The 144,179-nt window shown below is 36.8% G+C and overlaps 5 protein-coding genes, 1 long non-coding RNA gene and 1 pseudogene across 12 annotated transcripts in view; 2 read left to right on the forward strand and 5 right to left on the reverse strand.

The window, feature by feature from the left end:
* Positions 1-19,669: 19,669 nt before the first annotated feature.
* LOC127788176 (uncharacterized) lies at positions 19,670-20,554 on the reverse strand. Its single transcript, XM_052316290.1, has one exon. The coding sequence runs from the start codon at positions 20,552-20,554 to the stop codon at positions 19,670-19,672; it is 885 nt and encodes a 294-aa protein (XP_052172250.1).
* Positions 20,555-30,784: 10,230 nt separating this feature from the next.
* On the forward strand, positions 30,785-32,884 carry LOC127788177 (serine/threonine-protein kinase AtPK2/AtPK19-like; annotated as a pseudogene).
* A 406-nt stretch (positions 32,885-33,290) lies between these two features.
* LOC127787944 (mannan endo-1,4-beta-mannosidase 6) lies at positions 33,291-36,848 on the reverse strand. 2 transcript variants are annotated; one of them, XM_052316030.1, is made up of 6 exons: positions 36,556-36,848; positions 35,516-35,795; positions 34,761-34,955; positions 34,480-34,602; positions 34,094-34,305; positions 33,291-33,833 (listed from the first exon to the last, which is right to left on the reverse strand). In XM_052316030.1, the coding sequence occupies exons 2-6, from the start codon at positions 35,753-35,755 to the stop codon at positions 33,401-33,403; spliced, it is 1,203 nt and encodes a 400-aa protein (XP_052171990.1). In that variant the 5' UTR covers positions 35,756-35,795; positions 36,556-36,848; the 3' UTR covers positions 33,291-33,400. The 2 variants fall into 2 exon arrangements, with proteins under 2 accessions (XP_052171990.1, XP_052171989.1); XM_052316029.1 differs by having other exon boundaries at positions 35,874-36,848.
* LOC127787945 (uncharacterized) lies at positions 36,509-47,342 on the forward strand. The gene is made up of 3 exons (XR_008020285.1): positions 36,509-36,659; positions 45,011-45,161; positions 46,591-47,342. It is a non-coding gene; the product is annotated as an uncharacterized LOC127787945 (long non-coding RNA).
* Positions 47,343-49,026: 1,684 nt separating this feature from the next.
* Positions 49,027-79,887, reverse strand: LOC127789138 (eukaryotic translation initiation factor 2 subunit beta-like). 5 transcript variants are annotated; one of them, XM_052317934.1, is made up of 10 exons: positions 79,720-79,887; positions 79,509-79,567; positions 77,735-77,843; positions 76,488-76,543; positions 76,357-76,411; positions 76,032-76,114; positions 71,725-71,870; positions 69,415-69,557; positions 55,029-55,114; positions 49,027-49,346 (listed from the first exon to the last, which is right to left on the reverse strand). In XM_052317934.1, the coding sequence occupies exons 2-10, from the start codon at positions 79,551-79,553 to the stop codon at positions 49,269-49,271; spliced, it is 801 nt and encodes a 266-aa protein (XP_052173894.1). In that variant the 5' UTR covers positions 79,554-79,567; positions 79,720-79,887; the 3' UTR covers positions 49,027-49,268. The 5 variants fall into 5 exon arrangements, with proteins under 5 accessions (XP_052173894.1, XP_052173893.1, XP_052173898.1 ...); XM_052317933.1 differs by having other exon boundaries at positions 76,032-76,129; XM_052317938.1 differs by lacking the exon at positions 76,488-76,543 and having other exon boundaries at positions 77,799-77,843.
* Positions 79,888-94,719: 14,832 nt separating this feature from the next.
* LOC127789119 (thioredoxin H-type) lies at positions 94,720-118,672 on the reverse strand. 2 transcript variants are annotated; one of them, XM_052317907.1, is made up of 5 exons: positions 118,580-118,672; positions 117,990-118,053; positions 103,925-104,047; positions 95,672-95,794; positions 94,720-95,150 (listed from the first exon to the last, which is right to left on the reverse strand). In XM_052317907.1, exons 2-5 carry the CDS (start codon positions 118,008-118,010, stop codon positions 94,998-95,000), a joined length of 420 nt encoding a protein of 139 aa, XP_052173867.1. In that variant the 5' UTR covers positions 118,011-118,053; positions 118,580-118,672; the 3' UTR covers positions 94,720-94,997. The 2 variants fall into 2 exon arrangements, with proteins under 2 accessions (XP_052173867.1, XP_052173866.1); XM_052317906.1 differs by having other exon boundaries at positions 118,489-118,666.
* Positions 118,673-123,573: 4,901 nt separating this feature from the next.
* Positions 123,574-144,179, reverse strand: part of LOC127788912 (ubiquitin-conjugating enzyme E2 28-like) — a 24,155-nt gene continuing 3,549 nt past the window's right edge. Inside the window, exons 2-4 of the mRNA XM_052317593.1 lie at positions 136,403-136,530; positions 128,466-128,570; positions 123,574-123,717 (exon numbers count right to left, since the gene is read on the reverse strand). Of these exons, the coding sequence (XP_052173553.1) occupies positions 123,574-123,717; positions 128,466-128,570; positions 136,403-136,530 (377 nt within the window). The remainder of the gene's footprint in view (positions 123,718-128,465; positions 128,571-136,402; positions 136,531-144,179) is intronic.

Here is a 144,179-nt window from a genome sequence, read left to right on the forward strand (position 1 = left end):
CACATGAGTAGTGGGAGAGACTTATAGATCTCACTCCCAAAGAAATAAGGTATGTAACCTTTTAGAAATAATGCCTAATAGTAAAGAATGGGGATATTTTTTTTTGTGGCATAAAAGATATATTAGGTTATGCAAATCCAAACCTAATCAAGAAAATTTTGATCTAGTTGCCAGGCTTCCAAAAATGAAAATCAGTGAAGAAATTTCTATGATGCTTGCTATTAAAGTAAGCAAAGTAGAGCTTAAATCTATGAGCGAAATATCAATTAGTAAGCATTTACAGCTTTTACACTTAGATCTATTTGAATCCACACAAACTAGAAGTTTGGGTGGAAAACATTATATGTTGTAGTAGAAAATTTCTCTAGGATTACTTGGTTGTGCTTTTATTTTCAAATGATAAAAAATTTCAAATCTTTAGAAAGAAAGCTAAGAGAATTAAATGATAAAATTGTCTCTCTAAGATGAGGATGATTTAGGTATGCTTCCAAAAAATTATAAACTTGTGCAAGATCATTCAATAGATCAAATAATTGGAGAACCAAGTAAAGGTGTAAGGACTATATGTTTTACAATGTGGCCTTCATATCTAATGATTCAGCCAACTTGCATGGATTAAACCTTAGAAAATGAATTTTGAATCAATGTTGTGCAAGAAAAATTAAGATTAGAAATTAGTTATAAAACAAAAAGATTTTTCTATATTTGGAACACAATGAATTTTCAAAAATAGATTAGAAGGGAATTAGGGATAATAAATCCCTTTGGGTAGTATAGAATATTGAAGTGGAAAAATTACTTGTGCAAATTTCATTTCTATTTATAATAATAATAATAATTAAATTTAAAAAACACAAAAAAAATCAAAACCCATCTATTCTCTCTCTCACTCTCTGACTCCGAAACCCATCTCCCTCTCTCGTTTCCCTCGCCACCTCTTCGTCGTCCCCTTGTTTTCCGCCCTCTCAGCTAGTAGCCGTCGTTGTAGCCATCAGATCCACACCATCCAACGACTACTTTCCAGGTTTGCGCTGATAGCCACCCAAGTTCGCGCTCGACGCCGCCTCTCCTTCGTCCACCGCCTCTCATTTGAAACCATCTCCATAGTCACAACTTTCAGATCTGTACCATCCGCCGCTTCTTCATCATCGCAGCCTTCAGATCTCCCGCTCTGTCGTCGTGGCCTTCAGATCTCCCTCTCTATCGTCACGACCTTCAGATTGTGGCCTTTGTTTCCGTCGCCAAGATCCGTGGTCATCACCGCTACTCGATCCGCCAAGCTTCAGTGAGTCTCTCATTCAAACCCTCTTTGTAGTTCTCTAATATTTCCCTCATTCGCTGTTGTCTCTCCGTTGTGCAGCCGATCAGATCCACGATGCCGATCGGATCCACGTGTCCTGAGTCTCCCTTATTCAACTTCACGGTGAGCTTTTTTTCATTTGCATTTTTTTTTCATTTTTTTCCTATCTTTGTGATTGTTCTTGTTAAGGTTTCATAGTTATTCATTGTTCCAGCCAGATCTATCCAGATCAAGCCTCCAAGTTTGTCTGTTTGTCCGATCTGATCTACCCAGATCCAGCTAGATCTACCACTATCTATCGAATTCCAACATCCAGGCAGATCTATACAGATCTACTTAGTCTAAAAAAAAAAAAAAATCATGTTAGGACCCAGTTCTTCATGCGGTGCCTGCAAAGTCTTGAGAAGAAGATGTACCCAATCATACGTCTTTGCCCATTTCTTCTGCCATGAAAAAGGACCTACTAATTTTGTACCTATCCATAAGGTTTTTGGTGCCAATAATGCCTCAAAGCTCTTGGCCCAACTTCCGGTTAGTGACCATTATGAGGCTGTCGCTATACTCTTATATGAAGCTCAAGCTAGGCTTCAAGATCTTATTTATGGCTGTGTATCCTATATTTTTGCCCTCCAACAGCAGGTCATCGATCTTCAATTTCATCTACCTTTATTAAAGCAATTGCTATTTGTAAACTCTTATGCAAACCCTCTCAATGTTCAAAATTGGTTTTACACAGAAACCAATTCAAAGCCATATTATGACAATTGATCTTTTCTTGTGGATGGTCCAAACCCTATTTGAAATTTTGAAAACTTAGTCATTCAAGAAGAAAATGTGTCGTTTCCTTATTTCCAAGAGGCTAGTTCGCAACCTTACCCAATCAAAACTAACAGCAACCAGTGGCCTTCACAGATGATATCAATGGACTTGGATCCGTCGTGTTCGACAACCATCATCAGCACTGAGCATCAGCGAAATCCAAAGCTATCAACATGGATGGCTTAGATTACTGCTTTGTAGATTCTGTAATGCTACTGTACCCATTGACTATTCTATGATTGCTTTCTTTGTAGATTTATTCTATGTTGTGTAATCTTAGATTTATGACTGGAATGGTTAGCGTAAAATTCCATAATGGATATGTTGTACTGTTTTTAATACTTAACGTTGCATCTATATTGTCAGTACTTTCGGTTTATCATCCATCATATTATTTATGTAGATTATGCTTGATAAATTTCTCTCATGGACTGTATTGTTTAAATCTTTATTTTCTTTGTTAACAATGTCTTTTTAATTATGACAAAAAAGGAGAGATGAATAAGATGTTATGAGATGCAAGATTGTTTGTATGAGAGTGTGAATTGTATATTATTTTTGTATGAGGGAGAAAAATGTATTATGATATTTTTTCATGTATGTGAGGAAATAGTATATCTGATAGATAGGACATCAGATTTGGCAATCAGGTCTGGTCTTTAAAACTCTTAAAAAAAAATTTATCTATTAAGCTATATTCAAAACATTTTTATGCTATTAGTATTTTTGAAAGGGGAGCTTATAGTATAAAATTAAGGGGGAGTTCAAAAATATTTTATCACATTAATCACCTCATAAATCATGTTTTTTTTATCATCATAAAAAAAAGGGGAGAATGTTGAACCAAATTGCTCATATTAATTAAGTTTTGATGATTAACAAAAATATTTTCTCTTACTCATGCAAAAAGTAAATTTATTTTGAATTAAAAGAGAATTATTTTTAGACATATTTTCTTATTTTAATCATTTATGTCTCAAAAGCTTATATTTGAATTTTCAAATTTTGAATTAAAGGAGAATTATTTTTAGACATGTTTTCTTTTACTCATACAAAAAGTAAATTTATTTTGAATTAAAAGAGATTACTTTTAGATATGTTTTCTTATTTTAATCATTCATGTCTCAAAAGGTTATATTTGAATTTTCAAATCTTGTTTTCTCATTCAAAAAGTAAATTTATTTTGAATTAAAGGTGGGACCTGTTTTCTTATTGTTTGAAAAAGCCTAAACATTTTTTGAATTTTGAACTTCATGTTAAACCTTTCTTTAGTAGCTAAAATACTTATAAATACCCCTCAAACTCATTTTTTGAGTATCTAAGTACTTACATTGCATATCCAAAGCACCCAAAAACTCTCAAATGCTCTCAAGCAAAACATCTAAGCAATCCAAGACTCTCAAAACATTATTGCACATCCACCGAAAAGCCACAAGGCAAGAGAAGAAAAGTTCTTCAAGTCTTCTATGACAAATATGAACTTCTCCATTTGAGGTTATAAATTTATTTATTTATTTAAATATTATTTTCTTGTATAATTTGTTCTTAATTACTTATTTATGTCCAAGTGTGGACAAATTTTTTGTAAGTATTTAAATTATTATTGAGGAATGTATAGGTTTCCTACATCCGTTAAAATGTAGGTGAATCTAGTTTTTAAGGTAAGGTGGGGAGAAAACATTAGTGTAGTGGTTGCCTAAAATCCATTGTAATCTAAGTGTGTGGTGTATATCTAGTTTTCAAGGTGAGCTAGTAAGGAAATCTTGGTGATTTTGATTTAGTGGAACTCCAAGGGTGGTTAGATCTTAGGAGAATAGATTAGGTGTGTGTAGAAACACCGAACCACTATAAATTGTGTTGTACTTCATATTATTTATCTTTCTTATATCTTGTGGCTTACATTTATTATTAATCTCAAATATAATTTATTATATTTATCAAATATATATTTTCAATAAAATCATTAATCAATAATATTTATTAAAATTGAGAAAAAATTTAATCACTCAATTCACCCCCTCTTGAGTGGTCATACCCTAAGGAACCAACAGTGAAGAAGAAGATGAACAACAAATATGTGAGAAAAGAAAATGCCTCATTGTGAGAAAAGAAAATGGGTGAGGCTTTTATACAAGGGGTATATAAGTAATTTATACTTATCTATAAAATATCAGATAAATTTATTTGGGGAGCAGATAAATTTATCTATAAAAAGTTAGATAAAAAGTCACGTAAGGATTTTTTCAGGGATTATTAAATAAGTTTAACAAATACGTTAGAAAAGATAAAATTTTAAATATTTCCCATAGATTTTAGTTTTTTCATCTCATATCTTGATTAACAAACACTACCTTGAAAATTTAGATTTCTAAATCTACATTTTATACATTTTAAAGGGTGAAGTTCTAAATTATCCACTAAATTTCGATTTAAGAGCTAAATTGGTTACTAAACTTTAAAATGGGTCAAATAAGCTTATTACCTAAAAAAGTAATCGAAAAGGGGATAAATTAGATTTTAAGAAAATTTAAGTATTTTTGTGCCAAACTTTTGATTAAGCGAGGCTGATTTAGAGTGGCTTTGTTGATAGATATACATCGATAAGTATGAACCCAATCAAAGATATACACACAAATATTATAGAAGTCTAATTTTAAAAGCCTACACCCTCTCTCTTCAAGTTAAAGGTTAAATGTTTCAATATTAAACAATAACAACCCTAGCTTTTGGTCAAGAAGTAGAATCTCGATACAGTTTCAAACTTTTGTTTAGGAGCTAGAACCATAATATGGTTCTCTAATAATAAGTCAAATCTTTCACAAACAATGTGAGATCTTCTTATAAACAAGTGAATCAAATACAACAATAATAAATGACTTATAATTCTTTAAAAATCAAATATAAAGGCTCGAACAATAATAACACAACTCAAAATGAATGTTTGAACACCTTCCTCTTTGAATGCCCAAATTTGAGAGTTGATAAGTGAGTGAATATTTGTTATGTTTAACCTATTTTGAGCCTTAACAGTTACTAACCATTGGAGACTTTGAGAGCTTGAGAAATTTCAAAGTTGAAATCTACTAATATCTTTGTTTGTTGTTGTGTTTTAAGACCCTATACTTATCCTATATATATTCTTCTCTATAAAACTAACTGTTACAAAGAAGGGCTATAGTATTTTTGAAATTCAAAAAATCTTTAGTCTTTTCTAGATTACAACCTAATTCATTCCAGCATCTGTCGGTATCTTTGATTACAAAAATATCATAAATATATTTTGTACAAGAAAAAATATATGGATCAGAATGATTTTTTGAGACAAATCAGATAAAGTTGAGAAAAGTTATAAGGAGACAACTTGAGATCATAATTAAACATAAACTTTTGTGAGAAAAAGTTCATAAGAGTGTGATGTGCCTAAAATGCAATGGCAAATGCACTAGTCGATCAAGTAATAAAGTGAATGAGTAAAGTATCGTTCCCACGGAGACTACTGAAACAAATACCGAAATGGAGCAATCCTATTCTTTATCTAGAAAAATCAAATTAGAGATAATATCAACAAACTACAAAATAAAGTAAGAAGAATACAACGTATCAAAAATAACAAAATAAAGAGAAATTGAACAGGTTAAAACATAGAGATAAGATAGCTAAGGTATTCGATTCACCTACGAGAATATTGTAATCCTTACCAAATAAGTTAATTAGATGGATTTTACTTACATGTGACAACGAAATTTCATAACTTATTTATTATCCTTTGGTCCGGGTATAATAAAACTATCGCTAATCACTAATTCTACACTTGGTCCATGTAAAATTAATTAATTAACAAGGCATTAAGTTTTGTGAAATTCACCAACTCAAATCACTAATTCAAGCAAATTCAAGTTATCGCAAAGATGGATATTCATACTTGGTCTGTTTTAATATCCAATCTAAGTTATGTGATATACAAAGCTTAATATAGAATTACTTAGTCTGTATCATTTATGTTCATAAAATCATTTAACAGGCGATCGGGCTATCAAAACAATAATAGCCATATCACATAATCACATGAAATAAACATCAATCAAATTAACCGACAATAATATCAATCACAACATTGTCTCGTGGTTATCTTATTACCTTAGCTAACAAGAAATTTAGCCAATCATGATAATAGAAATTATCATAATTAAATTCTAGAAAAATATAATTAAAACTAAGAATTAATTCAAGAATAAAAGAATTAACAATTAAAAAAATTAATTCAAAATTAAAATTCAAGATTTAGTGATTTAATGATTTTCATGATGGCTGATTTGCTTTTTCGTGCGCCACCTCCCAGATAGCTTAAATCCCTGCGTGCGTCGCTCCTTCAATTCCTCCAATTGCTTTGTCGCTGCTACCCCAATGCGCCACAAGCCTCTGTTGTATTTAATTTCCTTCGTCCGTGCATCGCCCAGGTCTCTGCTCTACCAAAACCAAATCAAAATCTCCATTATGTATTATAATATATATATACATAGACTCCAAGTCTCCACGCACAAGCACAGAGCCCTAATCCATATCTCAATTTCAATTTATATTATTATTGTTGATACACGGTTACAACAATAAATTTGTAAAAGGAAAAATTGTCGATGGATGACCCACGTGTGGCTGATCCAAGAGATGGATGACTCTCGTATGGTGTAGCTGAGCGATAGATAGCTCACTCGAGGGATGGATGACTCCTTCGGGCCATGGGTGACGTGTGGATTGTCCAAACGATGAGTAATTATCGGGAGAGATGGGTGAGTCTCCCAAGATGGAGTGACAGCGATGGATGAGTCTCCTGGGGGGTCACAACAGTGATGGATGAGTCTCTCGGGGGTCACGGCAGCGATGGGTGAGTCCCTTGTCTAGGTTGAGAGCGATGGATGAGTCTCTCGGGGGTCACGGCAGCGATTGGAGAGTCCCTTGGCTAGGTTGAGAGCGATGGATGACCTGCTAGAAAGAAAATCGATTAGGGGCGCGGGTGAAAATCCTCGCGTGGACCCTTCGATACTTAAGTTAGTCCATCGTAGAAGTGAAATGCTTGAAGACAAAAAGTAAGTATGAGAGTGAGAGGTTGCCTCCCGAATGAGAGAAAAATACCCCTTATTTATAGCGATGGGAGTGGCATCCATGTGTCGAGTGGCCCACTTTTCTTAGCGGATATCTCGGAGATGATTTTGACTGAGTCTTACAAGGTTATCAGCGCGAGGGTGCATGGATGCAGGCATGCGAATGCTCGCAAAAAGGGGCGCGCATTAGGCACCCTTGAGGGACCTCTCTCGGGGGTGTGCAATACCCTCGAGAGAGGTTTCTCAGGGGTGGAGCCCCCCCCCCCCCCACGCTACTGCGTGGTAGCAGGAGGGGGGAAGAGGCCATGTCTGGCCGCTTCATGCGGCCTGGGCCCCTCTCCACGTTGCTGCATGGCAACAAGAGGGGGGGAAGCGGCCACAGTGTGCCACTTCCATGCAGTTACAGTGTGGCCGCTTCATGCGGCCTAGGGGGTCCCCCTCCTGGCTGCTTCAAGCAGCCAGGCTTCCCATGTGCTAGCCTGCCACGTGCAGCTCTTGGGGCTGCCACGTGACATTTATTTATTTATTTATTTTGATAATTCTTGAAGGCATAACAATTGCTCCCTACTCTTTCTGTCGAGTCTCCCGGGAGGAAGAGTATTTTGCCTGCAACACTGCCATATTTTTAAGAGATTATTTTTCCTCCTTTATTTTGTAGCAATATCTTCCTCCACGTCTTTTGTAGCTATCTTTGGTATTTTCATATTTCAACTCCTCATAAGCGCGATGGCTTCAAGTAGATGTGGCAAAGTCTTCGAATGATGTGCTGAAGCTCCTGCCCTTGAAGTTGTGGTCCATGCATTCAGTTCTTCATTTTCTAGGAGTATAAATACGATTTCTTCATACGCTCCCAGCTCTCGAGGTGACGGGGGCTCAGAAAGAACTCCAAATCAAGTTAAGAGTAACCATATCATTACTGGCTCGTATATGTATCTACATGTTGCCGAGAGATGAATTGGTGTATTGGGGAATTTTCTTCGAATCCAAAGGTGTTCGTGATGATTGTCACTCTATTTTCTAGTTTTTCGGATTACTTGCAAAATGATGAATATGACATCTCTTTTTGTAGGGCAACAGTTATTGTCCCATTCGGACGCCAGGCGAAGCAGTGTAAGTCATTTGCGGGGCCGTTGAAATTATGCTCCCTCGATGTATCGCAGGATAACAGTTTCATGTCTTCTCGTTATTAGGCTACTTGTGAGGCAATGGGATGTTCTTGCCTCCTCATCACTAGGTTGTGAGCAGGGTAATGAGCCTTTTTGTTACAATGGTGCGACTCTCTAGCTTCAGGTGTACATGCTCGCTAGTATTCTGAGCGTAGTGTCTAAGTTTGCAATATTTTATTTTTACAGTTCGACATGATGCTTACGTCCGCAATTAAATAGCATAAGTATTTTATTTTTGCAGTTCGACATAATGCCTACATCCGCAATTAGAAAGAATATACATCATTTATTTTTGCGGTTCGGTGTAGCGCCTACGTCCACAATTAGTTTTGGTATTTTCTTGTTGCCGGGGTATGAGCAGGGCAACAGACTTGTTGTTTTCACCTTGTGGTTGGATTGTTAGCGAGACAACAGGTCTTTCTGTGTTTACCTCGTTGTCGGGCTAGTAGTAAGGTAATGGGCCTTAGGTTACCAGGCGAAGCGGTGTAGGTTGCTCACGGGTCAACAAATATTATGGCTCATTTCTATCGGACTTTTTGCAGGACAGTAATTTTATTTTCACCCCATTGTCAGGCCATGTGCGAGACAATGTCTTATTTTCCCCCTATTGTCGAACTACGCGCGGGACAATGGGCTTGTTATCTCCCTCGTTGCCGAGCAATAAGCAGGGCAACGGACTTTTAGCTTTCACTTCGTTACCGGGCTATGCGCGGGGCAATGAATTTTTGGTTTTCACCTCCTTGCCGGGCTGTGAGTAGGGCAACGGGTTTTTAGTTTTCTCCCCGTTGCTGGGCTATGAGCAGGGCAATGGGCTTTTAGTTTTCTCCTCATTGTCGGGCTATGCGCAGGATAATGAACCTTTAACTTTCACCTCGTTGCCGAGCTATGAGCGATAACGTCTTATTTTTCCCCTATTGTCGAACTACGTGTGGGATAATGGGCTTGTTATCTCCCTTGTTGCCGAGCTATAAGCAGGGCAACAGGCTTTTAACTTTCTCCCAATTCCTAGGCCATGCGCGAGGCAACGGGTCTTCGTTTGAAAAGGATCCTTGATGGAATCTGGTGGTTAATAGTGGATGCCATAATGATAATTTATTCGCAGAAGTGAGTACAAACATTTTGATGTGGTTCAGCCAAATGTGCCTACATCCATAATACCATTTTAGACTCACATTATTATGATTCAAATAAAAGGAATAATACAACTTAATCTTGCATAGTATGCTTGGCAATCGATAAAGTCTCTTCACTCTGTTTCCCTTTTGTTGATGCAACATAGCACATGCGGGCCTTCTGTTGATCCCCTCAGACTTGTCCCACTCATTGGGGTGTAGGAAATTTCATCAACAGATAGTAGGAAGAGACTACGGCTCTTATGTCGTTGAGCAAGGGACGACCAAAAATTAGATTATATGAAGTTGATGAGGCTTTAACCACCATAAAGCAGGCCTGGCATGTTGTTTTCTGAGGATCACAGCTCAACGTGACTGGCAACTGAATTGAACCAGCCACCGAGACAGGCTCCCCGGTGAAACTATATAAAGGGGAAGAGATATTCTTCAATTGATCTTGTGAAATGTGCATTTGCTCGAAGCAATTCCAATAAATGAGGTTAACTGAGCTACCTACCACTGTCTACCAAAATTCTCTCAATTGGGTACTTTGCAATGACAGCTGAGATTACCATCGGGTTATCATGTGGAATGATTATATCTCTTCTGTCGACAGGTGTGAACATAATGGGCTCTTCATTTTCTCTAACCTCCATTATTGAATTGACTTGATAAGCCAAACGGGCATAGGCTTTTCGAGAAGATGAGCTATCACCAGCCAAGGTTTTGCCGCCCGAAATGACATGTATAACCTGATGTGTTGGTTTATTATCTAGAGGGAGATTTTGTCTGTAGTCGATTCCTCTCTCTTGCTGTCTTGGATTATGTATTTCCTGCGTTTCAGGCCTCTCTTCCCTTCTTTGTGGCTCCTTGTTGTTTTCCTCTTCTTCTCGTACATATCTTTGTAAGTGCCCTTCCCGGACAAGCATCTCAATTTGATTTTTCAACTCCCTACATTAATCAATGGAATGACCACGAGTCCTATGGTATCGATAGTACTCATCCTGATTCTTTCCTATAGGTCGATCCACCTTTTTTGGAAGTCTGATTAGGCTTGATCCTTCTATGGCTGCCAATTTGATAGATCAAGGTTGGGTGAGTCGGGTATAGTGATTGAATTGGGGCCTGACATCATCTAGTCTTCGGGTCCTCTCTTGTCGCCGATTAAGGTCTTCTTCAATATCTCGTTCATTTCTTTTTCGCTCCCTGTCTTCATCCATTGCCACAATGCTCATTACTTCTGTATGGTGTATATATTTATTGGCCTTGACAAACAAATCTGTCAAGGATTTTGGCGGGTCTAGAGATAGGGATTCTTAGAAGGAAGTCAGTCACACCCCTTGGAACATGGCAGACACTGCCATCTCAATTGGTAGGTTGTGAATTTCAAGCGTAGCGTTCCGAAATCTATCCACATAATGGCATAGGGTCTCTTTGCTCCCCTGTCGAATGCTAAGGAGGTATGTCGCATTTTTCTTCCTCTGGCTATTAATAATGAATGCTTTGACAAATTCTGTCTTTAGCTGCCCAAACGAGGAAATGGATGCTTCAAGTAAACCATTAAACCAAGCCCGAGCATGCTCAACTAGGGTTAACGGGAAGGCTCTACACATTATCTCATCGTCCCATCCATGGAGTATCATCAAAGACTCGTAGTTCTGTATGTGATCGTAAGGATCATCCTTGCCAGAGTAAGGAGTTATTTAGGGCATCTTAAACTTCCTTAGCAAGGGATTTTCCATTACTTCGGCCACAAATGGCAACCTCTCTCGTGATTGCTCTTCTGAAACTGGTAATAATTTATTTTGCTGCAACACTTGCTCAATCATTTTCTTCATGTCAGCTGTTTCCCAAGCACTAAATGTCGTAGGGTTGTCATTAAGCTCATCATTCTACTTGGTTACGAGTTTAGAGGAATTTCGACCTCCTTCCACGGGAGTGCTAGCCACCGTTTCAGAATATCTTCCCTTTTAAGGGCTTCGTCTTTCTGTCTTTCGACGATTAATTCCTCCTTGATTTCCTCGATGGGGAGAAGTTTGGCTATGAGCCCTTCTTAAGGGAGATATTGGTTGATTGTTTCAAGAAGGGATAGGTCGAGCATGAGTTTCAGGGGTCGTTTCCCGATAAGAGTCGTTCCCTGGTACCTCCTAATGAGCCTTATGGGATGGAGTTGTTTTAGGAATAAACTTTCTCAATGTGGCTGGGATTGACCCGTGAGGAACTAAGCTTTGCAAAATTCTAGCCATTTCGCGAAGAGTTTGCACCTCTTTGGCATGTTATTGTCATAAGGCCTCATACTCAGCCCAAGGAACTACCGATGGGATAGGTATACCTGAGTAGGGTCCTGAAAGGGTATGTGTGGTGGTAAGGGGTGGCACTTGAAGTTGAACCCCCAATGGATGAGGAGGCCTTGGAAGGGGTGGCTGCTGATGAGTGAGGGATGGGTGACCCTCACAATGGGACTGATGGATGAGGGGTGGCTAGCCCCCATGGATGAGGGGTAGTTGATCTTCATGAATAGATTGACGTTGTTCTTCCACCCGAGATAGGGTATCTTGTTGAGGTGATTGTGCACCACGAGAGAGAGTCTGTCGACCGCTTCGAGTTTGTGCCATGGTGAATGAAGGTTTCTTGGCCTTTTGTTCAAGTTTCCCACAGACGGTGCCAATTGTTGTTTTACACGGTTACAACAATAAATTTGTAAAAGGGAAAACTGTCAATGAATGACCCACATGTGGCTGATCCAAGCGATGAATGACTCTCGTGTGGTGTAGCTGAGCGATGGATGGCTCACTCGGGGGATGAATGACTCATTCGGGCCATAAGTGACGTGTGGATTGTCCAAACGATGAGTAATTATCAGGAGAGATGGGTGAGTCTCCCAAGGTGGAGTGACAGCGATGGATGAGTCTCTTGGGGGGTCACAACAGTGATGGATGAGTCTCTCGGGGGTCACAGCAGCGATGGGTGAGTCCCTTGGCTAGGTTGAGAGTGATGGATGAGTCTCTCGGGGGTCACGGCAGTGATGGGTGAGTCCCTTGGCTAGGTTGAAAGCGATGGATGACCTGCTGGAAAGAAAATCAGTTAGGGGCGCAGGTGAGAATTCTCACGTGGACCCTCCGATGCTTAAGTTAGTCCATCGTAGAAGTGAAATGCTTGAAGACAAAAAGTAAGTATGAGAGTGAGAGGTTGCCTCCCAAATGAGAGAAAAATACCCCCTATTTATAGCGATGGGAGTGGCATCCATGTGTCGAGTAGCCCACTTTTCTTGGCGGATATCTCGGAGACGATTTTGACTGAGTCTTGCGAGGTTATCGGCGCGAAGGTGCATGGATGCAGGCACGCGAACGCGCACAAAAAGGGGCGTGCATTAGGCACCCCTGAAGGACCTCCCTCGGGGGTGTGCAATACCCTCGAGAGAGGTCTCTCGGGGGTGGAGGCGCCCCCCCAGGCTGCTACATGGCAACAGGGGGGGGGAAGCGACCATGTTTGGCCGCTTCATGCGGCCTGGTCCCCCCTCCACGCTGCTGCGTGGCAGCAAGAGGGGGGGAAGCAGCCGCAGTATGGCCGCTTCCATGGAGTTACAGTGTGGCCGCTTCATGCGGCTTAGGGGGCCCCCCTCCTGGCTGCTTCAAATAGTCAGGCTTCCCATGTGCTAGCCTGCCACGTGGCAGTTCTTGGGGCTGCCACGTGACATTTATTTATTTATTTTTTTTGATAATTCTTGAAGGTATAACAATTATAATATTATAATTTAAAATGCACTCACTTACTCCACATTCACTTGACTTTATATAATCTTTATATATATAAAAGTAGGGTAGTCTGAAAACAAAATTCTCCCAAAACTTATATTATTAATTTCCATTTAGTACTTATTGCATTAATAATTTATATTAATAATTTAAATTTTCTAATTGTTTTGAAATAATAAATACTAATTACTGTAAAATTAATAATAAATTTTAAATACATGAGTTTTTCAATACATTATTATATGAATATTAAATATTTAATTAATCCGTCAATCAATCAAAAATAAATACTACTTATGAGGAATATGAATACATACTTAAAGTATTAATTAAGTCACATAAAATTATCTATTAAATAAAATTTTATCTTTATATATATAAAAGTAAGATAGCCCGAAAAAAGAAATTCCCCCCAAAACCTATATTAATAATTTGCATTTAGTATTTATTGTATTAATAATTAAAAATTTTTAATTGCTTTAAAATAATAAGTACTAATTACTGTAAAATTAATAATAGATTTTATATACGTGAATTTTTCAATGTTAATATGGATTTTTCAATACATTATTATGTGAATATTAAATATTTAATTAATCTGTATATCAATCAAAAATAAATACTATTTATGAGGAATATGAATAGACACTTAAAATATTAATTAAGTCACATAAAATTATCCATTAAATAAAATCTTATCTTTATACCATATAATAATATATAATATCTTTATATATATAAAAGTAGAATAGTTTGGCAAAGAGCTTTTTCCCCAAAATTTGCATTAATTACTAAAAATATTAATTACTATAAAATTAATAATGAATTTTTCAATACACGAGTTTTTCAATGCTAATTATGGATTTTTTAATGCATTATTTTGTGTATATTAAATATTTAGTTAATATACACATAATAAAGTAAGATAGTCCGCAAAAGAAATTTTTCTTCCAAAACCTGCATTAATAATAATTAAATTATCTTTAATATAATAATAATAATATTATTATTATTATTATTATAAAAGTAGGATAGTCTGTAAAAAAAAAATTTCCCGAAACTTGCATTACTTATAATTAAATTATTATTACTAAAAGTAGTAGTAATTAATAATTATTATAAAATTAATAATAAAATTATAATAAAATTTTCAATGCTAGTCATGGGTTTTTCAATGTATTATTATGTGTATATTAAATATTTAGTTATTAAATAATTTGTTGTTGACACAATTAAATAAATGAATATACATATGTATGTAAATAATTTTTAATTTGCAAGAATGGATACATACTAAGAAATTACACAAGATGTAGCTAGAAGATCACTTTTATATTGATTTTTCATAATCTTTTAGGCTTACTTGCTGAAAAATTATTAAAAATCATTTATAATGTGTATATTATTTATCTATCGATTTAAATATTTAGTTGGTTAACTTCTAAGCATAGATTTTTCAATGCAGTATTATGTGTATATAAATATTTAGTTATTAAGTAGTTTGCCAAGCATTTTTTTCTTTTAGTAGTCTGCCAAAGTATTTTTTACCTCTAAAACTTACATTAAATTAAAGATAATAATAATTAATAATTAAAGTAAAAAATTAAGCATAGGTTTCCAATACTATTTATAATATTTATTTATAACTTAATTTTGAACTCACTTAATCTTCTCATCAATTAATTAAAAATATTTATAATATTATTTTTGATTAATTCCTCAATTAATCCTTCAATCAATCAAAAGTAAATATTATTTTTGAAGAATATGAATAGACAACTTAAACTATTAATTAAGTTATATAAAATTATTCATTTCTATAAAATAAAAATAATTTGCATTTAGTACTTATTATTCCAAAGTTATTGGAGACTTCCTATAAAATATTTTGGAATTTTTCACTATCATTTAAATAAATATTATTAATAAAAAATTTAAATAGACAATTTAAATTATTAATTATGCCATGTATAGATATATAATTTCTCAATGAATTGAAAATAAATATTTTTTTATAAATATCATTAATAAAAAATATTTATAATATTATTTTTGAATAATTCCTCAATTATTAAAAAATAAATATTAATGTATATGTTTTTCAATGTTAATTAAGATTTAACATATCACGTTTGCAAGACTATGGAAGAAAATTAATACATAATGAAAGAAAAATAAGTCAAAATTCATATTTTTAAACTTTTGTTATCATTGCAAAAATTAAATTTCAAGATTAGAAATTAAAAATTTTGAGTAAATTTTTAATTAAGATTGAAAAATCCATACTTTCTCACATTTAGGAATTTTAATTTATATTTATATTTATAAATAAATATATAATATAATAAATAATTTTACTTTAATAATTAATCAATCACTACCTTTAATTTAATGCAAAAGTAATGCATGGATTTTTCAATACTAATTAAGATTTAAGATATTATATTTTCAAGAATAATATATGATTTTTTTAATATTAATTAAAATTTAATTTTTAAATTTATTATGATTACACCTCCCGTCCGTGCAACGCACGGGTGAACACTAGTATATATATATATATATATAAATAGTATAATATATAATATATCATATATATAAATAATATAATATATAATATAAAATATAATATTTAATAAACTCTTAATTATATTAACTTTAATTATATTATAATACTAATTTATACTATTAATATTAAAATTAACTTTATAATAATCTTTTAATTTTAATTTTAATTTTTTATTTTTTATTTTTTAACCCATACACTAAGTAATATTCCAGTAAAATAATAAGAAATACTAAAAATTAAATATATATAAAAAGAACTCAAAATATTAAATAATTCTAGATAAAACACATATAAAATACTAAAAATACTATTTAATTATGATCAATAAATGTGTAAATAAATTCTCGAGTGAGTGACAAAAAGATCAATAAAATCAACAAAATAAGCAAAGAAGGGCACATCTGAAGTCAAATTATCTTTTCTCTTCAAAAGTGATTTTACTTTTTGTATGAGATTTTGAAATAAGAAAGATAAACTTATTAAATTATGATTTTAAAGGAGAAGATGAGAATAATATCTATCTAATTTTATTTTTGAACATGTAATAAAAAATTTAAAAAACTAAGTCTACTGAAGTTCTCATTTGAGTCGACTTAAGTTGTCCAGAGATTTCTTACACAACTTCAGATGAAACTCAACCAACTTAGGATCAGATGCCAAGATTCTAGTTAACTTCAATCGACTTAAAGTTAAGTCGACTGATCTTATGTAATATCAGATATCGACTTTGATGATGGTTTTTGGGACCGACCACCACGTGCCACCTCTGCGACTGGACCTCGGGAATGGAACCTCGGACTTGGGGATGTCGGACCTCGGGTGTAGAACCTGCAAGACAATGGAGGGCCGGGGCTAGGATCCCCCGGGGTGGACTCTGACGCTCAAATCAGTAGAGTAAATGCAAGTAGAAGTAAATGAGAAAGCTGTAGAGCTTGGGTATACCTGGCGAGAGTCCTTGTCTTTTATAGGCAAACCCGTTTTGGGGTATCCGAGATGAGCGGGCACAACTCCCGAGGGTCCCGGTCAAGTTGGAACGGGTCTTGCGGTTCGGCCTGGATTTCTCGGGCTCCGCTCTGGAGTGTTGACTGGCCACATGTCAGTCTCTTAGGTGATCCACGTGGCAGGTGAGACTATAGCGCGTAGGGGTATTCTAGTAATTTCAGTTGGTGCCACATCACTTGCCCCGCACTCCTTGAGTCGAGCTAAAAATCATGCTGGGTTGAGGAGTAGGTCACTTGACTGTTGATTTTTCCCAAGACGCGCAAGAGTGTTTTTAAACTTGAGATTAGTGCTTAAAAACCTCATTTACTACCTTGAAATTATAGGGGGTCCTTGGTTGGAGGGAAAAATTCTTTGGAGGGAAACATTGTCCTTTTAAAATTTTTTTTCCCGAGTCCCCTCTATATAAGCCCTGAGGCCCCACCCCACAATTATTATTTCAAGACAAGCATTCAACTTCTTGAGGTTAGTCTTTCCCATCCTCATTTGCTTTTATTTTTCCTTACTTGTTATTTGTTTATTTTTTTTGCATTATGCTCCCTCTTTGTTTTTATTTATTTATTTATTTATTTAAAAATTAAACTTTCCCTCGGCCAGGCGCCTCTGCCTGGCCGAGGTCGACTTGGCCAGGCCACCTCGGCCATGGCCGAGCTCTGGCTCGGCCATGCTCGGCCTCGCCAGATCTCGGCGAGGCCGAGCTCCTCAGCCACGGCCGAGCGCTTGGCTCGGCCTGGCCGAGGTCGGCCATGGCCGACCCCCCCTCCAGCTTCTTCTTTCTGTATTTTTTTTTATATTAATATCTAATTTCTATACATATATAATATATATATATAGATATAGGGGCGTCCTTGGGTCGGCCATGGCTGACCCTTGAGACTTTTGCCTCTTTTTTCTTTTTATTATTTATTATTATTATTTTATTATTATATATATATTTTTTAATTATCCCCTTGGGTTAGCCATGGCCGACCCTTGGGCTTTTCCTTTGTTGAAGATAACAAAATAATCTTTAAAACAAGGTTCAACTTGACTAACCCGTTTCCTTAGCTCTTCTTTTTCGCAGGCGTGACTCGAGATTTCCCAAGCTAAACCGCGCCTATTGAGCTTCTTTTAGCTTGTGCTCGGTCGTGGTTTTCCTTCCCTGACCTTCTACATTTCTTTAATTCGAGAATGGTCCAGGGCTCTTGATCCTTGGATTGTCGCCACTCCCACGCGAAGGAGGGTGTTGAGTTTCTTCTGGCCACTAGTCCACCTTCGTCTTGGGGATAGCCTAGGGCTCTTGACCCTTGGATTGTCGCCACTTTCTCGCGGAGGAGGGTGTTGAGTTTCTTCCGGCCATTAGTCCACCTTCGTCTTGGGGACAGCCTAGGGCTCTTGACCCTTGAATATTAGCCATTCCCTCACGGAGGAGGGTGTTAGGCTAGAATTTTTCCTTGGCCCTTAGTCCACCTTTGGGGACGGCCTAGGGCTCGTGACCCTTGGATTTTAGCCACTCCCTCACGGAGGAGGGTGTTAGGCTAGAGTTCTTCTGTGGCCATTAGTCCACATTTGGGAACGGCCTAGGGCTCGTGACCCTTGGATTTTAGCCACTCCCTCACGGAGGAGAGTGTTAGGCTAGAGTTCTTCCGTGGCCATTAGTCCACCTTTGGGGACGGTCTAGGGCTCGTGACCCTTGGATTTTAGCCATTCCCTCACGGAGGAGGGTGTTAGGCTAGAGTTCTTCCGTGGCCATTAGTCCACCTTTGGGGACGGCTTAGGACTCGTGACCCTTGGATTTTAGCCACTCCCTCACGGATGAGGGTGTTAGGCTAGAGTTCTTCCGTGGCCATTAGTCCACCTTTGGGGACGGCCTAGGGCTCGTGACCCTTGGATTTTAGCCACTCCCTCATGGAGGAGGGTGTTAGGCTAGAGTTCTTCCTTGGCCATTAGTCCACCTTTGGGGACGGCCTAGGGCTCGTGACCCTTGGATTTTAGCCACTCCCTCACGGAGGAGGGTGTTAGGCTAGAGTACTTCCGTGGCCATTAGTCCACCTTTGGGGACGGCCTAGGGCTCGTGACCCTTGGATTTTAGCCATTGCCTCACAGAGGAAGGTGTTAGGCTAGAGTTCTTCCGTGGCCATTAGTCCACCTTTGGGGACGGCCTAGGGCTCGTGACCCTTGGATTTTAGCCACTCCCTCACGGATGAGGGTGTTAGGCTAGAGTTCTTCCGTTGCCATTAGTCCACCTTTGAGGACGGCCTAGGGCTCGTGACCCTTGGATTTTAGCTACTCCCTCATGGAGGAGGGTGTTAGGCTAGAGTTCTTCCGTGACCATTAGTCCACCTTTGGGGACGGCCTAGGGCTCGTGACCCTTGGATTTTAGCCACTCCCTCATGGAGGAGGGTGTTAGGCTAGAGTTCTTCCGTGGCCATTAGTCCACCTTTGGGGACAGCCTAGGGCTCGTAACCCTTGGATTTTTCTTTGGCGAAGTGTTGGCCTTTGTGAGATTGCTGTTAGATGGAGAGAATCTGAAGTCTTGCCATTAGTTGTAAAAAAGAGTACAAAGAGGTTCGAGGAATTCCCTTCCTCATTGAAAAAACTTCCTTAAATTTTGGACATTCCAGGTATGCTTTAAGGACTTGCCTTCCATGTCTTCTAGTCGATATGCCTCTCGGACTTAAGGATTCTACCACCCGGTACGATCCATCCCAATTCGGAGTTAGTTTATTCGCGTCTCGAGGATGACTCACGTCGAACCGTCACAATATAAGATCTCAAGACATGAAACTCCTAGCGTGGACTCATCGGTTATAGTACCTAGCAATGCTCTGATTACACGCAGCTTTCCGAATTTGCAACAGGTTCCGGAGCTCATCCATCCCCAGCAGGCTGTTTTCCTTCTCTCCAGGACGGTGTCCAACTTCGCTCTCGGAAGCGATCCCGTGTAGGAGACCTTCTCCTATTATCCGACTTGGACTCAACTCTACCCGAACTCACGCCTTCTTGGCCAACGAAATCTTGGAGGTAACCCCGGTTGATAAGCTCTTGAATCTCTTCTTTTAACTGGATGCAGTCCTCTGTAACATGACCATGGTCGCGGTGGAATCGGCAATACTTCCTTTTGCTTCGAGTGTTGGGTGGAGACCTCAGCGGTGGAGGACGCCGCAAATAATCCTTATCCTTCAATGCCAGTAGAATCTCGGCTCGACTGGCGTTGAGAGAAGTATAACTCATCGGGCTTTCACGTGCACCCCCGAAACCCGGGCGATCTGGAGCTCGGGAGAGGCGATAGTCCGTCTTCTGCTCCACCACTGGCTTTTTCTTCTCCTTTTCTCTTTCCTTCCTTTCAGGTTGTTCCGCCCGCTTCACCTTCATCACCTCTTCAGCATTAATGTACTTATTAGCCCGGGCCAAGGCCTCTGTGAAAGTACGATGTGGAGTCTTGGCCAAGGACTGAGCAAATGGCCCAGCTCTCAAGCCATTCTGAAGAGCCACCATTGCGATCCGCTGGTCGAACTCATCGATACTCAATGCCTCCTCGTTGAACCTCGCCACGAAATCCCTTAGGGATTCACCCTGGTTTTGCTTGATGCTTACCAGAGCCATGGAAGACTTTCGGTGGCGCTTCAAAGGAGCGTAGTGGGCTAAGAAACGGGTCTTCAGCTCTTCCCAGCGGTTGATGGAAGGATGGGGAAGACAGGAGTACCAGGTCCGGGCATGTCCTCCCAAAGTAGCCGAAAATGCCCGGCACCACATCGCGTCCTACCTCGATTGCACCAACATGTGAGAGGAGAAAAGCTCGACGTGATCATAGGGATCTGTGCTTCCGTCATAGAGCTTGACGGAGGGGATACGAAACCTTTCCGGTTGAACCTCCGCCATGATGCCCTTACTCAAGGGTTGGTTAGAGCCGAGGTGGAGCGACTCTTCCTTTACCTTCTTGAGTTCTCGGACTTGCTTCTCTAGGAAACACAATCGCCTCTCCTGCGAAATCCCTCTTTCTCGCGAGGGGGCAGAAGTGGATCCTGCCGCCTTAGAGGAGTGGATTTCCTGGCCCATCTAGTGAGATTGACGAGGCTCCCGAGCAGGAAGAGGTGACTGATGCTCCGCCCGCTGAGAGGGCACATGCGAACGATGCTGTTCAGTCTGGTGTAGATAACCAGTCAACAACTCAGTTAGCTGTTGGACCTGGTTTTCCAACCTGGTAAGTCGGTCCTCAGGCATTGGATTGGCTGGAGGTGGTGGATTCTCCCCTTGCTGCGGGGCTTCTAGATTGGCTCTGACCTGGCTACGAGTCACGTCTCTTCGGGGAGCCATGTAGTTAGTTATGACAAGGAGCGAAAGTCGTTTGACACTCATGCAAAGACTGAGGTCCGAGGTGAGGAGTTGAAGTCCGAAGCGCGAGGTAGGGAATGAAGAGGCTAGCGAGTTTGGACGTCGGCCCCACGGTGGGCGCCAAATGATGATGGTTTTTGGGACCGACCACCACGTGCCACCTCTGCGACTGAACCTCGGGAATGGAACCTCGGACTTGGGGATGTCGGACCTCGGGTGTAGAACCTGCAAGACAATGGAGGGCCGGGGCTAGGATCCCCCGGGGTGGACTCCGACGCTCAAATCAGTAGAGTAAATGCAAGTAGAAGTAAATGAGAGAGTTGTAGAGCTTGGGTATACCTGGTGAGAGTCCTTGTCTTTTATAGGCAAACCCGTTTTGGGGTATCCGAGATGAGCGGCACAACTCCCGAGGGTCCCGGTCAAGTTGGAACGGGTCTTGCGGTTCGGCCCGGATTTCTTGGGCTCCGCTCTGGAGTGTTGACTGGCCACGTGTCGGTCTCTCAGGTGATCCACGTGGCAGGTGAGACTATTAGCGCGTAGGGGTATTCTAGTAATTTTAGTTGGTTCCACATCAGACTTACTATTTTACTTCAGTCGACTTAAGCTTAAGTATCAGTCGACTAAGTTACTTAGTCATGATTTTCATTTCTTCTTTCCATTAAGCTAATTAATTTTTTTTTAATTTTTTTTTATCTTAATAAAATAATTTTTATTATCATTAAAATCATATTTTCCTACCCTTAGCTTAATATTTTTAAATTGAAAATAACAAAATATGAATATTACAAAAGGGAAGCCGAATGAGCCTCGTAGTTGACCAATTCCATTCCAACAGTGTTAAACTTTCCTAACCCAAAAGTCGTGTCAAGGGAAAGGAGAGAAGAAATACAGAGAGCATGACGAGGAAGAAGCAATGAAATAGAGGCTAATTTTATTTCAATTGATGACTAATTTTATTATCGTTATGACTTAGAACTCACATAATGATTAAACTACAACATACATGGCCAATATGATCATGAATATATAACATATATATGATAAATTTTTATATATCTCAAAATGTCTTCTATTTATTATTTGATTTATTAGTTTATTGGTTGAATTTATAATCTTTAAATCACAATGAAATAAAAACAATTTTTAAAACTACAGTAAAACTCATCTTGTGGAAAAACAAAAATAAAACTACAGCCATGGCATCCTTTAAAGATGAGCAAATATTTGATGATTCTTTTTTATTTTGGGTTGTACATATATAACATGAACAAGTACTCTAACACTAATAATAAGCTTATCCAAAAAATTCACATATGGAATATTGAGTGGTCCAACCCAAAATTGCCTTTGGCAGGGCATAATTGTATTTTCTGTTTTTTGTTTTAATTGGAAGGCATATTCTAATGAGTCGCGTTATTCATACAGAAAGGGTTCACAAAACCCCTTTACAGACGCGATAAATCGCGATATATTGCGAGATTTTAACATAAAAAAATCACAATATATCGCGATTTTTGTTCACCCCCTTCTCTCTCTCTCCTTGTCCGCCTTGCCCTCGCCTGCAACCTCGTCGCCGTCTCACCTCCTGTCGTAGCTACAACCTCACCACGTCCCGCCTCCTCTCACTGCCTCGCCTCCTCGTCGCCTCATCTTTGCGCCTTGCCGCCTTGTCTCCTCACCGCTACAACCTCCAGCAATCGGTGACCACCCAAACCAACCGAGGTGTAGCAGGCGGCGACAATCGGCAAACAACGAGGGCGATGGCGATGGCGAGGCGCAGAGAGAGACAGAGGCGAAGTGAGAGAGAGAGAGAATGTGTTAGATTGAACAAATCAAGAGTAATTTGTTCATTTCATAATCACGTAGAGCTATCTATCTGTACACCCTACAAATAGCTTTATCCTATTCTAATTTCGTGTAACCCATCATCAGCCACTACGATATGGCCACGTGTTGGCGAAACCAAACCGTTGTGGACTAATGCTACACGAATCGAGAGTTAGACAACCTGGTGGACAACTCTCTGGTAAAATTACAATTTTATCCTTACTTTTCCTCCCCAAATTTGCTACTTTACTTCCTCTTCTTCTTCCTCATACTCTCATACTCTTCTCTCTCTCCCCCCCAATCTCTCTCTCTCTCTCTCTCTCTCTCTCTCTCTCTCTCTCTTTTTTTCTCCACCATTGTTCGCTGTCGTGGTTGTTCACACCGCCGCAGCCGCTTTCGCCGTGTTTTGCCATAGACGCAGCCGCCTCCGCTGCTATTCGCCTCGAACGCAGCCTTAGTCACCGCCAATCGGCATTAAAGATTCTGGTCGCCGTTCAAAGATTAGTAAAAAAGATAGCAAAAACCATCCCTTCACTAAACTCTAGAAGATCTTGCAGAAACTGTACTTCCTTTACGGGTTATACTTTTGTGAAATACATGTGGGTTTGCTTGCTCTCATGAAAAGAGTTGGAGCAACCAATAAGAAGAATCTGCACGGATTTGGCATTTCAAAATAATCAAAAGGTTACTGGTTTTTATCACCCTCATGGAACATAGATGAATACAGGAAAAGCCCCCTTTTTTCTGATCTTTTTCATCTTAGAAAATGGCTGAAACAGAGATGGAGAGCAAGATGCATATGTTCTGTTCATGTCATAAATATATATACATACATATAAATATATACTTAAATATATATTATAGGCACGCTAAGTTCAGATATGTAGAACAAAAGGGCCCAAACTTGGGAGATAAGGCATTGCTACAGTGTCGGGGGAACAAATCAGGTGTCCCATTATTGTTGTTAACACAGAAAGGGAGTTATTTCATGGTTCAACCCCACCAAAAAGCATAACCAAAGGGACCGAAGAAGTAGAAAACTCAAGAAAATTTCATCTTCCATTGATTTGGATGGGGATTTATATACAAGTTACAGTGTGGTCAATCAAACTTGAAATAGACTCTTCTCTCAACCGCTGATCAGAAAATCTTTCATCCATTCGGTCCTGAACTGCTTTGACAGTGGCAACTCTGGCTGCAGTGGCAGCTCTGTTTGAAGCCACGATGGCGACTGTGGCTGCGGCGGTGACTACAATGGCGGTGAGAACAACCACGGAGGTGAACAATGGTGGAGAGAGAGAGTGTGTGTGTGTGTATGAGGAAGAAGAAGAAGAAGAAGTAGAGTAGCAAATTTGGGGGGAAAAAGTAAGGACAAAATTGTAATTTTACCAGAGAGTTGTCCACCAGGTTGTAGCATTTTCCTTGTAGCATTTTCCACCAGGACAAAATTGTAATTCTAACTCTCGGTTCGTGTAGCATTTTCCTTGCGTATATATGCATGCAGCGACACGACGCCTCGTTCTCTACTTCTCGCTTTGCCTTTCTTCCTCTGCAGCATATTTTCCCGGTAAGCAAACAACAAAACAGGAGAACTTTCAATAAATTTGATGCCCAGATGTTATTCAGGATCAAACTAAATACTACGAAGTGTTGTTTCTCTCTCTCTCTCTCTATGCCCAATGTTGTTCAGGATCAAACTGAATACAAAGTGTTGTTTCTATCTCTCCCTCTCCCTCTCTCTCTCTCTCTCTCTCTCGCTTTGCATTGTTTGGACCGCTTTGATGTTTTTGTTGGAAGTTTTGTGCTGTTTTTTCATTGAAGAAGAAGGCGACAGAGAGATAAAGAGAAGGATACAAAAATTCCATTACTTCAAAAACTTATATATTTGATACAAAAGTATGGGTCAATACCAAATCTCCATAATTTAAGGAGAGTTGGTACCTTGTCTAAAGCTGAAATTAAGCTCTACCACAATTCATTCAAACTTCAAGTACATTCATTAATTACATTACAAAAGATTCAAAAAAGCAACATGATTGGCACATAGCTTTGTATCACACAGGAACCTTCATCACTCCTCCTTGATGCAAGAGCTATGCACAACACCAAGCTTGTCTCTAAGTTCTTCGAATCTATTCTTCTGCAGCCCTTTAGTAAAAATATCAGCAACTTGCTCTTCTGCTGAACAATGTAATAGCACAACTTCACCTTCCTTTTCTGCTTCTCTAATAGCATGATATTTGATTTTAATGTGTTTAGTTTTTCCATGAAAAACTGGATTTTTAACCATTGCAACAGCAGACTTGTTATCACACAAAATCTTTGTAGCAGCTTCTTGCTTAAACTTCAGTTCATTAATAACTTTTCTCAGCCATAAGGCTTGATTAACAGCAGCAGATGCAGCCATATATTCTGCCTCTGCAGTTGATTGAGCAACAGAGCCTTGTTTTCTTGAACTCCAACATATAACACCTGATCCAAGAGTAAAGCAATAGCCTGAGGTGCTTTTTGAATCTTCAAGTGATCCAGCCCAATCACTATCAGTGAATCCTAGCAAGTTCAGAGCTGAACTCCTCCTAAACATCACACCATATGAAATTGTCCCCTGAATATACCTCAGGACCCTTTTGGCTGCTGTGAAATGATTTTCAGTTGGCATGTGCATATATCTTGATAGAATGCTGGTTGCATACATTATGTCTGGCCTTGTGATTGATAAATACAACAAAGAACCAACCAAACTCCTAAAGATTGAAGGATCAACAGAAGCTGACCCATCATCAACTTGTAATTTCAATCCTTGAACTACTGGAGTACTAACAGCTTTGCAACTAGTTAGAGAGAATTTCTTCAGCAAATCTATTGCATATTTCTTTTGAGAAATGAAAATGCCTGTTGAAACCTGAGACACTTCCATTCCCAAAAAATAACACATCTCCCCCAAATCATTCATCTCAAACATGCCCTCCATTTGTTTCCTAAATTCTTTCACAGAATTTGAATTACTTCTGATAACAAGAATATCATCAACATAGATTGAAACAATTAGAATTTCAGCAACCAATTCCTTCACATACAATGTTGCTTCATTGATGCTTCTTTCAAATCCCAAGTCAAGCAAATAACCATCAATTTTTGCATACCAGGCTCTAGGAGCCTGTTTTAAGCCATATAATGCCTTTTTCAACAAATAAACTTTATCAGCAGCACTTTCAATAGCAAAACCATCAGGCTGCTCAATATAAATTTTCTCCTCAAGAATACCATTGAGGAATGCAGATTTAACATCAAGTTGATAAACTTTCCAGCCTCTGTGAGCAGCAATAGAAAGCAACAATCTAATTGTATCAAATCTAGCTACAGGAGCAAAGGTTTCAGTGAAGTCAATACCTTGCTGCTGAGAGTAGCCTTTCACTACCAATCTTGCCTTGTATTTTTTGATTGAGCCATCAGGATTCATCTTAACTCTGAATACCCACTTTGTACCAATTACTTGTTGATCTTCTGGTCTGTCAACAAGTAACCATGTGTCATTCTTGACTATCATGTTAAATTCTTCCTCCATGGCTACTTTCCATTTTGGACACTGCAAAGCTTGATCAACTGTGACAGGTTCCAATACAGCAACATTGCATCTGTTGTAGATATCTTGTAGAGGTCTCATACCTCTCACAGCATAATTTTCATTATCAGAGTCCTCCTCAAAGGTTTCACCATGAGTCTCTGATGCATTTTCACCATTAGTGTTTTGGTTTGAAGACTCTCCAATCATTTTCTCCCAATTCCATGCATCTTTTTCATTAAACTTCACACTCCTGCTCACATAAACCTTCTCAGTTTTAGGATTTAAAATTCTGTATCCTTTTGAAGTAGTACTATAACCAACAAATATACCAGCATTAGCTCTTTGATCCAATTTGTCTCTTTTTGCCTCTGGTACATAGGTATAACAGATGCTGCCAAAGATTTTTAGATGTCTTACTGATGGTTTAACACCTGTCCAGACTTCATAAGGTGTTTTACCATTAACAGCTTTAGTTGAAAGTCTATTCTGCAAATACACAGCTGTATTAACTGCTTCAGCCCACAACTTCTTTGGCAATCCTTTTTCAAACAGCAAGCACCTTGCCATGTTCATGACTGATCTATTTTTTCTTTCACTTACACCATTTTGCTGAGGTGTATAAGCGACTGTGAGTTGATGATGAATGCCTACCTTTTGAAGGAATGACTGGAATTGAGAAGAAATATATTCTGCCCCATTATCGGATCTTAAAGTTTTGATCATTTGCCCACTTTGATTTTCTGCCGCAGCCTTGAATTTATGAAACATCGAAAATACTTCGGATTTGTTTTTGAGAAAATAGACCCAGCAATACCTTGAAAAATCATCAATAAACAAGAGAAAATATTTGCTGCCATTGTAAGAAGGTATACTCATGGGTCCACATATATCTGTATGAACCAGCTGGAGCTTCTCAGTTGCTCTCCAAGCTTGGTTTAGAGGAAATGGAGTTTTACTCAACTTACCAAGTTGACAAGTACCACAAACATCAGAAATTACAGTCACAACAGGCAAATCATTCACCATTTTCTCCTTTTCAAGCAACTTCAAGGCATCATAATTTATGTGCCCCAGCCTCTTGTGCCACAGACAAGAGTCTGATTCAATACTAACTAAAGCTTTAACTTCATCATTTTTCCAGTCAATATTAAAGCTCCTATTGTACATTCTGATTGTCAGAAGCTTTGTACCAGAAGGATCTATAATTTCACAGAACTTGTTCTTGAATTCAAGTGAATAATTCTTGTCTAACAGTTGACCAACACTTAGTAAGTTATGTTGAATTTCAGGCACAAACAACACATCAGAGATAAGCTTTGTACCTGATGAAGTTTGCACAGACACAACACCTTTGCCTTTGACATCCACTAGTCTCCCATCACCAAGCTTTACTTTGGAAGAATATGTTCTGTCCAAAGTTCTAAAATTTTCAAAGTTTGCTGTCATATGATGAGTACAACCACTGTCAATCATCCAGGCATCAGTGTTTTGAGTTGCAGCTAAACATCTCTCAACTGTGGCAGCAACAAAAAGTTTATCCTCTTGAATTTCAGATCCTTCTATGACTTGAGCAGGTTGAGCTTGATTTTGTTGACTAGAATTTCCTGGACAAATCCTTTCAACATGTCCAAACTGCTTGCAGGATTTGCATTGGACCCCCGGTCTGTACCAGCAATAATTTTCAGTATGATTTGTCTTCTTACAGTGAGGACAAGGTGGATACTTGCCTTTTCTATTTCTTCCTTTGTAGTTTTGATTAAACTTTTTTCTTTACCTCTCTTATGATAGCCTTTCTTTGCATCATTTGTTTGCACTTTTGCCTTTTGAGATGCAACAAGTGCACTTTCAGTTGAGCCTTCTTCTTCTCTAAATGTCTTTCTTTGTTCAACAGCTTGTAGAGCATTTACAAGCTCCGTGAGAGAAAGTTTAGATAAATCCCAGGCATCTTCAAGTGAAGAGATTTTTGCCTCAAATCTTTCGGGAAGAGTTACCATTACCTTCTCCACAACTCTTTTTTCTGGTAAATCCTCACCCAGCAGCCTTACTTGATTAACAACTTTAATAACTCTATCAATATACTCTTTCACATTCTCAGTTTCTTTCATCCTGAGAAGTTCAAACTCCTTCCTTAAGTTGAAGATCTGCATCTGTTTAGTTTTTTCATTTCCTTGAAACTCTAACTTTAGTTGATCCCAGACTTCTTTCGCTGTTTTGCATGCCATGATCCTGATAAAAATAGTCTCATTTACTGCTGAATGAAGACAACTCAAGGCTCTATATTTTCTAGAGACCTTTTCTTCATATACTTTGAGCTGATTCAGAGTTGGATTCTGTGGCTCTACAGTTTCAAAGTCTGATTCAACAGCTTCCCACAGTAGCAGACCCCTGAGATATGCCTCCATTTTCACAGACCAAACATGGTAATTTTCTCCAGTGAAGATTGGAGGAGAAGGAGCAGAGATATTGCTGCTTGTAGCCATCACAAAAAAACACTCAAATCTTTCAAGTGTTTAGGCTTTTAAGTGAGGTTTTCTTACTTGTTTTCTCTCACACACAGTCCCACTAAGATCAAGAAGGCTCTGATACCAGATGTTGGAAGTTTTGTGCTGTTTTTTCATTGAAGAAGAAGGCGACAGAGAGATAAAGAGAAGGATACAAAAATTCCATTACTTCAAAAACTTATATATTTGATACAAAAGTATGGGTCAATACCAAATCTCCATAATTTAAGGAGAGTTGGTACCTTGTCTAAAGCTGAAATTAAGCTCTACCACAATTCATTCAAACTTCAAGTACATTCATTAATTACATTACAAAAGATTCAAAAAAGCAACATGATTGGCACATAGCTTTGTATCACACAAGAACCTTCATCAGTTTTCTTTTTTGGGAGATTCTTCTACTTATTTACACATACTTTGATAATGTTTACATGCGTGTGCGTTTGTGTGTGCGTGTTCATCTATATAAATTATATAGTTTCAGTTTAGAAATTTGTGTTCAAAACACATAGATCTTATTGTGACATGATCCTGAATTTCTCTTCTTCTTCAATTTTTCACTCATCAAAATCTAAATTTAACTTGATAAAAATTCATGTTTATTATATATATTTTTCGACTCCTTTGGTTCTTCCTAATCTTGTGATTATCCCACTTTTCTCTCGTTCAATGAGTTAATTATTGGCGATTGAAAATTAATATAGGGACGAAGGAAAAAGTTTTTACGAAGCCTCCTCCCACTACAAGAAAGTGGACTTTAAGCAACCACATTTAGTGACGGCCAGTCAAACGTCGTCACTAATTCCAATCTTTAGTGATGGTTAGATAGAATCCATCACAGATGACAGATAATAGTGACGACCACATGTGGTCGTCACTGAATATGCAACTTTTAGCGAGGGTCACGCAATGTTGGTCACAGATAGAGGTACAATAGTGACGACCTCATGTAGTTATCACTGAATGTGCAACCTTTAGTGAGGGTTGCGCAACGTCGGTCACAGACGGGGGAGAATTAGTGACGACCACATATGGTGGTCATTGAATATGCAACCTTTAGTGAGGGTCGTGCAATGTCGATCGACATATGTTCCACTTTTTTTTTTTGGGTTTCCTACTGAATACATTATCATCATTATTTGCTGATATCTGCTATTTGATTATACTAAGGTACAATATTATAGGAGGGCACATATATATGAACTAAGTTAAGCAGGATATATAGTCCTAGGACTGAAGGGCAGACTGATTTAAAATTATAATTAAGGAACATATGTCGACTTAAACAAAACTGAAGTGTTCTATTTATGTGACACTAACACTAGATGGTGTTTCATTTTGTAACAGAAAGGACCCGGAAAACATCTACTTCATGTTGTATCTCCAATTTGGGATACATTTTGCTAAGATATGGATTTGGATTTGGTTTTTGTTTAAATGTTGATTGGATGGCCATGTCGAAGCAATAACCTTCTTGCTTCCTCTAATGACAGATTGATAGTCGGCTTCTAATTAATGAGCTCAAGAACAACCACGGGAAATAAGAGCAGCTGCAGCTTCCTTTTCTGGATTTTGGTGGGGTTACTATCAAAGTTGTCGCATTTTTGTGAACTTCCTTTCGATTAATTAGGATCTTGAGATAGCCAGATGGGGGGGGGGGGGGGGGGGGGCGGGGGTGGTGGATTTCTTGAGCATTCTGATTCTGCAACTTAATTGGAAAGCTGATTTATATTTGGCAAATTGTTGATTCTTGGGAGCATGGTTTCGTCTCAGTTACCAGCTCTTTCCAAAACTACATCCGTGCAGAGCAGCCATCTTGTTTTCCCGGTGAACCTTCCCTCAGATGATGTTGAGATGGACTTCTCTGATGTATTTGGTCCTTTACCAGTTCAGGCCTCGACTGGAGTTAGTAATGTGATGGAACTCGTTGCTGAAGCTGATCCAGTCGATGACTACAACCTCCAGACACATCATTCTTTGGTTAGTCCTTCTGCTCGTGTCAGTCCATGTTCGATGATAAGCAAGCTAGCCATACACGATACAGAGGGCTCAAGGGAACTAGTGGCGGAGATTGGCACTGATGAGACAGTCAAACAAGTTGGTAAACTTTTGGTTACTGATGATGATAATGCTGAAGAATCTCCGGATGTTAATTCCATGAAGATCCAGAGTGTAGGAGTTGAAGACTTTGAGGTCATAAAGGTTGTTGGTCAGGGTGCATTCGGGAAAGTATTGCAGGTGAGAAAGAAGGGTACCTCAGAAATATATGCGATGAAGGTCATGCGAAAGGACAAGATAGTGAAGAACAATCACGCTGAATACATGAAAGCTGAGCGGGACATCTTGGCCAAGATACGACATCCTTTTATCGTCCAGCTAAGATACTCGTTCCAAGTAATTTTCTCTTCACAATCGTTAAATTCTCATCCCTTTTGAACATTAATTTCGAGTTCCCACTTGGCTCTTGCTTGCAGACCAAATATAGACTTTATCTAGTGCTGGATTTTGTCAACGGTGGACATCTACTTTTTCATCTCTATAACAATGGACTCTTTAAGTATCTTTTGCATCCATTGACTTCAAATATATTTCTCCCAAATTCTGGGGGCAAGAGGTGTATTAATTCTCACTTTCTTTTGAATATCAGAGAGGATCTGGCGCGTATATATACAGCAGAGATTGTTTCCGCGGTGTCTCACCTTCATGCTAATGGCATAATGCATCGCGATCTTAAGCCCGAAAATATCCTACTGGATGCAGATGGCCATGTACTCTCTCTCTCTCTCTCTCTCTCTCTTGCGCACGTGTGCTTTTTCGAGAATGTAACGTAGCATATTATATGGTATTTCACTTGTTATTGTTGTAGGCAATGTTGACTGATTTTGGGCTGGCAAAGCAATTTAAGGAGAATGCAAGGTCAAACTCCATGTGTGGAACTGTAGAATACATGTCACCTGAAATTATTTCCAGGAAAGGCCATGACAAGGCTGCAGACTGGTGGAGTGCTGGGATCTTATTGTTTGAGATGCTTACGGGGAAGGTTAGTATCTTCATCATGTCAATTTTTCAGTCATGATGTGCGATTCATATACCGCCAATTTTGTGGGTAGTAGTGTCTTCCATTTTTCATGGATGATTGTTGAAGCCTCGGCTAGTTGCCTGGCTGGATTATACGGTTATAGGTTGGTACTTATAAAGAGAACCCTCACCCTTTTACCAGCTAATCGTTTTATCAGTTGCTTTCGAGTTTTCTGTTTTTAGTTGACAAGCCCTCTGCTCTACAAGCTGTACTTGTTGCTTTGAGTTTTCCATTTTTGGGAAGTTGTTTTTCTTGTCTGCTGTTGCAGCTGCCATTTACGAGTGCGAATCGTGAGAAAACGCAGCGAAAAATAATGAAAGACAAGATCAAGCTGCCATGATATTTGACAAGTGAAGCACATTCTCTTTTGAAAGGGGTAATCTGCACATCCTTTGCCTTACCAACATTTCTTTTCCAGATTCTTTCAAGTTAAGATGCTAACTGTCAGTAATTTTAAGGGTTGATAGCAACTGTTTCTCATCTTTTAGCTTCTACAAAAAGACCCGAGCAAGCGCCTAGGCAGCGGTCCTTGTGGAAGTGATGAAGTCAAGTCGCATAAATGGTTCAAGACGATCAACTGGAAGAAATTGGAGGCCAGGGAAATCCAGCCGAGCTTTCGTCCAGAAGTTGCTAGAAAACACTGCGTTGCCTACTTCGACAAGCACTGGATTGATATGCCGCTTCAGGATTCCCCAGCGTCCAGTCCAAAAACCGACATCGATCCCTTCCAAGGCTTTGCTTATGAGAGGCCTGACCCTGCCTGCAGCTTCACTTCTTAAGAGGAATAGCACTAGAGTGTGCTGCATATATATGGCTTTGATGGTTTATTCAGGATCCTCTTTCCGGGTAAAAGAGGCTTCAATTAGGAAGTTTAATTTACCAGGGAGATTAAAGTGTGTTTAGCAACCAGCAGTTGGTGTCTAATGTAAAAGGATTGTATGAATTTTTAACCTCATTGATCCCATACGTCTTGGAACAACTGAATTTATTTGTGTTTATTCCTTAATTTTCATGACATGGGATGCCACAATGCCAGGCCAATACTTGCGGTCCGTCATAGCGCCGGGCCTGTTTGACATCTCTAAGCCTGATTATAGGCAATTGAAGTTATCGTTGGCAACAGTGATTAGAATCACGCAATCACTAATATATGAGTCGAAAAGCACTGTCCATTTACACCAAAAAGACAGAAAAAGAGGGCTTTATTTAAGCATCAACGACTCCATTCTTTAATTGCTCAACAGCTCTGTAGGTAACAAGATCGTTACATGGTCATGGTCGATTACATTATACTCCTAAAGATCATCGTGGAGGAGAGAGACCTCTCGAGGTTGCTTCTTCTTGCAACCCCAACGGCATGTCCAAGAGCACAAGGAGTTGAAGATCCTAAGCCTTTTGGAGTGGAGGGATATGATGTTTGATGTTGAAGGAGACTTGGAAAGAACAATTGCATACCCGTCATCCATGTAGTCTGTTCCTTGGGGGAACAGCTGCCAGAGAAGGCTTCCACCCCCGCTCCCTCCTTTCTTGACGGAATCCAGGAGGATCTTGTACACCGTACTGATAAGGGCGTCCCTGAATGAAGAATTGTAGCCCGGGTCTGTTGCAGATACGCCAAATTCAGCAAATAAAACCGGCATGCCTAGAAAGTTCTCGGCATCCTCAATGTGGGCTTGCATCCATGACTTGAAAAATGGGATATGAGCATCGGAAATTGCTCGTGAAATCCTTGGTAAGACATTTCGTATTCTAGTCAGAATCTCCCACACCACTTGGAAGAAGCAAAAAGAAGTCACATAATATAGGTACAAACAAATATCCATCTGCCGATGCACAATGTGACATAAATCCTAGAGAAGACACCATATCTGAATGGTTTTAAATATGGATTCTTAGAACTACTAAATGAATCAGAGATTCAAAAGCATCAAGCGTCAGCAAATTGAAATTTCAGAGATCATTCTGTTAGGAGGATTTCATGTACGTACCAAGAGTCTGCATAGATGTGAACTGAGGCAAAATCAACGCCAAGAGCCTGATGGTTCCTGATAAAGTCAGTCCCAACTTGTTGAGCATATGTATTTGGGTTGAAGTGAACCTTGTTTGGTGTTGAGGGACCATAAAATCCTTCTAACCCAATATCTACTAAGTGCTTTGGATCAATGCTCTTCACATAGACTGCCATTTCTTCTATCCATGCCTAAAAAATAATGCTATCTACTTTACTCAAAAATACTCTCTTGAGAAATATACTTCTTAAACAGTATATTTTTAGTCGTGATTTTCTTGTGTACAAGTTTAACAACTCATTGCCAGTGTTCTACTATATTAACTGAAAATTTAGGCAAAATTGTAGCTAGTGAAGAAAACATACCTGAAGTCTGTCCCCAGAAGGATCCGAGGTGCACCGTGGCTCATTCATTAGTTCCCAGGAAAAAATTGTCGGATCATCCTTGTAAGTAATGTTGGTGAATGTATTCGCTCTATTAAGCACCGTCTAGATAGTTTATATATTGGAGGGAGGGAGAGAGTTAGATTCACACTTATAATTCAAGGATTTTAATGATCAAAACTATTTACAAATTTCAAAACTTGTTTAGTTCAGAAGTTGTTCGATGAACATATCCATGACAAGGAAAACAGTGAGAAACATGCCTTAACATGGGCCTTGTAGTAGCTTCTGAGAGTTGGGTGACTGAAAAAATCATCATCTGAAGTCAATTTCAACCCAGCAGCTTTACCCCATTTCACATATTGTGCTTTGCCACCATATGCATCCCAGTTGTTAGCTAATGACAATATGAGCCTGATCTTATGCTTCTTTGCCTCACTTACAACAAAATCCAAGGCCTGTAATTCATTGAACAAGAAATTGAGAAACGTGATAAATGCTTACTAGTTGCCCTATTTATAGTTATTAGTCACCAAAATTTGGGACCTACATATCAGAGCACCATCAAGTACAGAAGCACATTCAAAATCTCTAGCCATTCTATAGAACTAAATTAGATAATCAACTTCCAGTGCTACTTAGAAGATTCTATATTTTGGTGGTTCAATAAGAAAACCATGAACAAGTTCAAGCCTACTAACTAGTTTCTTTCTCACCTTAGCCTGCCTTTATTCTTCTACTAAAAAGGCATCAAAATATAGTTAATAAGTAAGCAAGCTATTCTTCTTATGGTATGCTAATTTTCTAGCAAATGCGATTTGAAAACCTGCCATAAATCATTATTTCATGAGCTTGCTAGCCAGTGAGTAGGGAATGTTGAAATAGAGCATGGATGTCGGTGTGCATTCCATAAATCATTCTTTCATGAGCTTGCTAGCCAGTGAGCAGGGAATGTTGAAATAGAGCATGAATGTCCGTGTGCATTTCACTAACATGAAAATCGTGAAACAGGAATTACCTTGAAGATGTCTTCATCATAGACAGATGGCGATTTTTGAAGAGCTCGCCATTGGCCATCATTGAAAGCCCATGTGCGACAAACTGTCAGACCAACAGAAGACGCCTGCTGGAAGACCTCACTGACCTTTCCCCTTGTGGATTGATCCACAGCAAATACCATCAACCAGTAAGTGTTGAACCCATTAACATAAAAGGGCTGGCCATTGACCACAAATTGGTTCTTTTGTTTCTGCACCATGGTCCATGCATCCGCTTCCTTTTCCCCAAATTCATAACTCCTACATCCACGAAAAGATGCATCAGAAAAGAAAAGAAAAACTTCATTCATTCTAATAAAAATAACTTCCAGAAAGTACCCATGGTTTATGCTAGAATAGGCCAATTCACCATCTGATCCCTCCAGCACTAATTCCAGATTTTCTTCCCCATTGACCCCCGAAACAGTGTGGCTCAAAATTTGGGAGAAAATCACAAGAAATGCAGTGTGGTAAGCTTTCAGAAATCTGAGGTTTCGCTTATCAGTATCCATGCTTTTCGGGTCCACACCCCCAATGCAAAATTTTCTTGAACAGCATATATATAAATGTACATATATTTGTGTGTGAGTGAAGATCATGTGACGACCTTTGAAGCAAAGGAAATTATCTATCTTTATCCCTCCTCCTTCCCAAATTGTTTTGTTTCATATAAGGATACACAAAGAAATAAAAAAACAGAGTAAAGATAAACAAAAGCCTCTCTCCATCTGTTTTTCCTTTTCAGTCCCTTTCTTTTCCTAACTTCTTTGCTTGCCTTAATCTCTTCGTTCTTTGTTCTTACCGGAAGAAGCAAGAAGTGAGATTAATCCCAATAAGGCAGGAAACCAAGTTTTTTGCAGCATTAAATTTGGGTATTTCTAATCTTCCATTATTATTATTATGACCAGTAGTTGAAATGTCGCATTCAGGAGCATTTGTTGGAAGCATCAAAGCTTGGCCCTACTACCCATGTTCTGGGCATGAATTTGTAAACAAGATGAAGAAGAAGAAGAGGGGTTACCCGTCCGTCTACTCCAAGCGTGAAGAGAGGTTCTACTTGGCCTTAAAGCATACAACTCCATGATTTTGCAAAGCCCTTCAGCAAGACAAGGCCCATAGGTAAAGGTGCATTGCCCCGACTATTGCCAGCGTATGATATATATATATATATGTATGTATATACATCCAGGCGTAATGAAGATCCTCAAAAACCACTTGCAATTTGGAAACCAGGAATACCTTTTCACGGAGAGAGGTAGAGATGTGTGTCTCCGTTTGAGATAAATACTGAACTATTTGATGGAGCAGTTCTCTCATCTCTAGTGTTGTTGCCTTTTCTGTTTTTTTTTTTTTTTTTTTTTTCCCTTCTTATGCTGGTAAATTGGAAGTTTTTGCTGGAAGTCCTAGAAATAACTTAGACAAAAACCAAGAAAATTCCAGAAATAACCTTTTTGCAATAAAAAAAAGAAAATATAAATTGAAAACAAAAATAGGACACTAATAATTAGGTTAAAATCTTTTGTCAGATTTATAAGTTGAATGCATGAAAAAATCAATTTTGTTTGAGGATGGAGTTTGGTCCAAATTCCATTGCCAATGGGTTATTTAGCGGAGAGAGAGGGGGAAGATGATGAGGACGAGTGCTCATTTCTATTGTCGCTAATGGAGTTACAGCTTCAACATTGGTGCTAATCTCAATTGCCGTGGTCTACTTGGTGTTATAGTCTATTCTTTGTGCACGCTCTGGAGGGGGAGGGAGGGGGTGGCGTTCTCTTAAAAAAAGACGACTTCCGAGAGAGGAAGTTCTCCTGGATAACCTGACACAAAAATTCTTCTAGAGAATCCTAACAAGTTCTCCTAGAGAGTCACATATTGCACGCCATAATCTACTCGATCGAATCAAACTCTTAGGAAAATACATGAGAAAACCTTTTCATGGACAACTTTGCCCCACGTCCACATTATTCTAGACAACATAACCCTTTTGAACACAAGCTCTTTTTCCTTCGAGAGACCTTTCCTCCGGGGGACTTCTCACCAGGCCCTCTTTTAGCTTATGTCCAAGATAACACCGTGTCTTGTGGCCGAAAGAACATCTCATCCCCTATGCATGCATGCCACATGTCCCAATCACGACCGGAGGGTATAAATACCTCTTGATCTTTCGACTTTTGGATCTTTTTTCTAGCCTTCGGACTTCTAGCACCCACACGACCATACTTCTCCCGAAGAAATCCACTTCTCCTGGATGACTTTCATAGCATACTTCACTCGCATTTTCACTTGCATCTTTGCTTCTCTATGACTTCTTCTGACTATAAGCATTAGAAGGCTTGTACCGGAGAAATCTCAATGTACCTTTTTGTTGAGTAATCTATTAAGTTATTAAAGTTTTGATTTGATGAGGAAATATAAAAATTATATTAAGTGATGGTGACCAAAATAATGTGTTAAGATTAAAGAATGGTTGTAAAAATAATGAAGATATTTATATATGTTGTTGCCAAAATACAACAATTAAAATTTGTGATGTGGGATCTACTAGAACTCGGTGTCAGGTGAAGTTAGGTTGCCGTAAGAGATGTCGCCTCAAGGGAGATTGCCGCTAGGATGCTCACCGCAAGAATTCGCCACTAGCTCTTGCCACAAGTTCTCGCCACTAGGTCTTGCGACAAGCTCTTGCCACAAGGTCTTACTGCAAGCTTTTGCCTTCGCCACTAGGTCTTGCCGCAAGCTTTTGCCTTCGCCACAAGGTCTCACCACAAGCTTTCTCCTTCGCCGCTAGGTTCACCGCAAGGATTAACCTTCGCCGCTAGGTTTGCCGCAAGTTTTTGCCTTCGCCGCAAGGATTTAACCTTGCTAATGCTCAAAAAATAGGTTAAAACGCTCGCAAGAATCTTTCTTAGCAAAGACCCTCCGATACCAAAGTTAATCTCGAATCCCAATGACTATTCACGAAAATAGTAAAAGTGCATTCAAAGTGTCTAGATTTTATCAAAACTGAAAGTCCTTTTCAATGTCCTATAGATGGGTATTTATAGGGCACAATTCTCAAGAATGCTTGGTACTGACACGTGTCGCTTGTTGAATGAACCATGTTCAAGGTGTGTGGTTGCAATCAAGTCTTTGCTGCAAGGCCTTGCGGCACACTGTCGCAAGGGCTTGCCACAAGGCTCTTTAGCCACAAGGCTTCGCCACTAGCTTTTCCGCCACAAGGTTTTGCCACTAGCTCTCACCACAAGCTTTTTTTCCATAAGGTTTCGCAGCAAGGCTTTAACTTCGCCGCTACCTCTAGCCGCAAGGCTTCCCTACTAGCTCTTTCGCCACAAGGCTTTGCCACTGGCTCTTCTGCCACAAGGCTTCACCACTAGCTCTTTCGCCACAAGGCTTCGCCACTAGCTCTTTCGCCACAAGGTTTCGCCATTAGCTCTTCCGCCACAAGGCGTTGCCACTAGTTCTTCCGCCATAAGGCTTTTCCACTAGCTCTCACCACAAGGTTTTGCCACTAGCTCTTTCATCACAAGACTTTGCCACTAGCTCTTCTGCCACAAGGTTTCGCCACTAGCTCTTTCGCCACAAGGTTTCGCCACTAGCTCTTTCGCCCCAAGGCTTCGCCATTAGCTCTTCTACAACAAGGCTTTGCCACTAGTTCTCGCCACAAGGTTTTTTACCACAAGGCTTCACCACTAGCTTTTGCCACAAGGTTCTACCACAAAAGAGGCTCATGGCACACTGCCACAAGTGGGCTTGTGGCATATTGCAGCGAGCCTTATTTTTTCTTTAAAAATTCTCATTTTTTCTCAACCTATTTTTCATGACACAAAAATTGCCCCCCACTCTTCTGTTTTGTCTTTAGACAAAATTTGAAGAGTAAAATATCAACCAAGCAACCGGGTTTAGCACCTAAACTCAATCAAGGGTTCCAGGATACCCAAAGATCTTATGTCGACCGGGGGCTTAGGTACCAGATTATCTCTGGGCAACCAGGCCCTCGAGAGATAAGTTCCGCTACGGGATTCTTATTGAGTGTCCGAGCTTGTCGGGAGGCCTAGACGCCGGATCAGCCAAGGAGTCGGGTCTAGCTTGGGAGCATAGCATCGGACTCAGTCAAGGGATCCCTACGAGCCTGCGGGCATAATGTTCGGAGCGTCCAATGATCCCATGATGGATTATTGTGTTCTCCATGTCTGTCTTTCGGGATTGGTTTACCTCAGGGAATCTGGGTTTGGCCAGTGGTCTGGCGCGGCATTCCTACCAAACATCCGAGTTTTCCAGGAGACCTAGGTGCCAGATCGACCAAGGAGTTGAGTCTAGCTTAAAAGACATAGCACCCAACTCAAACAAGGGATCTAGGTGAGTCTGCGGGCATAAGCATCGGATGTTCTGCTGATCCCGAGCCAACTCATGGTCATAGGGACCAGATTGCAACTGGGTGACTCAACTCTGATAAACGGGATCATGGAAGAACTATCATAGGGTTGATGTCTCTTCTTGCTTTCCTTAGGCCAGTCTCCCTTAGGGGATTTGGGTTTGGCCAGTGGTCCAGCGCGGGATTCCTACCAGGCATCCGAGTTTGCCGAAAGACTTAGGCGCCAGATCAACTAAGAAGTTGGGTCTAGCCAAAAAGTCATAGCACTGAACTCAAACGAGGGATCCGGGTGAGTCTGCGGGCATAGGCATTGGATCCTCTGGTGATCCTGACCCAGCTCGTAGTCATTGGCACCGGATTGCCACTGGGTGACTTAGCCTTTGGGAGCGGTCTTATGCTAGAGCTATCAGGTGATCACTTCACTTCTTTTCCAGCTTCCTAGGGCCAGTCTTCCTCAGGGAATCTGGGTTTGGCCAGTGGTCCGGTGCAGGATTCCTACCAGACATCCGAGTTTCCTAGGAGACCTAGGCGCTAGATCGACCAAGGAGTTGGATCTAGTCAAAAAGGCATAGCAACTAACTCAAGCGAGGGATTTGGGTGAGTTTGCGGGCATAGGCATCGGATGTTTTGGTGATCCCGGGCTAACTTGTGGTCATCGACACCAGATTGCCCCTAAGCGACTTGACTTTCAGAAGCAAGCTGTGCTTGAGCCGTCGTACCTGCATGACACATACAAATAATCTGGACTCATGGAGATTTTATGTGGTTCGGCTTATAGTTTAGCCTACTCCACAAAAATACATGGGATATATTCTTTTATTTATTGAGGGATGTTATTACAATGGAAAGTTAAAGACAATTATGGCCTCCAGCTGGGTCAAGTAACGCTTCTGATGACAAGCTTGATTCTACGTCTCGTGCTTCGTCCCTTCCCCTGGGGTTAAAGTTGGGAAGTACCTCTCAAGGTGCACGGTGTTCCAAGCTTTTCCTATTGCCTCGCCTTATAGTGTCGATAATGTGCACATGTTAGGGCCTAATTTCTTTTGAATTTTGTAAGGTTTTTCGCACTTCGGGCTGGGTTTTCCTTCCTTTTCTATTACCTTCCCCTACGTCTAAAATTTCCATTTGGATGATAAATTGTTCTACTCAGTCGAACAACTCAGTCATAGAATTTGGCTCGGAGAAGGCTAAGGATCTTCTAAGCGGAGCATATGTAGTTTTGTTTAGAAGGGTTGACACTGCCAATCCAATTGGGAAATCCCTTACTTCATGCGTTGCAGCTCTGAACCATTCGACGTATTGCTTTAGGGATTCATTCGTCTTTTGCTGTAAGCTTATTAGATATATTGCACTTTTCTTCTTCGGGAGATAGGCAGAGAATGCATTTAGGAATTCTTTCTTCAACTATCTGAATGATCGTATATGTCTTGCTGGTAATTCAGTGAACAATTGCTGAGCTTGTCTCACCAGGGAGAGTGGGAAAGCCTTGCACCTAGTGACCTCACTCCATCCATGTAACACGGCCACTGCGACAAAATATTGTAAGTGTTTCTCGGGGTCCTCCCTTCCTGAGTATACCGAAAGCTGTGGCAGTTCGAACCCTGGTTGCACTGGTTGCCTCTAGAGTTCGTCCAATAGAGGGAACTCTTTTGGGGGAGTTACCTTTAGCACCATCATTACCTGGTTCTGCTCTAGTACCTCTTCTATGAGGCGTTTGATGTCTGGCACGCTGAGTGTTTCCTGTTTCGCTTCATTTTGGCAAAAAGATGGATCATAAGGAACTCCTGAATAGGTGTTTTCTACTGTTTCTCTACACGTGCGAGCTTTTCTTACTCTCAAGCTTTTCTTACTCTCATGCTATTTTTCCTTCTCGAGTCCGTTACTTCTAGGACTTGACTATTTAGCCCTAGAGTTCTGATTCTTATCCCCTGTCGAGAAGCCCTTGAAGGGTTGTCTTGGGATCTCCGATGTTCTGCCCTCGTATCGATTTGTCCCATGTGAGGAATGTGAATGTCCAGGATTAGTTCATGTAACAAAGCAGTGACTTCCTATAGTCTTCTCATATTCTCCTCATTGTTCATTTTGAGTTCATAATTATGTTGTTTCAGCTCCTCAAAATTCTTCCGCAATAGTTCATAATCTGAGAGTAAGACCGTGGGTGGAGCTATTCTTGAAGTCCCCACGAGATTTCTATTTGGAATTGAAGACTGTCTAGAGGAGTGTTGTTCTTGACTAGTGGGCGCTGCATGTGGGACTTGCTTCTCTCGCCTTGTCGCATATCTTCTCAATCCAGCCACATGTGCTTCTCCTTGCTCTGAACGCTCCATGCCCCCCAGTCTGGTGGTATGGTTGCATTCGAGCATAGGAAAGTTCCCGGAATGCACATCATTATTAGAGTGATATATTGAAAATTCAGATACTGTAGAGTGCACTTGATGGGGACCTTTCGTGGCTCTTATCCTGGTACGAGCGCTTCGTCGGGCGGGATCAGGCGGGTTCGCCCAACCGGCTGATCTTGTCCCTCTCGGCATCTTGTGTTAAGATTGGCTTTTTGTTGTGTTTCCCACAGATGATGCCAAATTATTGTTGCCAAAATACAATAATTAAAATTTGTGATGTGGGATCCATTAGAGCTCAATGTCAGGTGAAGTTAGGTTACCGTAAGAGATGTCGCCTCAAGAGAGATTGCCGCTAGGATGCTCGTCGCAAGAATTCGCCACTAGCTCTCGCCACTAGCTTTTGCCACAAGCTCTCGCCATTAGCTCTTGTCACTAGCTCTTGCCATAAGGTTTCGCAACTAAGTCTTGCCACAAGATCTTGCCACTAGCTTTTTCCACTAGCTCTCGCCACAAGCTCTTGCCACTAGCTCTTACCACAAGCTCTCGCCACTAGGTCTTGCCACAAGCTCTCGCCGCAAGCTCTTGCCACAAGCTCTTACCATAAGCTCTCGCCATTAGCTCTTGCCACTAGCTCTTACCACAAGCTCTTGCCATAAGGTTTCGCCACTAAGTCTCGCCACAAGCTTTTTCCTTCGCCGCTAGATCTCACCAGAAGCTTTTTCCTTCGCTGCTAGGTTCGCCACAAGGATTAACCTTCGCTGCTAGGTCTGTCACAAGCTTTTGCCTTTGTCGCTAGGTTCGCCGTAAGGATTTGGCCCTGCTGATGCTCTAAAAATGGGTCAGAAGACTCAAGGGAATCTTCCCCCGCAAAGACCCTTTGATGCCAAAGTCAGTCTCAAATCCCAATGACTATTCACGAAGATAGTAAAAGTGCATTCAAAGTGTCTAGATTTTATCAAAATTGGAAGTCCTTTTCAATGTCCTGTAGATGGGTATTTATAGGGCATAATTCTCAAGGATGCTTGGTACTGACACGTATCGCTTGTTGAATGAACCATGTTCAAATTGTGTGGCTGCAATCAAGTTTTTGCCGCAAGGCCTTGCGGCACACTACCATAAGGCCTTGCCACAAGACTTGCCGCAACGCCACAAGCCTTGCGGCACACTGCCATAAAGGCTTGCCGCAAGGCCTTACCACAAGATTTTTTTGCCACAAGCAGCTTCGCCACAAGGCTTTGCCAATAACTCTTTTGTCACAAGGCTTCGCCACTAGTTCTTTTGCCACAAGGCTTCGCCAATAACTCTTCCGTCACAAGGCTTTGCCACTAACTCTTTCGCTACAAGACTTCGCCACTAGCTTTTCCATCACAAGGTTTTGCCACTAGCTCTCGCCACAAGCTTTTTTTTTCACAAGGTTTCGCCGCAAGGCTTTAACTTCGTCGCTAGGTCTAGCCGCAAGGCTTCGTCACAAAGCTTTGCCACTAGCTCTTTCGCCACAAGGGTTTGCCACAAGGCTTTGCCACTAACTATTTCGCCACAAGGCTTCACCACTAGCTCTTCCGCTACAAGGTTTCGCCACTAACTCTTCCGCCACCAAGGCTTTGCCACTAGCTCTGGCCACAAGGTTTTTTCCACAAGGCTTTGCCACTAGCTCTTCCACCACAAGGCTTTGCCACTAGCTATTTCGCCACATGGCTTCGCCACTAGCTCTTCCGCCACAAGGCTTCGCCACTAGCTCTTTCGCCATAAGGCTTCGCCACTAGCTCTTCCGCCACAAGGATTTGCCACTAGTTCTCGCCACAAGGTTTTCTTCGCCACTAGCTCTTGCCACAAGATTCTGCCACAAAGGATTCTCGTGACACACTACTGCAAGGCCCTTACGGCAAGCCCTTTGCTGCAAATGGGCTTGTGGCACACTGCTGCGAGCCTTTTTATTTTTTCTTTAAAAAATTTCATTTTTTCTCAACCTGTTTTTCATGGCACAACAATATATATATATATATTAATCAAGTAAGTCAAATTTTCAGTCGAGTATCATTCTATATTAATTGAGTAATGAAGTAATATATCTAATTAGGTCAAAATGTTGTTTATTTAAATTGAGTAAAATGCTTCATATAATTGAGTAATTATGTGATCAAATTCCTATATTCAAGTAAAAATCTAACTTACCCGAGTAATGCTTTTGCTAGATAAACCTTGAATTATTTTCAATTATGGTATGATAATTTAATTGAGTGTATTTTATTTGTAATCAAGTAAGCATAAGTTGTATAAAAGATAATCGATTACAAATCTTTAGTGTATTTGAGTAAAAATCAAATGTACTCGACTAAATAGACCTTTGTATTCGAGTAGATAGTTTAAGTTTTTGGCAATGCAAAATTAATCAAGTATATAGTTTTTGTAATCAAGTACATATCTTATACAACCTGTACCTTCTCTTGTATATTTTATTCACATTTTTTTGTGATCTTGTAAAGGTTAAGCTTGATCCTAATAAAAGGCATTAGTTGTGGCTAATCATGTTAGAAAAAATCATTGTTTGTAAATGTTTGTAACTAAGCTTGTTTTAAAAGTTATCCAAATAAGTTGATTGGATAAAATCATTGGTAAGGAGGGTAGTGGAGTAGGCATAGTCAAACCACTATAGATTTTGTGTGTTGCATTCTTTCAATTTATTTTTACTCACTGTTTCAAGTTCCTATTTTTTAAAAAGGGCTTAAGCTAATAAAGTTTTATACTTTTAACTAGATTTTGTCTTGTAGAAGCTCTCTCAAGACTATATCAACTCTCCCAGACAATGGAGACTCTCCCAAACAACTTTCTCTTGGACAAACATCAGTTGTCTCGAACAACAGATTGAGCCCCTTCAAAATTATGCTAGTTTCTCCCAGATAAGCCATGTTCTTCCGCCAGGTTCTACTGACTTCTGGAACTCTTCATTTGATATAAATTTTAATTGTTGTATTCAAACAATAACAACTAATCTTCATCACATTATCAAAAAAAAAAAAAATCAAATTTAGAAATAAAAATAAATTCCATCTCTAACATAGATGAATTTTGAGATAAAAAAAAAAAAATCGTCTCTAACAAAGATGGAATTTGAGATCAGTGACCAAAATAACTGAAATTTCTTTTAGAAACGGTTTTAGAGATGAAATTAGTGACAAAAAAATTCCGTCTCTAAACGTTTTTCGAATCAAAGATGGAAAAAAATTTGTCACTAAAATTTTTTTCAGTTAGAGAATGAAAATTTTCTATTTCTAAATTTTGCTTGCACTCAAAGATGGAAAAAATTTCCGAGTTTGAGTTTTTTTGTCATAGACAAAATTAAAGTATTTCAATTAGAGACAAAAAAAGGTTAGATATATATATGTCTGCCTTCATAGGTTAGATATATATATGTCTGCCTTCATTTGTTTCTCGTCCTTCTCCTCTTCCTCTCCACCTTTTCTTGTTCTCCTTTTCACTTGTCTCTTTCTCCTATTCTTTTCCGACTAGCAACCACCAGCTATCAACTTTTATAGCTTGAAGTTCAATTCGACTTCTATAGCTTGAAGTCTAAAATCACAATGCTGACGACAAACTTGCATTGGTGTCGAACAGCCATGGTGAGGCTACCTTGGCCTCTTTTTTCTCTCTCTTTGTGGTCGACAGAAGCCAAAAACCCAAACTAGATTTCACCTTATTAAAACCCAAAACTAGTTTTGGCGAAAGCCACCCCTTCTTGACTTGATTATCAACCCCAAAATTAGAACCCCACATCACGATAGAGTTATGTAGTTACATTCAGATGGCAGAGAAAGAGAAAGACCTTTGGTTGGGATAGGTCTAGTAGTCGGCATTGCCATGGATGGGAGAGAATTGGGAGGAAAAAAGAGAAACAAGATAATGGTGTTTTGAAAATTTAAAAAAATTTAACAGATGGGTTTCTTGGTATTTGTTATATTTTTTCAAACATTAAAGGTAATTTATGCTTTTATGTCAAATTTAGGAATACTAAATATAATTTTTCTTGTGAAAAATAAATTTCAGTGACCCTTAATGACATTTTCAAATAACAAAGATTTATAAATATCTTCAGATTAGGTGTTTAAATAAAAATTGTGCACATTTTTTAACTACAGGGAGCATCTTTGCAAATAATCCAAACCACAAGATTTTGAGTTCAATTTACTCTTTTTAGATTAATTATCTAAAAGATACTAAATTTTGGGTAGTGTATTAATTTTTGGACTATACTACTTGTATATTAAGAATTATACATTGAGTTATACAAACGCACACAAATGACTAAAATATCTTTTGCGCCTCACCATCTCGCGTCGTCTCACTATCTTAGGTGAGAGGTATTTTAATCACGTGCCTTACCGTCTCACGCCATCTCAGTGCTTTGTCTCACCACTTTGGGTGAAAGGTATTTTTGTCATTTTATCTACATTGTGTAGTTTAAGAAATACAAATAGCATTTTTTTTTATTTTTATGACAAACTTTAAATTTAATCAATCTTACATTGGAACTTTTAATTTTGTATCAGTTCAATACTACCATTCAAATTTACATAATTAATAATCATTTGATTATTAATTTTTGATTTTTTTTCTCATTTTTCTAACTTAACCATGCATAAAATGACAAATTCTAGATATGTTCCTGCTTAAGTTTGAAAAGTAGTAAGAAAAATAAATAATTAATATAATAGAAGAGAATTAATATTTTAAGTTTTAATAAGAAATATGATAATAAATAAAGATGAATGGGAGCTTAACCCTCAGGTAATGAATCAAATCTTATGAATGCTGTTGATTTAAGCCTTTTGTCATTGAGACATAATATGTTTGAATGGACCATCATATTGCAAAAATTTGTGTTTATATGTGATAACATAATATGATACCAGTGTGTGTGTATATACTATAAAAAAGGTAAGTAAAACATTATAAAGTTTCAAATAAAAGTTCCTTTGATATGCAGTTTAGTTTTTAGAATTTTTTATAAAGCTTAGATAAATATAAGATTTAATAGAATAATAAAATAATTTTATTTTAAGTTAAAGTTTATGAATTCAAATCTTGTTGATAGGGTTACTTTTTATTTTTTTAAGACAACAAATATTAACAAGTATTTTAAAAATAAGTAAAATATGATAAAACTTCACTTCGTAGTGCGGGAATGTTGCAGTCATGGGAGAGAGACGAACAACCGGTAGGTGTCTGCTCATGAAAATATGCAGCGATTGGCTGCAGCCATAACAAAGTGAGACGAACAACCGGTAGGTGTCTGCTCATGAAAATATGCAACGGTTGGCTTCAACATCTGGTTGTCTAATAGGGGTGATCTGGAAGGACGCCATGCCCTAAAAAACCTGCATTGTTGTATCTATGGGATATCTCTGGTTAGAGTCTTGAATGAGCTCTCAGGTGTATTTTCGACAAAAGATTAATCCATTTGGGAGGAACTTCCTATATATCTACAACAAAACTTCACTCACAAAAACAAGTTAAAAAGAAAGCAGGAATTCTTCACCCACATATGTTTTTCGATACTTAAGTCAATATGTGAAGAAAAATAGTTATTTGAAGAAATTTGTAGTGGTTCTATCGAATACATAATAAATAAATAATATAAAAAATACCAAATTTGACATTTACATGTTTAATAAAATAAATAATATTTATAATAGTAAGGATAAATATGTTGAGGGGAGCCCAATGAAATAACAAATCTTGCAAAACAAGACCCTCATAAAAACGTTATTGAGCGCAATTATGTTTTGCTTTGCTAGATGATAAATAAATTCATAAATGACTAGTTAATATTAACTTTGGGTAACATGTTTAGCCAGCGAAAATAAGACTACTGTACCACATCCAAACAATTACTAGTTGAAAAGGAGATATATGGTTATTTATCGACCACATGCCACCCAAATGATGTGAGACACAAACATCACTTCTTTTTTTTCTTGCTAGATGATAAATAAACTCAAGCAGTCAGCTAACATGATACTCATATTATATAGCATACCATATATGATAAGATATATTACTCATATTATATTATAAAATATTAGTATAATAGTAGTCTTCAAGACATAGGTCAAGCAGTTGAATGAACAATATGTCAGTGTCAATTTGATAGGTTGAGAGTTCAAGTCTCGTCTTACACAAGGACCAAAAGCTCAATCTGTGATTTATCTCTTCTGATATAATCGAGAATATGAGTACTAAAAATCACGTAAAAACGATCATCTCAAGATATCAATACAATAGTAAGGGTATTAAACGTTGTCCAGCCACTAGACACAAGTGTGGGAATTGGGTGCCTGTCCTACTACAAGTAGACAACAGCCAGCAGTGATACTGAATGCAATCAACAGCTAGCCCTTGAAGTTGAAACCTCACACACACTCAAGACTCAAGACAAACTGACAGTTGATTGGCATCAATCGGACCCGATCTTCTCTTTCTGCCACAGCTATGAAACCAATATAAATCACAAATTTTAATCCGGTTAGGTGCAGTCGACTACATTTGTTCTAGACATCTAGCCATCTCTGTCCATGGCTGTACTCTTGCTCTCCTAACAAAAATCTTTTCCTTTTCTAACTCCCATGGATGGAAATGACCAAATGTCAAAGTCAGAAATTGAGTATAATATCCAGGCAACATGGCTTGTAAAGCGTGTACCAAAAACATATGGCCTCAGAGATAAATCTTAGTACAGAATAACAGTTACAGCAGGCATAGCTAGTTACCGCAGCTACCAAGAAAGATCTACTAAAACTTCTAAGCTCGCACTGCACTTCAATTATTCATTATTTGATAATAATCATAAGAAGACATTTATGAAAGATACGTTAAGCCTAAACCCTGTTTACATTCTCAGGTCAAAATGAGAATTAAAACTAAGCATTTTGAATCTGCTGCTATTGCAGATAGCATCTAACAATAGAAATAGGAAGTTAAGGAAAGAAGACGAGCTAGGCTCACGACACATGAAGGATAAAGACAACCCGATCATGTCCCAGCCTTCCTACGCCCAACACGGGCAACAAAACCAGCCTTGATTGGAGCAACAGAGCGCCCAGAACCACACTGCGAGAGAATGTTCCAACACATTATTAACAAAAGAAAATATAACTTCAGCAACTTTGATTCATCAAATAGCCATTCTTGAATGAAGAGGACATTAAGCTTCAACAATTTAAGCACTCATAAGAATTCATCCAAAAGAATACTATCACCAAAATGATCTTCAAGTTTCAGATTTTTTGTTTCTTTAACAAATTAACAAAAAGTTTATATGCAGAGAAAAGAATATGGAATGGCCTCAAATGTAAAGATGTGGTTGTGACCAAACCAAAGCCAACACTGAGAATAGCACATTCCTTGTTTTTGCCCCTTTGGTAGGCTTGCCCTTAGTTCTTCTAGATAATCAAAGTACCATCTTTTGTCCTTGTTTTCAGTTAATTGACATTTAAATAATTTTGGAAAAAGCAGACCAACCATCCATGCATGCTCATTACCAGCAATGTTCTTTCAGATTTTGGATGTTTCAAACTTGTAACAAAATGTCATTCAATCTTCTTAATGTAATTTGATTTTGATTCAGTGACCATTCAAGTATAACGTTCTGAGAAAACGGCTCTCTGATCTAACGAGAGAGTTGCTCCTTTTATATAATGAAGTGAACAATATAATTTATGCCAAGAAAGTGAAATAATAAAATCAACAACAATCACAATCCTTAATCCCATGTCCATGGTATGTGAAAGAAAAAGAAGTGGAAAATAATAAAACAAACAACAAAAAAAACCAAATTTGAGAAATAAATATGAATACACAGGTATAAAGGTAATTATTGTGTGACCAAAAAAAAAAAAAAAGTTGCACCCCCATTTTCATTATAATACAAGTAACAAGTAGTAGAAGTGATGCTTCAACACTGGACAGATTGGAGGATAGGGCCAGGTGTGTAGGAGACTCATCAAATACCATTGTCACAGGCACGTGTATTTGAGCCAAACCAGTAAGCTTCAGAGTTAACACCACACCACCACACCAAACAATCCATACAAACATTTTCTTAAATGTGACTATGGTTTACACTACAAACATGTTTATCCTTGCATGGAATCAGGATATTGAAGAAGGAGCTCTTCAAAGATTAAATGGTTCACAGTTCCTTGTGGTATGATACAAATCTGACTCTTTATATTTGGTACAAGGTGCTAGGCTTAGTTGGAGCATTGTTTGGGCTCACAGTTCAATTGAAAGTGAGTTATATATATAATATACACATTACTTTTAACAATGATTTGAATATTAATTTAGGATGATAAAAAATTGTTTGCATTTCCCTAGCGTCAATTTTGGATCCCTAGTCTCGAACTGCCTTTGATTTCAGCATCCAAAATTTATTTTCAGAATTTCTTTTCAGTTAACTTATATCATATTTATTTAAGTGAGTTCTATCTATATAATGATGTGGTGCATGAATGTAGCATGATCAAGATCACACGATCCAGATCATGGTTCCATGGTGAAAGGAGGTTTGACATCCTGGCATCAGTGCCCATAACTGTCATAGAATATGGAAGTAATTTTGTCCTGTAAAATTGATACAATGGATAGGTCATCTTTGGAAAACCTTACAGCCCTTTGGTGTCCCCACTTTTAGTTATTGTTTTCTCAAGTGTAAGAAGTGACAAAACCTTTGGAAAGTATTAGCTTTATAGTGTTGTAAATGCTTAGCCTTGTACATAGTTATTAGCTTTATTAAGTTGTACCTTGTAGAGTAGTATATATACCTAACACATGAATAAAATATAACACATTTTGTCTCTTCTTCAAAACATGGTATCGGAGCCACTTAAATCCTAACCCTAATCCTTAACCTACCGCTACCATTGACCAGATCTTAACCCTTAGTCAGCTGCCTCTGCGTCGTCATCGCCAATATCCTCTGTCGATCGTCCAACTCTCTTCAACTGGTTGCGTTTCTGTTGCATCTTGAAATGGTGACGCCGCTGTACACCACTGGTAGCCCATCTCCCTCTGTCTCTGATGTGTTTTTTTATCTCCATTGTAATCAGTTGCAACCAACTCCGCTACACCCATTTGGCAAGATTGCGATAGCAAAGCCCATCCAAGAACGACAACCCTTTGTTATCTGTTGTTCGGTGACACAACATATGTGATCTTTAGATCTGCGATTTCCAACTCTGTAATCTGTGACCTTCATTGTGTCCCTTTTCTCTGTCTACAACCTTCAGATTTGCCTCAGTTAGTTGTGGTCTCAAGTCGATTTTCCTTCAGATCTGGTTTGGGTTTTTTTTGGCTGGTTATTGTTGCCACTTCAATTTGTGAGATATGGTGTCATCCAATCTTGGTTCATCAAATCTTGGAGTGGTGAGTTCACCTTCACCTACGAATGTTCCTGTGATTATGCCATCGTTTTCTGGTTTTCCTACCATTACCACTAAAAAATTGAATGGCAAGAACTAGTTAGGTGTGAGTAACCATCTAACTATCAAGCCTCTGTTTGCATGGTCAGCCACTTTTTGCATGTGGTATTGCATGGATTTACAGTTGGTTACATTGCTATGGCAAACAATAGATGTCAAGTTAATCCTGTTATTTTTGTGTCTATGAGAATTGTTTTTGACATTTGATCCCATGCTCAACAGCTGTATACTAATGATATTGTACGCTTATACATCATTAGTAATTTATTCTATCTTTAGAAGGGAGATTCAAATGTGGTTACATGCTTGGGTCGTATTTAATCTATCGTGTCCAATTTTAATCCATCGTCATGTTCGATTTCTCTTAATTTTGTTTTACATGTTCCTAGTTGTCCATTCAATCTCATCTTTATTTGTTGTCTCGCTCAATCTTTGAATTATCGTATCATCTTTGATTCTAATTCTATTGTTGTGTAGGACCAAGGTACGGGATGGATGATTAGCACTAGACGAGAGTTCGAGGGACTTTATCATCTTGCTTTGCCATTATCTACAACATTCGCTTGTTCTACTACGGGGGCCTCTCCTCTTTAGATTCATTCTCAACTCAATCATCCTCACCCGTCCACTTTGCATAAGATGGTCCATTCCTTGTCCTCATGAAGCATTCTACAATATGAGTCTTCTTAGTTAGGAAAACATGTTTGTACTTCTTATTCAAGTCATTTTAACAAACGAGCTGATGCTTCTTTTGATCTTGTACACTCCAACATTTGGGGTCCTAGTAGCATCAAGTCTAGACAAGGTTTCTCTTATTTTGTTACATTCATTGATGATCATCCTCGATGTACTTGGCTTTACTTAATAAAAGATCATACTAAATTGCAATTTTTGTTCACTTCTTTTTGTAATGAAATTTCTACTCAATTTAGTCATCTAATTTGGATTTTTTGAAGTGACAAACGTTAAAGAATATTGTTCTATTGCATTTTAGGCTTTACTCTCATATCGGGGTATTGTTCATCAGTTCTCTTGCCCATATATCTCATAGTAAAATGAGGTGGCAAAACGTAAAAACTATCATCTCATTGAGACTACTCAGACATTTCTTCTTCATATGCATATTCTTGTTTCTCTCTAGGATGTGGCTATTCTCACCTCTAGTTATTTGATTAACCATATGCTAGCCTCTGTTTTAAATGAGATCATTCTACATACTTTACTTTTCCCTAGTGATCCCATCTATCCTATCCTATCCTATCCCCCCTCATGTCCTTGGATCAACTCGTTTTGTCCATCTTCTTTCGCTTAGTCTTGACAAATTGTCTCCTCGCTCAATCAAATGTGTGTTTCTAGGCTACTGTCGTCTTTACAAAGGTTACAAGTGCTACTCACATGATCTTGGTAGACACTTTCTCTTTTCTAATGTCACATTTTTCAAGTCAACCCTCTTTTCTCTTCTTCATCTATTGTCTCTTCCTCCTATCTTAATGAGGTTCTTCTTATCTCATCTTTTCCTTCTCTAGTCTTGTTCTTAGTGTTCTTGCTCCTCTTCAGACTTATCAACAACGTTCTAAGCCACCAGTAGCACTTCCTATCAGCCTTCCACCACCACCTATCGCAGATGATGATCTTCCTCTAAATGATGCCATTCTTTAGTCTCCCTCCAATTTTGTCCATGCTCATGTTTGTTGCGGTACACGTTCCACTTGAAATCCTCATCCCATTTATACTTTTTAAACAAAAACAACCCAAGGTTGAAAAAGAAATCCTCGGATACCTATAAATGTTATACCCGAGAGCTTAGAAAAAGTAAGGAGGAAACTTGAATAAAATGAGGACGATTTTCCTACCATTCCTTAATCTCAGGTAAGGTATTTATACATGAGTACATCTTAATCTCTTCCTAAAATACAACTTTTAACTTTTAACTTGATTTTTCCTGATAGGACTATCTGTGTAATCTCCTTCTTTCTTGGTGCTTTCTGTTCTCATCTCTTATCTCTTTTAACTTTGAAATACCCTAACAATCTTACCTCTTAATTTTCGGCCATCAAGGACTCATTTTCCCGATTTTCCCAAAACTTTTTTATTGAGTTATCATCATTTGTTACCTATTTATTTTGTTTTTGTCTCTGCGCTTTCTTTTGTTTCTATTCCTAAGACCGATGCAGAGGCTCTCTCTCACCCTAGGTGACGCAATGCTCTGAAGGAGATGTCTGCCTTGTTGGGTAACACAACATGGGAGCTTGTTCCTGTCCCTTTGGAAAAGTTTACTGTTGGTTGTTAGTCGATGTTTACTGTCACAAATGGTCCAAATGGCACTGTTAATCATTTGAAATCCTAGTTGCTTGCAAAGGGCTATACTCAGATTTGGGCCTCAATTATGGTGACGTTCTCTCTCATGGTTAAGATTGTTTCTATTCGTGTCTTTATTGCTATGACAACTGAGTAGTGGCCTCTTTTTCAACTGGATATCAAGAATGCTTTTCTTCATGAAAACCTTCAAGAGGAGGTCTATATGAAGCAACCACCTAAGCTTGTTGCTTAGGGGGAGTTTAGATTAGTATGTCACATGCGAAAATCCTTACATGGTTTGAAGAAGTCTCCTCAGTGTTGGTTTGGCTCAAGCAACTTCTTAAGAAGTTGAGATCTTGAGATTCAGGGGCCACGTAACCTATTTGTGATAATCAAGCAGCCCTCAATATTGCCTTAATCCAGTCTTTCACAAGCAAACTAAGCAAATAGAGATAGACTGTCACTTTGTGAAACAGAAGCTGATTTCTGGAAAAATTAGTACCTCATTTGTTGTCTCTAATAACTAGCTGGCTGATGTTCTTACAAAGGCATTACAGTATCCACAACTTGACTACATTTGTACCAACGTATATACACCTACTTGAGGGGGAATGTTAGCATTATAGTGTTGTGCATGCTTAGTCTTGTACATAGTTTTTAGCTTTCCTAAGTCGTACTTTCTAGAGTAGTATATATACTCAACATATGAATAAAATATAGTACTTTTTTGTCTCTTCTTCAAAACAGAGCATAAAAATGATTTTTCATACAAAAATAAAATTTGAAAAATTCAAAGAACAACTTTTTTCATGGTTCCTATAATTGGTTCTTACAAAATGTCCTAAAAACAATTTCTACAGACAATTTATGGAATGCAGTATCTTCAGTCTACCAGAAAACAAAAGCAAGAAACAGGCTATGAAATCACAATAAATTGTTGCCTAAGATCCAGAAGTATCAATGTTAAATTCCAATGCATGTTAGATGTTTATATATGGAGAGGGTAGTCTACCTGCTCACATCTAAGAAAGAACAGACGATTCTCCTTGGAAAGAATTGTATCCGGACTTTTGCAGCCATTGCATATGACATACTCATCTGCAATCACATGACGATGTCAGGATATTACTTGTATTAGCTGAAAGAAATGTCCTAGTAGCACACAAGTATCACTGCATAATCGCTAGCGCCTGACAGTACATCTGGGAAATAAGAATAGGGAAAGGCAAGTGAAAGAGTTATGAACATTCAAACCCATCCAGAAAATTTGAAAGCCAGGCAAGGTCGCTAAGGCTTGTTTGATAGTGCTTTTCCTCATTATTTTCTGTTTATTTTTTTTAAAAAAACATTTTTGATAACCATTACATTTTGAAAAAATTGAAAAGAAAGCATGCAAATCAGGGAAAAAAGAAAAAAAGAGGAAACAGGGGTTTTCACTTTCAAAATGATATTGTCATTTTTCAAAAATGTCTTTCCATCCTATCCTTTTATCAATATTATAGCATTAGTATTATATTTGTAATGCATTATAATGGCTTTACAAAAGATATGGTTATCTAATCTTTGTAGACAACTGCCTAATGGGATTAAGGCTTGACATGTTCTTGCTGATGTAGTATTATAATTGTAATGTAGATATTATTATATTATGCAATACCATGTTACTAATATTTTAATTATAATGCAAAAAGGTTAATATTGATATTGCTGTTGTGATATTGGTACCAAAAACAATAGTCACGTGTCAATAGTATAATATTAATGGTAAAAAACTAATGATTTTGATAATAGATTTTAACTTTACTACAATTTTAGTAATTTTATAACAATATTTTTACTGACATTATTTTGCTTAGAAGAATACTATGATTCGATATTAATATTAATTTTATGATATTGATTTCCTAATATTATATTATTAATGACCAATACTATACTATCATCATAATATGAAAGTAATGACATTGCAATACTTTCAACATATCAATATATTACTACTCATCATGTTTCTAATACTACATTATTATGGTAATATTTTTGTTATGCTTGATACTTATAATCGATATTAATATTAATGTTATAATGTTCATTATAGGCACAACACAATTTAATATCAATAATAATATTATTATATAATGTAATAATCTGATTAAATTTGCAATACTATTAAACTATCATATCTATGTTGTTAATATTATTAGTTAATTTTAAGAATGCATGATTTATTATTGTTCTACAGATGTATTTTTCTAAAAGAAATAATGTAAACATTGAGAAGATAAATAATAAAGTAGTTGAACTAGATAATATTTCTATACAAGTTTAGAAATGCAGGGGAGAAGGGGGCATTGTTTGACTCATGAAACTGATTTGATCCTTAAATCAACAAGCATGTTGGATGAATGGAGAAATAGCGCTTTAGTGCCTATTCATAAGGATAAGGAGATGTTTAAGATTGTGATTATAGAGGGATTGAGGCTAATGAGCCACACAATGAAATTTGGTGAGAGTGTAGTTAAGCAAACGTTCCAAGGAGAAAAACTAAGGTCTCTAAAAACCAATTTGGTTATATCCTTAGTAGGTCACTAATGGGAGCTATCAACTTATTGAGATGCTTAATTGAAATGTTCAAAGATTAAAAAAAATATCCACGTATAGTATTTATAAACTTGGAAAAAGCTTATGGTAGATTACCTTGAGAAGTGTTATGGAAGGTGATGGAGAAGAAATGTGTACAGATTATTTATATATGTTAGCTTTACAGTATTGTACATAGTTATTTCTTTTCCTTAGTTATAACTTGTACAATTGTATATATATGATTGTTGATTTTAGACAAAAAAAAATCCTCACTTTATTATTTGGATCAGACAAATTTATACACAAATGATAATTGCTCATGCCTCATATGGTGGCAATTACACAGAAAAAACTGCCACTTAGAAAATAAATAGCTGTATAATGAATGAAAAATTGTCCCTATAGTTTGCTTAACTACCTAACTGTCTCTATTTCTTATACGCGGCTTTCTACACGCCCCCTCAAGCTGGGCTGTAAATATCAAGGAAGCCCAACTTGGATTTTCACATCTTCAAACTTAGTCTTCGATAGATCCTTGGTATGTAAGAAATCCACCTTCAATTTTTCTTTTTTATGAAGTACTTATCTATTTAGGTCACCTTGAACATATCGAGTTACTGCTAATATTTTAGTTACACAACTAAAATCTTAGGTGTTTGAGAGGTCTCTTTGACAACGCTTTAGTTGTATCTTTAGTATCAGAATACTTCTCCTCTGCAACATCCTAGATTTCTTGTGTGGTCTTGCGGAGGATGAAATTTACTCCAATTTGATGTGTCTTCAGGGTTGAAATACTTCTCCCTTGTGGCATTCTCTTGTGCCATCTTATGGAGGATGAAATTTACTTCGACTTCATTAGTCATGGAATTGACAAGCCATGACATTACCATTTTGTTTTCTGCCTTCCATGTCTTGTACTTTGGATTTGTTGAATTCAATTTAGGGGCTTCACCATTAAGATGTTCATCTTTTCCTCTACCACTTTTGAACATCATAATCGAATGTCAATTAGAACTAGGAATAGCGGGTACTTGAGAGGAAGAAGAAGAAAAGACTGCTGTGGTGAAAGACGCCATTGGGACGATGGAGGAATTTTCTAATTAAAAATGCTCTGATACCATGTTGATTTTAGATAGAAAAATTCTTCACTTTATTATTTGGTTTGGACAAATTTATACACAAATGGTAATTACTCATTAGTGGTAGTTATACACAGAAAAAACTGCCACTTGAAAAATAAATAATTGTATAATGAATGAAAAATTATCCCTATAGTTTGCTTAACTACCTAACTGTCTCTATTTCTTGTACACGACTTGCTACAACGATTAAAATATTTAACACTCTTTCTTTTCTTCAAAACATGGTATCAGAGCTAGGTTACCCTAATATTACAAAACCCTAACCCTAATTCTTAGTTAGCCATTGACATCGCCTTCAACCACCATCGGTTACACATCTCTCTTTGGATGGTTGCACATCTTTCTTTGCCTAGTTATGCATCTCTCTCCATCACCGCTACCTTCAGTTGCGACACCCATCATCCATCAACCCTTTTTCTCCATCATCCAGCAACATACTAGCTCTTAAGTCACAACAAGATCTATGACTTGCAACCTTTGGTTTTGTTCCTTCTCCATCTACAACCTTCAGATCTGGCTTTGCTTTATACGGTTTAAAGCAATGTCACCAGTGCTAGTTTGGTCACTTCAATTCTGTTATCTAGTCTTTTTAGTATGACTAGAAGTGAAGCTAATCATTTTATTTTTTATTGCCATTCTATTGGTGGGGTAATATTCTTGGTGACGTATGTAGATGATATTGTTATTACAGGTAATGATGAGGTTGGTATTGGGCAGTTAAAGACTTATTTGCACTCTCATTTTTAGACTAAGGATTTAGGTAGGTTGAAGTATTTCCTTGGCTTTGAGGTAGCTCAATCTGTACATGGTGTGTGCATCTCTCAACAGAAGTATGCATTGGATATTTTGGAAGAGACTGTTGTTGAATACACTAAGGCAGTCGATCAGTTGTAGTTGTCTTGATATTGTTTGTCACTCTATATGTTGTGTTTGTAATTGGTCGAGTGTATTATTAGGATGTGGTCTCGGTTGTAGAGGATTGCTAGCTTGATATGTTTATAGTTGCGGTAATCAAGGCTATATATACGGTAGCCTTTCTATTGTAATTGTATTGAGATTTATTCTGATTTTCTCAATCAAATATTGGACGAGGTTCTAGTTATCTCTCTTGAGTTTTTCTCTCCCTCAATCTTCATTTACATGGTATCAGAGCCATTGCGACTTGCGTCCATGACTTCTCGTGATTCAACCTCGTCTGCTTCCTCCTTGTCATCGACCGCTTTATCGGATTTTGCTTTTGTTGCTAAGGTTTTTAGTTTCATTCCTACGAAACTAGATTCGAATAATTACCTATATTGGAAGGCGCAGATCCTAGCCACAGTTAGGGCTTTTGATTTGCAACCGTTCCTGAACAAGACAGATCTGCCTTCGAAATATATTCAGTCGGAAGGAAATGAGCCGATTGTCAATCCTGAGTTTCTGAATTGGATGCGATCAGATCAGCTTCTGCTAGGGTGGCTATTTTCGACCATAGACAAGGAGGTAATTGGTCAAGTTATACATTGTGAGTCTACAGCAGAGATATGGTCTACGCTTGATAGCTTGTTTTCTCGTCAAATAGTTGCTCGTTCATTTCAATTAAAACAGCAACTTAGATCTATTAAGAAAGGTGATATGACTGTGAATGACTATGTTTTACAAGTCAAAACCATTAATCATGCACTGACAGCAATAGGAGAGCCATTAAATGATCAAGATCTATTAATGACGATTCTGCATGGATTAGCTAAGGACTATGACATAGTTGTTGGTTTAATTATATATCAAATGGATGAAATTGATCTTGAAAAAGTCCAGTATCTTTTAATGATGCATGAGCAACTGTTAGCTACAAAGAATATGAATTTGTCTAATACAGTGCATAAGTTTGATTCTGCTGGTATGAATGTTAGCTATGCTCCACAACAAGGTCGAAATACCACTATGAATAATGGTAGAAGCAGTTCTCAAAATAGAGGTGGTCGAGGAAATGGTTTTAGAGGAGGAAGAGGTAGAGGTCGTTCTTATGGCAAGAGGTTTTATTGTCAATTATGTGGAAAACCATGACATCTAGCCGATAGATGTTATCATCAGTTTGACAGCAACTTTCAGCGACCTCCTTTTGGGAAAGGTGGTAATGAATCTAATTCTCAGGCGTTTGTGGCGTCTAATGAGACTAATGGAGCTTTCTTGACAGATCTAGGGTTTGCACCTGAGGCTCATCATGGTGTGTCCTCTCAGTTTGTGACTGACCAGTATCAACCTTCTTCATCCTCCTCCTATCAGTTCGGAGATACCTCTTGGTGTGTAGACTCTGGTGATACAAACCATATCACTTCTAGCCTTAATAACCCTTCTCTTCATACTCCTTATAGTGGCAGCGACAAAGTAGCAGTAGGAAATGGTAAGACTCTCCCTATTACTAATGTTGGATCTAGTCACTTGCTTACTCAAACTATTCCTCCATCAGTTCTTTCTTTGTCTCAAGTTCTTCATGTTCCATGTATGAAAAAGAATTTAATGAGTGTTTCTCAGCTTACCAATCATCATAATGTCATTGCTGAATTTCATTCTCATTTTTGTTTAATTAAGGACAAAGTTTCGGGCAAGGTGCTACTTCGAGGAACTCTTAAAAATGGCCTTTATCAGCTGGATCCAGTAGTTGTTCCTGTTGAATCACCAGCTGTTTCATCCTCTTCTACTGCAGTTTCTTCTGCAAAGTTGTCAAGGCCTTCTATTTCACTTGTTTTCTGTTTAGAAAATTGTAATTCTCATCATGAAAATTGTAATAAGTCTTGCATGCAAGTCTCTTGTACTGATAAAATTTGTCAACAGTGACATGCTCGTTTGGGTCATCCCTCCTTTTCTATATTGAAAAAAATTCTAAATAAAATCAGTATTTCTTGTTCTTCTACTAGTTTGTCATTTTGTGATTCTTGCAAATTAGGTAAATTGCATCAATTACCTTTTGCACAATGTCCAATTACAGCAACTCATCCCTTGGAGTTAATCTATTCAGATCTTTGGGGGCTGCTCCTATGTTGTCTGTTGAGGGTTATAGGTATTATATTGTCTTTGTTGATGCTTATACTTGTTATACATGGTTGTATCCAATGAAACTCAAGTCTGAAGCGTTATCCATTTTCAAAACTTTTCATAAGTTTGCTGAATTACAATATCAGTTTAAACTCAAAGCTCTTCACACTGATAATGGTGGAGAGTTTAAAGCCTTTTTACCCTATCTTCATACCTATGGTATTCAATCTCGTTTTTCTTGTCCCTACACACATCAACAAAATTGTGTGGCTGAAAGAAAACATAGGCACATTGCTGAAATGGGTCTTACTTTGTTAGCCCATGCTAATATGCCTTTGAAATATTGGGTAAAAGCTTTCCAAACTATTGTCTACATTATCAATTTACTTCCAGCCTCATCACTTCGATTCCTTACTCCATTTGAGAAATTATATCACAAGCAGCCTAAGTACATGCATTTACAACCATTTGGTTGTGCTTATTTTCCTTATTTTCGGCCTTATAACAAGCACAAGTTTAATTTTCATTCCTCCAAGTGTGTTTTTCTTAGTTACAGTCATGTTCAAGCTGAATATAAGTGTCTACACTCTTCTGGTCACGTTTATATTTCCAAACATGTAATCTTTAATCCTGAGGAGTTTCCATTTCCAAATTTGTTTCCTTCTTCATCCCTTACTCCTCGGTCAGTATCCAGTCCAGGCTTGTCTACTGCCATTTTGCATTCCTGTTCTTCTTTCCCTTCTGGTCATTCTCCTCTGGTAGCACCGCAACCTGATTCCTCTGGTTTCTTAATTTCTAGTCCTATCACTACTGTTGATTCTGCTGCTCCTGATCAGTCTTCTTCTTCTCTTGTTTCACCTGCTATTCCATTATCTAAAAAGGCTTCAAATCTTCCTACTCATCCTATGATTACCCGTGCAAAAGCCAAACAACTTTCTCTCACTTCTCCTTATGCCTTGGTGAGTTCTCTAGAGCCCCATTCTGCTCAAGAAGCTCTCTTCGACCCCAATTGGACTAAGGCCATGGAGGAAGAATATTCAGCTTTGCTAAGAAATCAGACTTGGGATCTTGTTCCGTTCTCCTCTGATATGAACATCATAGGCTGTAAATGGGTTTTTCGTATTAAATACAATCCCGATGGCTCTCTTCTCAAGTACAAAGCTAGACTTGTTGCTAAAGGGTTTCTCCAAAAACTTGGTATTGATTTTGCTAAAACTTTTAGTCCAGTTGTCAAGGCACCGACTATTAGGGTTTTATTTTCATTAGCTGTTACATATGGTTGGGATATTCAGCAAGTTGATGTGAATAATGCATTTTTAAATGGAGATTTTAATGAGGCAGTGTTCATGGAACAACCTGAGGGTTTTCTTGATCAATCTCATCCTTCCTATGTTTGTCACTTGAAGAAATCGCTCTATGGTCTTAAGCAAGCTCCAAGAGCTTGGTATACTAAGCTTCGAACTACTCTTCAAAGCTGGGGTTTTGTGCGATCAGTCTCAGATGCATCTCTCTTTATTAAGAGGACATCCAAGTTTGTTTTGTTTGTGCTTGTTTATGTTGATGATATCTTGATAACTGGGTCAAACTCTACTACCTTGCATGCTTTTATTGGTGATTTAGATAAACATTTTGCCTTGAAGACACTTGGTTCAGTCAACTATTTTCTTGGATTTGAGGCTTACCGAGTTTCCATTGGTCTTTATCTCACACAGTCCAAATATACTCTCGATTTACTCAAAAAGGCTGCTATGGTTGATTGTAAACCGTGTGCTGTTCCTTTAAGTTCTGCCACCTCGTTGACTGATGAAGGGGATTTGTTTTCTGATCCTACTCTTTATAGAACCATTGTCGGCTCTCTTCAATATCTTACATACACCAGGCCAGATGTTGCCTTTGTGGTAAACAAGCTGAGTCGATTCTTAAGTTGTCCTAAGGATCAACATTGGCAGATTTGTAAGAGATTACTTCAATATCTTAAGGGGACAGTAGGCCTTGGTTTGGTGTTTACTCCATCCTCTCTTGATTTGCCTCTTAGTGTTTATACGGATGCTGATCATGCTGGTTGCAAGATCACCAAGCGATCTACTAGTGGCTGGTGTGTTTTTCTTGGGAATAATCTTCTAGTTTGGGGTTCTAAGAAGTAAACCGTGGTTGCAAGATCGGTTTGAGAAGTTGAATATTGGGCTGTTGCCCAAGGGGTTACTGAAATACTATAGTTAAAATCTCTTTTTCATGAACTTGGTTTTTCATGTTCTGCTCCTCCTATACTGTGGTGTGATAATTTGGCAGCCAAGTCTATCTCTGAAAATCTAGTTTTTCATTCCAAAACTAAACACATAGAGATTGATGTTCATTTTGTTCGGGAAAAGGTTGAATGTGGTGCTGTTGAAATCCATTATGTTCCTACAATGTATCAAGTTGCTGATATTTTTACTAAAGCTCCTAAAGATAGGTTTCTATTCTTGTGTGGTAAGCTTGGTCTTCAAATGACTCCTGTGTATCAGCCTTTACCTACTGCAGAAGCAGCACTGCAGGATACTTTCAGGAGGTCTAAATTGAAGGGGAATGTTGAAGACACTAAAAGCAGCATTGATGCTGTTACAGAAGCAGCACTGCAGGATACTTTCAGGAGGTATAAATTGAAGGGGAATGTTGAAGACACTAAGGCAGTCGATCAGTTGTAGTTGTCTTGATATTGTTTGTCACTCTATATGTTGTGTTTGTAATTGGTTGAGTGTATTATTAGGATGTGGTTTCGATTGTAGAGGATTGCTAGCTTGATATGTTTATAGTTGCGGTAATCAAGGCTATATATACGGTAGCCTTTTTACTGTAATTGTATTGAGATTTATTCTGATTTTCTCAATCAAATATTGGACGAGGTTCTAGTTTTCTCTCTTGAGTTTTTCTCTCCCTCAATCTTCATTTACAACTGCTATGCTTGATTCCTGACCAATAGATACTCCTATAGACCCTAATGTTAGTTTATACCAGGACAACGGAAGCCTTTGGAGGATCCTTAGCGATATAGAAGACTAGTTGGGAAGCTTAATTACCTCACCATTACATGACCCAACATCTCTTTTTTTGTTAGTGTGGTGAGTTAGTTCTTAGACACCCCTTGTGACAAACATTGGCATGCTTTAGTGAGTATCTTTCTTAAGGTACATTAAGAGTGCTCTTAATAGAGGTTTCTTGTCTAAGAACAAAGGACACAAACAGGTTGTTGGATATACCAATGTAGGTTGGGTTGGTTGTCCTACAAAGGGGCACTCTACCTCGGGCTATTGCATTTTGGTCGGATTGGAGGTAATTTAGTGTGTTGGAAGAGTAAGAAGCAAAATGTTGTAGCTAGATCTAGCGTAGAAGTAAAGTATCGGGCCATGGCTTCAGGCACATGTCAGTTGGTTTGGCTCAAGCAACTTCTAAAGGAGTTGAGATTTGGAGATTCAGGGCTTATGCAGCTTACTTGTGATAATCAAACAACCATTTATATTGCCTCTAATCCAATTTTACATGAGCAGACTAAACACATATAGATAGGTTGTCACTTTGTGAGATAAAAGTTGATTTTGGGAGAGATTAGTAGCTCATTTGTTGGTTCTAATCACCGAACGGTTGATTTTCTTACACAACTTGACTACATTTGTACCAAGCTAGGCACAAGATGTATATGTGCCTACTTGAGGGGGATAATAACTTTATAGTGTTGCACATAGTTATTTGTTTTCCTTAGTTATCCCTTGTGGGATTATATATACACACACACACACACACACACATATATACCTAGCTATGAAAAAAATATTAAACACTTTTTTTCCTCAAAAACAATATAACTTATGAAGGACATGTATCGTTAGTCAAAAACATTCATTAGAACTTGTAGAGGAGAGATACTAAGGCTTTCTTATTACAATTGGATTATATCAAAGATTTGCATTAAGCGCTTACCTCTTTAGTCTTTTATGGATGAACTCATTGAGCACATCCAAGAGGAATTGCCTTGGTGTATGTTATTTGTAGATGATGTTGTCTTGATAGATGAGACAAAATAATGCATGAATAATCAACTTGAATTATAGAGAAACACCTTAGAATCCAAAAATTTTAAACTAAGTAGGTCAAAATTTGAGTATATGAATGTAAAGCTCAGTAAAAATGTAGGTGTTGATTGTGAAAATTGGAGATCAAGTTATTCCAAGAAAGATCACTTTCAATATCCTAGATCAATTGTCTAAAATGAAGGGAAGATTATGGAAGAGGTTACTAATAGAATCGAGTAGGGATGGTTAAAGTAGAGAAGTGTGTCCAACTTTTTATGCGATTATTAAATCCTTCTAAAGTTAAAAGAAAAGTTTTATCAGGCAATTATAAGACCATTTTTGTTGCATGGCTCAAGATGCTAGACAATTAAAGAGTTAACATGTGCAAAACATGAGTTTAGCTCAATGAGAATGCTACATTGCATGTGTGGTCATATAACAAACAACATCATATGTAATAAGGTTAGAATAACGCTTATTGAAGATAAGATAAGGAAATAATGATTAAGATGGTTTAGACACGTTACATGGTGACTTGGTACCACTTGTTAGGAAGATCAAATGTAGAAATAAATTCTGTAATTCCAACACAAGAACAAAATTAGAGATAGATTTAGCATGATTTGAAAATGCACCTACTTCTATTGGTGGAGTAAGAGCATAATCTACTATGTGAATACTTGGATACAAAATAGATCAACTATCTCACTTTCAACCCCAATACACCTAAACTCACCAATAAATGCCTCATCACCATCTATGATTCATATATGTGGCTCTATTTATAGAAAGAATAAAAACATAGGTCAAAAATCCTAAACTCACTGAGTTCTGGATTGGCTACAAAAATCCTCTCTCTACCATACTTTAGGTTAGATTATCTAAATTAAATTCAAGACAATCTCAACAATTACCCACCTTGGTTTGAAATTTTAAACATAGTGAAAATAAACAAAGTATCCATGTAACATCCCGCATCGAGCGATAGGAATGACCGAAACAACTTACCCTGACGGGCCTACACGAACTTCCCAGGGGGTCACCCATCATTGGATTGCCCCAGGTTAAGCACGCTTAACTTGGGAGTTCTTTGCCAACATTCAGCCCAAAAGGTATCCAGCTGGTGTTGTTTCCTTTCTTACACTATCCTCGATTTATACTAACCTCTCTGGGCTCTCGGGGTATTACATTCTTCCCCCCTTAAGCGCATGACGTCCTCGTCATGCGACCTTACAACTGGTCCCAGATCTTCTCCCCTTGGGGGCTGCCATCCTAGAAGCCTGCCAGAAGCCGCTCCTTGTACAGGCCCTCGAGCCCCGGCGCCACTCCCCGCCCTCATCGGACCGCCTTCGCCAAGGGTCGGCTCTGATACCATTTGTAACATCCCGTATCGAGCGATAGGAATGACCGAAACAACTTACCCTGATGGGCCTACACGAACTTCCCAGGGGGTCACCCATCATTGGATTGCCCCAGGTTAAGCACGCTTAACTTGGGAGTTCTTTGCCAACATTCAGCCCAAAAGGTATCCAGCTGGTGTTGTTTCCTTTCTTACACTATCCTCGATTTATACTAACCTCTCTGGGCTCTCGGGGTATTACAATCCACCTTCTCTAATATGTCCTAAATAGGGTGTTGATCCAATGCCATTACTAATACCTAGCGAAATTCCAACTACTTAACTAAGCTTGATCAAATGAGCCCTTATAGAGTTGAATCCAAATGGCTCAAAACCAAATTTGGACTAGAACTAAATCGAATCAACAACCCAAACTAGGACAACAAACCAAACCTGATTAAAAAGTGAATGGCTCAAATGGATTGATAAGACCACACCAAATTGGTTAATTCCCAATGTCAAAAAAGTCTAACAGACCAAAACTATCTCGATCCTATATTACACGGGCTCTGCATTTTTAGGCATTGTACGAGTGTCAACACAACATGATACTAATACTGGCATGGGATGTCACAGACTCTACATTTTCATGTCTATGTGTTTATTCTTGTTTTTGTATGCATTTAATTTACTTTTAATTTAAAAAAATAAAAATTAACAATTTATTTTGATTTATTATTTCTGTTAATTTGCTTTTAGCCTTTTAAAATATATGTTGGTATAAGATAACCCAAATTACCTACTTACCAATTACCATTTTATCTTACATGTAAGTAACATACCCTTAATTTTTAGTTATAGAAATAAAAGATTAAAGATTTGTAAGTGTAGGGGTAGGGTAGTAAGATTTATTATTCCTTATGTTGTATCCTAGTAATCCTGTCCTACGTTCGAACGCACACCCCAATATCCTAAAATTCATGAAAATGGCAAGTCCAACCTCTAAGTACATACTGTATCCAACACCCATACCCAAGTCCATGTAACATAGTCTAGATCACCATAGAAATGGGGTTAAATGCCATGTGGGGGGTATGTCTACATCACCATATAAAATAGTCTAGATCTCCATATAAATAGGCACATACCATATCCAGCACCCATACTCGAGTCCATGTAACATAGTCTAGATCACCATATAAATAGGGTTAAATGCCATGTTGGGTTACTATATCCACCAAAACACATCTAGATGTCAACAAACCACCTTGGACAAACTGGGTCATATACAAGAGCTAAATCAAAATACTCAAAATCAACTTATCTTCCAATTAGATCAAGCCAAAACTCTTGACGGGTCCTAGTGGGTTAGTGCTTATTGAACAGATGACTATAGGCAAGCTTCTCCTCTGAGGGCCCCTTGCAGGTTCTTGGTGCTGGTGCAAAAGAAGCCTAAAAAAGATTTGTCTGCTGCAATGGTGGTGCTGCTCTGACTATGAGGGAGATTGAACATAAATAGAACCGAGGATGTGAAGAAGTTGTGATAGCTACTAATGGAGCTCTCTGGCAACGAGATGGATTTTCTCACTGGGTTGACCAAACAGAACAATATTTCTGTTTTGTAACAGCGACTCTCCTCCTCTAAAAAGAAGAGAAATTTTCTATATTCAAAAATTCTTTGTAGTTAAAAAAGCTCTACCTGTTTGAGGCTCTAATAAACCAGCTCCGATAACCTTAGCTACCACTTGATAGGTATTGCTTTAGTTCCCAACACCCACACAAAATCAAAACCAGAGAAACAAATTTAACATGGTACCCCACGATCAAGGTAGGAGCTTAAATTCACTATGTAAGTAATGGAAAACAAAAAAGATAAACTATCTCACTTTCAACCTCAATACACCCAAGCTCACAATCTTACTGAGATTTTATAATGCTCACCATTTAATGTCATATTGCCATCTAAATATTATATATGAAGCTCTATTTATATACAGATAATATTAGTCAAGAATACTTAAATCAATTAGTTATTGACTGCCTATGGAAATCCCACCTCTACCATACTTTATGTTGTGTTATCTAAATTTGAATTGAAGACAATCTCAACAGTATGTGTGAGAAGAAGACCAATAGAAACACCTACAAGGCAAGGAGATGCAATGAAGGAAATTTGTAATGAAAGGAGAGGAAGACCAAGAAATTGGTGGAAAACCTTTAGACATGACATAGGATATAATAACCTTATAGAGAATACAACCATGGATAGAGTAAATTGGAAATCAAGAATTCATATACCCACCTCATCTAGTGGGATTAAGGCTTGTGATTATTGTTGTTGTTGTTGCATGATTTATTATTGTATTGATGGTAATATGATTGATTTTTTTAATAATACATATATAATTTATTATCCATTTACCATTGTAACAAGTTTTATGACCCTCCCCCAACCCTGACAAAGCATGGAGAGCCTCGTACATTGTACTACCATATCAATTATCCTCATTCACTACCATCTCATGAAACTTTTCCATATTAAAATGGTATTGAAACTTTTTCTCATTATTCCCTTACTAGAGGGTTGTTTCAAAAAGGGCATCAAGTATAAAATTTTGCAACATTATTCTTTTGTATGGATTGTATTGTTAATGTGACTTTTAGAAGTCAATTGACGTTATAAATGTTGTGTCACTAACCTTAACTTAATTAGGGTAAGGTGCAGTTAATGAAAATAATGATGTAACAAGTTGACCACACAATATTATTAAGATTAAAAGTTCTAAAACAGTAGTAATATAATCCATCCACTAATATTAATGAATATTAACATTAACAAAAAAAAAAAAAAAACTTACTAATAAAAATTGAAAAAAAACTAACTAATTCTCTTTATAATTGCAATCACCAATAAACTTCATAATCATACTAAAAATAATATTTTATTATAATAAATTGTTTTCCATAAATAACATTAAATGAATTGTTACATATGTTCAACCAAAATATATATCAAACAAACATGAATGGATGTTATCAAATACATTTTCATGTATTTCAATGAAAAAAATACTTTTATGTGTTTCTTTCCAGTCTTGACAAAACAGCATGAATTATCAAATGCCATTCAATATATATTTTTGTAACCAAAATGAACCAAAAATAGAAAACTATTATAGAGAACAAAAACATAAAAGCAACAGTATTGTCAAACAGCCCCTAAGTTATGAACCTATTTCATAAATCACTAAATGCCTAGCTTGACAAGAAACTTACTGATGTATCTACGCAGAATCCCTTCAAAGTTTTTAGGAGCAAATCTGCCCTTAACAACCAACCTCTGCTGCCCATCAAGAGACCCAGTAGTTCCCATTTCAGCAAGCAAGAAAGTCATCACGTGCTCTGGCTGCCTGTGCATCCTGAAATGGACAAAACAAACAAATAAAAAAAGAATTTTCAAGTTATTTCAGCAAGAATCCCATTTCAGCCTAACAATTATGGATGGAAAGGTTCTGTTTTTCCTTTTTCCCCTCAAGTTTATAAGATTACACATTCACCTATGGAAAAAGTGAAGACCAGACATGCACAAATAAGTAGGTGATTTGGAAGGCATGGCCACAGAAATAAACTAATTACTGGGAATTGATGTTCTCCTTTCAAATATAGCAAGTTGAAAGGAAATAGGGAAGAGGGGGACTGAGCAGAACACATACAAAAGTTTAATGATTAAAGCCCTGTAAAAGAACCACTGTGATGGTAGCCGAGCAGTTCGAGAGTACCCCCATGTCACTTGGGTCTAGGGTTTAAACCTTAAACCCATCTTGCTTGAGGGATGACCTAGACCCGTGATGCCAAAATAAATGGTACAGGGGGCTAGGGTGACAGACCCGCCTTCTTGATAGTAGTTATGGCTCAAACCAGACATTCTTTGGCAAGGAAGAGCCCTCATGGTCACACCTAGAGGAAGTTGCTATGCTGGTCACCCCACCTTCTTCTTTATTTACCAAAAAAATAAAAAAAGAAACCCTATAAAGTAGAATGTGAATAAAAGAAAAAAACAGTTAACTAATGCATCTAGTGAGCTCATATGATTCTATAATACGAGCACCCTGCTATGAGTGCTGGATTGGGATGTCTCTATAGACTTGATTTGCTTAGACCCTTAAACTTAGGAAAAGTAGGTCATGGGTACATAACATCTGTGTGAACATCTTGACATACTATGTATTGTATAGCATTGCTATATGAATGATATTATCATTTACAAATATACATGAAACTAAATGTAACCTACAGAAAAAAAAAATCATATTTCTATTTGTCATCCATGTAAGAGTCTCTAAAATTTTCTTTTATCAAATATAACCTTCTTTTGTTTCAATTATCCTAAAAAGTAGAGGATTCAAGTATCCAATTTTGATACAGGTGTCAAATACATATCCCATTGCCCTTACCCTTTTATATGTTATATAGAAAAGCAATGTAACATAGGCAAGGCCAATGACCTAGACAATTCTCAGTTCTAGTTTACACACCTAGAGTACATAATATAATAACTCATGTCAAGAATAATGGAAAAAAATAAAATGAGCCTAAAGAAGAGAGATGGTTAAGAAGTTTAGTCTGGAATCTCACATGTTCAATGGCTTGAACCCTTATATAAAATTCAGTAAGCACATCTAAAGCGCATACATGATTCCCAAGAATAACAGAGGAAGAAGATGACAAACAAAATTAAGTAGTTCATTTGGAATCACATACAATCAATTCCCTGGAACCACTCTCAGTTTCATTCTACACACCTAAAGTGAATGTATCATCCAATAAGATCAAGAATAATGAAGAAGACCACTATGAACCTAAAGAAGATGATAAACCAACTTAAACAAGTTCATTTGTAAATTGTCCTTTACCTGAAAAAAAAAAAAAAAAATAGTTCATCTGTAATCACATACCATCTATGCTCCAAACCTTTTAATTTCCAGTTCACACACCTACAATCTACCATATAGTACCTAATTCTTGTTTCCAAAAAGAATGTGTCTCAGAACCTGTTCAAGTAGAAAAACTATCTTAAATTATTTTGATCACCCCTTGATGGCAACCAAAATTGAATAATCCCAGCCGTTAATAACAAACAAGAGATTCTTTTATTCTTTGCCAAAATCTAATCTTCATGTATTAGATAAGAAAAATAGCCTCGTTTTAGAACACATGATAATTATCAATTCACACAAATTACTAGTTTGAAAATTATAAAGACCAATAGATTGTCAAACTCTATAATGTTGTGACAACCAAAAAATTTTGGAAGGTTTGGGATAGAAGAGTCTATAGCACATAAGATATATGAAGATTAATGTATTTATACCAAACAAAGAATATTTATTAAAGGCATAGTAAAGAAATGTTAACCAATATAAAAAAAAAAAAAAATGGACATGTAGCATTTGTCTCACCCAACATCAGCAATCAACAATTTCAGAGCATTGTGACTGTGGACAGTTCAAAAGTGCAAATCCAAAGGGAAGGAGGAGGGGGGTTGTCTTTTGATAAATGGAAGCCACAAAGAATAGTTGAACATACGTCTTGCACGAATCCATGAAATTCACAAAGACAGTCTTTTTTGTGCCTTCTCGAAGAACTTGTGGTGGCCTCATAACAGTCCTACGCCTGTCCCCAGCAAGCTCTGGATTATTTTCCCGAAGGATATGGAACACTCTGCTAAGAAGCTGCACAGTTACATGAATCATGGACAATATGTCATTCAACGGGAAGGAAAGATGATAAATAATAGTCGTTGTTATTATTACTGTAAGAGATGGACAAAAAATACTCTCTGTGTATTCATAATGCTGCCCATTACACCAATATATACAGTCTAGATCCTAGGATTATACTCTAGGAAATTCTACTTTCCATATTTACATAGTTGATTATCCTATGCCTTCCATATTTACAACAATGAATGCTCTAGATCTAGTTTCTAGCAAGGAAAAGGCCACTCAATCACAACCAAGATCAACAGGGCAACAGATAAAGGAAGCAACAAGTAAAGGAGGTCATACTTACAATCCATCAAGTGAAGAAGTACAACAAAGTTATAGTCCATACACCAAGATTAGTCCAGACAAATACTACAGATGTGGGAAACCAGGACAAGGTTCAAATGAATGTCCAACTAGAAAATCCATGAATTTGGGAGAATTTGAGGAAGAAGACAACCAAATGAAAGGAGGAGAGGATACTGTATTATATGAAGGAGTTGAATTTGCTGAAGATGGAGAAACGAGTCAACTGTGTAGTGTGAAAACTTTTTCATGCACCATAGATAGAAGACCGGACTCAATGACTTAACATCTTCCAGACATGTTGCACAATTAATTGGAAGGTTTGTGACCTAATGATGCAGAAAACGAACCAAAGAAACAACAATAATCCCGATTAACCAAAACCAATATCAATATTCTATATTATTCATCAAAGTCTGATATACATCACCAAATGATTATTTATTGAAAAATGAATAGGAAAAATATGAATATTCTTCCTCACTTTCTATTGATCTGTAGGGTGAATTATATATACAAAAAAATCCTAAGAACTCTCCTAAATTACAAGAATAGATTACATAGCCCGGGAGGTGGCTAAGGCCTTCTTGGACTGGGTGGCTAAATTGCATGGAACTCCTAAGACCATCATTTCAGATAGGGACCGGATTTTCACTAGTGTGATGTGGCAGGAGTTGATGAGGTCACTGGGAACAAAGCTGAGCATGTTAACTGCTCATCACCCTCAAACGGATAGGCAAACTGAGAGGGTGAACCAAAGTCTCGAGACTTACCTAAGGTGCATATGTCTCTTGCAGCCTAAGGAGTGGCATAAATGGTTGGCCCTGGCCCAGTGGTGAGTGGTATGTGGTGGTACAATACCGCCCACCACTCTTCCATCAAGATGACTCCTTTTGAGGCCTTATTTAGGTACCAGCCACCTGTGCTACCGGGAGTTGGGAAAGAATCCAATGTGGCAATTGTGGATAACTATTTGCAGCGAAGGAGGGAGATGATTCAGCAGCTGAAGCAGGAGTTGTCTTCAGCTCAAAACCACATGAAACAATTTGTAGACAGGAGGAGGAGTGAACGAGAGTTTGGGGTGGGAGATGAAGTGTACTTGAGGTTGAGGTACCATCACCTGAAGTCCCTTACCCGTGGAAAAGCAACCAAGCTCAGCCCTAAGTACTACGGGCCATTTCCTATAGAAGCTAAGGTTGGGAAGGTGGCATATCGGCTGGGGTTGCCTGCTGGATCACTCATTCACCCTGTATTCCAATTTCGTTGTTAAAAAGGGCAGTGGGTGGGCAACCAGTGAGTGTTGTTCTGCCTGTCATTCCTGAAGAGATTGGCCAAACAGTGGAATCGAAGGTTATCTTGGATAGGAGAGTGATATACAAACATGGGGCTTCCCTCATTCAAGTGTTAGTCAGGTGGCAGGGAAAACCTTCGGAAGAAAACACTTGGGAGTACCTCCCAGATCTTCTCAAGCAGTTTCCAAGAGCAGCTAACCTCCTTAATATTTCTTGAGGACAAGAAATTGATTAAGGCGGGGGGGAAATGTCACGAGAAGACCCTCTTTTCGAGTTATTTTAAATTTTCTTGTTGCCAATTATTGCTTATTACTGCTTGCTGTTATTTTCACTATTGTACCCCTAAGTTAGTAGATTAGGTCTTCATTTTACTGTTGTAACTTCTAGAAGGCAGGTAGTTATGGCCACATGCAGGGAAGTTAGAGATTCCCAAGTTTGTTAGGGGAGTAGGGCCCACCTTGGCAAGAGAATCTTTTCCCCAGGCACTGGTATAATTCCCCTAGTCATGTAAGGGGAAGGAATTATGAAAAATATCAGAATTCTCACAATCTCTCTTCCTATTCTCTTTGCTTCTCTCTGTTCATTTCTTCATTCTCATTAATTCTTCCTTTTCTCTATGTTCTATTACCTGTTTGGGGCGTAAAGTCCTCCTAATTCTTATTGGAATTAGAGAGGAAGGGTATTGTCAGGCTTAGGCCATGACAATAGCCTTGCATCCTTATATGTTGCGTTGCATTGCATGGTTACTATTCCATGCGACAGATTTATCCGCGGGATGTACATCCACAAGCTCGGGTGATGTGAGGACCATCTTGAGGACTCGAGTGACGGGGGGACCATCCCGAGAGAACTTTGGCTCGGTTGTTGCGAGAGCTTTGGGCTCAGGAGCATTTGACTCCCGATATGCTAGCCGGTTCATGGTTGTATGCAGGTTTGTATAGAACGTTGGGTACCAGTCTGTGTCTTTTGTGAGGACCCTTGGTTCATTAGTTGTGCATTGTCGCATGTGTTATTTTGTGGCCTAAGTTGTGGTTCATGGCACGGTTTGTGTGCGATATATGGGCAAGGTAGTCTCTAGCCTTGTAGCCTTTTTGTTTCCTTATATTTGTTGAGTCTTGTGACTCACTCTTGCTCTCCATCATTTCAGGTAGGGGAAAAGAGAAGGTCAAGGGCAGTGTTTGATCCGACAGGGTAGAGTGTGTACAGGATAATCCTAGTCGAAGACCTTGGGAGAGTGGTTGTTCTTCTTGGGTGCGGGAGGATGTCATTTTGTTCTTTTTGTCGTTGTGTATGGTACCCTAGCGACTGGCTAGTGGTTCTTGTTGTGTATGATCTCCTCGGTACTTGACAACTTATCTATGTATATTATGCTTCCGCTGTGTTTCTGTATGTCTTTTTATCACTTCTCTAGGGACTCCACCTTGGCTTCCTTGGCTTAAGGGTCGCCGGGTTGGGGCTCCTTACATGTTCATTTGAACATTTGGATGATCAATCCATCACCAAAGGTAGCCCAAGAGTTGTTACTAGGAAGATCAAGAAGTCTTGTTTTAAATGAGTCCAAAAACAAAAACAAAAAAAGAGAAAAAAAACTCTTAATTTGGATATCTCTAGAATTGATGATGCCATTTTGTTGACAGACTGTCAAGGGAGGCTCATTTTTACAAGTCAACATTTAACAAGCTTTGAAAGTCACCTTGAAATCTTGATCAAATTGCTTTGAGCGAAAATACTCTTAATTGTGACTTTTCCTATTCTTAGAGGGATGTTTCAAGACTATCTATTTAGTTTCTCATATAAGATTTTTGGGATATTATTGTTAATCAGATTATACACAAGAAGTTGAATTGCCATTGTGCTTTCTTCTCTAAGTTTCTGCATCACTTTGGTGCATTTCATTGAGTGGTGAACTATCTTTAGAATTTCTGTATCTTGTTAGCGGATTCCAAGGGGGTGGTAACTGCTTGCCTCTGTATCTCTAAGTTAGGTTGTGGGGTTTTATCTATCCTAACCCAAGTTTCAATTTCCATCATTGTTACACTTCAATCTGTTTGGCATTGTTTCGAGGCCTTCCTGTTATCATTTTTCAGAGTTTCATATGCAGATTTCATAGTCCAGAATCTCATTTTCTTCTCGTTTTAGAATTATAGCAATCAGATGAGTACACAGCGAGATATTTCTGGAAATAGATAAGCTGCATTTAGTCGGCAAATTTCCTTTTCAAATTCCCTCTCTTCTCTTGTTTCATATCAAAAATTATCTTAACTAATAGGTAGATATTATATGATTTCATCAGATAAGTTATTAAAATTTTTAGTTTGAGGCAAGTTAGGTTTCCTTTCTCTATATATACCCTATGTGAGATTCATTGTAAACCTATGCTTTCCATGATACAATTCTTATTCTTTATACTTTCTAGAGTTGCTAGAGTTGTCTTTTCTTGTTTATATAAGATTAAGACTTAGACTTAAGCCATTACAAAGTTCCATCCTACGTTAGAAGATCACTCAAATCATAGGAGCATAAAACATACCTCCTCATACTCATAATCTCGATCACTTCCTTCCCATGGATATTGTTGTTGTAAAGTGATTTCTTCTCCCTCTTCATTCTCACCTACAAGATTATTACCTTTATATCCAGAACAATGATCAAAGCCTTTTTAAGTACAACCATATGGCATAAACTTGTAAGGTTAGCAGTTTGGTAAACTGAGGTAAAAAAGTTATAGAATGGAAAATTAGAATTCACTTAACCATAAAAAGAAAAACAGAAAATTAGAATTCATGTAGCAGACCCCACATAGTGGGACAAAGGCTTGATATGTTGTTTTAGGTATAAAGGATATAACGTGTTACCATTGAGATCTTCTCCCATGTCAACATTCTCTTCATCCAAGGAATCGGTTTCTACCTGCAACAACAGTGTCAACCTATTAACAAACAGGTAATCACAGTTTTGTGCACTAGTTGTGAACTTGATAACTCACTGGCTTCTTTTTCTTCTTTTTCAAACCAACGAATGCATTTTCAACTCCCTCAGAAACTGCATGCACAGGTATACATCTCCATAAACATTAATGTAATAACATGAAGTGAACAGCTGCAACTAGCTCTAAGAAGATAATTTTCTAGAACGTGCATATAAACACAAGGTTGTCTATATTACAAACGGTAGCATCTATTAGTCTTATTCAGATTGGTGTGACATCGATTCTATTGTATGGCACAACATGTCGGGCAATAAAGCACCAACATGTGCCAAAAAAAAGGATAAATGAGATGAGAAGTTATGGTGGGGGCATGAACATACAGAAAGGGAAAATTGGATATGGGGTTACCTATACTATAATATATAAGCAAACACCTACTTTTGGGGTTATGAAGCCCTTTTCAATGAAGTATTTTCCTAAAATACCCTTTCTGTATATTGATTAAAAAATAAAAATTAACTAAGCCTTTTGGTATTATGAAGCCCTATCAATAAAGTATTTTCCTAAAATATCCTTTATGTATATTGGCTGAAAAATAAAAAATTAACTACATTAACAAGATTTGAACTCTTTACCCCTGAATAATAATTGATTTCTCAAAGAACATTACCACTACACCCTATCAATAAAGTATTTTCCTAAAATACCCTTTATGTATATTGGTTAAAAAATAAAAATTAACTACACTAACAAGATTTGAACTCTTAACCCTGAATAATAATTGATTTCTCGAAGAACATTACCACTACACCAAGGATCATTTCGTTTAAAATTTTGCCTAAAAAAATTAAAAAGTAAACTATCAAGCACCACCTAATAAACTTTCATTTAAATTTTTTCTTTTTGCACATGCATAGTATAGTCCACCTCTCTAGTTTATAATAAGGTTAGAGTGGTTCTTATGGAGAATAAGATGCGTGCAACATGATTAAGATGGTTTGGTCATGTCAAAATAATACTAATAGATGCTACTATAAGGAGAGTGGATGAAATGGAAGAAGTTGATAGCAAAATAGGTAAAAGAAAACCAAGAAAAAATTGGTGGGAAACTCTTAAGCATGACATGTCCTATAACGAGCTTATAGAAGCTATAGTCAGAGCTAGAAATGATTGGTGAGTTAGAACCCATATAATGAACCCCACTAATGGGAATATAACTTGGTGTGTTGCAGTTTTGAGCATACAAACATAAACAATAACAGAAAAGTTTGGACATGTATTCTTGAAAGGCATCTTAAACATACTTGAAAGGTCCTCAATTGTCTCAGCTAATTTGCCAGAGGCATCTGGCCCAGCATCCTGGTTGACTGGCTTCTTTTTCTTCTTCTTCTTAGTAGGATCAAATGGTAAAATCTGAAAAATAGTAACTCAATACTAAAACCTTATATGAACTTATAAAAGATGAAGCAATTAGGATAATAGACCAGATTCAACTACAAAAGTAGAAGATAAAAATCATGCTGGGTCAACTGCTTCCCCTCATGGTTATTTGGGTTTCAAATCTTCCAACAGTTAAATACTCCCGGGGGAGGGAGGGAGTGGGGAAAACGAACAGAGGAAACAAGGTTCATGCATACATTTCATGAGAAGTTGAGCCAATGAAAGGTGATGGACGTGCACCTATGTTTTGTCTAAACATGCTTGACTGAATGAGGTACAAATACTGCAAAACATCCACAAAAGCCATAGCAATTATGAGAAATACTTCTGATTGTATGTGAAGCAGTACCAAATATGAAACAAATGATGACAAAGAACTTACTATTTAAGTAGTTTAGTGACATACATATAATAAATGAATTGAAACAGCACATGGCAGTAAATGGTTTGTAACATGGATATAATGCTAAGTGCGACTTAGGAAAAGAATAGCCACATTCATAAACATTAACATTTAGGAAAAGTAAATTGCATGAACATATGAGGCTTACTTCTTATGCCAAGCAATCTAACCCAAACAACAAAAACAAGGGATACAACATATGTATCTTTTTGACAAGTAGGAGTATATGACAAAACTAAGGCATATCAGTCCTCTGAGTGCAGTAGGTGCACGCTTATACCTTCAACATTCAGAACCAAATTTTTAACAGATCTATAAATAGGGTTTCCCATTGTCCCCCATTCCCCACCAAAACAGCCCCTCCAATGTGCTTGATCGAATTAGTACCCAGTTTAATATTACATCTATAATGATAAAAAAAATTAGTATTTCTGTAAAAAATTAAGAATTTGGAAAACTATCATATAACATATTACTCTCATGCCACCTTTATTTTTGTACACAAATTTTATCTTAAAATAGTGAGGCATATATTTAAACTTAAAAGTCACTCAAGGGGGGAAGAGTCATATATTTCTGCTGAACTCCTCACAAAAAAAAAAAAAAATGGACATCCAAATACACATAAAACTAAACATGCATATTTAGACAATAAATATTATCATAAATTTTCTCTATATTTCCTGATTTCTATAACACCAGATGTAATAGATAATCATTTGCTTATCTGTTGGGATGATGAAGGGGTAAAACTTGAACGATTAAAAATATATGTCTTCTTATTTAAGATTTTCAAGTTTTATCACAATTTTTTACGCTTCTATTCTATCAAGTTCACAAAGTAAATCTTTAAATTTTATTCTATATATTTTGTTTAAGAAATATAGCATAAATATTTGGACTAATTTTCCCCATCTTACCTAAATTTCTGGCTCCGTGCCACCTATAAAGTATGTACTGGAAAAAACTATCATTCTGATCAACGAAACTCCTTCTACATAGCCAGAAACCAATTATAATACCAGTTAGATTAGAATTTCAAACGTGACAAACACGATTTTCACCATCATATTTATTATAAGAAGGAGTAAACGTTTCAATTGATTAAGTTTCTTCATGATTCTATTCACTGTCTCCCGGATAAATATTTCTACAGCTTCTAAACATTTCTTAACGACACCATACATAAAAACAGAAAAGTTACACGTAAAAAGGCCGAGTAAACGGAGACTCACGTCTGGAACATCTTCTTTGGCTTCTATCTTACTTTCTTCGGCCATGATTGAACCGAAATCTGCAGGGAAACTCCAAAAGTGAGCAGAATGGAAAAAAACAAAAAAAATCAAGCCCTGGAAAGATTAAATCCTCCCTCGACAATCATCCGTTAAAAATAGCTCAAAATTGAATTGGAAAGAGAGAAAGAGAGATCAAACGAGTGAAAATTGCCTGATGATTTCCAAGTCGAGTGGGAAGATGACCGAAATCCGCAAAAATAGCAGCTGATACGTATATTTTCCTTCGTTCAAAGCTTGATCTCAACCACTTTTTTGGTTCCGATTCGTTTCTATTCTTCAGGCTTCGGCATTTTGAAGCAGTGTCTAAATTCTATAGGCGCGTCCCTAACACCCCGTTTGGCTTCACGTATAAGACAAAAATGACATTTTTTTTATAAAATTCAAATGATTTTTAATTGTATTCTTAAAGGTAAAATATGTAAGAAGGCGATGCGCGGGGAATCCGTCCAAAATATCGACTCGAAAGAGATGAGATTTACGCTATATTTTTATAAAATAAAGATATATTAATTAAAATTATGATATAAATTTTTAAAAAATAAAATTTCTCATAAAGGCTTAATAGGTTTAAAAATGTGTTGAATGACATTAATTATCTTATAATTAAAATATTTTTATAGTAAAATTAACACAAAATTATTCATATATTATTATATTAACAAAATGATTGAGGTATTCAAATAGTAGACATTATTTCCTTTTAAACATCTCACATTATTATTATATTTATATAATATTTAAAATTAAAATTAAAAATAAACAAGATTAACTGGTCTAATTTTTTGACCAGTTTAATCATTGTAGGACAATCATAGTTAAATTAACTATTATTTTTAATACTTTTAAAAAAAAGTGCTTAAAAAATAATAATTTTTGGTAAGTCATTAATTACAAACAAAAATATATAAATATGAATTTACATATTATGATTGTTAGAGCTTACAAATACTTTAAAAATTTATACACACAAATATTTGTTTAGTTAATCGAAGAATCACTTTAACTTCCTCAACATAAGTATTAAACATGGTGAAAACTTATTCTCTTTAAAAAGATTTGTTATTCATTTATATATAGATATCGACTTAAATTTTTTAATAATTTATTAATTTAATTTCTTCAAAAGAGTAACACCTAGTGTGGTGCCCCAATAATCGGAAAGGAGTGAGACATGAAGCAAATCAGCTTAAGCTTCGGAAGCAGTCTTCGGAAGAATGGGAGCGATCTTCGGAAGAATATCTGGCGTAGCTTCTGAAGGCGTGGCAGCATATCTTCGGAAGGTGATCTCTTAGGTTCGCAAAGAAACAATTTTGAGAAGTTCGGAAGATGTCTTCAGAAGCTATCTTCCGAACTATCATGTATGGTTGATTGTTGATCTCTATATAAGGCCAACCTTATTACTCCAAAAGGATTTTTTTTTTTGAACAATGGTATTTTCTCTAACTACTTATCTTCCGAAGATCTTAGTTTCCTTCCCTTACTTAAGTGCCCCTTTCGTACTCACTTAAGCTTCGGAGGGTCTTCGTGGGAAAAGTCCCACAAGCCTTCTAACTATTCTCTTATAGAAGATTACCATCGGAAGATCACATTCGGAAGATTACCTCAACAACCATCTTTTGGCAACAGATTTTCGGAAGACCTTGAGAAGCATCAGATCACCTTCGAAAGTTCTAATCATATTCTTCGGAAGCTCTCCCTCAATACACTTCGGAAGGACCACCCTACTCTTCGGAAGACGTCATATACTGGGCTTCGGAAGGAGTAGCTTCAAAAGCGGGTTGCAGAATTGTTATTTGTTCCGATCTCGAGGTCAACGGCATTTACGCACGCTCCACTCATAAAAGTTTTTAATTATTGTATTTTGACAATAACACCTAAAAACCCATGTTCCAAAGGCATATGATCCCTTAAAAAATTGAGCATTTTATAAGAGTAGTGACCTTAAATGGGCGTTTGGTACGAGAGAAAATTTTAAATTCCTGAAATTCATAATTCTTGAGAATGTTTTTGAAAATCTCTGATTCTAGAATTTATATATTTCTATGTTTGGTTAAGTTTAAACATTTTCAGAAATGTTGAATATTTTTTTCTAAGAATCTTATATTCTTATGTTTGGTTTAAATGTAACATTTTTAGAAATTCATGTTTTTTTTTTCAAAATTACCCTTATTTGATTTTTTGTTTAAAAATAATAAATTCCTTCTACTAGATAAAATATTAGGACCCATAACATCTTTAGGAAGTCAAAAAAATATTATTTTTTATACATTATGTATATATATACGTGTCTGTATATATATATACACATAATATATATGTTTGTATGAATATCTATTTTATTATATATATAATATTTTATAATAAATAATGTAAATATATTATAATATATACATATATATAATATTTAATATAAATATATTACATATATAATATATATAATATGTTTGTATGGGATTATAAAATAGCAAGGGGTGTTTTAGTCTTTTTATTTGTTAAAAATATTCTCAAGTTCATGAAAAACTTAGGGTGCGTTCACTTTATTTTTCAATTTTTAGTTTTGAGTTTTGAATTCATTTTTAGTTTTCTGTTTTGGTACTCTGTTTTTTGAAAATTGAAAATGCGTTCTCTTTGTCATTTTGAAAAATTATTTTTCAAAATAGAAAATTAAAAAACGCATTTTCTTTAAAATTTTGAAAATATTTTTTTAATGATATTTTATTCAATAAATTTGATTATTAAGTAAATTATAAATATTTAATGTTAATATATTATTAAAAAAATATATACATTTTAAAGTTAATGAATTTTATAATATTTTTTCCCATTACAATAATAAAATATGAATAAATAAATAAATAAATATGTTTTGAGTTTTGAGTTTGTTTTGGATGAAAACACTCAAAACAACTTTTTTTTGTTTTGAGTTTTCTTTACAATTTTATTTTTGTTTTCAAAAATACATTTTTAAAAACAGTAAATAGAACGCGTTTTCATTATTTTAGAAAATTAAAAATTAAAAATGACTTGAAAACAATAAAGAGAACGTAACCTTAGATTCTTAACCCCTCATGAAAATCTTTTTGTGAAAAAGTTACTTAAAAATCATTCTTAAAAATCTTGTTTCTAGAGATGGAAAATGGGCCAAGTGGCCCATGGGCCGGCCCATCCCGGCCCGTTACTGTAGTAAATAGGTCGGGCCAGCCCGCCCAGCAGAATGCGGGCCATACTGGGCCAGCGATATGTGGCCCGCAGCCCGGCCCAACCTGCCAAAATGGCCCGTGGGCTAGCCCATCAGCTGACCAGCTATAATGGCCCAGCCCAGCCCAGCCCACCAAAATGGCCCGTGGCCGGCCCACTAGCTTGCTCGCCAAAATGGCCCAACAAGCCCAACCCCACAAAGAATAATTTAAAAGTTTCTCAATAAATTATGTAAAAAATACAATTTCTTGAAATTTAACTTGCAAACTTCAAAATTCAAATGCTAGAGAATAATTTAAAAGTCAATTTCATGAGAGTCACAATTGTCAGCATATGGCAGGAATAACTTTAAATTATTCAAGCATGTGGGAGGAATAATTTCAAGTATATGGCAAGAATAATTTTATAGGTTTTTCTAAGCTTTTGATGGTAGGAACAAACATACATTTTTTGTGCATAGTATTGTTGCCATATTATGCACCCATTATTGTTGTTATGCTATGCTCCCACGATTTTGATCACTATAAAATTTAAAATTTGAATTTTCATAACAATTTCTAGACTCCCATGATTCAACCTACTTACATTTGATGGCAGGAACCATGGGCTTTTGCAAGAAAATATGAATTAATTTTTAAATAATATTTTTCATATTGATAAATTGTAACTAATACATATTTTTTAAATAAAATATATTTAGTATATTTTATTTTAGGAATTATTATACCAAATTACGTGTCATAATAAACTATACAAAAATTATTATAGAAAAAAATGTGTATTAAATTATTTAGTATAAAAGCTTGTTAACTTGCTCATAGCTATAAAACTAAATAAATAAATAAATTATGTCAAAATCATATGAATTTAAAAAAATAGATACAATGATAGAAGTACATTTAAACTTTTCAGAAAATATAACAGCCTAGAAATTGCTATCCACCCATTATTATTGCCATACTATGCATCCATTATTGTTGTCATGCCATGCTCTCACGATTCTGATCATTATAAAATTTAAAGTTTGAATTTTTATAGCAATTTCTAGGCTCCCATGATTCAACCCACTTGCATTTGATGGTAGGGAATATGGCAGGGACCCATGGATTTTTGCCAGGAAATATGAATTAATTTTTAAATAATATTTTTCATATTGATAAATTGTAACTAATACATATTTTTTAAATAAAATATATTTAGTATATTTTCATTTTAAGAATTATTATACCAAATTAGGTGCCATAATAAACTGTACAAAAATTATTATAGAAAAAAATGTATATTAAATTATTTAGTATAAAAGCTTATTAACTTACTCATAACTATAAAACTAAATAAATAAATAAATTATGTCAAAATCATATGAATTTAAAAAAAATAGATATAATGATAGAAGTACATTTAAACTTTTCAGAGAATATGATAGCCTAGAAATTGCTACGTACCAATTATTGTTGCCATACTATGCACCCATTATTGTTGCCATGCCATGCTCCCACAATTCTGATCATTATAAAATTTAAAATTTGAATTTTCATAACAATTTCTAGGCTCTCATGATTTAACCTACTTGCATTTGATGACAAGGAATATGACAGGAAACCATGGGCTTTGATAAGAAATATGGATTAATTTTTAAATAATATTTTTTCATATTGATAAATTGTAATTAATACATATTTCTTAAATAAAATATATTTAGTATATTTTTATTTTAGGAATTATTATACCAAATTAGGTGTCATAATAAACTGTACAAAAATTATTATAGAAAAAAATGTGTATTAAATTATTTAGTATAAAAGCTTATTAACTTGCTCATATATAAGTGTATCTTACCAATTCTATTTTTTGGTTTTCTTCTGTCTTTATTACGTTGATATAGTTTTCATTTCATCCATTATCTTTATAGAAGTTTTCTTTTTTATCTTTTTCTCAAATAATTTTAATCATATAATTCATCTCATGTTTTTTTTTTCTCCTCAATAAATAAATTTTTATTTAGAACCAAAATAGGGAATGCAGTAGGTAGGGCACAAACCCTTTCTTGAGGCCCTGCCCTACCACAGGCTCCTAATTCAGATTATAAAAAAAATAATTTATTTAAATCATTCTTTTAATTTTAGAAGTAGCAATATTAATTTCTATTATTAATCTCTCAATGTATTAATTTAAATAATTAGTTCAAGATTTTTAAATTAATTTCTTCTTAACATGATTTGATCTAATAATAAAACTATAAAAGTATTCACAAATATAAATTTACATTTTATATATTTAATTTTTAATCTATATACTTTTATTAAAATTTTCAAATTCTAGAATGTTTCTTAATTAACATCATGAGATTATTATTCATACCATATTTTGTCTTATTCACTAGGATATATAGTATCGTATGCAAATAAGAATACATAATATGCAAATAATAAAAGGTTATTTAGTACGTTTAAACTTTTTCGAGAATATGGTAGGCTTGGCAGCCTAAAAATTGCTATGCACTCATTATTGTTGCCATGCTATGCACCCATTATTGTTGATAGAAGAGAATATGACATAGATTCAGGAAATACTTTTTATCAATTGTCAAAAGTTTTCAATACTGTTTTAGACTCTCATGATTTTGATCATTTGAAATTCAAAATTTGAATTTTCATTGTAACTCGTGGAAACGTTCAAATGTTTGCGTCTATAAATAAGTGATTGTTGAAGTTGTTCAATTACAAAATTTGCTTTCGCTATCTTACTTTCTTGTTGATACGCTATTTTACAAGTTGTCCTGCTGTGTTACTATCTTGCTAATTACTATACTTTCTAGTGTCACAATATATTTGATTGGTTTCATTACTCTACATTTACAATCATGTCTTCTTTTTGTCACTCCTCACTACTCGTAGAAACGATCCTCGCAGTGCTTCTTCCATGGAGCCCTCTCGAGCTAATATATCTTCTGCAAGCCCTTAACCACCTTCTATTCCATCCCCAATGGGACCACTCCCCCATGATTTTTTTAACGATTGGAGTGGCAGTCAATGGGCATGGGAACACCCATCATTTACTGAATCAAATACACAACCTCCCCAATCATAAGATCCTGATATGCAAATGTTTGGTAACCCGCCACCTCTATCAACTGAACAACCCTTACCAAATGAGGGTCAGACATCCTCAAAACAACCAAATGAGGAGCCATCCAGCTCACAACACAACTCCAAACTGTTAGAATTGAAATGATGAGGCACACACCAAGAGGGGGGGTGAATTGGTTATTTTAAAAACTTGATTTAAAACTTTGAAATCCTTTTGATTGAAAATAAAAATTCAATGTAAGTGAGGATAATGAAATGCTAGCAATGATAAACAAATCAAAAAACATAAGCAAGAGAGAACACAAAGATTTATAGTGGTTTGGCTTAACCCAAGCCTAATCCACTGCCTTAGCTCCTCACTAAGGATTTTTCAAACCATCCACTATCAACCCCCTACTCAACTCGAGTAGGTTCTCTAGTCCAAGACTAGGCATTACAACCTCCTACTCAAATGGGCTACACAAGCTAGGAAAATAACAACGATACAAATGAAAGAGAGAAGCTAAGAGTTAACACTCTTAGTTACAAGTTCTCACACAATGAAAACAAGGCTTAATAATAAATTTACAATGATAGAACAACAAAGCCTTGGAGAGAAAATACAACAGTGAAAGTGCAAATATTATAAGCTCGAGTAAAAATGATATGAACTCTTTAGATCAACTCGTTTCCATCCATTAGCTTCTTCTTGATCATCCATGAGTTGTATATATAGGCATCCATAAAGATTGAAGAGAAAACTAGCTGTTTGTGACCGTTAGAGATTGAAAAACTAGCCGTTGGAAACTTTCTGCAAAAGATATAATCGACAAAAGAAAATACATAGTTGACTATTTTTACAAGTAAAACAAGATATAGTCGACAGACAAGAAGGAATAGTCGACTATCTTATAACACAAATTTTTCATAGTCGACAGATGCAAAAATATGAAGAGGATTTTGAAATTCATGAACAAAAATAGTCGACAAATCCAAAAATAGTCGACAAATACAAGATATAGTTGACAGACTAAACAAGCATAGTCAACAATTCTTATGCATAGTCGACAGATTGAAGCACATAGTCGACAGATGAGGAAGATTTTCAACAAAATGAAGCTTGAAAATATTACAACATATTTACATTTACTTTAATACATATTTTCAACAAAATGAAGTAAATGTCCTTATTTTGTTTAATTTATATTTTACCTTCCATTTACTTTAATACATAAATGTAAATAAGAAACTATCCCCCATTTGGATTCAATAAAAATATCTAAAAAATCAAAATCCATAAGAATAACAAAGTAGAATTTGGGTTTTAGTAGGAACTTAGGATTTTGTGATTTTACCACCTCCAAGATATACACTTTCTATTTCTTGAAAAATTCGTTAAAAATCATTTTATCACTAATGAATGTTAGCTATTGAATTACCGGAAGTTAGTTTTCTAAAAAGAAAATATTTTCATATATGTCTCCTTATAAGGTGCTAGTCTTCCAGATTTAGAAAAATATTGAAACGTTATCAAAACGAGTTTCAAGACATGATGCATGAACTAAAGGATTTTTCATACGTTTAAGTTTCAAGCCAAAACCTTTCATGCATGCTTCAAAATATGAAAGCTTATTCTGAAGTATGAGATTAACATAAATGATTTTTCATACTTAAGATTGGATTTTCATCAAACACATTTATGTTCAAGTTGGTCTTTTGCCTTAGAACAATTTTAGTTCTATGTTGACCAACAATTTCAAAGATAATTTGAAAATCATTTTAAGAGATTCTTTTAAGACTAAATACTTGACTGTGCAAATCTCCAACTAATATAGAAAATCATAAATCTTTTTTTTGTTTTCATTTTAACAAAGCACTTGAAATTGATTTTTGTTGAAAACCATAGACTTGACTCATGACTTAAGGATAAAACAAGATATTGTTTTTCATCATCAAAACTAAACACAAGGGTAGATTATCAATCTCCCCCTTTTTGAGGATGACAAAACTTAAAATCAATTTCACATATATCTCCCCCTTTTTGTCATAAATCAAAAAGGTAAGGCTTTTGAAAAAATAGACTCTTCCTTAAACCAAAAGATAATCTTTCCCCCCATTTTTAACTCTCCCCCAACGATAGTTTGAAAAACTTCATTTTTAAATAAAAACATTTCAAACAATTTCACAAATCTTAAACTAAATAGTCTCCCCCTTAAACCAAAATATTTTCAATAGAAATGAATTGGAGATAAACATAACCAAGTAAAGATAGTTTTAAGAACTAGAGATAGCTCCCCCTTAAGATAACATTATTAATATCAAACATGATTTTTGAGCACATGTCATATATATATCAAAAAAAAAAAAATTTCATGAGATGCCAAAAAAAAATTTTCATACCATATTGCAAACTCATGATCATATCAGAGCCAATCTATATCTTTCAAAGTAATCACTCATATTTAAACAATCAAAGCACTAGATCAAATGCATAGTCATTCATCATATAAGAGGCATATACATTAAATGATCAATATAGGAGTGAAATAAATCATTTCAAGCAAATAGAAAGACTTTCTTTGAAAAAAACTCCCCTTTAAACTTATACGGGAGGATTTAAGATATAGAGACATTTTTGGCAAGTGTTTGAGATCATTAATATAGTCGGGAAAGATTAAAGAGATATGTTCAAATTTTACAAAAAAGACTACTCATGCCAACCAGAGGGTAGGACTAGACACTTGATGAGACATACCTTGAAACATGATAATGGTGGCCTAGATGCAACGCAAACACAATTGCAACAAGGTAAGGGTTTGATTTTTCGATATAATAAAGAACTTGATAAATCTAGTTTAGCAAAACTAATAATTAAAACTGAATTTTCTTTTTTGTTTGGGGAGGATGCAATGTTTAAATGGTATTATAAAAATGCATTACAACCTGCAGCTAGGGGTTTTTCACGAAAGACTATAAAAAATGAAGCGATAAGGTTATATTTAGAATATTTAGAACAATTAAGAAATACATTTAATGCATTTAATGGAAGGTTGTCATAAACATCAGATATTTGGTATGATGTTATGACAAATGACCACTACATGTGTGTCACTATATATTGGATTGATGAAGAATGGAAAATTCAAAAAATAATAATTGGATTCATAGAATTAGTAGAACAACATAGAGGTAATTTAATTGCAAGTAAAATTCGAGAGACTAGTTATAATTACAATATTAGTAATAAAATAATGACAATGTCATTTGATAATGCGAGTAACAATGGTTCTGCCATTGAACGACTAAAACACAAACTTCCATTAATTTTAGATGGACAATTGTTTTACAATAGATGTGCATGCCATATTTTAAACTTATGTGTATATGATGGTCTACAAATATATAATGAGGCATTAACTAAAATAAAGGGTGTTTTGGCTTTAATTCGAAGTAGTGAATCTCATTCTCGAGAGTGGAAACAACTTGTTAATGGATGTGGCTTACCATATAAAAGATTTCCAACAGATGTTCAAACTAGGTGGAATTCAACTTATTTGTTGTTACAAAAAACTAAACCATATAAACAACAACTTGAATTATTTTGGAATAGGGAAATGGTAGAAGCATATCAACTAAGGGATAGTGATTGAGAACAACTAGAAGTTATTATATATTGTTGAGGTGTGAGACCCAACAAGTCCAAGACGATGATGTTTTGGTCGGGTAAGTTATCTATGTTAGAATTATGCCCCACAAGCCAATTATATTTACATGTAATTGATCGTACTTTACATTTTTTTGATTCTTTAGGAACAATCAATTATTATTGCAAGGCATTTATGTTTTTGTTTGTCATTATTTATTGTAATCCATTATTGACAATGTCCATAGATCAAATAGGCTCATGGAATATGGTCGTGCATTGAGATGGCGATCATGAAACATATTCCTTACAAGCCTTGATCTTAAATGTTCCTAATCATAGAATTATTAGGATTGGACACTAATAACTTGGATAGACTAGCACATATGGTGCATGCTCAATTGGGAGAATGTCTCGTTTCATGGACATTGGTGTAGAGACACTTGTGCATATATGTGGGTGCTTATTATAAGAATAAGTACACTGAACTGACCCGCTATAGAATTCTTAATGGTTATTTTTAATGTCGAATTGGAATTTCTGTGTTGCAATAGTGCAGATTGATCCTTAGACTTGAGACATCGTGGTAGTCTTATATTTGACTGGTTATGCTTTGGTTCTTTTTTGGATTCCAATGGAGTCATTAACAAATTATCACTGGGCGTAACCTTATCACATATGAAGGCTTATGAATGTCGAAATAGGATTCATCACTTGTCGATAAGATGAGAAGATGTCCTATGTATTCTGATGATTTCATGACTGAAGAAATCCTTAGCCAAGGTGAGGTGAAAATCAAAAGGTGTTTTGATTTCACCTATTAAGTCATAAATCTGGAATGGATACATAGTTATTGAATGATTATGGTTTCGTCATAAAACCATACCCTAAATTCAATCTGGACATAGATTGATGAAAAGATTTTACTGCATGGTATTTGTAATTGAAAAGGTCTGTGTTTTTCATCGTTGGCTAGGTATTCATGGCATGTTGCTAGACGTTAACCATGATATGTAGGGTTTTAGAATTAATTTGATTAATTCTAAAACTATCAATTAAAGAGTTTAATTAAGAAGCCCATAAGATGTGTTAATTAAGAAGCTCATAAGTTTAATTAAAGAGTTTAATTAATCTAATGAGTTGGGCCTTCATATAGCCCAATAGAGTTAGCCTACATCTAGCCCAATGGTGGACCTAAGGGGTCACACACTTAGGTCAAGCCCGTTCCACAATTTAAAAGAGAGATTCGGCCCAATATGATTATGGGTTGGACCTAAATCGTTTAAGGTTTTTCCAAAGGCATAATTAGGGTTTTTACTCTATAAATAGGCCACTTAAGAAGATGGAAAAAAGGTGAAAAATTTCGGATCTCTCAAAGGTGCCTAGGGTTACTAGCATTACTCGAGGCGTTCGTGGAAACGACCGATCGTGTAGACCGACTTGGAGGAGTTCGTGTTTGCGACTCTACGGATCAATCAAGGCAAAATCAAATCTTCACGGTTGCCCGGTTTCTAACAATCTATCATAGGCCTCGACCCATTATTGATAGTTATATTGAGAGGTTCAATCCCACAAAGAGGTGGCCCATCAAGAAGATGGCCCAAGCATATTTATTTTGGTTTTGAGGAAAGCTGGGCTTGGCCCAGCTGCTCAACACAAAGACCAAGCCCATTTCTTCCACTGCCCACTACCTTATCTAAAAGCCCACATATATAAGTCCTTGTTTGACCTAGCTTCTTCAGTTCTGTTCTCCCAACCGATTCCTACGCAGGTTTGTTTTCTGCTTCTCTTATCTTATCTCAATCGTTTCGGATAACCTGATGGTTATCCTCATCCTTGGAGAGATTTTTCCTGGTTCTTGGGAGTTATCTGGATCTTTAAATTGGGGATATAGGAGGCGCCAAACAGTGTAGAATGCAAGAGAAGAGAGAGAGAGAGAGAGAGAGAGCCGAGAGTGAGAAGAGGGTTCTCCTTGGTGGGGTTTCTTCGTCCGTGTGTGGGTGTGCGATTCTCGGTTGTGGGTTTTGTGTTTAAAGCCGTTTCGGGTGTTGATTGAATGCGGTTCTTGGGTTGTGCTTGGAACCGATTCTTGGTTATCTTTTGTGGGTGTCGAACCAATCAACGTTGAGCCTTGAAAATCCACCTTCTTCTTCTCCATTGTCGAGCGCCTAAAGGGAGTTTACTGTTCTTATTTTTTAGCCTACTGTTAGTTCATTTTTACTTACTGTTTTGCTGTATTCTTTGCCCTAACGATCTGTTCTTGTAGCTGTTTGCAAGGTGTATTCATCTCGACATATATATATTAGAAACATTTTATAGTGTAACAAAATCATTTTCTGGTTGTAAATATCCTATCACATATTTTTATTTGTGAAATATTTCCTATTGTTAGTTGTTTTGCAGAACATAGGGATTCAAATATATATGGAGAATTTATACCCCTCATGGAAAAAAAATTTAGAAAATATTGGACTAATATACCATTATTATATCTTATGGCAGTTGTATTAGATCCCACACAAAAGTGGGAAGGTGTTGAATATTTTTTGGAGTTTTACGAAATGACTATGGGGGTTGACACACAAGAAATAAAAACAAAAGTTCGAAATTTAATTTTTGAAATGTATAATTTATATGAGTCTCATTTTGGTAATAAACCAAGTAGTGAAAATTATTCTTCACAAAGGAAGTCTAAGGGATTCTTAAAATGGGGGTGGTTTACATACTTCAAATCAAAAAAATCAAAGAGCAGTCCACAAAAATTTAGTGGGTTTAATGAACTTGAATTCTATTTAAATAGGAGATCTTCATTTTATGATGAACAAATTAACACATTTGATATTTTGTCATGGTGACACGTATCCGGTGTTGGTCGCCATGGCCTGAGATCTACTAAACCCCCTGGTGTCCACAGTGCCATCGGAGTAAGTTTTTTTCTGCAGGAAATAGGATGCTCAACCTAAAGAGATCGAGGTTGCAACATATGACACTGGAAATGTGTATATGCTTTAAGGGTTGGTTGGATGCTGAATTTGACAAACAAGGGATAGATTTGTACGATGAATCTAGCGAATCAAAACATAATGACAGTGCAGGGCCATCCACAGCACAGTTATATTTCCTCTTAAAGGAAATATGCCCCGCAATTATTGGTTTGAGTTTTTTTATGTATTTTAATAGTTAATTATTTTCTCATACTTTAGATTTTATTATATTTTCTTCAAACTATACTAACTTAAGCATCGGAGTCCTCGGGACCAATCTCGAGGGCAATTCTTTACATGTACTTATATCGTTTGAAGGAATTAAGGAGGTTGGGCAACACTTAAATATGAGTTTGTTTTTTTAATGTCATTTAATAACCTATTATTCATTTGCATCTTAATATATGTTTGTTATTGAAACCATATTAACTTAAGCATTGGAGTGCCCTTGGGGGCAACCCCGATGATAGTTTTTTACAAGTATTTTTAGCATATGAAGGAGTTGGATGCCTTTTAAAAAAAATATATTTTGTATGGATTAAGATTAATTTTGAATTTAAGTGATGGCAGGAAAATAAAAGAATGTAGGGAAGGTTGAGAAGCGAAATGGAGGGAATAAAATAAATAAAATTAGTGGGACTCATCTATAATTTGAGATGAATAAGGATTTCAGGTGGAAAGGAACCACCCCTTCACAGCTTGTGAAAGCACAAAAGCTTGATTGCTTGCATATGAGAAGGATTTGGGATCAAGCTTTAATAAACTAGTAGAAGACCACTGAGGAGACAGTTTTATTAAAGTCCCAAATCGTTTAAAGTAAAATACGAGGATAACACACTTATCTTATCATGAATTTATTTCATGTTTTCTGTATATAATGAAACAAGTATAAGATATGTGGATAAAATGATACATAGGTGACATAATTTATAGAAAAGGCTAATAAAACTTTTTAAATAATAGGGTAAAACTGTTTACTTGTAATTACTTATAAATATATTTTAAAAAATATTTGTTACATTTGAGAAAAAAATAAAAAAAATATATTTAAAAAATAAAAAAAGGCCCATAGGCTGGCAAGCTCATGGGTCAGCCCAGACAGCCAGGCCCACGAACCGGCCCTGCCCATCAAGGGCCAGCACTACCCAATAGGCCCACGGCTTGGCCTGACCCGTTTTGGCCCATTTATTAAGGGCCACAGAGCCGTGCCGGGCCTTAATTTCCATTTCCTTGGCCCGACCCATCTTCCTCGCAGGCCAAATTCGAACTGGCCCACCAAATGGGTGGGCTAAGCAAGAGGCGGGTCGGGCAGGGCCGGCCCGCCCATTTCCCATCTCTACTTGTTTCTTAAGACTCTTTTTATAAAAAAATTGTACCAAACATAATAATATAGATTCTTAACTTAACATTTCCAAGAATCTTAAAATTTTTCCTATACCAAACTCCCCTAAATGTAAAAGGTAATCGGTCACTAGAGATGGCAAATGGGCCGGCCCACCACCAAGTGGCCCGCGGGCCAAGCGGGCTGGGCCAAATCAGCCCGCTTAAAAACGGGCCAGCAGATTGCTGGCCCTAGCCCGGCCCTACACGGGCCCGCGGGCCAAACCAGCCCGCCCAGATGAAGATGAAGAAAAACAATGACAAGGGCGAGGGCGAGCGAGGGGTGCGGGCGAGGGCAAGATGAGGGTGAGGGGTGAGGGCGGCGAGCGAGGGGCGAGGGCAAGGCGGGGCGCAGGTGAGGGCGAGGGCGAGGGCGAGACGAGGGTGAGGGGCGAGGGCGGCGAGCGAGGGCGAGACAAGGGCAAGGGCAAGGGCGAGGGCGAGACAGAGGGCGAGACAAGGGCAAGGGCAAGGGCGAGGGCGAAGGCGAGGGCGAGACAGAGGGTGAGGGCGAGGGCGAGAGGCGAGGCTAAGAGCGAGGGGCGCGGGCTGTTTGGGGAGGGGGGGGAGGTTGTGGCCGATTAGTGGGCCAAGCGGGCCAACCCAGCCCGCCACCATTTGGCTCGCCGGGCCGGGCCAAATCGGTCTAGCCTTAAATGGGCCAGCAAAATGCTGGCCCTAGCCCAGTGCCAGGCTGGGCCCCAACGGGCCAGCCCATCGGGCCAAACCCATTTTGCCATCTCTATCGGTCACTGTGAGCCCTAACCTTAAACATTTTACACATCTCAACACAAATCTGCCCAATATTTTATGCTATACAATGAAGACTGTTTTATAGATGTTCTAACAAATTCCAACCGTTGTAATAATAATAATAATAAAAATAAATGAAGTTAGGTTTATTCCAGGGAATTAACTGCATACAACACAAGTACAGATATTTGACATTTCAGGATCACAGTTCTTTACAAAGCCGATTCACAACAGACAGACCCTAGTTTTAGCTCCAGCCATCAATCCCTGGAAAGCACAGGAAAACTGTATAGAAATTTACAACCCAAGGAAGAAGAGGATGTGGATTGAGGACTAATCCCAAAAGAAGTCCATCCCCTGGCCACGGCCACTCATAAATAAAATTGGAATCACAAAAAACCATCTATTTCTGGAATGAGGCAAGTGAATCTGCAGCTGCAGTTATCTTCTTTTGTAGCTCTGGTTTGTTGGCTCCAACTAGTTTGTCGATTTGCTGCCCATCTCTAAGAAAGAAGAAGGTTGGAGTGGCTTTTATATCCCACGACGTACTGAAGTCCTGCACCCCGAAACAGAAATCATCACAATGCAACAACAAAAAAGTGAATCGGGTAAAACTAGTTGACTTCATTTGTTTCCTTGAATGTCAAGTGAATCGGGTAAAGCTAGTCGACTTGATTTGTTTCCTTGAATGTCAAATTTCTTAAACTACAATTCTGCTAAAGCAGTGCATGTATTGAGAAGTAAGGTCCCTCTGGCATACTTGGTTGTGCTGTTGCGGGTTGGCAAAGAGACGCTTTTGAGTAGTGTTTTTCTGCATTTTTTTGTATTGTTTAGCTAATACCAAAAAGCAGTTTTGCTTGACATCAAAAGTTGTTCTTTTTCTTTGGAGCTTTGCTAGGGAAGGAGAAGTAGAAGTGGAACAAAAAATGTTTTCAGACCAATAAAAATGATTTTTGCAAAAGTACTTTTTACCAGTAGTGATTCTTGCAACAGAAGTTTCACAGCAATATGAAGCAAGCAATTAATGAAAGCTTCTTTTTTTACTCATAATGTTTAAAATCTGATTGTATTACTTACAGTTAGTTCATCCACATCAACAGTCAGGAACATTAGGGAAGGGTAGCTCTCAGACAGCTCGCAGTAGAGTGGCGCAATCACTCTACAAGGACCACACCATGATGCACTGAAGTTAGCAACAACCTGTTGAAGAATTAGCTACAGTTAGTGTAGCAAAGACACAATAGATAATTTACAAACAAATCAAATCCCAATCAGGAATAAGAAAATGCCTAAGAATGCACGAGGTAGTAGCTACCCCACTTAAAATTCCATTGTACATGAACTCAGGAACGAGTATCAGATGCACATGCATATTTAGGTCTAGAATCTCCTTAAAACTGTTTCTCTGATACGGGAAATATATCAAAAACCCACCTAGTAGAATTAAGCCTTGTGATTGTTATTGTTATTGTTGTATGGGATATATATTGAAAAAGTTGAATGCGATATGTGAATATGTTGTGAACACTAAAATATAATGAAAAAGTATAATAGATTAACATATGATATTCTTATAATGAAGTAATGTACTTGAAATTAAATAAAATTTACAAGAAAAATATGTAATGTTAGAAAATTTTCCTCACTGACCTTTTTCTTTACAAACTTTATTAAATAAAAAAATTCAAGTGTCTAACACATTCCATACCCTAACAAGCTAATATTATAATAAATCTGGTTTCTCCTTCGCCCTCTCTTGTTATTATTTGTTATTCTCCTTTCCTTTTGCTTTCCCTTTTCTTTTTCCTCAACAATAACAATATTATGATTTGCTGCAACAGCAAGTCCAGCCATCCCCCTCGTCCTAATTGCCATTGCGAATGATTCCAATTGATCCGTTATTACTGCAACCATATCATTTCCAATCATAAAAAGGAATTCCAACTTCTTTGCAGGCCAAAATTTGATTTGACGTTGCAGCTCTCCAACTGAAATAGGAATAAACAAAACAGCAAGAGTCTTGTTCCCCTCAACAAAAATTTCTTCCAACAAGCAGCCTCCATTAATCTCTAACCAACCTTGAATTGTACTCCATTGGCCATTCACTTTGATTAAAGCACCGATTCCCTCACCATTGTAATCTTCAAACTCCGAGGTTGGTGTAGTCATATCCTCTCCCATCTTCACAACCTCTTTTCCTTCCTTATCTTCAATAGAGACTTCCAGGACCTCTATATCAACTATCCCTTCTCCAATATCTGAACTCCTATACCGTGTGACAGCAGCCTCCTTTTCCATCATCTTCTGAATCACATGGTTATTCTCCTGTTTAGTCAGTTCCAATTGCTCCTTTTCTACTAGAGCTAACACCTGTAACTAATCTACACCATTTGAAGTAATATTGTAATAGCAAGACTATGACTCACAGCAGCTACAGGATTGTGCAAGTCCTCAGCCTCCTGCTTCTTCCTTTGGTCCAAGTCCTTGTTGCATGGCTGTCTTTCATCATTGGCATGGAACCTATCTGCAATGTCATCCTCATCTTCCAATGCTACTCCATCAGCTTCATGCAAATATAAGCTGTGATTTTTGCTGATATCTATGTCTGATCTCTCTTCATTACTGGAGTTTTCAGTTACATCTAGCCGATCCAACTCCAAATTTTCCTCAGATTCCTTTTAGTCATAATTTGCAACCTTAGAGGCTCCTTCGATCTGTTGGCTGCTCTCCGTCGATCCATTAAGTTGCAGCCCATGCTTCCTAAAGATGGCTTCCAAGGCAAGTTCTTGCAACCTTGCTTTCTCCGTCCCCTTTTTCACAATTGCAGGCATCATCATTTTGACCATTAACCTCAGTTTGTCCTTCAACCCACTAACAAATTTTGATACAAAATAGTACTTTGTCAGGGTTGGCTGAGCACTCCACATTAGGGGCCTTAGCTCCTCAAATTTAACCCAATAATCTGCCACCGATCCCTCTTGCCTTAAATTGTTGAACTCCTCAGTCACCTTAGTCATGTTCTTCTTCTTCCCAAATTGGTCATGTAAATTTCCAGCAAGATCAGTCCCCTCGGCCTTCCCTTCCCTAGGCATTGGGGCGTGATGGGGAGTGAGGAAAGATGAACCTCTTACTTGAATTTCCAGTTTCAAGGCCAGTAGTTCCTCTGCCTCTTACAAGCCATAGGTCATAAGGAGGGTACCATGGTTGGGCAGAATTGGATTAGCTGCTACTCGGGGAGGAAAATACGGTGGAATCCGAAATTGATGTGGTGAAGACAACATGTTGAACATGTTGTTGATCTGCTGGCCATGCTGCTCCCTCATCTTCTAATGCCTCTCCAAACCTCTCTGCATTCCTTCTTGACAGGCAACAATGTTCTCCCATATGTTTTCTCTGATGGTCGCAATATCCCCTCGACTTTAGGTCATTGCCCCATGCATTTGTGTCATCCCGAACCTCAGCGCCTCCACCCTCAACTCTAGCTGCTTTAATTTGGTTCTTTCAGCCATCACTCAATTGTTCGGATTGACTTCACCTCTGTAACGGCCTCTTGTTAATCGCCTCTTATGCAGCTTTCAAGGGCCTCTTCAGAAACTTATTTTGATATTGAAATTCAACAACCCAAGCCAGTGCAACAGTTGCTTCCAGTTCAGCAACCTCAATTCCTGCTGCTAAACAGACTCCAAATCAATTTCCCAAGTCACTAGAATTCCATCCGAGATCGCCTCACAGTAGTTGCCTAAGAGAACCACCTGCCTCACAATAGTTGCCTTGGTCAAATAGCCAAGGATTCCTCCTGCTTCGCCTTGGCAATTCAAATTTGAATCGAAATTCACAGCCACAAGACTTCCTCACCTCTCGCCTAAATCAAGTCAGAGATCACCTAAGTCCACTACTGTTGCCGACAATCGACTATTATGAACTTAAATGGCTGCTTGCGGACATTGCTTTTGGATAGTTTTCAATCTCAATCACTCCATCACTCCAGGATTTGCTTCAATCGCAACTTCCTTTTTCGTTGTAATCAATGCCCTTGTCCTTCACCCAATCACCGTTCAAGGATGTGGAACCACTGGCTCTGTTGCGATCTGCTTAGAGTCATTGTCGAAGCTCCCCTGGCTTGCATTGTCTTCAATTCCGAGCCAAAGCTTGCCTTGCTTCACTTCGCCTTTCAAATCCAAGTTCAATTCCAAATTCAATCACTAAGGCTCTGCTTCCGATTCTTTCGAATTCAGTACCTTTGATTTGCAATTGAATTGTCGATTAGAGCCTAGAGTCCGCAAGAACTTGTTTCTCATAGTTGCCCTCCTAATTTGCTTCTGTAGTCAAGACTGCCTTCACATTTCGAACTTAACGCTATAGTTTACCGATTGTCAGACTTACTTGCGTTTACTCGTCATCGCTACAAATTCAAAATCACTGGACCTGCTTCCATGTTGTGCCTTCACTACTTGCCCAATCACTATCCATTGGCTCCTTAATCACTGGAATTTCACTTATCTCTGCCTTGGCTCACAATTGCCAAACTCTGCTTCACCTAAATCCACTGAGAGTTGAATCTGCTTTGCCTCCAATTTTGGACTTGATTAACTCAATCAAGTCAGTTGAGAATTTCTCCAGACTGAATCACACTCCGATGTTCAACGATTGTCACTTCCTCTTCCAACTTCACTCGAGTTCCGTCACTGGAACTCACATAGTATCCTCAATCAGTTCTGTAGCCTAGCATATGAATTTGCCTGCCGCTACTAGATTCCATAGTATCCTTCAAATTCCGAGAATCAACCTCCATTGGAATTTGCTACATAGAATCGCCTTGGTCAATTGTTACAACTTTCGAATCACAACTGAGAATCATCGGCTCTAATACCAAATGTTACAACCCTAGGGTTTGGCTAGGGTTTAGGAAGGGAATTTGGAAGAAATGGAGGGAGATTAGACTGAAAGAGGGAAAGAGATAGCAAGAATTAGAGAAGATTTACTGAGAGAGAATGAAGGGAATTTGAGAGAGGAAAAATGAAATTCAATTATCATTCATGAGCATGCCATCCTCTAACTACTCCAGCATATTTATAGGCTTACAATTGAAGGTGTTAACAGCTATAATAGAAATTCAAACAAAAGGAAAACATGAAATACGCATGACTTTTTTATCCTTGGGGATTCCTTGGGGTTGTGACAGGTAGGTATGTAAATGGGTCCCAACTAACCCCATTTAACATTAAATCAAGTACAAAAACAAGGACACAGGCATAAGGCTCTTTTGGAAATTTATTAAAACAAGTATGTAAATTGGGTTATAAATGGGGTTAATTGGGGGCCCATTCACATACCAACTCCAAGGCAAAGGGTCTTCTAGCTGTCTTGGCATTACAAAGGCATGGTGACTGATGACTTTTCGGAGAGTGCCTGAAGTGCTATTGCGCTATTGTGATCTAGAAAGAGAATTGGAGGTAAGAAAGTCTTGGCAGTGGGCTGTTTGTGCTGCCAATGAGGAGAAACCAAGGGCCATTGACTGAATATTTGTGTTTGAGGTATTGACAAAAGTAAAAATAGGGAGAATACATCCACTTGTGTGCATAATGTATGTCCATCTTGGTTGGGCAGCATACCTTCTTGTTTATCAAATAATCAAATACATCCCATATGTTTGTGATATTGCCTATGAGAAAGCACGCAATGATTTTGGTTGAATGCATATGGCTAAAGCTTAAAATCACTCTTCATTGGGCCTGATACATGAGCCTAGATAAGGGACCACCCAGAGAGGGTGGATTGGCCAAGTGATGGAGATGAATGCCTATGCCTAAGGATCCCCAATTGCTAGTGGTGTGTCTGGTTGCTGCCGGGCTCCCTTGCAGTACCGTGTTTGCATATGCTTGTATATTTTGTATCTTGGACGTGATGCTTATGCATTCTAGGATATGTGAAATATTGTGACAATAATGGTGGAAAATGCTCTAATAACTTATATATGTTACTTGGAATATGCTAATGACTTCGCACACATAAGGTAGGAGATGGCACAGTAGACAATGGCATGCTAGGGGCGTCATGACTAGGGACATGAGTCCCAGCCAACCCATCTCCAGAGACATTTTGTCCCTTCAAGTGAGGTTGTGTAGGCTTCTTGTGGTCAGAAAGAACTAACACACTTATAAAAATGGAAATGCACGAGCCAATTTAGGCCAGCACCCAAATGGCCACAATGGGCCAAGGACCTGAGGGCTTTGGCAAACCCCTGGATGTGGTAGAATGTCTTGGTCAGAGGGGCTTGAGCAGGTTCAGAGTGATCATCAAAGGCAAATGAAACCACAAAATCAGAAATCATAAGGATAAGATACGTGTTGGCATGGTGAAGGGCCTCAAGTGGCCTAGATGGCATGGGTTTCAGCCAACCTACACCAAAAAGTGAGATGTCTCGACCATGTGAGAACCAGGAGGTGCATTTGGAACTCACAATGCAATTGGAAGCGTCAAAATAAAAGGACTATTTTAGAGGTGGTCTAGTTAAAGCGAGAGGCAACCAGCCATGTGCACAGGGCATGTGACAGCAGGCACACTTTGCAGCAGCAGGCTGCATGTGAGCTCCCTAGTGTGTGAAGGTAGGCCACACACAGGAATCGTTGCACTAATGAGCTGTGCCCTACTCACCCATGGCAGCGTGAGGAGGCTGGAAAGGCAGGCCACATGACATGCTGTTCACAAACTGGGAGTTAAGGGTGCAGCCCACATGGGCTTGCCACTTGCACAGGGACGAGCCCATACGGCTAGCCTGTCAGGGTGCAAGCCAGGCCAGCATGTGCAGAGCATGCCAGTGGCATGCTAGGCATGTCGCTGCACAAGGGATACCCACAGTGTGGGGGCAATTTCCTAAATTAGCCATCATGGAAAAGGAAAAACTGTAATTTAACATTTAGGAAAGGAAAAAAAAATTCAGATACCAATTAATAAATAATAAGTAACAATCCTCTGAACCCAACCCTAGGCTGTGACCTCAATTAATTATTTGCTGAGGGCCAGTCATCTCGGTTTTGAGTGGTTCCCTGCGCACAAGTTGACAAGTATCCATTGTACTTAATTTGGACAAGGGTTAAGTTTGACCAAGTAGGGTTTGATGAGACCCTGAACCTCATGGCCCCAGAGGTGAGATGGTTGAGTCTTGCAACCTTTGTTTGTAGGAAGGTCACATTGCGCCTGGGGTGAGGGGGAACTGCCATGACAACATATCTTCCATGATGCACAATGGGATTAATCACCTAAAGAAAACTGTAACAGCCAAGTGGGTAACTCCTCCCCCTCAAACTCAAAGAATTGTCACAAACAGGCATAACCTTCTGACCTCCCAAACCCCAGAAGATAAAGCCACAAACATGCAGAGCAGTGGTGAAAATACAATCCATCAATCCACCACTGCCTGTAAACAAATATGAGATAATACCAACTCATCATGACTTGCCTTATTTTCTTAGGTTATAGGTGGTCAGAGTGGTAATAATGGCAGCTTACCACATGACAAAAGGAATACTAGGATGAGTACTCCTTATCCACACTGCAATCTAAGGAAAGCCAAAAGTTCCTTCTTTTCTAGGGCACTTATTAGGTCAAATCCATCTAACCCTGTCAGATGCATTATCCCTTATGAGACTGGTTCAGGTGTCAGATATGGGTACTTCACCAATTTGGAAAAGTCCACATGACATAGATCCAGACTGCTGCTGAGGCTTGAATCAATGTCCCTTGCCCACTAAACCTAATCCTTTACCATTAGGCCACCACCCAAGGGGGTGGTTTTCTTGCAAACCTGGTCTACTAGTAAACTTCACCAACCATCTGCTAGAGAGTAAGCTTTTCTGACAAAGGTGTCCACTAGGGTTGTGATCGAACCGAGCCGAGCCAAGCTTAGCTTTGCTGAGCTCAGGCTTGCCTCGGCGAACTAGCTTCCAAGCTCGAGCTCAAGCTCTACTCACATGAACCGAGCTCAAGTTTGACAAGCTTCTGGCAAACCCAAGCTTGAGCTTCGGATTTGCTAGAAATATTTTTAAAAAACTTGATATGCAAATAATAACCTTAAATTAAACCTGATAATCAATAAATATAACATCAGCATGATAATCAACTAATAATAACTTCAAATTACAATGAACATAATATCGTTCACTATAATTTAAAGCTTGATAATTTATGTTAAATAATATATTTATAAAATTATAAATAAATTTACTAATGTATTTATAAACGAGCCTGTTCATGAGCTATTAGCGAACTTCTAATTGAGCACGTTCACGAACAACTAATTAAACATGTTCGCGAATGAACGAGTTTCAAATTGAGCTTCAAAATTAGGCTCAAGGTCGGCTCATTTATCTTAACAAACGAACTCGAACGAACTTTTGTCGAACCAAATACCGAGCCACTCACGAATGGCTTAGCTCATTTTTGACCCTAGTGTGCACCATCCTTAGAGATGCCTTTTTCCACAGCCTAGGCAGCATGAAACCTTCCCCAGCCCCTGTTACTTGAGAACTTAACCCAACATCTTCTCAAACTGGTGCAGCAGAATTAAGCTCTGTCTGGTCAATTAAATAACAGCTCACATGCAACAAAAACTAGAAAACATAATTTTAAATGTTCATTAGAGAATTCCATCTAGACTGTTTACTAAAACTAAGTACTTCCAAACTGGTGCAGCAGGATAAGCTGTAGCCCATTAATTAAATACCAAGTCACATGTATCACAAACTGAAATATAGGCTGAAGTTCCAATTGAGAACTCAACTAAGCTTTTTCTGAAACTAAGGACTGGTTGCTAACATTCAGCATTAGTGAAACATAACTCTATGTCTTTGAATAAGTTCTACAAAAATAACACAGTTCAAAGCTACTATTAGAAAAAGGTAAACAATCTAGGGAGGGAGAGATATCTTTCTAAAGGAGGCTTGATGACAGCTCAAAAGAGAGTTCCCCACAATTCTTTGTTGACAATATAATCTTCTCAGGGAAAGTCAAGGGGGGCCACAAAAATTGACTTCTTGTGAAGAGAGTTTTAGTTGGAAAGTAGCAACCAAATTAAGCAAGTAGGAAGATAAATTACATGGAATAAATAATAAATGCAGTTTGAAGTATCATCATCGAAATTGTCAACTTCATGGTAACAGCTTTGAGAATGGTTTCTTCAAAGCCTTCCTTTTGTGCACAGTAGTTGTGAGTTCTTATAATTTCCCATCCTGAGAATATGATCTTTTGCAGAGAAAAAAAAAAAAGCCCAGTTCTAAGGAACCACATCGGTGCTCCTCAGCATTTATTACGACACATATTGAACATACTTACAATCTTGCCCTCCCTCCTTGCTTCTGACAGCTTTTCATCCCAACTCTCCTTGGTTGTGATGAGATGCACATTTCCACCAGCAAACTCAGCATTATGATCAGAGTCACCTTCATCATTACTAGACTGCAAATATGATAGAAATTACAACTATGTAAACTACATTAATATGGGGCACCAAAATATGCAAAATATGAGCATAACTTTTCTAAGGATGTTACTAGTAGATGTGCAGCCATATAAGACAAGATAAAATTACAAACAAGGTTATTTATAGTTAGGTCAAAATGGCTCCTATTATAGATAAGATGCATGGAATTAAGAGGTTTGGTCATGAGAGAAAAAGACTAATAAATGCTTTTATTAGGAGAGTGGATAGGATAAAAGTAAGTAACAAAAGAGGTAGAGGAACAACTTCTTGGTGAGAAACCATTCCTAGTGGGAACAAGGCTTGGTGTGCTGTTGTCAAATAGATTAAGGGTCACGTTCCTTTTTCTTTTTCCTTTCTTTTAAGTTAAAATGTTAAATTTTGACAAGAAAAGTCAAAGGAGAACCACAAACCTAGAGTGTTGTCAATTCAAAAAATCATGAATCAACAAAGAAATTATGGTTTTTGTGGAGAAAGGTTTTCCAAAAAGCTCTTTTATGAGTAAGAAATGGATAATAAAGATCAAAGAGATAAGAGGGTGAACCCAACAATTCATTGGTTGTAATTCCACCACCATAGGAAATAATCTTAACATTTTTTTATACAATATCATTTTAGGCAATAACCAAAAATATCATTTCAGGTAATAACCAAAAATATCATTTCAAGCAATAACTGATCCAAAGGAGAAAAAAATAATGCAAATAAGAGATAAATAACTCAAAAACTATAATAACATAAACATGAGCTTATGCTACTTAGTCCTTGCTTGTTTATTCCAAATGTCCTAAAGGCCATTCGGAACCTCAGCAAAGTCAACCATCTATTCCAGAGGCTAGTCCATCAAATGAAAAAGGGGAAGACAATAGTGATAGCAATACAACCAAGGAAGATGATATGGACTGGGCCATGCCTATTGCTCTAAGGAAAGGGTAAGATCATGTGTCAAATACCCTATTGCTAACCATTTAAATTGTGCATAGATCTCTCCTCAACTTAGAGGATTTATTGCAAATGCACTGAAATTCCAAGGGATATTCAAAGTGCCATGAATAATCCCAAGTGGGAGGCTGCAGTTATGGAGGAAATGAATGCCCTAGTGGGGAATAATACATGGGATATTGTGAAATTGCCCCTAAACAAGAAGGTGGTAGGATATAAGTGGGTCTTTACTGTGAAATATAATGCTAATGGTAGTATTGAAAGGTACAACGCTTGATTGGTTGCCCAAGAGTTTACATAAACCTATGAGATTGATTATGAGGAAACATTTGCTCCGATTGCTAAGTTGAATTCCATTCGAGTGTTACTGTCTATTGCTGTGAATTTAGATTGGCCGCTCTTCCAGTTTGACATTAAGAATGCCTTCCTTAATGGTGATTTAGATGAGGAGACTATATGAGGTTTCCCCCTAGTTTTGAACATGAGGTTAATAGTGGGAGTGTGCGCAAGCTAAAGAAATCCTTATATGGATTAAAAGCAGTCCCCAAGGGCATGGTTCAAGAAATTTAGCATGACCCTCAATCGATTAGGGTATAAACAAGGACAATTAGATCATGCCTTGTTTATAAAACCCACTGGAAATGAGAAAAGGGTTATATTAATTGTATATGTTGATGATATTATCATGACAGGTGATGATTTATGGGAAATTGACAACTTGAAGAGGCAACTAAAGGCTGAATTTGAAGTAAAAGACCTAGGAACCATGGCATACTTCCTAGGCATGGAGGTAGCTCGAAGCAAAGAAGGGTTGTTCATATCACAACAGAAATATATCCTTGATCTACTAAAAGATACGGGGATGCTAGCTTGCAGACCAGCTAGAACTCCCTTAGAAAAGGGCTGGAAAATGGAAGAAAAAGATGATGATATTCTGGTAGAAAAAGAAAGGTACCAAAGGTTAGTAGGGAGATTGATTTATTTGTCACTTATCAAGCCAGACATAGCCTCTACAGTAAGTGTAATCAGTTAATATATGCATTCTCCCACTCAAAAGCACACGAAGGCTGTGTTTCATGTTCTAAGATACCTAAAAGGTACTCCTAGGAAAGGTTTAATGTTCCAGAAAACTAAGAATAGGGGAATTGAGGGCTATATCAATGCAGATTGGGAAGGCTCTACAGAGGACAACAGGTCAACTTCAGGATATTGTACCAAGGTATGGGGGAATATGGTTACATGGAGGAGCAAGACGCAATCGGTGTTGGCTCGCAATAGTGCTGAAGTTGAATTCCGAGCAATAACTCAAGAGATGTGTGAGGTGATTTGGCTGGAAAGGCTAATGAAAGACTTGGGGATACCTTTATCTCAACCAACAAAGGTATTTAGTGATAGCAAATTAGCTATCAGTATTGTGAAAAATCCAATGCAGCATGATCGGATGAAACGTGTGAGAATAGATAGAAGTTTTACAAAGAGGGAGATTGAAGAATGAGGGATAGGTCTATCATATAGTAGAAATCAAGTGGCTGATGTTTTAACAAAAATAGTTGCAAGACCATGTTTTGAATCCTTAATTAGTAAGTTGGGAATGACTTGTATCTATTCATCAACTTGAGGGGAAGTGTTGGACGAGATTAAAATTCCAAATGGAGGCCTATCAACTCTCGGGCATAGATTAAAATCAGATTATCCTAAAGTTGTTTAATTACTTTTCAAGTTGTAGATATTGTTGTAAATTTGTATTTTATTTTTGTTTTATCTCCTAAAATTTAGGAGATAGTTCATCCTAGTTCTTAGGGGATAGATTACCTAAACCTTCTCCTACTTTATAGGAGAAAGATTAGGATGTAACCCGCATATATTTTCAAGCTCTCTTAATATCAATCTAAGCAAGCATTCATGGTTTTCTAAGGTTTGTTTCAGTATCAATCTAGTATATATTCCTATAGGTGTACAAGAAGTTGATATCCTCACTAAGGCTATGAACAAACAAGGGTTTGAGCGAATTAGAGCCAAGCTGGGAATGAAAAACATTTACTCACCAACTTGAGGAGGAGTGTTGAGGAAGAATTCTGAAATTAAAGGGATAAGAATAAGGTGTTTGAATAAAAGATAAAGAAGAAGAAGGATGATATCAAAAGAAGATAAAGCCTACAGCTGTTCCTAAAAGTTAGGAGAGGATTTTTTGAGTTTAATTCTATCTTTATTTGTTGTTGTATTGTAAATTTAAACTTGTATTTTAAATTCCCAAATTTTAGAGATAAATGATAGAAATTTGTTGTATTTAAAGACATCATGTGATCTAATGAAAGGTGTGAAAAAGTTATTTCCGTTCACCCCTATTACTTAAAGAGTATTTGTTCCCAAATTCTCTAAGTTTGTTCAATATGGAATAATTCCTTTCGTGTGGTGATAAGAAGAGATTGGAATGTGATAAAAGAGATAAGATGATAAGAAGAAGAGTTTTAAATTGAAGACAGTTGAGGAGATAAAGAAAGTATAAGAAATTACAGCTAAAGTAGTTCCATAAAGAAATGAGAGAACAATCTTTTAAGTTTGAATCAAGTTTGAATCCTATCTTATTTGTTGTACTATATTTAAATTTTGTATTTTGAATTCCTATATTCTAGAAGCAAACTAAGGCTTGCTCATGTATATATACCTCGTTGGAGATCAAATACAAGTGTGAAAGAATTCATTTTTTGTTCACCACCAGTTTTACCTCAAGTATTCCTACTTCGAGTTTTCTATTTGTTCATGATATCAGAGCCATCAATCTAGTGGCTACATATCTTATTTTTTCCTTCACCAAACAGTCAATTCAAGATGACTAGCAACCCACCAACAAGTGAAACCTTAAAGGGCATTGAGGAAAGATGTCACTTTACAATTCATGAAAGAAGACCTTCCTTTCCCTCAGCAACTCACTGCATTTAAAACACCTCAATGTTACTTGTCATATTCTAAGATACCTTAAAGGAACTTCTGGGAAGGGGCTACTGTTCAGGAAAAGGGAAGACTGAGGAATAAAGGGTTTTGTAGATGTTGATTGGGCTAGATCTATTGAGGATAACAGGTCTACATTAGGATATTGTACTAAAATATGGGGCAATCTTATTATATGGAGATGCAAGAAACAAAATGTGGTAGCTCAAAGTAGTGCTAAGGCAGAGTATCGAACTATAGCTCAAGGTGTGTGTGAGATAATTTGACTTGGAAAACTAATGGAAGACCTGCAGATACCTATAACTATCCCTACAAGGCTATACAGTGATAGCAAATCAGCGTTAAGTATTGTGAATAACCCAGTTCAACATAGCCAGATGAAACATGTGAGAATTGATCGACACCATGTTTAAACAGGAAATTAAAGATGGAGGGGTCAATCTTACCTATATTCCAACTGGTTCACAAGAAGCTGAAAGCCATGACTAAACAAGGGTTCGAATTGATAAAAGGCAAGCTGGGAATGAGAGACATCTATTCACTATCTTGAGGAGGAGTGTTGGAAAATATATGGAATAATTCTTGTCGTGTGGTGATAAGAGATTGGAATGGGATAAAAGAGATAAGATGATAAGAAGAAGAGTTTTAAATTAAAGGCAGTTGAGGAGATAAAGAAAGGATAAGAAGTTATAGATAAAGTAGTTCCATAAAGATAGGAAAGAACTATCTTTTAAGTTTAAATCAAGTATGAATCCTATCTCATCTGTTCTACTATATTTAAATTTTGTATTTTGAATTCCTGTATTCTAGGTGCAAAATAAGGCCTGCTCATGTATATATACCTTGTTGGAGATCAAATCCAAGTGTGAAAGAATTCATTTTTTGTTCACCTCTAGTTTTACCTAGAGTATTCCTACTTTGGGTTTTCTATTTGTTCAAAGGAGTTAAGGTCCTTGATGTGGAGTTCACAGCCAGTACTAACGAAGCATTATTTGTGTCCAGCTTCATTAGCGACCTTAAGGATGAGTTGAGGCCAATGGTCAAGATGATGCAACCTATGACAGTAAAGCAGGTTGCTGAGAAGGCAAAGTTACAGGAGCTTACATTGGAAGCGATTTTCAATAAGAACTTGATCGCAACAGTAACATAGCCTTCGTTCTATCAACCATTGGAGAGGAATCAAATAAATGTGAATTCTAAGGTTTACCCAAGACCAAATCCTCTACTATGGAGCAAAGAAGGAAATTAGGATTATGTTATAAGTGTGGAAATAAATTCAGCCCCGGCCACTGATGCCAAAGACAGTGGTTGAACATGGAAGGAGTAGAGAATGAAAATGAAGGAGAAGAATCGGCGAGAATTGAGTGACAACGAAGGCACAGTTGTAATAAGTTTCTTGGGAACAAGAAACCTCTCAAGAAGGGGGGGGGGAATTGTCATGACCCCAAGGGCATTAGTAGTAATTGCTCTTTTGTTTTTATTTTCCCTTTTTGTACCTTAGGCTGTGTAGAGTGTACTTCAGTTTGTTAGTTTGTTAATAACTGCATGGATGTAACAGCCTATAAATAGGCTATAGAATAGAAAATAAGCAGCTAAGGAATGAATGAATTCAATTCTGTTTTCCCTTTGTTTCATCTAAACCCTACCCCCTTTCTTCTGATTTTCTCCCTCTTTTTGTTATGTGTTCCCCCTCCATTCTATTCTTTCTTCCTCAATTTCCTCCAAATCCTAGGAAAACCTAGGGTCACGACAATGAACAAGACTGTAAGGGGACGATGGATAGAGGTTGCAAGGTTGCAGCGAGTTCTCCAACATTGGATCTTTTGATCTCCAAATAGAGGTGGTGACGGGACAACGAAGGCTTCTTCAACAAAGTTTGTTCAAGACTTTGTTCATGAATCTTGCCGGTCTTGGTTGATGTCTTCATTCTTTTTCAATCCTAAACTCCTAATCCCAAGCAAGTTTCATCATTTCTATCTTAAGAATTTTGATCCTTGTATCAGTTCCTAATTTATATAGTCAAAACTCAAAAATATATTTTTGAAGATTTATCTGTTTTGTAGGCATTCTGCTTTAGCGCACCAAAATGTGCACTGGAATGTCCCAAAGTGGCAAATGGAAGAAGCCTACCCTCCTTGTACAACATTCTGGGCAAAGTGGTGTACCACATCCCCATACCATGTTCCACGAACCAGGAAACTATAGTTCAAATATCCAATGAAGAGTAAAGACTTTTCATCTTTTCAATGAAGAATTCAGCATATTCAATGAAGAGTTCAGACCTTTCATCTCTTCAATGAAGAGTTCAGCATAGTTTTTTTTTTTGGTATGGTTATAAAAGTTTATATCCTTCATTTCATTTATGTGCACTTCACTTCACTTAAGCATGAACTTTGTGCTTATTGCTTAAGCTCCATAGGCCTCCTGCTTAACCGTGCTTAGTGCTTTTCAAGCATTGCCACAACCTAAAGATTCTTACAAATTAGAAAATGTACACATGCAACAACTAGAACAATAAAATGCTAAGCTCTAGTTTATACATGAAACCAACTATAAAGACCTGCTCCAAAATTGCTTATTCAGAGTTGAAAATTGTTCTTCCTCTAAAGAGATTCAGAGTTACTTCTGTGGCCAATCAAAAGGAATGATGTGCTCAGCTGCTCATAGGGTTGGGTGATAGAAGAGAAGGAGTGCAGAGAGGCACAACTTCCACCATTATTAGCAGAAACTTGTATTTGCAAATTCACAGCCCTGGTTTGAGAGAATTCCATCAACCAATACAACCACTCGCCACACCAAGCAGCAATGTTGTGTTAATTTCCTAAACAATCCTGGTCATCTGTGCCTTTACCATGCTTCATAAATTGAGAGCAATCACACTGCTGTGTTATTGTCTAGAATGCCCTTGACCTATGCATCATCAGCTCTACATAGAGCCAATTTACTTTACATCTTATCAGAAGGAGATAAGTTGTACACGACCAATTTGATTATCAAGGGATAATAATCTAAAAACCACAATAAAGATAATCATGAAGCTGCAAAAAATTCCATTACTTATAAGTCACAAGACTGCAGGTGAAACATGATTTGATGGCCGAAGACACAAAAGAAATGAGCTTTCATCATAATAACAAATAACAGTGGAAGTTCAACTAGTAGATGAGAAAGGAAACATCAAGTGTTTTAGATGACTGGAACCTCAAAAGTGCTGAAACATAGAGACAAACTCCTAAGCATATGAAGTTGGCCATTTAATTTATTTGGATGAAGAAAGATTTTTAATGAACAATGGACAAAGACCAGGATATTTATTATCCTTCTGAAATTGACTAAGCTGGTTATCAAAACCACAATTAGATATTAAATAGCAAAAGGGCTGATTCATGTGCCACAAGTCGCGACTGGAGTTACCGCAATTTTGATTTCTTCCTTGCTGGAACTTTTATCATTTCTTATTTCATTTACCCCTGTAATTCCTTTAATGCTGTAATTCTGTTACCAGAATGGTTAGCCTAGGGAAAGCACACGTGTAAGGGCTAGAATAGGACAAAGAAGGTTGTTGTAACAGCAAGGAAGGGTATGATCTGCTGTGGCAGCGCCCTTGACAAGGTTGTACATACTCTCCAAGGCACTCTTAGAGAGGATTAACGAATATCATCAAGGAATTCTGAATCTCTCTCTCAACCTTCTCTCGTATCTCCCTAACTCTCTTTCTTTTCTCTCCCTTTCTCACTCTCTGTTCTACTCTGCTTCTTCATTGTTGCAACTTCCTGATTCTCACCGAATTAGGAAAGCAACCATTGTCACGGCCTAGCAGTGACAACTAGATATTAAATAGCAAAAGGGCTGATTCATGGTTCAGATTCAGCAGTTGTGATGAATAAAAGGGTATTACATATTGGGTTTACCATTCCCAAAATTTACTTATCAAAAAAATGAAACAAAATTTAAGAACAACCATTCAAGGTGTAAAATATACCTTGCTTGCTTAACTTTGAGCCTTGAAAGACTTAAATCTAATCTTTTTATACTGTAGAAGCAAATGTTGGAACAGTGATAGATTACTGAAGATAATCTACTTGGATTTACTATAAAATGAAGAGAATTATACTGAAAAAGTAGGAAAATGGACTTTCGAGAGGTCCACTCTCTCCCAATATCTTCCTTCCTTCCGAATCCCCTCTCTATTCTACTATCTTCCTTATTTATATGTTGCTCCAGCTATGCTCGTCTAACAGAATCTGTTGTACGCACATGCCACCTGCCTCCTCTCCCCATAATGCCCCTTTAACCGTTTTTGTTTCTTTCCTCCTCTCCCTTATCCCTATTCTGCCCCTACTTCTTCCATCTATGGTAACGGAATTGTATGGGTCTTCTATCAATGCCTCCCCCCATAGAACTCACCTTGTCCTCAAGGTGGAAGTCAGGAAATTGTTGCTGGAGCATGTCATAGGCTTCCCAGGTGGCTTCCAAGGGTGGCAGCCCCTTCCACTGAATGAGTACATCCAAGCCTCTTAAGTTCTTACCCATTCCCGGCCTTACTCCAATAACGGCTTTCGATTCTACTAACATCTCAAGTTCTTCATTGAGCTGGCTAGGTATATCCATTATGGTAGTGAGCATACCGTTGGCCTTGCGTAATTGGGAAACATGGAAGATGGGATGAATGCTGCAAGTCGCAGGCAAGGATAGCTTGTAAGCGACTTGCCCAACCTTCTTCTCCACAGCGAATGGGCCATAAAATTGTGGTGCTAGCTTCTCATTAGGACGTGTAGCCAGCAACTTGCGACGGTAGGGTCCGATCTTCAAATAAACCATGTCTCCCACTTCAAACTGAACATCTCGCCTTTTCCCATCTGCCCTTGCTTTCATTTGAGCTTGAGCCCGCTGTACTTGAGCCTTTAATTCATCCAACATCTGATCCCTCGCAACCAGCTGTTGCTCCACTGCTGACACTAGGGTGGACCCCCTTTCGAACTGCAATAACCTCGAAGGCTCCCGTCCATAAACCACCTGGAAGGGAGTAAGTTTGGAAGCTGTGTGGTAAGAAGTGTTGTACCATAACTCCGCCCATGGTAGCCAGCTGAACCAAGCCTTGGGTCTTCTTGACGCAAAGCATCATAGATAGGTTTCTAGTGTCCAGTTTAAAACTTCCGTTTGCCCATCCGATTGGGGGTGGTAAGCTGTACTTTTACATAGCTTCGTGCCATGGAGGCGAAATAATTCTGCCCAAAAATGGCTCATGAAAACTTTGTCCCTATCTAACACAATAGATCGAGGCACCCCGTGTAGGCGTATCACTTCCTTTACAAAAATCGCAGCCACACTGCTAGCAGTAAAAGGGTGTTTGAGCCCTATGAAATGTCCATATTTACTCAATCTATCCACCACGACCATTATGCTGTCCATATTTCCGGATCTAGGCAAGCCTTTAATAAAATCCATAGCTATATCTTCTCATACCTGACCGGGAATTGGGAGTGGCTGCAAAAGGCCCCCAGGTGATAAAGCTTGGTATTTGTGCTGTTAGCAGATGGCACATTGGTTCACATAGCGATGGATATCCCCCTTCATTCTAACCCAGTATACATTCGCTGCTATCCGCTTGTATGTTTTCAAGAAGCCTGAATGCCCACCCAAACTCCCATCGTGCCCCTCTTGGAACAATGTAGGAATCAAAGTCGATCCCTTAGGCAAGTATAATCTGCCCTTGAAGAAGAGTTGATTATTGGCCCACTAATAGTCGGGTTTGGCCGACGGATCCAGCTAGATTTCCTTGATTAATTTCTGCAATTCCACATCTGCCTCCACTTCCTTAGCCAACTGTTCAAGTTGAATAACCATAGGAACTGTTATTGAAAGAAGACCAGCTGGGTGATTGATTCTAGAGAAGGCATCAGTTGTTCTCTCACCCGGGCCGATATTGGATATCAAACTGAAAGCCCATCAGTTTTAGCAACCATTTTTGGTGTTCGGGACTCACCAATCTTTGCTCCATGAGAAACTTCAAGCTCCTCTGATTGGTGTATATGATAAACTTCTGGCCCAATAAATAGTGCCTCCATTTTTGGACAGCGAACACTATTGCCATCAACTCCCGCTCATACATCGACTTATTACGGCCGTTAGGATTAAGGGCATGGCTGTAAAAAGCAATGGGGCGATGCTCTTGTATCAACACAGCCCCTAAACCTGATCCAGACGCATCCGTTTCCACCTCAAACCGTTTAATGAAATCTGGTAATGCCAACACTGGCAAGGAGGTCATCGCTTTCTTCAACCGGAAAGCTTTTTCTGCTGTTTCATCCCAACTGAACCCGTTCTTTCTTAGTTTTTCTGTGAGAGGCCAAGCCAACTTCCCATAATCTTTCACAAACTGTCTATAGTACCCTGTCAGCCCCAAAAACCCCCGTAATTCTTTTATCGACCCCGACCTTGGCCACTCAAGCATGGCCTTAACCTTGGACTGGGCAGCAGCCACCCCTTCGCGTGAGATGAGATGGCCCAAATATTCCACTTCCCGCTGCCTGAAATGGCACTTTTTTTTGTTGGTGTAGAGCTAGTTTGCAGCCAACACCTGCAGCACCTCCTTTAAATGCTGCTCATGTGCCCCCAAGTCCTTGCTAAATAGCAAAATATCATAAAAAAAAACCAACACGAATCATCTCAACTGACCTTTGAAGATCTCATTCATGAGGGACTGAAATGTTGACGGCGCATTGGTCAGCCCAAAGGGCATGACCAAGAACTCGTAGTGCCCCTCGTGAGTACGGAACGCCGTCTTCGGCACATCTTCTTCCTTAACTCTAATCTGGTGGTATCCGGCCTTCAAGTCCAGCTTTGAAAACATCGTGGCCCCATGCAATTCATCTAACAACTCATCAATCACTGGGATAGGAAATTTATCCGATACCATTACTTTATTCAAGGCCTGGTAATCTACACAAAACCTCCATCCCCTATCCTTTTTTTTAACCAACAAAACAGGGCTAGAGAAGGGACTAATAGTAGGTCTAATAATCCCTGCAGCAAGCATTTCCCGTACTAGCCTTTCAATTTCATTTTTTTGAACATAGGGGTAACAATAGGGCCTCACGCTTACCGGAGAAGCTCCTGGCTGTAAGTTGATAGCATGTTCTCGTGTCTTCCTTGGTGGCAGCCCTTCTGGATCATTGAATATGTCACCAAACTTGGCCAACACTTGCTGGATACCACCCTATGTAATAGCAGTGAATTCCCCACAATCTGTCGTGAGACACCCCAATTCAAGAAGCACTCCCTCCCCGCTGTCCTTTAGTGCTTTCATCATGACCTTCAAGGTGACAAGGGTTTTGCTTAAGCTGGGATCCCCTTGCAACGTGACCATCACCCCTCCTGTATTGAATCTCATAGTTAGGGACTTCCAATCAACCTGTACCTTGCCCAAGGTTGCCAACCATTTCACTCCTAGGATGACATCCGAACTGCCCAGCTCCAAGGGAAGGAAGTCCTCGGTTATCTCCAAATTTTGAAGAGAAAGAAGCACCCCCTTACAGATTCTGGCGCCTTGCACAGCAATCCCCGTTCCCATGATCACTCCATAACCCGCTGTCTCTGACCTTGGCAGTCCCGATGTCTGTACCAGCTCAGCTGAAATGAAATTATGTATAGCCCCGCTGTCTACAAGTACTACCACCTCGTGGCCATCAATCTGCCCTCGCACCTTCATGGTTTAGGGCGGGGTAAGCCCCACCACGGAATTCATAGATAATTCTATCACCTCTCCCTTAGCCTCCTGCACCTCCCATTCACCCCCTCCATCCGTCTCCTCTTCTACCCCCAGCTCATTCTTCTCTTCGTCATAAATTACCATGACTTGTAACTCCCTATTTTTGCAGCGATGCCCAATAGAGTACTTCTCATCACATCTAAAGCATAGGCCCTTCTCCCGTTTGGCCTTCAATTCTGCCTCACTCAGTCTCTTGAAAGGCGGATTACTCCTCTTACCGGCAACCGGATTCCGGTGCAACACAATCGCATTGGTCGTTGCTGGCTTTGGCGATGCTGGTGGGGCAATTGTGCTTATCGATCAGTGCTGGTTCGGAAATGGGTTGAAGTGAGTTGTTCCCTTATTTTGACCACTTCCGAAGGAGCCTCCTCTGACTACCATGTTTCTTTCCTCAATTCGTTGGGCCACTTCCATGGGTTGATCCAATCCATTCGGCCCTAGCATTCGCAGTTCCGCTCTGATTTCTGGCTTCAACCCATTGATGAATTGGCCCTCCAGCAAGACCTCCGGCAAGCCTTCGAGAGGTGAAGCCAATGTCTCAAAGCAAAGGCGGTACTCTCTAACTGATCCCCACTGCTTAAGGGCAAGGAATCTCTCTTCCAGGGTCCCTTCATGTGTGGACCTAAATCGGTTCCTTAGCATCACCTTCAATTCTTCCCAACTCCGTATCCTCCTCCGCCTTTGTTCCCATTGGAACCAAGCGAGCGCTGACCCATCAAAACAGAGAGCTGCGGATTCCAACTTCTCCAGCGCCGACAACTGATTAACGATGAAATACCTTTCAGCCCTGAAAATCCAACCATTTGGATCTTCTCCCTCGAAAATCGGCATTTCCAAGCGCCTCCCCTTGTAATCGGACCTTCATGCCCCTTCGACTCCATCATCCCCCTTGCCTCTGCCCATTCTCACTTCCAACGTTCCCTCCATGAACGAAGAGGAACCCTGTGGCATCACCATTCACTCCCGCTTCCCTTTTCTCCCTCGTTCCTGTTCATCCCAATGCGCCATCAGGAGAGCGAATTGATCCATTAGAGTGGCCATGTTTTTCTCAATTCCACTCACCGTCTGCACTTCCGATTTCAGCGACTCCAACCCACTGTACAACCCATCTATCCGCCCTTCCAGGTCACCTACTCGGTCACTAAGGTTCACCATGGGGATCAATTTTGCTACTCTGATACCAAAATGATAGATTACTGAAGATAATCTACCTGGATTTACTATAAAATGAAGAGAATTATACTGAAAAAGTAGGAAAATGGACTTTCGAGAGGTCCACTCTCTCCCAATATCTTCCTTCCTTCCGAATCCCCTCTCTATTCTACTATCTTCCTTATTTATATGTTGCTCCAGCTACGCTCCTCTAACAGAACGCACATGCCACATGCCTCCTCTCCCCATAATGCCCCTTTAACCGTTTTTGTTTCTTTCCTCCTCTCCCTTATCCCTATCCTGCCCCTGCTTTTTCCGTCTATGGTAACGGAACTGTATGGGTCTTATGGGTCTTCTATCAAACAGCTGATTCAACTAGAAATACTCTAGTTTATGGCTGATCATGTGGTTCCATCAGTATTACACTGACAACTATCAGAATTTTGAATCAGACCAGATCATTCTTTATTCAAAGATCAACAGGCAAGTCCAGTCTGGGACTGAATTCAGAAATTTGTCAAAATGGATTGAACTCCAATTATTCAAGAGTTCCCTCTAACTAAGGAATCTCTCTTAGCTACATATATGCCATGCAGACACGAATGATTGCATATTATAATGGAGAGACAAAGTGTATGAACAAAGCCTTGAGCCAACTACTAGGGATCACCTAAACAAATGCATTTCACCATGCCAATCAATCTAGGATGATATCTTCAACTCAATCATAGACCACCAAATCTCCTCTCACAGGAAATCATGCTATTTGGCCAATCCTTTTGTCCTTGACCTTTATGGCACAGTTATCCAAAGCAAAACCATGGTTCCACAACTTGAGAATGAAGAAGGAAAAAATATATATCTCCATCATATGTCCTTAATTATAATTGTTCAGTAATGTAGGGAAGAGAAATCAGAAAACATTGATTTTAACAGGAAGAAGGAACAAAATGTAAGAGTACTTAATAAGATTGAAAGACGGCACATACAATGACCACCAAAGAACTGAAGAACCACGGCCCCCCTTCTGTTTAAAATTAACTTGCTTGTCTAATGACTTTTCTGTTTACGCATTCATGAGGAGATAATGTTTTCAAGAACATTACCTTAGCAAAGCAAAGTCCCATCTTCAGAGATAGCCGATTTACTCAGAACCCTAGCCGCAGCAACCTGTATTTCAGATTCAATTCAAGAAAAGAGCAAAAACGGATCAAAATTATTGTATCTGGCAGTTGAATTCGAGAAATTAAATGAAATTAAATAGTGATCACCACGATGCCCAAAGATGGAACCAAAGAGAACGCCTTTCACTGTGTCCAAACCAGAGAATATGCTTTAAAGCCTTTGCCCAAATATGGTCAGATAACTAGTTAACATTTAGTTTGGCTCTCTGGACTTTACAAAGAAATTAACTATTGACAACAACAAATCTTCTGTAACCAAATATAGAAACGACAGCAAATGACCCTAACCTAAATTAGACAGAAATCCCGTTCAAATTAACCCAAATTACAGAAGGAAACAATCTATAATTTCTTCAACAACTGCGAATACAAAATCAAAACTAAATATATGCATGCATAGTTCACAGTTGGGGAAATTAACCTGGAATTGAGGTTCTAGGTCAGTTTAATCAGTCATCCGGGCAATACAAGTTAGATTTCCTCAGTGATTCCCGAAAGAAAAGCGGTCTCACCTTCGGTAGAACCCTCGTCAGTACGGCATAACTACGATGCACACAAGAAAAGCAATGAGAAAAGCTAGCTTTAGGATGCGGTCTAGGAAAAGCAATGCCAGCTCTGAATATATATAATAGAGAAATTCTACTCGCAACCACTCCTTTTACTCTTCACAGCTAATTTTTAATATATTTAAAAAATATATATTTTTTAAATCATATTTACCGTTACTATTACAACCATTTTCTCCCTCGCGATACATATTGGCCGTCAGTACAGTAGATATATATATATATAAACACACGCAGATACATATTGGCCGTCAGCCGCCACTGCCCATTCACAATGGGAAGAAGACGAAGAAAAAAATGAAAATACACAATCAGAAATTTTTATAATGGATGAAAATAAAATACTTCACTACTTCTGTTTTGTGCCGTTGCTTGAACTCCACTATTTCTGCTTTGTGGGTTATTTAAATAAATAAATAAATATATATATTTTTTGTGTATAATTATTTGATCATTAGACAATTACCAATCAAGCGATGATTTACTTAAATGGACCGAATTTATGGAGATAGAATTATATAAATTAGTTGCCGCATTTGAATTTGGAAAGACGACGACAGCAACATGAGAGATTCACTGCGGTGTTTGCATGAAAGGGACGCATGAAAGAGCAAAGAGAAAGACAGGCCAATAAATAAAAGTACTGGGGTTCGGGGCGTCTTTTTACGCCCGCCGGGGGGGGGGGGGGTCACCGCCTACAGGTATGGTGTGCGTGTGTCTATGTGTATATATATATACATATGTATGTATGTATGTGTGCGTGTATGTATATGCATGTGTGTGCAAGGCGAATTCAGAGGAGATCCGAGAGAAGGGCTGGAGCTTCAATTTGAGGACTATGTATATATAGATATATATATATATATATTTATATATAATATTTTGGTTGGGGCCGGCACGGGCTGAATTCGCCCGTGTGTGTCTTTGTGTATGTGTGTGTTTCTGTATGTATATATATATATGTTTGTGTGTCTGCGTGTATATATATGTATGTGTGTGTCTTTGTATATATATATATAGTGGCTGATTGTCTATTTTCATTCATTTTATTTTTGTTGTGTTCGCCCATTGTGAATTTTTTTTTTTTTTTTTTTTATGTTTGGGTAGCTACGTATGACTCTTGACGAGAGAGAAAGTGGACGAATATAATATATATCTATGTGTGTTTGTATTGTATATGTGTGTATATATGTATGTATATATATATGTTTTTGATTTTGCAAACTTGTCTTGTGAAGCTTGTATTTATGGATTGAAATTATTGAGGTTTGAAGATGTGTTGATAGAGATGAATGCATGTGAGTGACTATGGCTGTGTGGAATAGGATATTTTTGGAAAACATTGGTTGCAAAGAGTTATTAAATTGGGTGTAAAAAATAAAAATAAATTTTTAATGACTATAAAAAGCAAAAAAGTGGTTGCGAATAGAATTTTCTTATATAATATGGTATTGTGAAGAAAATATTTAATATAATTGTGATGTGACTTTTAAAATAGTATTTATTAATTAAAATATCGATCAAAAGATATAAATATAAAAAATATTTTAAAATTTTATTATTTTTAATATATTTAATAAACTTATTTGGTATTTTTTTATTTATTTATCTGAGGTGTTTGAGATTCGCCCAACTAATTCTCACGGGCGAATGATCTCTTCTCCTGATGTATCTTTCGGATAAATTTGGATATTGACACAATCTATATACACCTAAAACTGGACATTCGGTTGTCTTCCAATCTTACTGTTGCCTTCTAATAATAATTATGCCTTTTAAGTCGTCGTACTGATTTAATTTATTTGGTAACTCTTGAAAATAAATCATGTGACATTTTATTGATATTTTTTAAATATGTTTATCTCCACTCCCCTATCAAAATAAGTATATCTTGAACCTGCCCTCGACCATAAGTCGAGCAAACAATATGCCAGGTTTGCATCAATGAGTCATAAGTTCGATCATTACCCTACACAGTGAAGCAAAGCCTCACATCTACGATTTACCTCCTCAACTAAAATCAAGAGCACGAACTGCGAGGGCCACGTATGGGCGATCATTCCAAGTATATCTTGAACCTTATAAATAAGGAAAAATAATATATATGTTCTCCAATACATTCTAAAAAATTTAATAAACAGTTTGATAAAAATTTTAAAATTTTTCTCAATCTTATCTCAACCATTCCATATTTTGATTCAAAAAATATTCTATTTTTATCTTGATATAATTTTATTTTACTTATTTTAACAAACATTATCTTAAAATATTATTTATGCAAGTTTTGAATTCACGTTGATCGTATCGTACGGAATATTTGTCTAGTTAGCTATTTTTTTTTCTCTTTCACAAGGCTACACCTTATGAAGCAATTAAGTGTTTGAAACACGAGTCATGTTATTAAGATTATTTAAATATTTAAAAAAATATTTTAATAAAGTAATTTTAAATGGTGTAATTTAAAATATCTTACATTTTAATTCCGTCACTTGAAAGTAAAGAATGTGAAGTATGATTTCACATATTTATATTTTATGGATCTAAATTAAAATACTTTCAAATAACAAATGATAATGTCAATTGAACACTTTCCTTTCCGACATGGATGATGCATCAGCGGCGCCATTGATGGATGGGGAGGTTTTGATTAAGTTACAGAACAAATTGTTGAATAAATAATTGAGGTTTAGTGGGAGTGGGAGCATGTTCGGTTGGGGGGGGGGACAAATGAATTTCAATGGATGTTTGGTGGTTGGGCCCCCACTTCCCTCAATTTCAATTTTTTTTTTTATAGAAAAAATTTGGTTCAATACATATAAGGTTTAGATGAAAATAAAAAATATTTTTGAAATGACCGTTGTTGCACAGCTCGTAATACATTGCTTTCGATTTAGTTAAGGGAGATAAATCATAAATTGTATTTTTGACCTTTGAGTAGGGCGACGATTGAACTCGCAATCTACTGGATTAACATTGATATATTGCTTATCCGACTACTCGACTTATGTCTGAGAACAAAATAAAAAATATTCTTAAAATTTAAAAAATAGTAATCATGTTAACATTATAAATCTTATTGTAATTTCTCACTTACTGTTAATACACAATAGTTAAAATTTGGGCAAATAGTAAAATAACTCTTTTTTTTTTTTTTTGATCAATTTTGGTAATTATGTTACAATTGATTCGATTAGGTATAATTTTATCTAACACTTAAAATCAATTTAGAATACATATTTTAATGCTGACATGACATGTCACGTGTCGTATGACAGGTAGAGTCGACCTTGGGCTAGGGCTACAGCCTGGGGCCTACAACTGAGGAGGGTCCAAAATTTTTTTTTAAGCCTATGTGTATATGTGTATAAAAAATTAAAAAAATTAACAAAAAAAGTTGCTGATCTGTACCCTGTCAATAAAAATGAAAGCCAATCAATCAATTCTCAATCTCAAGAAAAAACGTAATGAGGAAGAAAAGTCTCTTATTAATTATATAATAATATAATATAAAACAAATAAACAAAATATGGGGCACAATTGATAATTTTTATTTAATTTGTATAAAGGAGCACACTTGAGAAAATTTGCTTGGACCTTAGAAAACCCAGGACCGACTTTGCTAACAGGTGGCTTCATAGGACACGTGGTGTGCCACTTCAGCATTAATGCACGCATTCCAAAACAATTTTAAGTGTCGGATAAAATTACACCCATTTGAGTGAATTGGAACATAATTGTCAAAATTGAAACGATCGGATGAAATTGTAAATTTGCAAATGATAGAGCTTGAGTTGGATTAATTTCCAAACATTTTGCTGCAGAAAATTAGGAATATTTTCAGGTGAAATTCTATGGTATTTACCTTGTTTTCTCCAGTTTTGGGTTGTATTCTAAATGAATGAGGTTCCTAGTTGTGAAATTCTATGGTATCCAAGGGTCATGATGTAATTGCATTTGAAGATTTTGGGGTCTTCTTTGTGATTTTTGTGAAATAGAGCAAAGAGCAAAAATAATCCAAACCTTTTCATGAGTTTGTAACTTTATTCAATCGTTTCAATTTTAATAATTATATCTCAATTGACTCAATTAAGTGTAGATTTATTTAACATTTAAAATCGATTTGGAAGTCATGTGAAAGAAGGGTTGTTATTAAACTCACTAGGATTCTTTAACGTAATTTAGAGACGGGAGAGAAACAAAAAAAAGAAAGAAAGAGAAATTAGTGAAAAAGAAAATAATACGAGTAAAATAGTCATTTTATATTTTCTAACAAGATGGGAATATGATTGTTATAATTTCTTAAAAAAAATGAGAGGTTCCTAAATTTCGCCCATCTTCAAAGAGTCGAGAATAATTTATTCATTATATATAATATATAAAATAATCTATGATTTAGTTTGTGATACAAATTGAAATCAAAGGGTAAACCAATTCTCACAAATTTTTCAAACCAATTGTTTTCCTAAAAAACCTTAAACCAAACCAAATCAAACCAAACTAATCAGACTAATTTGATTTAGCAATATATAGGAATCATCCTATGTTGTAAAAAGATGCCAACATAAATTAAGTTAGTACCATTGAATTAATATCCTCCCTTCTACTAAATTCCAAACACAAATTAGGGCTTGTTTGGCCGACCATTTTTAAATGGAGTTTTTGAGCTCTACTTTTCTTTAAATTGTCAATTATTTGAATGTGTGTTTGGTAAAAGAAAAGATTATAAGCTGTTAGAAGCAATAAACCCAAAATGGACAGACCACTTATTTTACAAACAAATCCAAAAGCAACCTTTGTTTCAAACATAACCCGATCATCCAAACAAGGTGCCAATCATCCAAGTATAAGAGCTAGTTTTGTCTCATAGAAGGCACATTGTCAACATATATATATGTATCTATATATTTCCAGAATTCCAGCGCGCCTAGTTGGTTTGGTTGTCACCCCATAGCATACTTCTGAGTCCAGTGGCGGACAGTGGCCTCGTATTGGGCTCGATCAGTCATGTACAAGTGGGCAATCTCTGGTACGAGGACGCTGTTGGGATTTGGGTCTGTCAACAGCGAGCATATAGAAAGCAAGACCTGATGATCATGCAAACCAAAACAATATCAGTTAAAGATGGGAGGAGGATGTCAAATTAAATAATTATATCGAAATAAAATAATTCTCTTTCTGCGAAGCTAATAGCAGATATCTATATAGAATAATAACAAATAAATAATGCAAGAAAAAATGAGAACACAAGCGTTAACGTGGTTCGATAATGTGCCTCCATTCCCGACCCTAATTCCAAATAATCTTCCACTATAATAAAATAATTGGTATAATCATAGAATTCAATAATTCTGGGCAGTAACAAAACAATTAACTCAATCCCAACTCTCTCGAAAATAAAAATTCTTGGAATAGCAATAAAAAATAATAAGGAAAGATCTCACAAAAAAATGCCATTGCTCAGATAACTATTCCTCCCAAATGAACCGTTAGATCTTAATATTAACTGTTTGATTTGAAGAACAATAAGTTGTGAAGGTGTTGTGCAAAAATCATGACGATCAGACCACGAAATGTAGAGATATCAAGAATAAACATATGACTACCCAGATTGTTCAGATATCTCGAACTCACAACTATTGCTCTTAGTTTTTTTTACAGAGAGTTGGTGACTAAAATTGAGATTTTCTCACACAATCCCACACACATGAAAACACACTCGGCTGCCTTATATATAATGGAGTCCTCTATCGACCAAATTAATAATCATTGGGCTCTTTTTCAATTACACAAATTTGTTGGGCTTAGGCCTTGATCCCCCACACATGTATGCGAACAAGGATTGTATAAGGAGAAAATCTATTTAAACGTTGAGAGGATAACATTTAATAATCCCATTTATTGTTTTCTTTTCTTTTTGGCCAATAAGCCCACAAAACATCATATTACAAATCAAAGGAGTTTTTTTTTTTTTTTGAAACTATACAAAGTGTGTCTTCTATAAGCTGCAATCATGCATTCCCACATAACCAACTATTGAAGTAGAAGAATCACATAGGTTGACCAGTAGACCACTTGAGGCATGCCCTTTAATTTATCATTTGCTTGGTCCATTCATGGATTGTGCCACACAAATCACAAGCTAACTGTGTGGTGCCTTCATCTCAAATCAAATGCCAAAAATTATCTGTAAGAAACACTTGGTGTAATGACTTGCAATTTTGTCTTTGATCTTGAGAATAATTGGTTAGAAAAATGAAACTAAATGATTTATAAAATAAAATTGGACTTACCTGATTTACACAACAGAAGTCAAATTGGTTGGTTGAGTTACTAATATTAAAATGAAATCACAATAGAAATTGTTTATTTTCTACGGTCTAAATGCCTCACACACACAGAGATCTCTTAATTTGAATGTTTGAGAGTTTTTTTTCAATAGTTTCAAACTTGTTTTTTGATTCGTTTCAGCATTCTTCTATTTTCTGTATATACAAGCAATATATATACCAAGATATACGAGATTTTATCACCTATCTGTCCAATTCCACCATGAATGGAGGGAATGGGGTTCAAATGTTGATTGTAGTTGTGTTTGCAGTTGCAGATCCAGATATGAATTTGGATTTAGAGCTGGATTTGGAGCATGTTATGGGAAAATTGACCCGAGTACACAATTCGAATTTACTACATAATTAAATAAATTTGAGGAATATTTGAATCCGAAAAAAGTAAGAAAAATAGCTCAAGACTAGAAAATCTTTGAAAGTGGGCTTAAAATAGGTAGAAGTGACCTGTTAGCTAAATTAGGAGTTGAGGAATGGTCTTGGTGGGTCATGGTTGGATAAAGAAGGTTAAAACTGAATTTTTTGATAAAATTGGGACTTTGAAAACTGAACTTTCAAAATTTGAGGGCAAAGTTTCAAAACTCATGTGAGTAGTTTCGAGGCTAAGGTGGATAGAAAATTGGGGTAGAAGTTAGTTTAAAAATCGTGACTTTTGGTTTTGAAGCTAACTCACTGGAGGGGTTACTTCCAAAACTAATATAGCTAGTTTTGAAACTAAATCCCTTGAAACTAAAAAAATTTGGATTACGATGTCTCAACTAAAAATGTGATACCTTAGGCATGAAAACTTAAACATAGATCTCTTAAATTATTAGCCACATGTTTGTGGTGTTGGGTTGAAGTAAATTGATCATTATTTGTGATCCAAAATTGTGATTAAAGTGGCTAATTTTTGCAAAAACACATGTTTAGGCATTGGAATGAAACTTGGGGGCTAAGGTGAGTTAAAACCTCAAACCTTGGGTTAAAACTTACCCTAAGGAGAACTAATTTTCATGTTATTGTGTCTAAAAAATGAGCCCAAGCCTAAGATAAACCTAGGAGAAGGAAGTTCAAGAAGGAAAACTTGAGAGATCTTCTCAATATAATAGTCCCCAGAAGACTCTCGCAGCCCACTCTAAGGGGCCTCTCTCGACTCTAAGAATACACCAACTCATATTTTCATGGTTTCAAATTTGCCCTTGAATTTAGGCTAAAAATATATTTATACCTCTAAACTTTTCATGCTTACAAATGTGCCCCTGAACTATGCAAAATTAGTCATTAAACATTTGGTCAGCAAGTGATATACATGCATACTGGCGTGGCAGTCTTCTAGCTTTCCTCAACTCCCTCTCTCTTTCTCTAGTTGTGTCTCGTAGGTCTTATCTGGTTGGGGTATGCAGGCTAGTTAGATTAGATGAGTCATTGACGTGCTTGAGTCGATGATCATCGCTACTATTTGGAAGGATCAAAGATGGGGCTAGTTTGAGGGTAGCATTTATTGTAGGGGGTGTAAAGATGTTGTAGAGAGAGGAAACGAGCGAGCGAGAGAGAGAGAGAGAGAGAGAGAGAGAGAGAGAGAGGAGACGTTGGAGAAAGAGTAGAGCTGAGGAAATGCCGTCAGAGATAGAGTAGAGCTGAGGAGATGCCGTCAGAGAGAGATAGAGAGAGAGAAGGAACTGAAGAGACTGAAAAACTGCCACATTAGCGGGCGGGCGTATCATTTGCTGGCCAGACGTGCTTCATAAGAAAAAACTGTAAAAGTTCAAGGGTACAAATATGCTTTTAATCTAAGGGCGTGTTTGATTGGGGGTGAAAAGTGGGACATAATTTCAATTTTATGGAATTTCAATTCTCAGCCCACTCTCTAGGAATTTCAATTCCTTGATTTCAAGGAAAATCTTCACTTTTTGATCTAAAATGGAATTCGAATTCCATGAAAAAAAAACTATTTGATGGAATTTCTTGGAATTTAGATAGAAAATAAATTCCACTCTCATTTTTCACCCGTATCAAACACACCCTAAGTTCAAAACCACATTTGAAACTATAAAAAAAAATTAAAATTCTACAAGAAAAAAAGGCAAAAATTTAGTGGCATAAATATGTTTTGTTTTCTACTTTCATTGTTAGTTATGTGTGTTACTGTTATGGATGTGCTGCGAAAGAGAGTGGTCACTGCTTCCGATTTAGTTTTTGAATATTGAATATAACTTATTTTGTTTATTGTAACTTATATAATAAATTAATGTTGTAGCTCCTTTTAAGGGTGGGTGCCTCTCCCATGACACTACCTCATAAAAGCAATAACTATAAATATTATTTTGTATCATTCTATGAGTCCATATATATACCACCTCCAAATCCTTCCATATGTTTGAACTTTTTTCCATCAAATTAAACTCATTAGATTTCATTAGCCAACCCCTCCTAGAATGATAGCTAGGCTTCATTTATGACTTCCAACTTAGTTTCAAGTAATAACAATCCCTCCAATCATTAGTATGTCACAGTTCAAGAGCAATTAAGTTGAACCTGAACATGCACTTACCCTCAATGCTTTCGCATATATATGCAAGACAAAGTCCTTGTAAATGGTTGATGCTTCACATAGAATGAGTCCAATTTATAATTACATAAACTAGCTAGTTGCTTGTAGATCATGTTTGATAACAAAATCTCATAATTGCTCGTGTCGGGTAACATAACATTCATGTCAGGCAACATAACGTTTGCTTGACGCGGGCAAACTCAAAGGGGGCATGCACCCCCCCCCCCCCCCCCCACACACACACACACCTATCCCTCCTTGCATGCTCGCATTAGGTAACATAAACACGGGCAACAAATCTACTATGTTTTTAAGTATGACCATATATATTAAATGAATGCTCCATATGAAAGATCATCATGTTTGAATTCTTTGATTATTGTGAGCATAAATATAAATGTCCTTCTTTCAATTAAAAAGATATTTGGCTACATACTAGGCTACCAGGGGCAGATTTACTAATGAGCTATCTTAGGTTTCAACCCAAGGCAACCACAACTAGAATTAATTTTTTAGTGTAAAAAAAAATTAATAACAGCCCAGCTTAAAAAAAATTACAACCTATTCCAAAATTTATGATGTGTAGCTCTCCACTCTTGCCCATAACTCATTTATAAGTAAAAAATTGTAAGTCCAAGACTATAAGCACTCAAATCCTATCATTAATTTCAAACAAGCCCAAATAATAGCTTTTTAAAATTAACTTTTATGATTAATTTCAAACCCAAATCCTATCATTAATTACATAAGAATTTTATGACAATAACTTTTTAAAATTTCAACTTCCCCCAACATAAATTCCTGGATTCGCCTCAGGAGCCTAGTTACTATTAATATTGATATGTTAATGATGCCACATATATATATGAAAATGCTCATAAGAAAGGATGTAAACATATATATATATATATATATATATATGCCCTAAAGGAATAGGTAAAGAAAAACTCAAAACCTTAGAGATTGTAAGAGCAGGGCTCCACTGGTCTTTAAGGATGTCAAGACAAATGATCCCATCGCTATTGATATTTGGGTGGAAGACCTTGGTCTTAAATGCAACCTGGAATATATAGACATTAGTTAGATGAACCAACAATCCCAAACAACAAATTTTAGCTCAAAAAAGAAGAAGAAGTAATTAACCTTCTGCTTCATTCAATTCAATTGGCAACAAAATCTCATATTTAATACTACATTACCTTACTATTGAATTTAAATACTAAAATCATTACATCTACCAATCATATTCAATACCAATTATTATGATATATAGATAAATTATACAAGCCAAAATAAACCATGGTCCATGATGATTTGGGATTGGTCACCCCATTGCATTTAGAATTTTCAAATAAAAAAAAAAGAGAAAGGAAAAAGAAAATTTAAAGATATCTACACAAATTGTTCACTAGTACTTGGAGAAAAAACTCCATTGTTCACAAGTACTTTTTCCTTCTTAGTCTTTTTCTTTTCTTTTCTTTTTTTTATAAAAAAGAAGCTAATTCTATGACAAAAATCATAAGTAGAAAAGATTATTGCAAGGTTTGTCATGGAAGGAGACTAAATTCTTAGTCATCATTCTATATGAAAAGTAAATTATCATAATTTAAAGTTATTAGTTTTGGAAATGATAAATTTACACATATTTGTGTTAATAAATACAACAACAATCAGAATCCTTAATTTGTGCCAATAGCATAAGAAGGAAAAAGTATTTCCATGCCGTAAACTACCAAGATAACTCAAGAGGGAAAAAATGGGATGAACATTTGTTTGTTAAAAGATGAAGAAATACACAACATTAATAACATATCAAACCTTTTTCGCATTATGTGGAATTGACTAGAAGAATTTAAATTTCCATTCATTTCCTTCCATAGCTTTTCTCTTAACTGTTTTCACTAACCACTTGTTCCATGTCATCAATTCTTCTAACAAGAGCCTTTGTTGGTCTTCGTCTCACATGATCAAACAATTTTAAATATGTTTCGCACATTTTATCTTTAATAGGAATCACTCCAACTTTATCATGAATAACCTCAATTCTAATTCTATCATTGTCATTGGAACATATGATAAAATTGGATAAATTTGATTATTCAAAATGAATAAGAAAGAAACTTGTATATTGGAGAAGTTTAGTGTTGTAAATGTTTATTTTTGTTGTCGAAAGCTTGAGCCTTTTGGCCAGGAGATGCAATTTTGTTTGATGTTTTGTTGTGCTTCATTTGGGGTACTTAACATGTTGAGGTTAATTAGATTTTTTTTGAATTTGTATTTGATTTACCCAATAAAGATTGAGATATGATTTTTGATATCCTAAGCTTAGTGAGATTAGGATTTTTGACCTGCCCCACCTCTGATTATTTGAAGAGAGAGAAATTTTGGGAGATTTGTGAGATTGGGTATATTGAGGTTTTTTGGGTTGAAAGTGAGAGTTCTATCTCTTTTATATCTCTCTTTCATCCACATAGTGAAGTTTTTCTCCTCTCTCACCCATGGACATAGGTGTCTTGTCAAACCACATACATCTGTGTCCTTTTGATTTTGATCTTGTGGGCATCACAAAATTAATTTTCTATTTGTGGTGTTTTATTCTAAACAAGTGGTATTAGAGCCCAACAAATTATAGCTTGTTTCTGACAGAATTTTGGAGAAGGAATCAACCCCATTGTTGCGTCATTGCTACACCATAAGTTTAGAAAAATTGGGTATTTGTCATGGTGACCATGCAATTTGATATTCAAAAATTTGATCACACTATTAGTTTTGCATTATGACAAATTAAAATGGAAGCCATTCTAATTTGAAAGGGATTAAGAATACTATTGTGAAAAATGATGATAAAGAGAAGAAAAAAAGGGAGAAACAAGATTCAATTTCATTAATGTTAAGAGTAGTTTACAAAACTAGATGAAAGGACATTAACCACAATCATATTGTGTTTGTTAGATGAAATTTTATGCAAAGACAACTCTAGAACTTTAGATTGGAAGAGCTACACAAGACAAAGAGATAAAACAACAATCTATGTGTTAAAGGTTCATTTATACACCTTTTAGATGGCAGAAGTTAAGCCTCTTAAGAATCATATTGATGATTTTACTTTGATGATGGATCTTGAGAATGTTAATATTAATCTGGATGATAAAGATAAAGTCATGATATCGTTATGCTCCTTGCCTCTTGCTTATCAGAATTTTAAAGATACCATTTTGTATGGTAGGACAACTCTAACCCTTACAAATGTTAAGTCTAATTTGTTTTCCAAAGATTTAATTGATAAAGAGTTAGTTGACACTAATAATGCAAATTAGTATGAAGGTTTAGTTGTAAGAGGGAGGAGCATAGAGAAGGCTCAAACAATAATAAACAAAGAAGCAAGTTAAAGTCTAGACATGCAATTGCTATAAGAAGAAAGGACATATAAGATAGACTGTTGGAAATTAAAGAATAAGAAGCATGTAGAATTCTCAGAGAAGGATGGTACTACTAAAGCTAATGTTGCAAAGAAAGAGATTTTAGAAGATGTTCTTGCTATTATAGATTTGTATAATCCACGATATTTTCAAATTTGGATTATGGATTCGTCTTGCTCGTTCCATATGTGTCCCAATAAGGATTGGTTTTCCACTTATGATCCAATTGATAGTGGAGTTGTTTTGAAGAGCAATGATCCATCTTGTGAAATTATTGGTGTGCGAATGATACGAGTCTAGGTGTTTGATGCAATTGTGAGAACATTGATAAGTGTTAGGCATGTTCCAAACCTAAAAAAGAATCTCAACTCATTGGGTGCATTAAATTCCAATGTTTATCGGTATTAAGCTAAAGATGGAGCCTTTACAATCAGCAAGGATTTGTTGTTTGTCATGAAAGGTAAAAATGTGCAGAATTTATATGTCTTACATGGTTCTATTGTTTCAGGCATAGTTAGTGGAACATCATCCTCGTCATTAGATTCATACATCACTAAGGTGTGGCACATGAGGCTAGGCCGCATGAGCGAAAAAGGTATGTTACTTTTGAGGAAATGAGGTTACTTTGTGGGTAGAATGCAGGGCATTTGGAATTTTATGAGCACTATGTACATGACAAACATAAGAGATTTAGTTTTCAAAGGAGGTGCCTCATATACCTTTGGGGCAATCTTAGGTTCCTTCCAATGAAGGTGCCAAATATGTCATGACTTTTATTAATGACTTCTTGAGAAAAGGTTTAGGTCTACTTCTTAAACTAAAAGAGAGAGGTCTTCACTAATTTCAAGTAATGAAAGACCATAGTTCATAAACAAACTGACAAATATGTTAAATACTTGAAGACAAACAATGTCTTTGAGTTATGTGGAGGTGAGTTTAATAAATTTTGTAACAAATAGGGAATTGTTAGGCAGGTTCACTTTAGCGCAATAAAGTGACATAAAGGGTGAATATGACACTCATAGAAAGGGTACAATGCATGTCATCCAATGCCAACCTGGATAAAGACTTCTAGGTAGAAGCAATTTATTTCACTTGCTATTTTGTTAACTACTCCATTGACACCCATTGGATTTAAGACACCAATTAAAATATGGTCAGGTAAGTCAACTAATTATTCTAATATGAGAATATTTGGTTGTCTTGCATATGCACATGTTAGAGATGACAAGCTAGATCTGCTCGTCAAAGTATGGTGCGTGGAAATGAATCATCGTAATTCATTATTAGTAGAGATTTAATCTTTGATAAGTCTATCATGCTTCTCCCAAAAGATGTTTCTAGCCCTATTGATGTAGATAAATAGGAAAGTACTTTTGAAATTTAATAATTTGAGACTTTAAGGTTTATGCCATCAGATAAATTTTCTTAGTTAAGTTTATCTATAGAATCCAGTTGTTGATACAAATAATTCTTCAAATAAGCCATATTCAATTGTAAAAGACTGGTAGGGGAGAATAATTAAACCACCTTTAAGGTATGCATCTTAGGTAGATATGGTTTCTTTAGCATTGACAGCTAGACATGAGATAGATAGTGCCAGTGATCCCCCATCGTATTCGAAGGCTATCTCATGTGATGATTCTACCAAGTGAGTAGTGGCTATAGATGAGGAGATGGAGCCACTTCACAAGACTGAAACTTGGCTTTTGGTAAAGCCACCTATGGGTAAGAAGATTATTGGAAATAAATGGATCCTTAAGAAAAAAGAAAGGAATCTCAAGAGTTGAAGATGCTAGGTACAAGGCACAGTTTGTAGTTGAAGGCTACAATTAGGTAGAAGGTGTTAACTTCAATGAGGTATTCCCTCTTGTTCTATACATCTCTTGCATTAGTTGTTATGCATGACCTTGAGTTGTAATAGCTTGATGTCAAGACTGCATTTTTGCATGGTAACCTTGAGGAATAGATTTATATGCACCAACCTAAGGGTTCTGTCATTTATGAAAAAGATCATGTTTGTTTGTTGAAGAAGTCTCTTTATGGATTGAAACAATCTCCTAGATGTTACTATATGAGATTTGACTCTTTCATGATAAATTATGGGAATTATAGGAGATAGTATGGAAATTGTGTCTATATGAGGAAATGCACAGATGGAAGATACATTACATATTATATGTTGACAACATGCTTATAGCTTGCTAAAGACATGTTTGAAGTTAACAAGTTGAAGGCATAATTGAATTCTCAGTTTGAGATGAAGGATTTGGGAGGAAGTAAGAAAATTCTTGGTATGGGGATTCACAAGAATAGAAAAGAAGGGAGACTTTTTTTGAGTCAAGAAAAGTATATTGAGAAGGTTATGAGCATTTTGGTATGAAAAATGCCAAACCCGTGGGTATGCCTTTCACTTCTCATTTCAGGCTTTATGCTTTCTTATCCTCGCAGATAAATGAAGACAAGGAGCACATGTCTAATGTTCCTTATTCCATTGTAGTTGGTAGTATCATATATGCTATGGTTTGTACTTGTTTAGATATTTCTAATGCAGTGAATGTAGTTAGCAGGTATTTGTCTAATCTAGGAAAAGCTCATTCGGATGTAGTGAAGTAGATCCTTAGGTACTTGTGGGGTACTTCAAATCCAAGGTTGGAATTTGGAGAAAGTGGTGACACACTTATGAGTTATGTGGATTCAGATTTTAGTGGATATCTTGGCAAAAGATCTCTTTCAGGATATGTGTTTACCATTGGTGCTAGTGCTGTCAGTTAGAAGTCAAGCTTGCAACCTACAGTCACTTTGTCTATTATAGAGGTAGAGTATGTGGCAATTAGAAAGGCAATTAAGGAAGCAATTTGGTTGAGAAGTTTATACATGGAGCTAATAATCAAGTTACTATAATCTTCTATATTAGTTAGAGTGCTTTACATTTGAATAGGGATAAAATGTATCATAGAAAAAAAAAAAAAAAAACACTTTGAAATCAAGTATCACTATATTAAGGAAATTACTGCATAGAATAAAATCATTGTAAAGAAAGTTGGTACAAAAAACAAACCAACTTATATATTGACCAAGTCTCTCATTTCATAAAAATTCAAGTATTGCTTGGATTTGATTAGTTTATGTACCACTTGAGCAATGCCTTACTTAGGGCATATTGGATAAGGTGGAACTTTTTCTCATATTCATTATGATTATAGAATTCAAGTCAAGGGGGAGAATTGTTAAGGTTCACTAGAATTTTATTTGAATTGGTATTTGATTTACCCATTCAAGACTGAGATAGGATTTTTGATAGTCTTTCTTGAGCTCAATGAGATTAGGATTTCTGACTTATCTCATCTTTATAAATACCTCTTTATAGTTGATTATTTGAAGAGAGAAATTTTATAAGAATTGTGAGATTGGGTGTATTAGGTTTTTTCATTCATGTAGTGAAGGTTTGCTCCTCATTTGCTTGTGGACATAGGCATCTTGTAGAACCATACACATTGGTGTGTTTTTTATTTTGATCTCGTGTGCATTATAGAATTAATTTTTTATTTGTGGTGTTTTATTCTCAACACAACATTTATCAATAATATCTCACCATTTATTAAAAATAACTCAGAGTTGAGCACTACCTTACCCACGACCACCACACCATGATTGGTAATTTAAGCTCAACAACAACATCAACACCTAGAGCTTGTACCACTTGTTTACCTAAATTAACAAAGAATAACCACCTAATCAATTTAATACTCATCCACTTAATTTATCATGAGTTAATTTTCCATCTTATCACTTTAGAATTAACTTCACATTCATGCTTCAATTCTAAAGGAAAATCAACTATTCTTTGTGACAATTGTAAATGTTTTATCATTTTCATTGTAATTTTGATCCTAAATACTATTAGGATCATCAGACTTCTTATGGTAACCCAAAATATGAATCCTTAAGCTTTTACTAACAATTCCAAACATGCCCTTAATGAACTACAAGCTCAAGCATTTTTTAAATTGACCACACCCATGGGCTCGTCATGAAATTACTAACACAACCCATATTAAATTGAATCACCCATTCATCCTTGGCTTAATTTAATCACCAAAATATGAATTTTAATTTCCATTAGATATCCTAAAAAATATAGTGTAACACAAGGTGTTATGTTCTACCCCCTTAATTGAATTTTGTCCTCAAAATTGGTTTACTAATACCCTCTTTATTTGACCATAGTTGTTTACTTGTAAGCTCTAAGCTCTATTTGTTACAAGTGTCAATTTGAATTGTTTCATCATATTTAGCTAAACCTTTTTCTTTTCCTTCTAACTATTGATACTATTATCTACTAGGGCACTACATTCACAATTGATAGACTAATAGTTTATATTTTATTTGTTTACCTAGCTAGCTTTCCTCACCATATCTGGTGTCCCAAGTAATCTTTGACTAGGCTAGTGTATGGTACTTTTATTAGTTTTATTTGTAATCTCAATATCATGTTCATCTCTTACTATGAAACCAAAAATATATTAGTTAGATGATATTGACTAATAGTAATTAAGCAATATGCCTTTGCCAATAATTCCTTACTCACCCTTAGGGGACAGCAAGCTTGTTTAAAAATCTTTGGTACACTAAAATGTCCACAATCAACATTGATTCTTTAGTTTGGTTACCAATTTCTCAAGTTGAATGTTCTTTTTGTACCTGTGTTAACTTATATTACCCATTCATCCACAGATTCATCTAAAAATTTGACCCAAATCAAATGTACCAATTTCTTAATTTAATCAATAAGGTCTCCCAAAATTCATAAATAACCATAACATATAAATTTACTTTCTACTATATACTGCTACAGATTCATTGTACATGGGGTGTTAAAATATTTTCTTCTATATAGCCTCACATCCATCTTTTCTTCTTCATCTTTGTCAAACTCATATTTTACGTATGTTGAAACAAAAAAGAGAGTGAAATCAATAAATTGTTCCATAGTTGTAGTCCACACAAAACGATGACAAATTCACTAATCTCCTTAAACATAGTAACTCACTAAATACAATTACATTTGTCATTAAGCTAAATGATCTTATTATTGAGAACTATTACCTAAATCAACTTGAACCCATTTGAAAGGTTGATGGTAGCATGCCATATAATTTGTGCACTCACATTCAGCTCTTGAATACAATATAAGCAACACCATTCCTTACTAGAAAGGACTTCATAAGTTTTTGCAATAATCAAGGACAAAATTTTTGTAAGAACTAGTCATTTTTCATAACATTTATCTTTTGAAAGACATGCAACAAGGACTTTAAACATAGAGATAACGCAACAAAAATGTCAATCACATCACACAACTTCTGACAAAAAGTCTAGCAAGGCTATATTAGATTCTAGAAAAGAAAAAACATCTTGGGAAGCACAAGGAAAATTGACATGCATACTAAGAATATAAAGTTAGAAATACCTTTGGAGGCTTGAAAGGATAATCAGCAGGAAAGTGAATAATAACCAAAAATACACCACCCGAGTATGGGCTATCAGAAGGTCCCATTATAGTCCCTTGCCATTCAAATATGTCTTCAGCTATAGGGCCTATTAAAAATAAGACAATCATATAAAAGTTAATGCCATTGCATACTTAATGTGCTTATTGGATTGAAATAATAATAATAATGATTTGCACTTTCCAAAGGAGCATAGTGTTGGAAGAAAATATTATTTAATTTAGGCTTTTGCTAATTAGTTTGTTTGTGAAAAATATATTAAATGTTATGTTGGTAAGGCACATAAAAAATTGTGATCCAACAAGTTGGGCCTAGTCTTGTCTCAATATTTGTTTGTTATATTTAAGTGTCTTATGTTAAGGTATAGGGCTTGGAATTAAAGTAGGCTACTTGATGAGGGCTAAAAGTTTAAACCTTAAGCCATGTCCCCTCTCCAATCTATAAAAATCTATTCTACAAATACACTAGGTGGTTGACATGTCTTATTGATTGTCACCATACAAAAGTTGAATTGGGAGGGGAAAACCTATTGTCATTCATATTAACTTTGGTGCATCCACATTCAAAAGCACAAGAAATCAATGGGGGCTTGTAAAGGTATATATACGATTGTATTGTGGCAAAATAGAATAACATCTTAGTTATTGATTTAAGAGATTCATATATTTAAGCTTACATACATAGAGAAAAAGAATATGATCACAACCCAAAGTTAAAAGGGTTGCAATGCGGCTAAGCAATCAAAGCTTCCTAATGCTCCCATTGTTAGTGATGTGCCCTAATGCTAGATTTAGATGATGTCTAGTAGGCTTTGTATACTTGATGTATCTTTGTATGTATTAATAAAGGTAAGTTTTCATCATTCATTACTCTCCAGTTTATTGTATGAATGAGTCCTTAGACTTTCTGTTTAGAGATTCTCTTTCTTAAGGTGTTAAGAATATGCGATGAGATTCTCTAGTAGTAGGATTTCTTAAATGTTCCTAGTCAGATTTTTTAGATTGGGACTCTGATTAATGTTATGGACTAGCATATAGTTTACTATCTTGATTAGTATGAGATATTAATGGTTAAGGGTGGTGAGTCACATAACACATAACATGTGATGCTTATGGTGAACTCATGGGGTGGTTGTTGGAGAACAAAAGCATTGAACGTGGATAATGACTGATCATATGGTATGGTGGATAATTATCCTGTCAACGAGATTTGTTAATGTGCCGAACCATCAAATTGTTAGGTGGGGACATTCATTTATGTGGTCTTGTATCACCGGTGCATAGAGGCAGGTGCTTGTGGATAGGATCTTTCATCCTCATTCAGTTGAGGTAAACATCTTATGTGGTCTACTATTAGCTTGACAAGAAAGTCCTTGGCCAATGCAATATGATTAATTAGGAAAGAGTTTTCTGAGGTGTCATCTAGTCACACGGATGAGATTATATACATAGTTATTGAGTTTGTGAGCTTATCATTCCATGGCTCTTGCTCAGTCGGGATATTAGGTGGTGGAAGAATTATATTACACGATAATTGTCAACTATAATAAGCTCATTTAAAGTTGGACTTCATTTCCTCCTATATTGTTTTGGGCTATTACTAGGGGCTACTTAGGACCGTCAAAACGTCTCGAGGAGATGGAGAGACTCTTGAGATGGATCGAAGTGTTAGACCAACACCAAAGGAGTTTGATGTTATCTAATTACTATTAAGTAGTGAACTTAGAAAATCACACCGAAAAGTGTAGTTTTCGAAATTGGAATTGTCCACCTATTATGTTCTCAACACTGTTAACAGTTAATGGTGTGTCTAAATATGTCATTAAGAGTTAATGATAGGGTTCGTTAAATGTTAATGGACTAGATGTAGCTATACATGGGACCATGTAGTATGTGGGTCAAAATTGTCAACTATTTCTATAAACAATTGGCTGGGTTTTCTAATTGTTGGGAAAATGGTTGACAGTTTAATAAAGATGGTTGACCATTTTTTCAAAGAGTTGGAAAACTGGTTAACAACTTAAACAAAACAAAGGACCATTTTTGCCACCTTTGCTTGGTCTAGTGGCTTACACGTGTCTCTCTCGTGGTTGGTTCTTGACAGAGTTGTGGGGCTGCTATTAGGACCCTAGGATTAAACAAATGAACGGGAGGTTAAGAGAGATGAAGTGAGTTTTATAGAGGTTATGAGTTTCACCTTGCTTCATTTTGTTTTTTCTACCTTTCTCTTGCTCTTTGTCTACTTCTTGATGCAATAGGTGCAAGTGTTGAGCTAGAAGTTCTTTGAAATACTAGTAGGGCTAAATAAGTGCTGGTGACTCAATGTCCTCTGGCTAGCATGGGACAAGGACGATGAGTTGATTCTAGAAGGCTTACTTGGTGTGGACGAACTAGGCCCTCCACAGTTCGAGGAGGATACAATCTCAGTGTAGAAATAGTCTCTATACCTACGTGACATCGAGCCTTTAAGTACGCATTTGTTTTATAGCATATGATGTGATATTGCGTTACTTAAATATCTGAGCTGCATATGATTTGTGTTGATCTCCATAGTGCATCTCTGATAGAAAAATTTTAAAATTTCGCACACACAGCCATATGACAATTCGAACACCCATTGCATTATCAAATAGAAAGCAAGCCAAATAGGAACCAAAAAAAGAAAAAGAAATCACCCTAGTCACTGAGGCTATGTGTTTTAGATTTAGAAGTTCCTTTCTTAGGGTTGGAATAGTCATTGTTATGGTGGACATTTTACACAAATCTTATAGATTCATTGACAAATTGATACCATTTAAGAACACTATTTACAAGCCTAAACAAATTCTTTTTGAAGTGCATCATGAATATATTCAACCCAAAACTATCAACTCTATTCATATCATGTTAAATTTTTAAGATAATATATATAGATAATGTTATGCCCAATGAGAGACTTGGGCTATAACCCATCGAAAGATTGGGGTGAGAGACTCATGAGAAGCTTTCAGAAGACTTGGCTGAGGGACTTGCGAGAGACTCATGAGAGGTTTGGCAAAGACTTGGTTAAGGGACCTACAAGAGATTCGCAAGAGACTTGCCAGAGGCTTATGGGAGACTTAGCTAAGGGACATATGAGAGATTTGTGAGAGGCTTGTGGAAGACTTGGTCGAGGGACTGTTATGGCTGAGAGGCTGAGAAGAGAGGTTAGTCGAGTGACTAAAGATAGTCGAGTGACTGACTAAAATTAATCGAGTAATAGGGAAGGTTAGTTGAGTAACTGGGAGGATTAATTGAGTAACCTAGCTAATTTAGTTAACTAAGTGAGAGACTAAGAAGGATAAGGCTGAATGACCTCATTGAGTGACCCTTTGAAGCCTTTCTCAAGACATCATCAGGAGACCTTTCCAGAGTACGTCATAGGTCACTTACTAGAAGATACACGAGACTCTTGTGGGCCATCCAAACTTAGAAGTGGTTTGGATGCCTCTCTCCAGACCATGCAAGAGATCATTTCAAAAGACTATAGACATCGAAAGACCTAATCTCCTGACATGAGATCGTGAAGAATGGGTCAAATTTACCTCCGATATGCTCTCTCACAAATTCGAGAGAAGTTTGATATGCTCGTCAAAGATTGTGGCCACCTGTTAGTCTCCCTCTCCTCCCATAAATAGAAGACTTCTTATCTAGCAAAATGTACACTCACAACTCTACACATACTACCTTTCTACTTTCTTTGCATTCTACACTCTCATTTGTAGACTAACTTATGCATTAGAGGGCTTACGTGGGAGGTCACCTGTGCTCTTAATTGATTTCTTCCTTATAGATCACCTGCAAACTGGTTACTCCCAGATCTTAATTGAGAAACTTTTTTGCATAAAGAAATTTATTATTGCATTTGGGCAATAATAGATAATTTGGTTTTGGTAACCATAATATGTAAATTAGTTTGCAATTTGGCATTGAACCTTTAGAAATTAAGGCTACAATCCAACAATTCAAACATTTAGGTGCAACTACATAAGGTGGCTGTATGAATTTAGGATAAAAGAACAAACCACAATCAAACCATCAAATACACAAATGAACATAAAAGATTTATGTGAGAAACCCCAATTGAAAAAAATGTAGAAAGAATAAAATGTCACTATGATGATATTGCTGCTTCAATAGTTCTAGTGTATCTATTTATAAATCTACTACTCATCTATAGATGTATGTAAAAAAGGATTAACTTATCTATATCCTAATTAGAAGATGAATCACGAAAAAAATAAATCTTCAATTGTAGATGTGTCCCAATCTCAGTCAAATTTGAATTCTAGGTCACAATTATGACAAACTCTACATTGACATGAAATTCAAATATGGGATTATTCATAATTCTTTATTTTAGCAAAATCTTGAAGAGCTAATCTCCTTGATGAATACCAACCAAATCCACATAATGTTCACTCCAATTGATATCTTCAACCATACTCAAATCATAGGCAACAAAAACAACCTCAACATACCTTTGAAGGGGTTTGATATTTCTTTTGGGTCTATCTTTTGCAATACAATATTCTGATGGATTGACACTTTCTTTTGGTCTTAACTTAGTGCTTAACTTAATCTGAGATGAGGACTCAAATGTATGACTATTATCAATTTCAAGCTCCACCTGAATATCATAGCTTTACTAACTTATAGGGTTAGATTCTTTTGGAAACAAACCACGAAGCATGGAAATTTCATCAAATACAACATTTTTGATAATTATAACTTTAGATTCTTCTAGATCCCATAACTTATAACCCTTAATACAAGATTTATAATCAAGAAAGACACACATTTTAAATCTTGGTTAAATTTTTCCATCATTAACATGTGCAAATGCAGGACATCCAAAATTTTTAAATCAAAATAATTTGTAGGTGTGCCAGATCATACCTTTTTTGGAGTTTTTTTTATCAATGGTAATGAAAGGAGATTAGTTGACCAGAAAACATGCAAAGTTTGCAGTCTCAGCCCAAAATGACTTAGGTAAACTAGAATTAGAAAGCATACAACGTATATTTTCCATCAAGGTTCCATTCATTTGCTCAACTACAACATTTTGCTATGGCGTACCCAAAATGGTGAAATGCCTTAGAATTCTTTCTTTCTTGTAGAAATTATTCAATTTATTTGAACAAAATTTTAAACCATTATCTGTGCGGAGATGCTTAATCTTCCTTTCAGTTTGTTTTTCAATCATAGCTCTTCCATTGTTTGAATGTAGAAAAAACATCATTCTTCTGTTTTCAAAAAGAATACCCAAACTTTTCTACAAAAGTCATCAATAAAAGTTAGTATATATCTAACACCTCATTTAGAGGATATTTTGAAGGGACCTAAGAGATTAGAATGGACATACTCCAATGTCGCTTTTATATTGTGAATACGTTTATTGAATTTGACTCATTTTTGTTTGACAAAGACACAATGCTCATAAAACTCCAATTTGCAGTACTTTTAGCCTTCTAGAAGTCCTCTCTGCTTAATTTAGTCATACCTATTTCACTCATATATGCATGATGCATATGCCATAATTTATTGATATAAATATCTAACAAAAAAGAAGTAGTAATAGCAACATCACTTGTAACACCCCGTAGAACATATAATCTTCCATGTTATTTTTTACCTTTCATCACAATAAGAGCACCTTTATATATTGACCTTAATGATTCCACCTTCACCAATGTGCTTGAACCCATTTAAATTAAGAGTACTCAATGAGATAATATTTCTCTTAAGGTTGGGAACACGTCTAAAATCAATGAAAGTTCTAACAATGCCATCAAACATCTTAATTTTAATTATTCCAATGCTAACAATTTTACAAGAAGAATTGTTTCCCACTAACACATCATCAGTCGAAATAGTTTTATATGTTGAAAACCAATCCTTATTAGGAGACATATGAAACATCTATGGTGTGTCAAGAATCCAATCTTCACAAGATTTGATAATTTCAATTATTATCACCATCAGTTCCCCATCATTACTTTTATTTTCAACAACATTAGCTTTGTTTGAAGTATCTGGTTATTTTCCTCTCTGGTCGGATTCTTGTTTCTTAAGGGGGAGTTTGTTTAAATGAGTAAGATAAGAGGTATCAAGATAAGTTTGGAATGCATTCCGGATCAAGATATGAAATGATCAAGATAAGGCTGAAAAGCATTCCAAGATTTCTATCAGAGTGTTTGTTAAATTTTTTGGAATCCACTGATAATTATATTTTTTCTTTTTATGTGTTGGTTAATGCATATGATAAGCACCAAGATAAGAGTTTTTTTACCAAAATATCCCTACTACCAAATTTATAATAAAAATAGTATTTTATGATTAATATGAATTGTCAAAAAATTAAAATTAAAATTAATATTTTATTTTCTAAATTCATGTTCAAAAATAAATTTAAAAAGAGTTGAAAAGTAGAAATAATTAGTATTAAAATTACAATAATTCCACCTAGATAATTAAAAATGGCCAAAACATATTTTCATAATAGGTAATAAAATATAAAATTAAATAAAATAATTTAAAAATTGGTGAAAGGAATTATATTAGTTAATAAAATATATATAGAGAGAGAAATTTAAATTTTAAAAATCAATTAAATGAATAATGTCATTTAAAATTTAAAAATTGTCAAAACATATAATAATTTAAAAAAGTATTAAATAATATTAATTATAATAGTTAAATAAATAAGTTTTTTTAATAAATTTAAATCTTTAAAATGCATTAAATGACATTAAATATTCTATAAGGGGTATATAAGTAATTGAGTCTTATCTTCAAAGAGCCAGATAAATTTATCCGAGGGGGGAGGTCGGATGAATTTATCTTGAAATAAAGAGATAAGAAGTCACGTGAAGACTTTTTCGAAAGTGGTCAGATAAGCTTAACAAATACGTTGGAAAGACCAAACATCTGGAATGCTTCCCATATCTAACATTTTCTCCCTCTTATCTTGATTAACAAACACCCCCTAAGTGTGTTCTGTAGCTTAAAACCCTTCTTTTTTATGCGTCATTTCTTCTTACAATAACTACAGATTTTATGTTTATTTCTAGATTTGGATCTACTTTTTCATTTGGCAACACTCTCTCCCTGAGTTTCTAAATTGCCCAATATGTAATACCCAAGAATTTTCAAAGGACTTAAGTGTAATTTATCTTGGGCCATATGTGAAATTTTCATGAAGTTTAGGGATTTTAACGTAATTTTCCCTGCTATGAGTGACCGAATAAACTGGAGGGAATGCCTTGGAGCCTAGATGTCTAAAAAAAATAATATGATATTGACGAGCATTTCGAGGTATGATTTATGACATCGAAAGAAATCGGATAAAAAATAGTTTTTGGTACGCCTGTGATTCAGGCTGAAAAATTAAATGCTCATAAGGGATATTCGGGAAGTCAACAGAACCTTGAGGGGGCTCTAGTTTTATGTAAGGATCAACCCTAAGATGGTTTCGGGATGAAACAAAAGTCCTGTGAGGGTGCAAGGACAAAATCGTCCTTATCAAGTAAGCCTTGAGTTATTAATTGTGGATTTTCAGTATTTGACTCAGAATGAAATTTATGTCTGAGGGTGTAATTTCAATTGTGCAATGCTCAAAGAGGGATTAAGAAGTAAATTGAGGGATTTATGTGTAATTTCCCTTATATATTGGTGTATTATATAATAGTTATATAATATATATATATGTATATTTGTG

This window comes from Diospyros lotus, chromosome 13 (assembly GCF_014633365.1).
Source record: "Diospyros lotus cultivar Yz01 chromosome 13, ASM1463336v1, whole genome shotgun sequence".
Lineage (NCBI taxonomy): Eukaryota > Viridiplantae > Streptophyta > Magnoliopsida > Ericales > Ebenaceae > Diospyros > Diospyros lotus.

Coding starts and splice junctions, on each gene's coding strand:
- LOC127788176 (XM_052316290.1), bottom strand. CDS start 20,554: ATGTGGTGCCGGGCATTTTCGGCTACTTTGGGAGGACATGCCCGGACC.
- LOC127787944 (XM_052316029.1), bottom strand. CDS start 36,133: ATGATCTTCACTCACACACAAATATATGTACATTTATATATATGCTGT. Junction 35,796..35,873: donor TATTCTAGCATAAACCATGG/GTACTTTCTGGA, acceptor TCGTGGATGTAG/GAGTTATGAATTTGGGGAAA. Junction 33,834..34,093: donor CACATCTATGCAGACTCTTG/GTACGTACATGA, acceptor TGTCTTACCAAG/GATTTCACGAGCAATTTCCG.
- LOC127789138 (XM_052317933.1), bottom strand. CDS start 79,553: ATGGCCGAAGAAAGTAAGATAGAAGCCAAAGAAGATGTTCCAGAC. Junction 76,544..77,734: donor GACAATTGAGGACCTTTCAA/GTATGTTTAAGA, acceptor CTGTGCATGCAG/TTTCTGAGGGAGTTGAAAAT. Junction 76,130..76,356: donor CATGGGAGAAGATCTCAATG/GTAACACGTTAT, acceptor CTGGATATAAAG/GTAATAATCTTGTAGGTGAG.
- LOC127789119 (XM_052317907.1), bottom strand. CDS start 118,010: ATGGGACTTTGCTTTGCTAAG. Junction 95,795..103,924: donor CAAGGAGGGAGGGCAAGATT/GTAAGTATGTTC, acceptor ATTCTTCAACAG/GTTGTTGCTAACTTCAGTGC. Junction 95,151..95,671: donor TTGATGTGGATGAACTAACT/GTAAGTAATACA, acceptor TTCGGGGTGCAG/GACTTCAGTACGTCGTGGGA.